Here is a 144,179-nt window from a genome sequence, read left to right on the forward strand (position 1 = left end):
CCAGAGGTCACAAAATTTGTGACTTCTCCAATTAATCCTATAGATACTTCACTATTGTAGAACATGAGATTGGTCTTTGGAGGTATTTTTTAGGCTTCTGCATTCTGGAGACTGACTGACTACACCCCCCAGACCTGTGACTCATGACTCAGCTGACCCTGTGGTCCCCATCCAGAGGCTAATTCGGGATATGAGGACCATTTTCCACACCCCTATGCCTTCATGCTCAACCAGTCAGCAGCACCCATTCCCTAGCCCCCTTGACCACCAAATTATCCATAAAACCCTGGCCTCTGAGTTCTCAGGGAGGCTGCTTTACCTAATAAACTCAGTCTAATGCTTGGCTAGCCTGTGTTAATTAAACTCTTTCTGTGCTGCACAAATCTGCTGTTCTTAGTGCATTGGCTTTTTTCTGGGCAGCAGGCAAGATGAACCCATTATGTGATGACAATAATATTGCTCTACAGTTACTCAGGTGATTAAATGAGATAGTTAATACTTAATGCCTGCCTCTCAATAGATATAGGCATTATTATTGCCTTTGTTTGCGATTATGGTTGCTGGTATTATTATTACTCACCCACAAACACTTTTTATTGTCTTGCACTTTTGAAAAATATTTAACTAATACTTATCAATTTACTAAGAATGACACTTCAATCATATGTTTCTGGACAAGTAGAAAAAGGCTAGACAATATCCACTATCTTGTGTGTTACTCCTTATTTCTCTGCTTCACTAATGCAAAATGGAAAGCTACACATTGCTTCAGTGTATTTAAGGACAAATAATTTTGTGTTCTCAACTTAAGAGGACCCCTTCCCATTGCTCTATTGTACTTATATTAACTAATGGTGGAAATAACTTTTTTGGAATTTATAGAATGTACTCCAGTTCATTATTTTTACTCTTTAAACATCCAGATCTTGAAAGCTAATCTGAAATATGTGTTACTATCTCCACTAGTGCTGTTTTATCTTGTATATTATTTATTTGGAATATTGGATACAGATATTAATAGCTTTATTCTTGAGGTTAAAATGGTTCTCTCTTCAGTCTTTTGTGAGAGCTTTCCACTTATGCAAACTTCAATAATGTATTTGTGATATCTATATCATGTTTTAAAAGTTAAATTTGGCAAAAGCATTGCAAGGATATCTGGAGACTCTTTTCTTGTCCTCTGTAGCAATATTTAGGTTTAAGATGATCAATTTTTGCCTTTCAAAACCAGAAGTACTAAAAAGTCCTTAAGGGCTCAGCTTGATTGATTTCACTTATAATAAAGAACATAATATCCATTATGATCACTTGCCTTGCTATTATTCCTTTAAAAATATAGGATGCAGAAAGAGGAACTTGATTAAAGGAAGTTTTTTAAAATGTGGAAAACAGCAGAATCTTGGTTTTTTTTGGAGAATAAGAATAAAAATTTTGCCCTTTTAATGTCTTGTTCTAAGGGCTTTTAGTTGTGAAACATATTAAATATACCAGAACACATTAGAGACAGCCACTTAGGTCCATTCTATTCTACCTGTTATCTGATGTTCACATTTAACTACTGGCCTTTCTTATACCCCAGTATAAGCAAGTTAAAAAATTTTAATTTTTTAAATTGCTTGGTATCCTGGTACAAAAGAAAATTAAATGCTGTCTCCTTGGGTTATCAATCCTCAATACTTGTGTGATTAGTGTCTTCTGAAGAGTAACTTCACTGTGCTCACAGATGTATTGCTAAAGTTTTAATTTTGTAGACAGAGACCTGAAAGTGCTGTACTCTGTGTAGGTCATAGATTATTTGCTCAAGAAAAGAAGGAACATTTAAGTAATGAAGATCTATAATAAAAGTACTCACGGTAATGTTACACTAAACCAATGACCATGTTAGATAGCCTGGTGAAATTTAAACTGGAGTGAGACTGTTAATAGATTTCAGAAGTGAGTAACTTAGCTTCACCCTGATTCTAAGAAAAGATGTTCCTGTTGAAATGCTATGCCATTTCTAAGGTTTCTGGCATTTATGGTGCTCATGAAACTGTAGAACCATAAAATATCAAAGAAGTTTTACAAAATTAGCCCCAAGGAGCAATTTAAAATCAGCTGGTTAAATGAAACTGCCTTGGCAATTTTTTTAAAGGCACGTGAGAGCCAGAAAGGAGGTTAAATGGAGGTTCACTCTCTTTCCTAACTCCCCAAATGTCATGATTTCATAAGTCATTCCTCCCTATTGGTGCTCAAGTTTTATTCTCCTCTGTATTAGTATTTGAGGGGAAGTAATTTATTTGAAAAATACATTCTAAAAGCTACATTTTTGCTTAAATCCTTTACAGTTGTTGATGTGCAGGTAGTGCTGACTTTATCCCTTTCAACCTGGGAAGCTTACAGGTAGAGGTCAGGAATTACAGAAAAAAAACCCCTCACTTATTACTTTGAAGACATTTCCAGTTCACACAATTCAGGAGTGCTTTTTTGCTTTTGTTTTTGCTATAATAGCTTTTTAAATTTGTATATAATATATTCCTGATCTGCATCTGCATTAAAAAAGATCTGAAAATATAAATTCCATATTTCTCATAAATACAATTTTATGAAGCATTAGACAATATCTTAACTTGAGCACACATACTAGCACTATTTATGAAATAAAAAAAAAATTGCTGGGCTCGGTGGCTTAAGCCTGTAATCCCAGCACTTTGGGAGGCCAAGGCAGGGGGATCACCTCAGGTCAGGAGTTCAAGACCAGCCTGGCCAACATGGTGAAACCCTGTCTCTACTAAAAATACAAAAATAGCCAGGCATGGTGGTGGGCACCTGTAATCCCAGCTACTCAGGAGGCTGAGGCAGGAGAATCGCTCGAATCTGGGAGGCAGAGGTTGCAGTGAGCTGAAATCACGCCACTGCACTCCAGCCTGGGTGACAGAGCAAGAGTCGGTCTCAAAAAAAAAAGAAAGAAAAAAATTAAAATGTAATAAATGTCTTACAAATAAGTTAATAATTAAATACATTTGATATGTATATGCAAATTGATCTAGACAGTCATTACAAACTTTTTATAAAAAACTTTTATTAATTTTAGGAAAACACGTAATTAAATGCAAGATAAAATGTATGTTTTAGTCCATTCAGGCTGTTATAACAAAATACCATGAAGTGAATACCTTATAAACAACAGAAATTTATTTCTCACAGTTCTGGAGACTGTGAAGTCTAAGAACCACGAGAGGTCTGTCCTCATAACCTAATCACCTTCCGAAGGCCCACCTTCTAATACCATCACAGTAATTAGATTTCAAAATATGAATTTGGGAGGAATTTTGAAAAGCTACAGTAAGACCATAGTAATGATTTATTTAAATATAATGTCAAATTTGTTTAAATGGGTTTACCCCATAATTACCAAGGTATAATTTACAAAAATTGTATTTAAGGTGTACAACATGATATTTTGGTATACATATACATTGTGAAATGATCACCATAATCAATGTAATTAGCATATCCATTATCTCATATAGTAATTGTTCTTTACGTGAGTGGTAAGACTACTTAGGATGTACTCTTTTTGTAAATTTCAAGTGTACAATTCATTATTATTAAATATAATCATATTAGATCTCCAGAACTTACTCATAATTAAAATGTTGTGTGCTTTAACCAACATCTTCCCATTCCCCCAGCCCCAATCCCAGGTAGTCATTATTCTACTCTATTTCTATGATTTAACTTTTTTAGATTTCACCTGTGAGATTATGCTGTATTTCTCTTTCTGTTTTTGACTTGTTTTAATAGCATAATGTCTTCTAGGTTCATTCATGCTGTTACAAAGAACAGGATTACCTTTTCTTAAGGCTGAGAAATATTCAATTTATATATATCACATTTTCTTTCTCCATCCACTTGCAGATACTAGATTATTCCATATCTTAGCTATTGTAAATAATGCAGCAATGAACATAGAAGTGCAGCTATTTCTTTTGTGATAATGACTTTATTGCCTTTGTATATACACCCAAAAGAAGAATTGCTGGGTCATACAGTATTTTAATTCCTAATTTTTTGAAAAATCCCCATATTGTTTTTCTATATGGCCTTTTAGAATAAATGTACGAGTTCATTTTTGTATACATTCGCAACAACAATCGTTACCTCTTACTTTTTGATAATAGAAATAGTAAGATGTGTGAAATAATTACCTCATTGTGGTTTTGATTACATTTCTCTAATGATTCGTGATGTTGAGCACCTTTTTATAAATCTGTTGGCTACTCATATGTCTCCTTCGGAAAAACCTGTCTTCAGATCCCTTACTGTTAAGCAGGTTATTTATTTATTTTTCTATATAGTTATATGAATTTCTGGTATATTTTGGATATTAAACCCTTATCACATACACGGTTTAAAAATATATTTTTCACAGTCTGTAGGTTGCCTTTTTACTTTGCTAATTATTTCCTTTGCTGTGCAGAAATTTTTAGTTTGATGTAGTTCCACCTGCTCATTTTTGCTTTTTTTCTTGTGCTTTTGGGATCGTATTCAAAAGTCATGCCCAAACCAATGTCATGTAGCTTTTCCCCTATGTTTTCTTGTAAGAGTTTTATAGTTTCAGTGTTACATTTAAGTTTTTAATCCATTTTGAGCTGATTTTTTATTTGGTGTGTGATAAAGGTCTAATATCATTCTTCTTTCTGACAATATGGATATTCAGTTTTCCCAATGTAATTTATTCAAGATACTATGCTTTCTCCATTGTGTATTATTGGTGTCTTTGTCAAAGATTAATTGACTAAGTATTTGTAGGTTTATTTCCAGACTTTCTATTCTGTACATTTTCTACATGTCTATTTTTATGCCAGTACCATAATTGATTATTGTAGCTTCATAAAATAATTTGAAATCAGGAACTGTGAGACTTCCAACTTTGTTCTTCTTTCTTAAGGTCACTTAAGGTATTCAGGAACTTTTGTTGTTCCATGTGATTTTTTAGGGTTGTTTTCTCTATTTCTGTGAAATATGCCTTTACATTTTCTATAGAAAATGCATTGAATTTGTAAATCACTTTGGGTAATAGGTACATTTAAACAATATTAATTCAGATTCATCAACATGGATTTTTTTCATTTATGTTTGTTTTCTTCAATTTCTAATCAATATCTTATACTTTTTATTATACATATTTTTCACTTCAGTGTTTAAATTTACTGGTAAGGTTTGTTGATACTGTTGTAAATGGGGTAATTTTTAAATTTAATTTATGAATAGTTTATTATTAGTATCTAATAAACACAACTGATTTTTGTGTGTAAATTGTGTATCCTGGAATTTTACTAATTTTTTAATTAGTTATATCATTTTTTGGTTGACTCTTTAAGACCTTTCTATATATAAGATTATGTTATCTGCAAACAGAAAGTTTTACTTTTCCCTTTTTGATTTGGATGCCTTTTATTTATTGTATTTCCTGCCCAATCACTATAGCAGCATTTCCAGTAATGTGTTGAATAGAAGTGGCAACAGTAGTCAAGTTGCCCAATTTTCCCATGTTAGTGACTTCCAGTTTCATACCATTTTGGATATAAAGACGTTTTCAATCTTCTTAAATTTGTTAAGACTTGGTTTGCGGCCTAACATATGATCCATCCTGATCAACACTACATGTGCAGTTGAGAAAAATGTATATTCTGGTGCTATTGGATATAATGTTCTGTAAATGTATGCTGGGTCCATTAGGTCTAAATTGTCTTGTTTCTGTTCTTTAAGGAAAACCTGTTAGCTATTTACTATTAATATGATGTTAGCTATCGGCTTCTCATGTAAGTACTTTACCGTGTTGAGGTACATTCCTTCTATACCTTATTTCCTAACCTTTTCTTTTTTTATCATGAGAGGATATTGTACTTTCTAAAATGCTCTTTTTCCTGCGCATATTGAGGTGATTACACATTTTTCCTTTATCTTTTAAATGTGGTATATCACATTTACTGATTTTAGTAGGTTGGATCATCCTGGCCTCTCAGCATCTCATGGATACATTTCACTAGATCAAAGTATCATCTTTTAAATTTACTGTTTAAAACAGTTTGCTATTTATTTTTTTGAGGATTTTTGCATATATGTTCATCTGGGGTATTGGCTTGTAAATTTTTTTTGTACTGTCCTTGTCTGGCCTTGACATCAGGGGAATGGTAGCTTCATAAAAAGAGTTTGGAAAAGTCCCCTCTCTTCAGTTTTATGAATAATTCGAGAAAGATTGCTATCAATTATCAAATTGGTATAATTCACCAGAGAAGCCATGTGGTCCTAGACTTTTGCTTGATAGAAGATTTTTGGTTACTGACTCAATCCCAAGCCATGAGGTCCTAGACATTTTATCAATAGAAGATTTCTGGTTACTGATTCAATCTCCTCACTTGTTAGTGGTCAATTCATATTTTCTAATTCTTTATAATTCAGCTTGTGGGTCGTATTTTTGGTTTAGAAATTTATCAGTTTTCTCTTGGTTATCCAATTTGTTGGCGTCTTGTCTAGCTAAAGTTTTTCGAAAACTGACCCTTGGTATCAATGATCTTTTCTATTTTTTTCTGTGGACTATGTTTCATTTATTTATGCTACGATCTTTGACATTTCCTTTCCTCAACTAACTTTGGGCTTAATTTGCTCTTTTTTCTAGTTCATTAATGTGTAAAATTAGGTTTAAAATTTGAGATTTTCCTTATTTGTTTATGTAAGTAGTTACTGCTATGAAACCATCTTTTAGAGATGCTTTTGCTGTATCCCATACATTTTGGTATATTTTGTTTACATTTCCACCTTTCTTTAGATTTTTACCCGTTTGAATTCTTTTTTGACCTATGATGGTTCAGTAATATGTTCCACATATTTGTGAATTTTCCAGTTTTCCTACTGTTAGTGACTTCTAGTTTCATACCATTTTGGATACAAAGATGTTTTCAATCTTCTTAAATTTGTTAAGACTTGGTTTGCAGCCTAACGTATGATCTATCCTGATAAATATTCCATGTGTGCTTGAGAGAAATGTATATTCTGGTGCTATTGGATATAATGTTCTGTATAAGTATGTTGGGTCCATTAGGTCTAAATTGTTTTTCAAGTCTGATGTATCCCTATTGATTTTCTGTCTGGATGATGTATCCATTGTTGAAAGTGGAGTATTGAAGTCCTCTACTGTTATTGTATTGCTGATCATTTCTTCCTTCAGATTTGTTAATATTTGCTTTATATGGTATTCTAATGCTAGGTGTATGTATAGTTACAGCTGTTGTATACTCTTGATAAACTCACCCATTCATAATTATCTAATGACCTTCTTTGTCTTTTATGATAGTTTTTGACTTACCATCTATTTTGAATAATATAAGTATAGCTTCTCCTGCTCTCTTTTCATTAATATTTGCACACAGTATCCTTTTCCAACACTTTACTTTCAGTCTATGTGTGGCCTTAACCCTGAAGTAAGCATCTTACATGTAGCATACAGTTGAGGCTTATAAAAAGAAAAACATTCAGTCACCTTAGGTCTTCAGATTTAAAAATTTAATCCACTTAATTATTGATAAGTTATGACTTTCTGTTGCTATGTTATTGACTGTTGCTAAATGTTTTCCAGATTCTTTTTCTTTCTCTCTTGTCTTCTTTTGTGATTTCATGATTTTCTGTAATAATATGCTTTGATTCCTTTCTGTTTATCTTTTGTCTGTCTACTATAGATTTTTGCTTTGTGGTTACCATGAGGCACACATGAAATAGTTAAAGCAGTCTATTTTAAGCTGGTAAAAACTTAAATCGCATACAAAATTCTCCACTTTTACTTTCCCTCTCCACATTCTATTTTTGATGTCACAATTTACATGTTTGCATATTGTGGTTCCATTAACAAAAAAAAAATTATTGTAGCTATAGTTATTTTAATTTTTAAGTCTTTTACCCTTTATACCATAGCTCTAAATGATTTACACTCCATCTTCTTCAAAGATTTAGCTTGTTTAAATTTCCTTGTCCTTTGTTCCCTGCTTTCAAGGCCAGACTTTCTTACTTTCTGTGTCCCCCTGCCCTGGTAAACAACTTTCCTGCCAGTCGTTATCTGTAGAGCCCACATTCCACATCTGCTACCTACTCTGTAAATTACTCCTCCCATCCCAATGGCCCTTCCTGCTGAAACTGTCTTTCCTGCCAGTGTAACTGCATTCTTGTACTTTTCAAGTTAGCCAACCGGGTGCAGCTTAGATTGTGGAGTTCAACTCCAGCCAGTGGAGGCAGGGCACAGTAGCAGGGGCAAGCTACATTAGGGATAAAAACTCCTTGCGTCCTTTGTTAGGGGTGCTCTCGGGGCGACCAGACCTGTGAGAAGCACCCTTCTGCAGAAGTAAATTTGCCTTGCTGAGAAATCCTTTGTTCGAGTGTTTGCTCTCTTTGCAATTCCGAGCTTTTATTTACGACATCAGGGATTCTCTGAAGGGAGAGTAGCTCCTACCCTCACCCAACTGTCCTATTAATTTGAACTATAAAGATAGTTCAAGCTGGTACCAAGCATCAAAAAGAGATTCGTCAAAGGTCAGGGCCACCTCCATTCAGAGTCGGTTTGTGGTCACCAGTATGAAAACCAAAAATTATCTGAGACAAGTCTCAATCAATTTTGAAAGTTTATTATGCCAAGGTTAAGAATGTGCTCCTGATACAGCCTCAGGCAGTCCTGATGACATGTGCCCAAGGTGATCAGGACACAACTTGGTTTTATACATTTTAGGGAGACATGAGACATCAATCAGTATATGTAAGATGTACGTTGGTTCAATCTGGAAAGACAGGACAACTAAAAGTGGGGAGGGAGCTTCCAGGTTATGGGTAGATAAGAGACAAACAGTAACAGTGTTTTGGGTTTCTGATTAGCCTTTTACTGAATATACAATTTACCAGAATAAGGAATAGTCACTTATGCCTTAGTCTTATGCCTTAGAAACACTAGGGCAAGTGAAGCAATCAGATATGCATTTGTCTCACATGAGCAGAGGGATGACTTTGAATTCTGTCTGTTCTTTGTCCACAAGGACTTTCCTGTGGGCAAATCGTGAGGGACGTATGTACCTTTTAATTTTTTTCAATCTCTGTAGCTATCTTATTTAGGAATAGAATGGGAGGTAAGTTTGCTGGAGGCAGTTCTCAGCTTGACCTTTCCCTTTGGCTTAGTGATTTGGGAGGTCCTGAGATTTATTTTTCTTTCACAGTATTAAGAATGTATGTGAATAATTTTATCATAAAGTACTGAAAAAGAATAATTTGGTTAAGAGCCACTCATTAGTGGCCAGTGTAAAGGAAATAGACACTGATTAATTATCAATGGAAACCTAAAATATTTCAACACTCATTGGAAAGAAATTTGGCAGTATTTGACAATATTTTAAAATTATATAACTCTTGAGATAGTAAGTTTTCTTTTGTAAATTTGTTTTACACAAATATAGGCACATATAAGCAAATATGTGTGTATACACCACAAAAAGAACATTTACTCTCACTTTTAAAAATAAGAGTGAAAGGCAGAGACAATATACATGTTCATCAGTATGATTGAGGCTAAATCAATGGTGGTACAGCTATACAATAAAACACTTTATGAATGATTAAAATATGTGGCAGATCTATAGGTAATTAATAGAATAACCTTCAAAATATAATCTTAAGTGAGAAAAATGAGGTTCATGTAATTTAAGTGACTATAAATAAATCTATTATTTTCTATGCGTGTACAGTAAGTTTCTCATTCTGTGTAGGCAGCATTGGTGTCACTATGACTTATAAATGTTTATTTTACTTAGATTTCTCCAGGATTATGTTTTGAGCAACCTCCTGATAAGGCTGTGTACTTTTTTGCTTCTAGCCAATGTGTTGCTCAGTTTTTTCTGTTGCTGTTTTTGTTGTCATTTTATGGAACTGAGTAGAATAGTAGAATGACATATTTCTTTGAAAAATAAGCTTCTGAGTTGAGCAGCAAATAACATAATGCTCTTCTGGTTTTGCTTTCCTAGCTTGCAGTAAAGACCCTCTGAAGAATCATCTGAAAGGGCATTTGAAAGTCCGTAAACAAATGTACGAAATATTAAGAGAAATTTTATGGTCAACAAAGTTTTAAAGAATGTATTGCCAACTGAGTATGTGAGTGCTTTGATATTCATGGCAAACTTTGACCCGAGAGAATGAATGTAGTGCATTTCTAATTAGATGTTCTTGCATGGGAGAGAAGAATCATAATTTTAATCCCTGATATATAGCATTTTAGTATGCTGACCTTTTAGTAAAGGTGCATGCTTGATTAGAAAACATTTGAAACACACTTGCCATTGGAAGACAGAGTTGTAAATGCTAAAAGCAGTGAAATGAGCCCCCAACTCAATATAGACTCTCTGAAGGTCAAAAAGAAGCAGCCCATCTATTTAACTGCCCAAGTATATGAGGCATTCATCCCAGTACAAGGTAATTTCATGATAAAAAGCATTTAAAAAAAAGCAATGGCACTACATCAGGCCAGTTTATAGTCTGTATTAATAAAATTTCACATATTTGTATATATATATATATAGATGTTTTAGTAATAAAAATTTCAAATTTTAGAAACTATAATTTTTTCTTTTCCATCACATGATAGCAATTTTTATTCTAAAGTTGATCAGATTAAGAAGGCTGCCAGTGAAATAGAACAGGCTCATCAGCAAGAAAACAATTCCTAATTACTTTCTCAAAGAAAAATTCCCGTCACTAAAATTTGTTGTTGTTTCGCTTTTCTGAAGCAATTAATGGATTATGTTCTGCTCCACTGAATTTTTAAACTTCCTGATATTTTATGTAAGCCACTGTCTGTAAAGGCCACCTTTAGAATTGTTGCATCAGCACAAATGAATGAGTTTGAAAACAAAATAAGAAAGCAAAGCAAAACTGGTGACTTGAAAAATAAGATTTCAAAGAAAACAGAAAGGGAAATAATTTCATGTTTGGACTTTCAGTGTTTTATATTTTATATTCTTAAATAATATATCAGGGCCTACTAAGGTATTTCTTGGTACATAGAAGGAACTCATTAAATTTCTGAAATATTTTTATTCACTTCAGTTTTGTAAAGCAAGAAAAGCTAATAGGATTTTTAACACGTATTAAGTATTGCTATAAAATAGAGATGAGATGTAAGTTCCCAAAATCCTGAGAATTGCTATTTGAACTATTTAAATAAGGATTTGTCAGGTTTATATTACCCTTATACTAATTCAAACTGAATATGTAGCCTGATTGTTTCAATTCATATTCACCATTTAATCATAATATTAAACAAAAATTATAAAAAGCCATTTGCTACCATTCACAAATATTTTTATATTTCAACATGTGTTGCATAAATATTCTGCAGATATTGTATGTTTCTTATGTAGTGATAACTATCCTCAAGATGTAATCCACACTTTGGATTTCATGGAGTATACTGTTCTGCTTTTCTTACTCATACTTTTGACCTACGTGCAGGGCAATGGGGTTTATGTGAGATGTTCCTTTGTAATCTCTAAGTAGTATGCTCATTTTCTAACATGCATATGATATATTCTTTTTTTTTTTTTTTTGACACAGAGTCTCGGTCTGTCGCCCAGGCTGGAGTGCAGTGGTGCGATCTCGGCTCACTGCAAGCTCCACCTCCGGGTTCACGCCATTCTCCTGCCTCAGCCTCCCGAGTAGCTGGGACTACAGGCACCCACCACCACGCCCGGCTAATTTTTTGAATTTTTAGTAGAGACGGGGTTTCACCGTCTTAGCCAGGATGGTCTTAATCTCCTGACCTCGTGATCCAACCGCCTCAGCCTCCCAAAGTGAAGACATATTCTTAATATTTTTCAGGCCTCATTGCTTGCCACTAATGAGAACTGGGGGTCATAATCTAATACAAGAAAGAGTGAGAAGACTAGTGGTAACAAATTAAAATACCATGAGATATCTTCTGTGAAAAACAAATCATGAATTGTGTACATTTGTGAAACATAAAATAAATAAATAATTACCAACATTATAGGATCTTTAAAGGATCTAAACAATAGCAACATTGACTAGTGAAACTGAACAAGAGACTACTGAGGGAGAGAAAGTAAGGCTATTATTCCTATGTTAAAAACAAGTAAACAGAAAAATGAAGAAAAAGAGAAGAAGAGTAAATAACTTTCATTGGTCAGAAAAGCAATTTAGTAACTGAGGCAGTCATTTCACAATGGTACTAGGCCAAGAAGTTCAAAGCATCATTTTCCCTTTGTGCAAAATCCAAACTTTCCAACTACTAAAGTGTAAACAGTGTAACAATAGTATAGTCAACACAAGCTAATATAAAATAGACTGAAAGGAGGAGTAGGAATGTTCTGAGATAAGGGTAAGGAAAGGGATCAGTGTTGGAAAGAAATGGCCCAGGAGTGGTCTCACTCAGAAAAAGAAAACTATTGTCCTTAACTGTAGCTGTAGAAATTGCTGGAGTTGTTTTAGTTTTAGAGAGAGATCTACACACACATATAAAGATCCTAACCCCCTCCTTGACTCTTTACCAGTGTGTCAGTCAGCACATTGTTTAGTAATCAAGATTGCTCAGTCTTTGCTTTTACAATGAATCCGACCTAATCATAAAACCAGTGAGTAATTATAAGAGGGAATTTGGGCACTGTTAGCAAAGAATTTGAATTATTAACCACTGTTGAAGTCAAGATAGAAACACAATATTTCTGGAACGTAATTGAGAACATGAAAGAGCCAGGGAGCAAGTGGGTTGGGATAGCTTGGTGTGAGGGCAAGATCCTGGATATATGAAGCCTGATTAAACACTTGATATTTGGGAACATTGAATTAATAAGTGGAATTATAATTTTGATTTTCAGTGGTAAAAAATGTCTTTCAGTCTCTCTTGTATGCTCTAAACATGAATAATAAGGTCCTAATTATTCTTCAGTGATTTTCTTTTATTTAGACATATTAACTTAAAACTCATCTTGTCTTTTTAAAGGTAAAGTTTTAAGTCAATTCTTCTCTAAACTATTGTTTTTGCTGAATGTGTGTATTTTGTGGCTGTCCACAGAGTGTGACAGCATTCTCTACCTCATCCTAAATTAAACTGCATGTTGAGACTGATGACATCATACATGCACCAATAAGATGTGAAAGAATTTCTTACTCATGTATTGAGGATTTCTAAGGACAGGCAGGTAGTCAGCTAAGCTGATCTGAAGTGGCTTGATTGAAGAGAGTGACAAGTGTCTGGTTCTAATTTTTAATGGGGGAGGTACAGAGTGAAGGTTCAGAGGGCCGAAGTTTGCATGGTTTGAACTTCCTCCCTAGTTCAAGGGAGGGAGGAAAGGGGCAAGCAGGCATTCTTGTCTGTTTGTTCATATGCAGGGCAAGAGGACAAGGGGGAAGAGTGGGGCTGAAAAGGGGCCAGCATTCAAATCTCAAAAATGGAGTCAGCCTAAAAGGAAAAACAAAAGAGAATATAATTTTATTTGGAGACAGAAACGTCAGAAATTAAATAAAAAGTCAAACTCTACACTCCAGTTTTCTGTTTTAGTCATGAAGCCTAATAGAAACTTTCCTCTATAAAACGAGGCTTTTCTCATGATTCATTTGAGGTGTACCTACTCACCCTCAACATTCACTGCAAATGACAAATGTTTTCTATTCTTAAAAGACCTACCTTGAGTCTCCAGATGGAGTTAAATTTTCCTCCTCTATGTTTCCTTAGGGATTTATTTATATTTCTATTATAACATATCCCGTTGTGTGTATTTATTGGTTATATTGTCAAAATGTGTTTCCCCTGCTTTCCAGAATTTTGGATGAAAGCCTGAAGCTTAGAAAAGTGTGCTCATAAGGACCCTGTGCTGGATGCCTCCCATCTGCTCCCCCAACCTTCTCCATCTTCTTTATTCTCCTCTCTATCCTATGTAAAACATACTAGATTATCTCCCCCTCTGGCTTCTGTTTCGTTTTAGCCAGTGAGGGACACTAACAGATTCAGAGGAAACAGAGTGAGGTTAGGTGATTTATTCCTCTGGCTCCATCTCTATAGTTCACCTCGGAATGACTAAAGCCTTCATGGGAGATTCACAGCCTTCCTCAAGAGAGCCTCTCTATTCACTTTCTTTTCTGGTTTCTAATAGAGGCCCCTTCCTCTTGTTTGTCAGAGTCCTCAGGTTCTGGTTGGTTTATGAGCCTAAGATCATAAATTATATTTTATGATCCCCTTCACTCTGTCCACACCTTTGTCAGTTGTCTTATTATTAAACTCTTCCTGAAATAACATGAGTGCCATTAACTTGTTGGAGATATGATTTATAGATACTCTAAGATTATTGAAAACTCCTAGGCATACTTATACAGAAATTACCAGGGGATGAACTGAAATTGGAAACTTCATCTTTATCTTACCATAGAACTTCTTAAAAGGAAACCAGAAATTCAGGAAGTTCATTGATAATTTTTCAAGCATAGAGAACACTTTGACTTATTCCTTCTCCTTCCAAAAAGATAAATAGGTTGTCAGTAGTAAGAAAAGCCTGGCAATTTATTGTCATGTTACAGAATTTTTGGGTTACAAAAATTATAGAACTATCTCCATATAGTTTCTTCAATGAAGTGTGGCATATTTATTATCTGTTGCTGCCATAACACATTGCCACAAACATAATTGCTTGAGGCTATACACATTTATTATTTTAAGTTTTCGAGGTGAGTAATCTTAATTGAGTCATATAGGGCTAAAATCATAGTGTCTCAGAGCTGCTTTTCTTCAGGATGCTCTAGGGAAGAATCTGTTCCTTGTCTTTTTCTAAGAAAAGAGACTGGAACATTCCTTGGCTCATGTCCACATCACTCTGACCTCTGCTTCCAGCTCCTTCTTTTTCACTGACCCTTCTGCTTTTTTCTTATAAGGACCCTGTGATAACATTGGACCTACCAATATAATCCACTCATTTCAAGATTATTAATTTATTCACATCTGCTAAGTCCCTTCGTCATATAAAGTAGCACATTTACAGGGTCTGAAAATTAGGGCATAGATATATCTGTGGGGGGTGCATTTTCAGCCTACCACATGTAATGAGAGACTTTTGGGGTAAAGAGGGATATGTGTACCTTGGAAATTGAGACATTGTGAAAATAGACTCTGATTCATGATTACCAAGTGAAAATTTTGGAAACTAAAGACAAAGTGTTGCAGCTTGCAAAAATACAATAGAGATTAATTGTCATTTAGATAAATTGCATTTTCATCGTTTTAGCAGAACTAGAATATGTGGTCTTCTCTGGGCTAAGTGGACTCCTAGGAAGTAGATAGCTTGAGTCATTGTGGAGGGACTCAATTTAGAAGGGTTTTTCTAGGTGGAGAAACTTCAGCAGTAAGTAGTTGTGTGTGGCATACCACCAAGAGCATACTTTGAGAGTAAGTGTGGTATCACAAGATCAGTAGGAGAGGATCATGTCTCTTGTCAGAGAATAATGCAGTATGCCATTGCAGAGAGTCCCTAATGTAACCAACCACAAATGCAGTGGAGAAAACATGTGAATGTCTACAATAATAGCAGGCATGATGACCAGGGAAATATCATACAAAGAGATCATTAAAACAGCACCAAGTAAATAAGATGATCTTAGCACCTTTTCTTCTGTCCTCTACCAACCGTGACCCTTAAATAACAGGGAGAGGAGAGGGGATAAAAAAGGAACGTTAGATAATTGGCCAAGCTTCTCTTTGCTGCACATGATTCCTGAATCACAGGAAATAACTAAGATGAGGAGGGGAGAAATCATTGGCTTTATGTGATATTCTGCTTTGTATTAGACTGGACTGCACTTTTACTAAGTAAACAGATTTTTCTAATTATAGAAATTAGCTAATATATGCTCAGGAAAGGGATAAAAAATGAGAGAGAATACATTTAAGGGCAGTGAATATTAAAATATATACCATATTTATTTTTAACCTTTCTAATCCAGCCCATTAAAAAAAAAACTGGACAAGTTAGCAAGTCTTTCTCTTTTTCAACTTTTAGATTCTAAGTCCAAAGAAAGCAGGATTTTTTTCTAGTCATCTGACATCTGATAAAGCTGGGCCTCTGAATCCCTCTCTTCATCTGTCTACCCATGAAAGGGAGTCTTTCAGATTAATGCACCAAGTTATGCTGGAATCCATGAAATATAAAGAAAAAATATTTTCTTGTAAATGCTCTTTTCTGACAAATGTGAAAAACTTTAAAAATCTCTAAAGCACTGAAAGAATATTCCTCATTATTCTCATATGGAGCCTATAAAATTGTTTTTTTGTTTGTAGGGCATCAAAGTGGAATAAAGTTAACAAAAGCAGCAACAAAAAAAACAATAACACAAACACATGAAACAACAAACCCAACAAACAAGAGAGAAAAAATTATTTAAAGTTGGTGAGAAGATAAAGGAATAAAAATGTGAAAATGAAGGAAAACCAGAAGAATGCTCTTCATATTAACTCCATGAACCTTAGAGTAGAAAAGAAAAACTGCATTTTCCATCACTTTCTAGAAATCCAATGTGTTTATTATCTGCAAATATAGTAGGCACTGAATAGACATTTTCAGAATGTGCAGAAATTTTCATCACTAAGATAACATTTCATGGGTCTATGTCTTGCATTCTATGGTTATCCAACACTTAATTTCCTAAAATCTGTTTGGTTTACTAGCATATTTACTTTGAAAAACTTTCAAAAGAAAATTTAGGTTTTTGTTTTGTTTTGTTTTGTTTTGTTTGTTTTTTAGAGACAGAGTATTGCGCTGTCACCCAGGCTGGAGTACAGTAGTGTGGTCTTGGCTAACTACAACCTCTGCCTCCCAGGTTCGAGCAATTATCCTGCCTCAGACTCCCAAGTAGCTGGAATTACAGGTGTGCACCACCACAGCCAGCTAATTTTTGTATTTTTAGTAGAGATAGGGTTTCACCATGTTGGCCAGGCTGGTCTGGAACTCCTGACCTCGTGATCCACCCGCCTCAGCCTCCCAAAGTGCTGGGCTTACAGGTGTGAGCCACCGCGCCCCGCCCAAAATTTAGTTTCAATTAAAGCAAGGCATATAGCCACCATGTCAGAATTCTACAAGAATGAAAAGATAACTTTTTTCTTAATCTGCATAAACATTACTAATAAATATGTAACTACAGAATAATTAGAACTTACCATAATTGTTTGGATTAATATATTTTTGAATGTATTTACAATTTATTATGTTAGCCTGCTTTTTCTGTATAGGGTCCCCATACATGAATATAATAATAAGATATAGGCAGTTACCATGAACCAGTAGCTACTATTTCTCCATTTATCCTCAGATGTTAAATAAAATAAAATTATCATTATACCTAGTTATTGGTTTTTATTAAATTGAATTGATGTTTTTGTTTTGAAAAACCATGTCTATAATAGACCCCATATTCAGTGGTATGGATGTAATTATCCTAAGGTGTTTTTGAAGGGCTACACCATTACTTTATCAAAATATTATTTTAGATGTTTTTCAAATTAATGCTATGAATGGATTGTTTCAACTATAGAAAATATCTTTTTTATACTTCACCCTTAGTGTAGGAATTGTAGAGAATGAAATATGCAACATGTTTATAGCCATTGATGTATAAATCTAGTTCACTTGTTAGAGTCCTGATATTGCTGGAGGGCCTTTATAAAAGTTCCTGTGTATTAGGTCTTCATTAAATTGTAGCAGTTAATGTGTAACTACTTTAGGCTTTCTAATTCATTGGTTTAAGGTAGAAACTTCACAACGGTTGTGTAAACTTTTGGCAAAAACAAGGGGAAAGGCCCATGGTAGTAATAAACTTATTCATTTTAGAGATTTTGCTGACCATGTCATTGTTCAGTTTGAATTTCCATTTCTGCTAGCATTCACTAATAGATTAAATATTTGAATGTGAAAGATTCATTTATCATTAAAACTACTCAACACACCCGTTGACAAAAAGAGTCAAACTCTGTAAGATATTTGAAGAGATTTATTCTGAGCCAAATATGAGTGACCATGGCCTGTGACACAGCCCTCAGGAGGTCCTGAGAATGTGTGCCCAAGGTGGCTGGGGTACAACTTGGTTTTGTATATTTTAGGAAGGCATGAGACATCAATTACATACATTTAAGAAATACATTGTTTGGTTTAGAAAGGCGGCACAACTCAAAGTGGGGGCTTCCAGGCTACAGGTAAATTTAAACATTTTCTGGTTGACGGTTGAGTTTGTCTAAAGACCTTGAATCGCTAGAAAGGAATGTTCAGGCTAAAGATAATGAATTGTGGAAACCAAGCTTTATTGTACAGAGGAAGCTCTTATCTGACTTTAGAGAGAACATGTTGTAAATTGTTTTTTTATTGGACTTAAAAGGGTGCCTGATTCTTAGTTGATTATCTCCTGGATCTGAGAAGGAAGGAAAGAAAACAAAGGGGAGAAGGGATTCTCTACAGAATGTGGATTTTTCCCACAAGAGACTTTGCAGGGCAATTTCAAGGTATGGCAAGGAAATATATTTTGGGGTAAAACATTTTGATTTTCTTCCTTGTTATGCCAGAGTTAGATTGGAAAGTAAGTCACAATAGGGTTAAACAAAACCCATCTGATGAGAATTTGTACGGCATGACTCCTCAGACCTCTTAGATAGGAATTTGGGAAAGACAAAAAATCAGAGCTTAGTCCTCACATCCAAAAATTGTATTTTTCCTTCCCAATGTACCCACATAATAATTTTATAGATTTAAATTAAAAATAGAAAAGAATCCATAGGAAATTTCTTGGAAAATCCTAAGGATCATTAACAAATTGAAACCCCTATCTTTAATCTCAGGAATGAATGGTGAAATAAAGCAGGAAATACACATGCCTCACATGAGGTGACCGATTTTGGAGATAAATTACCTAATTTGGCCAAGTCATTTAATTTTATGGAAGAGATAAGTTACCGTGAAAAGTGCCTTGCCCTATTTCCGGAAAAAAGAACACTTTGTTCTTGTAGCCATAACCTGATGCTCACATCTGACAACAACTAAAAGAAATGGCACAACTTAGCCTCTTGAACTGCAGCAACCACAAGAGAGCAAAGAATTGGAGAAATAACTGTGAAATGATTGAGTACAAATGAACCATTGTATGAAGCAATTCAGATAAGTATTTTGAGTCCAGTATAAGAAATAATGTTTTCAGGGAACATTACTTTGACTAGTAATTATGTAACTTGTAACTTATGGTGCTACTGACTCTGACTTTTCAGATTTTGTGAGTAATTTTAACTTAGAAATATATTGTTGGGAAAACACACAGTTTTTAGTAAGTCAATTAGAAATAATGAGGAGGTTCTCCTAATAGAATTGCAACTTATCATGTCTTTTCTCAGTATTTTTGATTCAAGTAATATCTATTATAGGCTAGGCAAGCATTATCAGTGTTGAAATTTTTCTCAGCCCATTTTTTAACTCTAGAGAACTAATACTGCCGAAGATTTCTCAGAATATGTGTCTGCAATTCCCTTACATGACTCCTGGGTCACTGAGAAATTATTAACATTTAGTGAACTTTACACAATTAGCTCTGTCCTTTGGGTTTTCAAACACATTTCCCTTATCCTTACACTGTGTATGGGAAAGGAAAATTTACAGTGGAAATAGAGTCTTACAGCCTTCTTCATTAAAGTCTCCCATGGCACTTTACAATCATTAAAAGTTATAATTAGCACTGAAGTACATTCAACTCCTAAAAGGATCATTTTTTAAACTAATAACTTTTTTCAACATCTGTATTTTAAAGTCTCAGAACGGTTTAAGTGCTCCCGACTTAAACATCTAATGACTTCCTAAGCACAGAGAAGAAACCAAAGTGTTTTTAAATGCTCTGAAACGTATTTCTGGATACCCTCTAGACTCTGTTCATTGAAAACAGTCAACTATTTTTCTAATTGAAATAGGGTTTCCTTAATTGTTTTAAAAAAGTGTTAGGTAAAAAGATGAGTAAAGAGACTGTGATAAGAGTTATGAATTTTACTCTGTATCTTAATCATGTTACTAATTAAAGTTAGGCCTTTTTACTCATCTTCTCTGTTATGTATTTTAGGAGTTTAGCTTTTAATGGTAGACACTGTTGCTTGCGAAAATGAAGTATATACACAATACCTTCTCCCCAGTCATCATCCAGGTGTGGGTATATATGTAACACAAGTCAAGCCAATGTCATTCTCTGGAACTCTGAAAGATCTAACATTTTACAATACTTGCAAGCCAACAAATGTGAGTGCGACAGTTTCATGAATGCTAGCAGAAGAGACATCAAACTGTTCTTTTCTGCATCAAAGAACAGTTATTAGTCACAGCAACAGCAGTAGCCAGAGTATCATCATTTTCTTGTGCTGGTTCCTAGTCAAGGCAAAGCTGACAGATCTGGCCAGTAAAGAGAGGACAAGACCTTTTTAAATTAACATTGCTTATTATGTAGATAGATAGCGAAAAGCAAGAAAAACAAAGGTGCCTGCTTTCCATGTAATTTATCTTACAGAATGGCACATACACAAAAGGGGGCAGATGACATGGCAATATAACATGAGTGTTGGGAGTCTGTCACTGAAGAGATGAGGCCATGCTGTAGCTAAGCAATCTTAGAGCTTTCAGCTGTTACCCTGAAGAGGTGAAGCCAACAGACTCATACATGTTCAGAAACCAGGGGGCTGTGAAAAAATACCTCATGACAATCTCCTAGGAGAATAGGAAGGCAGGTAGAAAACTTCTATTGTAATTTCTATGCACAAGTTTCCCATGATCTCATGTTCCAGAAGAATCATGGGGCATTCTGTCTAAGACCTACATCAGCCACAGTTAAGACTTGGCTGTGTAGCGCATGCAGCGATGTGCAAGGTTACAAGGGTGCCATCGTGGAGTCAATTCTCCCAGGTCCCCAAACCTCAATTTCCACAGACAATACAGTGAAACCCAGACGAATCCTGCACAGACATTAGGTTGCACTACAGAAAAGGACTGAGTTAAGGAAACCTTTTTATGGTGTGCTCCAGCAAAGATGTCCACCCTTCATATGGTTTCGATGTTTGCCCCCTCCAAATCTCATGTTGAAATGTGATTCCCGATGTTGGATGTGGGAGGTATTGGATCATGGGGCCAGATCCTTCATGAATGGTTTAGTATTATCCCCTTGGTGATGAGTGCATTCTCAGTTAGTTTACGGGAGATCTGGTTGTTTAAAAGTCTGGGGTCAAGCCCCGTTCATTCTCTTGTTCCTATTCCGACTATAGGACATACTGTCTCCTTGTCACCTTCTGCCGTGATTATAAGCTTCCTGAGGCCTCACCGTACATGCATGTGCACATGAATGAGCTTGAGAGAGAGACAGGGACTGACACAGAAAAGAGAAAGAAGATGGTATTTGCTTAAGTAAAGATAAGCCAAATACTCTGTTGCTTGCATTTGAAAGCATACCTAATCAAAACAGCTTGAAATCAGAAGGAAATGTATAGGTTGATTCCTTGATACTTCATGCTTTCACAAATCTAACTTCTTGAATGGAGCTAGGTTTCCTTTTGATGTTGTTAGTCCTAAATTAATATTACTGCCCTCCACTTAGTTGTATGACTTTAGGAAATATATATAAATTCTCACTAGGCTGTTTATACTTCCATAGCATTTGGTATAACGTTATCTCATTGGCTTAGTGATAAGATTAAACTAAAACAAACATAACTATATCTCCTGAGTCCCATATACATGATTAATAATTTTCAGTTGGGCTTATAGCAAAATGCACCTACGAATCTTCTGTGAAGATAATGGTGTTGAAAACTTCCTTTAGGACCAGGCGGGTCACGCCTGTAATCCCAGCACTTTGGGAGGCCAAGGCATGTGGATCACTTAAGGTCAGGAGTTTGAGACCAGCCTGGACAACATGGTGAAACCCCATGTCTACTAAAAATACAAAAATTAGCTGGGTGTGGTGGCACATGCCTATAATTCCAGCTAGTCAAGAGCCTAAGGCACAGAATTGCTTGAAGCTGGGAGGTGGGGGTTGCAGTGAGCTGAGATTGTACCACTGCACTCCAGCCTGGGTGACAAGTGAGACTGTGTTTCAAAAGAAAAAAACAAAACAAAACAAACAAACAAAAAAGAAATCTTCCTTTATTCAGTATCTGCTTCAAAAAAGTTGCTAATTTTTAAGCACGCGATTAAAATCAGAAGTTTAACAATTTTTGTCTATATTTTATATTCCTGAATCGTATTTTGTGATAATGTATATTATGAATTTTTTTAAAAATTGCTGAATTGTTATGGAGCCAAATAGTACAGGATTAATTTAGTTGCCTTTTATTTTAGCGGCACATGAATTTACTTAATTTGTTTACAGAGTCTCAGTGAAAATTTGATATTTTAACTTATTCACAAACTAGGTAATATTTGTTATTTTTTGTTTTATTTGTCATCTTTATTGTGTTTTTCATTCCATAGCATTATTTTAGGTAAACATATGTTTACCTGCAGGGGAAAAAAACAGGAACTGCTTTTAAGACCAGGAGAAAATTTGGCCTTTAGATGGAGTAACATGTTTTTGAAATTTTATACACGTTTAGATTCAATTTGGTAATATTTTTGTGGATTTTTGAATCTAAGTTCATTAAGATACTGCTATGAAGCTTTTCTTTTTTGTAATGTGTATCTGGCTTTGTTCAGGGCAATGCTGGCCTCATAGAATGAATTGGGAAGTATTCATTCTGTTTGTAATTTCTAAAAATGATTGTGGAGAATTGATGTAATTTCTCCCTTAAATGATTGGTAGATGTATCATAAGAACTATTAAAAGCTATAGAAATATATGAAATCATTTGTGATAAGCATATAGAAAAAGTAGAGAAAAGATTAGGTCATTGTAGCCCTGAGTGGTTGTGTTAATGAGCTATAAATAGGTTAAACGTGATTATGATAATATTATATTAATTATAATAAGATAGAAGATGCTATTATTCTAGTACACCAATCAGAAAGAACGAAATAAGAATTTTTCCACAAAGTACTGATGTGGAAATAAGAATTCTAAGTGTGAGGGAGAGAGTAAATGTTACCAGCAATTGGCCTGAGTTCTAGCCAAATGGTAACATTGTGGCTTAAAGGAATTTGAACTTAGTGATTTTATATTTTTCTTCAACTGCAGCCCTAGTTATAACAATAGTCCTATCAAGTGGTAGAAACTTAAGTCCCCATGTTTCACAGATGATAGTAAGGTGCCCGACAAGGAAAAGAGCTAAGGAGTTTGAGTTTCTTTCCCTTCAGCCCCCTGCTGCTTTCATGACACCATGACATTTCCCTGGAGAGAGAACCCCCTAGAAAGGTATCAGGTGATAGCATTTAGGAACCTTCTGCTGATTTGTGATAAGCTTATTCCAGTGACTTAGCCTTAATACTAAGCTTATCCTAGTATTAATGATTAAAAGGTTGGATGAAGCCAGGCATGCTGGCTCACGCCTATAATCCCAGCACTTTGGGAGGCCGAGACGGGTGGATAACCTGAGGTCAGGAGTTCGAGACCAGCCTGACCAACATGGAGAAACCCCGTCTCTACTAAAAATACAAAATTAGCTGGGCATGGTGGCACATGCTTGTAATCCCAGATACTCGGGGGGCTGAGGCAGGAGAATCGCTTGAACTTGGGTCACGCATGTTGCAGTGAGCCGAGATCGCGCCATTGCACTCCAGCCTGGGCAACAAGAGTGAAACTCTGTCTCAAAAAAAAAAAAAAAGTTTGGATGAATGGATAGATGGATGGGTAGAATACTATCACAAACAGGAGGCTTTCAAGACTGTCAAAGAAAGTTGAATCTGTCTATCATTTTCTGTCATTGCTATGGCCATTAAACTTGATCCTCAATATCTTAAGTTTGAGTCAGGGAGAAAGGGCAATTCCATTAAAGGCAGTTCTCTGAGATGCTATGATTCTACGGAGTATGGCTTTGGATCTCCCTGTATAAATGAGGTTGCGGCTCAGGTTGGATGGAGGTATTCCCACTTCATAAGCATGAGAACCCTGCCAGTACTTACATGAGGGTGCCTGAACATTAATTTCTCAGGTTTTGGGAAGGTGCATCACCTTCACTTCTGCAGTGCATTAATGAAGGACCATTCAGAGCTATGTAGATGGTGGTAATGGCTTTGGAACGTGATTCACTGAAAAATGAAATATGTATATATTGCATCTAAAATATATGAAAAAAAACTATTTTTTATAACCAATTTGAGCTTCTGCAAGAGCCCCCACCATATTCTTAACATATGTCAGAAAAAAATTGGGAGAGCCACTGAAAAAGGCAAAAATGATTATGTCTCAGTTTGTATACCCGCAGGTTATCTCTGCCTTTTACTTCCTTTGACCATTTTTAAGACTATAAAAGTTGTAGAGTACAGGTGGTAATGGAAATGTTTCATGTTCATGAAAATACAAATAGTAAATTAGCCATGTGTGGTGACACCTGCCTGTAGTTCCAGTTACTCAGAAAGTTGAGGCAGGAGAATCACTTGAGCCCAGGAGCTTGAGACTACAGTGATTTATGACTACATCACTGCACTCTAGCTTTGGTGGCACAGGGATATTTCATCTCAGTAAAATACATTTTAAAAAAATACAAATTGTGTCTGGTAAAGATATAATTGAATATTGTTCTGTGGATATAGACCAAAGTTTTGTAAATTCATTTCATTCCTGACAGCATGTAAATGTATATTTTAGAATTATTTGAATTGGTTGTAACACCTTACTAGTGATGTCATTAATTGATAAGTCAATACAATCTTGGAAAATGAGAAAAATATTTTTAGCAGTTAAAATCATTTAGGCCTGGTGCTTTCTTTCAAGAAGCATTGTCAGTTATTGGTTTATTTGTTTAAATAAATATAGGCTGATTTAGAGTATTTATCCTTGTGTAATTCTGACAGTTTGTATCTTTTAATATATTTATCCATTTCACCTAAGTTATCAGATTTATGGGCATAGATTTGGCCATAGTATTGCTTTATCCTTTAATATCTATGAGGCCATAATAATTACCCTTCCTTTTTTCCTGATATTGGTGATTTGTGTCTTCCATTTTTTTCTCACTTAGCCTGGCTAGAAGTTTATCAATTTTACCGATCATAGACTGGATTGTGACTTCCATTTTTATGAAATTCTCCACTTTTTAATTTTTTAAAATATTTTTTCTATTATTCCTATTGTTTGTGTCTGTTGTTTTTGATTTCATTGCTTTCTGCTGTTTCTCTTTTTCTCCTGTTTTCTCTGACCTTAAATTCTTATTTTTCTAGTTCTCTAATGTGGAAGCTTTGGTTTTTTGATTTAGCTCTTTCCTTTTTTCTTGTATACACATTTGATATGGTTTGGCTGTGTCCCCCACCAAATCTCATGTTGAATTGTAACTCCCACAATCCCCACATGTCATGGGAGGAATCCAATGGGAAGTGATTAAATCATGGGGGCAAGTCTTTCCCATGCTGTTTTCATGATAATAAGTAAGCCTCATGAGATCTAATGGTTTTAAAAAGAAGGGTTTCCCTGCACACGTTCTCACTTTTTGCCTGCCGTCATCCACTTAAGATGCGACTTACTCCTCCCTGCCTTCTGCCATGATTGTGAGGCCTCCCCAGTCATGTGGAACTGTAAGTCCCATTAAACCTCTTTCTTTTGTAAATTTCCCAGTCTCCCGAGGAGCTGGGATTACAGGCCCACACCACCATGCCAAGCTAATTTTTGTATTTTTAGTAGAGACAGGGTTTTGTTATATTGGCCAGGCTGGTCTCGAACTCCTGACCTCAGGTGATCCACCTGCCTCGGCCTCCCAAAGTGCTGGGATTGCAGGTGCGAGCCACCGCACCTGGCCAGATCTGATGGTTGTAAAAAGAGGAATTCCCCTGCACAGGTTCTCTCTTTTTGCCTTCCGCCGTCCACTCAAGATGTGATTAAGTGAGGCCATGATTGTGAAGCTGCCATGATTGTGATGCCTCCCTAGCCATAAGGAACTGTAAGTCCCATTAAACTTCTTTCTTTTGTAAATTTCCCAGTCTCAGGTATGTATTTATCAGCAGCATGAAAACGAACTAATACAACCTTCAATGTTATAAATTTCTTTCTAGGAACTGTTTCACCGTGCCTGACAAATGTTGGTCAGTTGCACCTTCATTTTCATTTAATTCCAGATATTTAAAAACAATTTGTCTTGAGACATTTTCCTTGGCCCAAGTATTATTTAGAAATGTGACTTCATTTTCTCCTCCAGCTACCACCATATTTCTTTCTTTTTCAGCAAAATTGTTGAGTCATCTCTATTTGCTTCTTCTAAGTGTCCAATTTGTATTTTCTCCCAAATTAGTCAAACTGATAAATTATCTCTGACACTTTAAGGCCTTAATATAATGAGTTCGATGAAGAAATACAAAGAAAGCAGACACAGGCTTTAAAATAACTATTTTTATATAGTTATTTTTGTTTGTTTCGAGGCAGGTTCTCACACTGTAGTCTAGGCTGGAGTGGAGTGGCACAAACATGGCTTGCTGCAGGCTTGACCTCCCAGCCTCAAGTGATCTTCCTACCTCAGCATCCCAAATAACTGAGACCACAGGCGTGAGCCACCATGCCTGTCTATTTTTTTTATTATTATTTTTTGTAGAGACAGGGTCTCACCATGTTGTGCAGGCTGGTCTCATACTGCTGGTCTCATACAGTCATGAGCCACTGCATCCGGCCTATTTTCAAAAATTAAAAAAATACTGATTTTTGGCATAAAACTCTTAACTATTTTTAAAACAAGTAAATGAAATTATACAGTTGCAAATTTATTAAAATTACAATGCTATTGGGTTGCATTAATAGCAGATTAAATACCACTGTATAAAAAACTTAGTATATTTGAAAAATGGATCTGAAGAAAAAATCCCCAATTACACATACAAAGAAAAATGGATACACTTACATATACAAAGAAAAACATGGAAAAGAGCATCAAAGACCCATTGATAAAGTGGTAAAGTCTAACTGACAAGTACTTTGAGTTCCAAATGGAGAAGAGAGAGAGAATAAAGCAGAAACCATATTCAAAGATGATAATGGCTGAAAGTTTCCAAAAAGAGAAAATACCTTTCAGTCACAGAAACTAGAACTCTAACAACCTCAAACAGGATGAATATGAAAAAACTGCACCCAGGAATGTTACGTGACATTGCTGAAAATGAAACAAAAAGACAAAAATCTGAAAGAAAGGGATCCAGTGGGTGGGGTGCTCTGGAGACACCTGCAAAGGAACATCAATAAATTGAGAATTGGCTTCTCAAAGGAAATGATGGAAACCAGAGTATTATAAAATTATATTCAGAAGGTTTAAATAAAATAACTTTGAACATAATATCAATCCTAAAGAAAGTTATTTTCAGGCAAACAAAAATGGGGAAAATTCTCATACCTGCTGTAAAAGTAAGGTAAAAGAATATTCTTCATTCATAAGGAAACATAACCTGGAAGGTAGTTTGAATATAAAGAGCCAATGAGTAGTGAAGAGTTTTTATATAGTGGTAAGTTTAATAAAATATTGACCATATAAGGCAATAATAAAAGGCTCTATGAGGTTTCCAAAATACAGGTAATTACAATGCATAATAATCACATGTAAGTCAGAAAAAAGAGTGTTTTAAAGTCTCCTAAGTTTCCTGGTTATTGGGTAAGTGGTAAAAATCACTATTTTAAGTTCAAATTTAATCGAAATTGGAGTAACCATTAAAAGAAGAGTGAAAGGTTACATAAATGAAAGCAAAGAAGATAAGGGGAAGCAATATTTAAAATAATTAAAAAGAAGCTGAGTAAAGAAAGGTAAAAGTCATAAGGCAATTTAAATACATAACAATTAAACAGTAAGATGGTATATTTAAACTCATACCAGAATATATTGAGTAAAGCAACTAAAGGAATCTCGAACATATTATTCCAGGAGACCCTCCTACTAAAGAAAAATATTCATTTAATCAAAAGATGAATGAGGACACATCAATAAAAAGATACTAAAAATTTATATATATACTATACATGTAATATGATATATGTAAACATATACTATATATGTATATATATGTAATTTTAAGACTAAGCCAAAAATGAGAACAGTAAATATGAATTATTTAGACTCTGACAAAGTGGTTATAACATCAAAAAGAGAGAGAGAGAGAGAAGAAAAAGTAAATTAAACTCCTTGGCATCACTAGAAAACAAAGAAACATTCAAAACCAAAAAATAGAAAAATCACAAACCAAACAATGGAAGCCTGTGTAAGGAAAAGTAGATTTAAGTATCAAACAGCATAATTATAAAGGTAACCATTATGACAGAAAAAGTAAACATTTCAAATACCAAAATACATTTAGCATTTTTTTCTATTATTTTGTAAAAGGATTCAAGTTACATAGTAAAAATTACATGGTAAATATAACATATAGTATTTCTTACATAAAATAGTATAAGAGCTAAAAATAAGCACGATTTTTATCAACAAATGTAAATTGGGTTAACTCATCTTTCAAAAGAAGAAAACATTTCAAAATGGCTCACAAAGCAACATACAATTCTACATTCTACATAAAAATACACCATACCAAAATATGATAAATGGATACAAATTTAAAAATGGTCAAAATATATCAGACAAGTATTGAAAATGTCATATCTAATAAGGCAAATTAACATTAAAGATAAAGTGGGATATTTTATAATGCTAATAACCACAATTCACAATGAAAATATCTAGTTTTTGATAGATGTGCACTAAAAAATCCAGCAGACGCCTTCAAAGAACAGAGACTACAGTATACTGTAGAAAGAAGAAAGATATAAAAACTTCCCAGAAACTCTCTTCAGGACTCAAAGAATTTTCCCCCAGCTGCTGGAAGTATTACCAGTTGCCAATTTCCAGCTGTTTCCTTCTCTTATATTGTCTTGGCTAAAAAGAGTTGACTCTCCCAACGACAAGCCCCCTTTTTGGTGACTATATCCACAGACCAATCAATGCGGAAGGATAACTGCCTGCCCTTCTCCATGTTACATGAAACCACGCTTTAGGGCCATCCCAGGTTTAATGCTCCCCTTAGGTTTGCTGGCTGAAGCCTTTGTGAAGACTACATCACCTCCCAATTACTTCCTGTGTATGATTCTGACTCTTTCCATTTATTCAATAGGTATTGATCCTGAGAGCACTTCTTGATAAACTGCCAGCACACTATTTTTGTTTCAGATCTAATGGATACAATATTGAATAAAGATGAAGAGCACCTAAGTAGTAATCGATAAGGAAGCTTTTTTGATATATCCACTTTTGTACTCTGATATAAGAAAATACACCTACTTTTGACATGCTCATGAAAGAGTCTTTTATTTAAAATTCAGAAGTAATTTAAAAAGTGCAATAATACATTCTGCAGTCTAAAAATAAACATAAATAAAAACTGAATTGCATTAAAGGCAATAGCCAAAAGAGGGCCTGGAACAAAATGTTTTTCATTGATATCACAGACAAAGCTTTAAAATCCTCACCACATAGCATGCTCTGAAAAGTAGAGAGAGAGAGAGAAAAAAAGAATAAACTAACAACAAAAAAGGACAAAGTGCAGTGAATGGGGAAAAATGGAAAATAATCCTCATGGAAATGAATTATGTTTAACTCAGCAACTATAAAATCAACACCTAAAACTACTTAGTGATATCAAAGTATCTCTTATCAAATTGACAAATTCCGAAAGACTGACAATACACTCTGTTGTCTGGGTTGTAGAAAACCAGGAATTTATATATGCTGTGAAGGCTTGCAAAATATTACCTCTATGCAGAGGAATTTGATTCACTTCTATGAACACAAAACAACATAATGCAGAAGTGTATGGTTGTACTATGATTCATAACAACGATTGGAGACAGTCTCACTCTGTCGCCCAGGCTGAAGTGCAGTGATGCGATCTTGGCTCACTACAACCTCCGCCTCCTGGGTTCAAGCAATTCTCCTGCCTCAGCCTTCTGAGTATCTGGGACTACAGGTGTGTGCCGCCATGCCTGGCTAATTTTTTGTATCTTAGTAGAGGCAGGGTTTCACTGTGTTGTCCAGGCTGGTCTTGAACTCCTGAGTTCATGTAATCCACCCGTCTCGGCCTCCCAAAGTGCCAGGATTACAGGCGTGAGCCACCATGCCCGGCCTCTCCTCTCCTCTCCTCTCCTCTCCTCTCCTCTCCTCTCCTCTCCTCTCCTCCCCTCCACTCCTCTCTTCTCCCCTCCCCTCCTCTCCACTCCCCTCTCCTCTCTCCTCCCCTCTCCTCTCTCCTCCCCTCTCCACTCTCCTCTCCCCTCCCCTCCCCTCTCCCCTCCCCTCCGCTCTCCTCTCCTCTCCCCTCTCCCCTCTCCTTTCCTCTCTCCTCTCTCCTCTCCTCCCCTCCCCTCCCCCTCCTTCTCTCTCCTTTCTTTCTTTTCTTTTCTTTTTTCTTTTCTTTTCTTTTTCTTTTTCTTTTCGTCTTACCCTGTCATGCAGGCTGCAGTGCAGTGATGTGATGGTGTGATCTCTCCTCATTGCAACCTCCATCTCCGAGGCTCAAGTGATTCTCCTGCCTCAGCCTCAGTAGTAACTGGGACTACAGGCATGCACCACCATGACTGGATAATTTTTATTTTATTTTATTTTATTTTCTGTAGAGACAGGGTTTTGCCATGTTGCCCAGGCTGGTCTCAAACCACTGGGTTCAAGTGAGCCACCCACTTTGGCCTCCCACAGTGCTGGAATTACAGGCATAAGCTACAGCATTTGGCCTGTAGATTTATTTCTAAGGTATATTGTGAAGTTAGAAAATTACAGAAGTATTTTTAGTTTACCACAATTGTGTAAAATAGAAGGGGCAATAAGAAAAATATGTATTCTCTCAGACAATGGTTAAGGCAGAAAATATTGAAAACGATTTACTATATGAAAGACAGGCAGAAGAGTGGGAAGGAAATATAAGTGGAAGTAATATTTCTCCAAATATGCCAATTTTATAAGGTTTTCATTTTTTAACCATGTCAGTATTTTACACACAAAAAATAAAATGTAATTCTCAAGAAAAAAAGCAAACCTAAAATTTAATAAAATAATTTAGAAATGAACCTAATTATATATGAGATAGTAAACACAACTGTGAAGAGACAAGAAGTATTTTATAATAAATTTTAACTGAGGACTCTGAGTATACACCCCTTGTGGAACATATTCTAAGGACAAAAAGAATTATCAAGGAGTCTTAAGCTACAATATTAGTATTACAATTCAAAAAATCATTTAGGAATATGATATTTTAAGAGTTAACAAAAGAGGAAAGAAACACTAAAAGTGGCTCAACAGTCAAAGACAGGTTTATTTTGGAGAATAAAACAGAGGGGTTTATAAAAAATGAAAACTGAAAATACCATTGCTGGTGAATGTGTGGAGCAACAGTAATTCTCTTTCATTGCGGGTGTGAATGAAAATAGCATAACCCCTTTGAAAGACTTTGACACATTTTTACAAAGTTAAATATACTTTTACCATGTTCTTGGTATTTACAGAATCAACTTGAAAAGTTATGTCCACACGAAAACCTGCATGCAAATGTTTACAGCAGCTTTATTCATCATCAGAAATGGATGCCACCTAGATGCCCTTCATCTGGTCAATGGAGAAACAAACTGTGGTATATCCATGAAATAAAATATTATTCAGAGATAAAACATGAGCTATCGAGCCATGAAAATAGTCTCTGAATATTAAATGCATATTGATATGAGAAAGTAATCAGTCTGAAATGCTCCACACTGTATGATTTCAAAATGAAATTCTGTAAAAGGCAAAAATAGAAGAACCTTGAGGACATTATGCTAAGTGAAATATGCTAGGCAAGCCAGTCACAGAAGGACAAATACTGCATGATTCCATTTAATAGTCAAACTAATAGAAACAAAAACTAGCATGGTGGTTGTCAGAGGCTGGATAGAGGGGGAAATGGAAAATGGCTAATGAATGTATATAAATTTCAGTTATATAACATAATTAAGTTCTAGAGATCTGATGTACAACATTGTGCCTATAGATAACAATACAATGTATTGTATAGTTAAAAATATATTAAGAGGGTAGATGTCATGTTGTCTTCTTCTAATAATATTATTAATAGAAAGAAACTTGGTGGTTGCCAGGATTTTGGGGGTGGGAAGGTAGGGTTGAGCGAGTGAAACACAAGGTATTTTTTTCATATACTTTAAGTTCTAGGGTACATGTGCACAACGTGCAGGCTTGTTACATATGTACACATGTGCCATGTTGGTGTGCTGCACCCATTAACTCGTCATTTACATTAGGTATATCTCCTAATGCTACCCCTCCTCCTTCCCCCCACCCCCTTCCTCTGTCCAAGTGCTCTCATTGTTCAATTCCCACCTATGAGTGAGAATATGCAGTGTTTGATTTTCTGTCCTTGTGATAGTTTGCTGCGAATGATGGTTTCTAGCTTCATCCATGTCCCTACAAAGGTCATGAACTCATCATTTTTTATGGCTGCATAGTATTCCATGGTATATATGTGTCATATTTTCTTAATCTAGTCTATCATTGATGGACATTTGGGTTGGTTCCAAGTCTTTGCTATTGTGAATAGTGCCACAATGAACATACGTGTGCATGTGTCTTTATAGCAGCATGATTTATAGTCCTTTGGGTATATACCCAGTAATGGGATGGCTGGGTCAAATGGTATTTCTAGTTCTAGATCCTTGAGGAATCGCCAAACTGTCTTCCACAAAGGTTGAACTAGTTTACAGTCCCACCAACAGTGTAAAAGTGTTCCTATTTCTCCACATCCTCTCCAGCACCTGTTGTTTCCTGACTTTTTAATGATCACCATTCTAACTGGTGTGAGATGGTATCTCACTGTGGTTTTGATTTGCACTTCTCTGATGGCCAGTGATGATGAGCATCTTTTCATGTGTCTGTTGGCTGCATAAATGTCTTCTTTTGAGAAATGTCTGTTCATCTCCTTCGGCCACGTTTTGATGGGATTGTTTGTTTTTTTCTTGTAAATTTGTTTGAGTTCTTTGTAGATTCTGAATATTAGCCCTTTTTCAGATGAGTAGATTGCAAAAATTTTCTCCCATTCTGTAGGTTGCCTGTTCACTCTGATGGTAGTTTATTTTGCTGTGCAGAAGCTCTTTAGTTGAATTAGATCCCATTTGTCAATTTTGGCTTTTGTTGCCATTGCTTTTGGTGTTTTAGACATGAAGTCCTTGCCCATGCCTATGTCCTGAATGGTATTGTCTAGGTTTTCTTCGAAGGTTTTATGGTTTTACGTCTAATATATGAGTCTTTAATCCATCTTGAATTAATTTTTGTATAAGGTGTAAGGAAGGGATCCAGTTTCAGCTTTCTACATATGGCTAGCCAGTTTTCCCAGCACCATTTGTTAAATAGGGAATCCTTTCCCCATTGCTTGTTTTTGTCAGGTTTGTCAAAGATCAGATGGTTGTAGATGTGTGGTATTATTTCTGAGGGCTCTGTTCTGTTCCATTGGTCTATATCTCTGTTTTGGTACCAGTACCATGCTGTTTTGGTTACTGTAGCCTTATAATATAGTTTGAAGTCAGGTAGCATGATGCCTCCAGGTTTGTTCTTTTGGCTTAGGATTGACTTGGCAATGCAGGCTCATTTTGATTCCATGTGAACTTTAAAGTAGTTTTTTCCAATTCTGTGAAGAAAGTCATTGGTAGCTTGATGGGGATGGCATTGAATCTATAAATGACCTTGGGCAGTATGGCCATTTTCACGATATTGATTATTCCTATCCATGAGCATGGAATGTTCTTCCATTTGTTTGTATTCTCTTTTATTTCGTTGTGCAGTGGTTTGTAGTTCTCCTTGAAGAGGTCCTTCACATCCCTTGTAATTTGGATTCCTAAGTATTTTATTCCCTTTGAAGCTATTGTGAATGGGAGTTCACTCATGATTTGGCTCTCTATTTGTCTGTTATTGATGTATAAGAATGCTTGTGATTTTTGCACATTGATTTTGTATCCTGAGACTTTGCTGAAGTTGCCTATCAGCTTAAGGAGATTTTGGGCTGAGATGATGGGGTTTTCTAAATATACAATCATGTCGTCTGCAAACAGGGACAATCTGACTTCCTCTTTTCCTAATTGAATACCCTTTTTTTCTTTCTCCTGCTTGATTGCCCTGACCAAAACTTCCAACACTATGTTGAATAGGAGTGGTGAGAGATGGCATCCCTGTCTACACAAGGGATTTTTTTTTAAGGCTATGAATCTATTTTGGACACATGACATTATTTGTCAAAATCCTTTGTAAAATACAGTACAAAGTGTGAATCCTAACACTTAAAATTTTGAAAAGAAAAAATTTTAAAAACATAAATATTTACAGATATGTTTATATACATGGGTTGGTATACACACATATATTTCCATCTCTGCAGTGAAGAGCACCTAAAGGCAAAGACACCCCAGTAACTTTGAGGACACCACTTCCCCAGATCTTACTTTCTAATTGTAATCTCCTCCAACAGAAACAATTAGGGCTTTTTGGATAAACGGCTGATTCTAGGACTAAGACAGGAAATATACCAGATAAGCCTGGTATATCTTGTAGTGTCACAAAATAAGGGAGTTTAAAAAACAAAACAAAACCATAATGAGGAAGTTAAAGCACCCCAGAGCCAACTGAAAGAGCTCTCAAACAATAAATATGAAAAATAAAGTACTATATTTTAACCAAAAGTAGAATGTAAATATCCATGAGTTCAAACTAATTTAAATTATTGTGTAGAAAACAAATAGAGTAGAAAAGACAAATCTCCCATGCAGAAGAAATCCAAATAACTTACATAGATAATCTGCCCTCAAGGAAGTTGCATTTAATTCCACAATCCTTAAGTGTGCTCTGCATTGTGACTTCTCTCCCCAAAGTACAGTATAGAAAGAAGGGAAAAGAATAACTTGGCAGTGAAGAAATCTGACAAACCATTACCTCAGCCACGGATCCAAGTTAACAACAGTGATACCATGATTGTATATAATCTTGATGTGATGTTCTCAAAATGATACTTAACCCATCTAATTTCTTTCCAAAAAGCCATAACTCCAGTCTAATCATAAGGAAGAACATCAGACTTTTTAATTCAAATTGAGACCATTTTAATTGAAGAACTTTCTATAAAACATTTGAATTCTGGATACAAGGAATGTCTGGGAAACTTATAGCCAAGAGGAACTTAAACAGACATGATAATTAAATGCAATATGGTATCTTGGATGAGATCTTGGGACAAGGAAAGGCACATCAAGTGTAATATAAGAAAATATGATTAAGATACACATTTTAGTGACTAAAGCCTCAATAGTGGTTAATTACAACAAATATTCATAGTGATGAAAGATATTAATTATAAAGGAAACTGAGTGTAGAGTTTATGGAGACTACTAGTACTCTGTAATATTTCTGTAAATTCAAAACTGGTATAAAAATAAAGTTTATTAAAAATATCATATATCTGTCCACCGAAAAAGTCTAAAAGCAATGATACCCTGGAATTAATTAGCACACCTAGCGCCCAGGTTTTGGTTTCAGAATGCCATTAGCCACTAAATAGAATTAAGACTCCTTGAAGAGATACTAGAATATAATCTTTTGGCACACAAAATGCATGTAAGGCTTATATCTATCTAAATCTGTATCTGTATCTGTATCTGTATCTGTATCTGTATCTGTATCCGTACCTGTACCTGTATCTGTATCTATATCTAGACTTACCTTGGTGTAGGTACTGTTTTGCAAGAAACACTCAAAGACCAATAAAATCATGTAAACTCACACAGACACACAATTAAATTCAGCTTGAAAGAGCTGGTTATATGTGGTGTGATTTTAGCATCAAAATGAATAATTTCAATGACTATAATTTAAAGTAACCATTAAGTCAATATAAGGATGTGAATTCATAATATGTAAGGAAATGGGGGAATGAGAGAGAGAAGTGGAAGGAGGAAGGGATGAAGAGGACATTCTGTGCACATTTTGCTCACTTTAATTCCTGAACTCTTTAATACACTTAAGAAACTGACTTAAAGTCAAAAGTGACCCATTTAAGTCTCATCAGCATAAATGCAACCTTTTTTATAGGTGCACATTTGTGCACACACACAGAGATTTTAGAAACGACATAAAACATAATGTAATAAATTCTGCAGGCAAATGGCATATATTAGAAATGCTTACTCAGTAATAGGCATCTGGTAATATTATTAAGAGCATTTTTTAGTCATTCGAGCGTCTATTTAATTGTATTTAGTGAGGATGAAATTGGCTAATACATGTACTTAGAAACGTGCCTAGTACTTAATATACTCATATATAATTATTATAATTTAATAGTATGAACAAAATGAAAATAGTTTGAAAATCCATACATCTACATAGAGTGATTTTTTTCCTACCTATTCTCTAGGTCAATGGTTTTTAAACTATTTTTTTCCATAAAATTTATTGTACACAATACAAACTATATTATATGTTATAGGATATTTAAAGGACATACATATGTAATTTTTCATCTAAGTAATTTTCACCTTAATTTTGAACCCGAATTCCAAGAAAGATCTGATTTTCAGTCTACAGTATTTTTTTTAAATTTTGAGTTCTGGAGTACATGTGCAGGATGTGTGGGTTTGTTACATAGGTAAACATGTGCCATGGTGGTTTCCTACACCCAGCAATCCATCACCTAGGTATTAAGCCCAGCATGCTTTAGCTATTTTTCCTAATGCTCTCCCTCCCCCAACCCCATCTACCAAAAGGCTCCTGTGTGTGTTGTTCCCCTCCCTGTGTCAATGTGTTCACATTGTTCAGTTCCCACTTGTAAGTGAGAACATGTGGTGTTTGGTTTTCTGTTCCTGAGTTAGTTTGCTGAAGATAATGGCTTCCAGCTCTGTCCGTGTCCCTACAAAGGACATGCTCTCATTCCTTTTTATCAGCCTAGAGTATTTTTAAAGAACATTTCATTATTTTCATTTTGGTACATTATATTGCACAGGAATTATTGCTCATTCTTTAGGCTTGTTCCAGCAAGATGGTGTTTGAAAAATGTAATTCTCTTTTTTGTGGTATATAACATCACTGGATACGTACAATTATATACTCAGTGAAACATTTGCAGGCTCATTTTTATAAAAACATTTGTTCGATTTTTTTTAACTCTAGAGTAGAGCCAATGTGGAAAGAATTATTTAGGTAAATCACATACCAATAAACATACTCAACTGAATATTAAATCTCTAAAATATAAACTATGAATATCTGTGTTTTAATAAACCTTCTAGTTGAGCAGAAAAATGTTTTATTAAAATAAAAAATGGTACACAGTACGATGAAACATAAAATAATATATGTAGTCATAGGCAAATCAATATCCGTTTTGCGCTACACATTTTTAGTAGTTTCATACAGTTTTTATTACTGAAATCTTTTGGAAATTCAACTCACAAATAACCTAATGGGTTTAGGTCATAAAGCATGCATGTATATTTTTGAATACATTTAAATATAATGCCAATTATGAATATTTCTCTTGTACACCATAATGAAACATATTTTGATTATATCAGAATAGTGGACATACAAAGATAAGATCCTAGAAATCCCTCAGAGAAGCTTCAGTATCAATGAAGAATATTTATAGAATAGACCTGCAATCTATATAGACAATCTATTCAATTTATATAGACAATTTATTCAGCTAAGCTATTCCAATGTGTAACAGTAACATATTCACTAAATTCCCCACTCTCCGCTTTTTTTGGCTACACAGGTAGAAGGCAGGCCTAGTGCAGCAGCAAAAACTAAATGAAATGCAATAGTGGAAGAGAAATAGGAATCCGTGTGGTTAATGGACCACTGTGATGATCACCATGAACAAAAAGTAGATGTCAGTTATTTTTATGCGTTTGCTTTGGAATTCCCAGTAGTATGGACAAAGAGAAGACAAATTCCTTTCAAATATTTCTCCTAACTTCTCAATAAGTACTTTAATTATTTGAGAGCCCTGGCACTCTAGATCAGTGATTGTCCATATTGGCTACCAATAGAATCACTTTGAAGAAATTTAAATAAGAACCATGTTCCATTAACACCCCAGATTAATTCAACAAAATCACTTGAGGTTGATCTCAAGTGTAGGTATTTTTTAAAGCTCTCCGAATGATGATATTCTGTAGACATCCTTGAGAATCACTCCAGTGTTCAAATTGATTGTGTTGTCTTTGTGTGATACTATATTGATTCCAATGTGGAACTCACTTATTCAGTTTTCAAAACATATATTTAGTGTATATTACTGAATTTAATATATCTTACCAAACATTGTTTTCAGGAAGAGTCATTCACAGAAATACACAATATTTATTACCAAATTTGTTTCACTCCTCCTGTGGTCTCTGATTCTCTCTCTGTTTCTCTCATTGAAGTTGCTTCTTCTCTAATTTTCAAGATTTTGTACCAGAAAGCCATCAGACCAATCAGTGAGATGCAGAGGAGAGAGAATTTGTCTCCAACCCAGGCACTGACATAGTAGTTTGTTTTGCTTTACATCAAACATACCCTAAAAAGGGCAAGAGAGTCAAGCAGTATGATTTCTTGAGTGGATTTCTAATGCCAGTAATTAAGAAAATATAAATTATCCCATTTATTGCTCTATGAATGCTAGAGAAAGTAAAGAATAAACTGATTTAGGATCAATAAATAGTCAAATTAATTAAAAAGAATAATTAAAACAGCATACTCTGGTTACTTCTGCAGGGGAAGTTACTACCCCAAGACTTAGCAGCTAAAAATAATAACCATTTTATGATGTCATGATTTTGTGGGTGAGGGATTTGGCTAAGTTTGGCTAGGTTATTCTGCTTCATTTGGTGTTCATGGAGAATACTGCATGGTATTCAACTGATGTATGGGCTTCTCTGGAGGGTCCAAGAAGATTCCATTTACTTCCATTCATATGTATGGCTCCTTGGTGGGTATGGCTAGAAGGCTGGGCTAAGCTGGGACTGCTGCCATTCTATCTACACATGCCTCCTCTGCATGGGAGCATCAGGGGACTCAGACATCTACTATGGAGGCTCAAGTCACCAAGAGCAAGCATTCTAGTGAACAAGGTGGAAGATTCATGACCTTATTCTCTAGTTTCAATAATCACTTCTGCTGTACTCCTGGTCAAAGTAATCACAAACCTGTGAAGGTGTTAAGAATATGCCACCCCAAAATATGCTGTGTTGGCATATTGACTATTTTGAATTAAAGGTACTTTAAAAAACAGCAGATACAAAAAAATTCACTCTAACCTTCATTCTGTTGCTTAAAAACAGGAGAAAAAAGTCTAACAGAAAAAATGGACTGCCTATAAAAGTTTTATCATCAAGGACACAAAGTTTAAGCCAAAAGAAATATGCACAAACAAACCTTGTTAAACTAGCCCCTCCCTTCCTACTCACTTCTCTACCCAGTTAACTACCCTGGCCCAAGCGCTTTGCCTTATTATCTTTCACAACTTAACTATTTTTTTACCCAATTTTATATGTAAGTACTTGACTCAAACTGCTTTTTTTTTTTAAATCTTCATTTCCTATTAGGTCTTTTGTGTCATTTAAAACTTATATTAAATAATTCTGTGCCATCTTAATCCTAGAAATGCATGATCTTTTTCACAGACTGGTTTATTTTCTTTCGGATATATACCCAGTAATGGGATTGCTAGGTCGAATGGTAACTCTGTTTTTACTTCTTTGGGAAATCTCCAAACTGCTTTCCACAGTGGCTGAACTAATTTACATAACTACCAATAGTGTATCAGCATTCCCTTTTCTTTGAAGCCTTGCCAGCATCTCTTGGTTTTTGACTTTTTGATAATAGCCATTCAGACTGGTATGAGAAGGTATCTCATTTTGGTTTTGATTTGCATCTTTCTGATGATTAGTGATGTTGATCATTTTTTTCATGTTTATTAGGTGTTTGTATGTCTTCTTGTGAAAAGTGCCTGTTCATGTCATCTCATTTGCCCACTTTTCAATGAGGCTATTTGTTTTTTGCTTATTGAATTGTTTAAGTTCCTTACAGATTGTGGATATTAATCCTTTCTTAGATGAATAGCTTGTGATGATTTTCTTTCATTCCGTGGGTTGTATGTTGACTCTGACGTTTTGTTTTGTTTTGTTTCTGGTTTTTTTTTTTTTTTTTTTTTTTTTTTTTTTGCTGTGCAGAAGCTCTTTAGTATAATTAGGCTTACTTGTTAATTTTTGTTGCAATTGATTTTGAGGATTTAGTTATAAATTATTTGCTAAGGCTGATGCCAAGAATGGTATTTCCTAGGTTTAGTTCTAGAATTTTCTAGTTTGAGATACTATATTTAAGTTTTTAATCCATCTTGAGTTAATTTTTACATATGGTGAAATGTAGAGGTCCAGTTTAATTCTTCTGTATATGGCTAGCCAGTTATCCCAGCACCATTTATTGAATACAGAGTCCTACCCCCACAGCTTACTTTTGTCAAGTTTGTCAAAAATCAGATGGTTGTAGGTGTGTGGCTTTATGTCTAGGTACTCTATTCAGTTACATTGCTCTATGTGTTTTTTGTTTGTTTGTTTGTACCAGTACCATGCTGTTTTGATTACTTTAACCTTTGAGTACAGTTTGAAGTTGGGTAATGTTATGACTCTGGCTTTATTCTTTTTGCTTATGATTGCTTTGGCTATTCAGGCTCAATTTTGTTCCATATGAATACCATTCCTATGAAATTACCAACATCATTTTTCACAGAATTAGAAAAAAACTTCAAAAATGTCATAGGAATAATGTTGAATCTGTAGATTGCTTTGGGTAGAACGGCCATTATAACAATATTGATTCTTCTAATCTTTGAACGTGCAAAGTTTTTTCATTTGTTTGTGTCATCTGTGATTCCTTTCAGTAGTATTTTGTTGTTCTCCTTGTAGAAATCTTTCACCTCCTTGTTTAGCTGTATTGTTAGGTATCTGTGTGTGTGTGTGTGTGTGTGTGTGTTGTGTGTGTGTGTATGTGTGGCTATTTTAAACGGGATTGGGTTCTTGATTTGGCTCTCAGCTACAACATTATTGATGTATATAAATGCTAATAATTTTTGTACATTAATTTTGTATCATGAAACTTTACTGCAGTTATTTATCTGTTCTAGGAGCCTTTTGGCAGAGTCTTCACAATTTTCTAGGTATAGAATCATATCATCAGAAAGGACAGATAATTTGGGGCCAGGGGCTGTGGCTCACGCCTCTAATCCCAGCACTTTGGGAGGCCGAGGCAGGCGGATCACGAGGTCAGCAGATCGAGACCATCCTGGCTAACACGGTGAAACCCCCGCCTCTACTAAAAATACAAAAAATTAGCCAGGCATGAGGGCGGGCGCCTGTAGTCCCAGCTACTCGGGAGGCTGAGGCAGGAGAATGGCGTGAACCCGCAGGCGGAGCTTTAAGTGAGCCAAGATCGCGCCACTGCACACCAGCCTGGGCGACAAAGCGAGACTCCGTCTCAAAAAAAAAAAAAAAAAAAAAGAAAGAAAGGACAGGTAATTTGACTTCATTTTCTATGTGGATGCATTTTATGTCTTTCTCTTGCCTGATTGCTTGGGCTTAGACATCCAGTACTATGTGGAATAGGAGTAGTGAGAGTGGATATCCTTGTCTTGTTCCTGTTCACAAAAGGAATGCTTCCCGCTTTTACCCTGATGTTGGCTGTGCATTTCTCATCCACGGCATTTATTATTTTGAGGTGCATTCCTTCAATGCATTTTTGAGAGTTTTTGTCATGAAAGATTGTTGGGTTTTATCAAAAGTTTTTTCTGCGTATGTTGAGATGATCATATGGTTTTCATTTTTAGTTCTGTTTATGTATTGAATCATATATATTGATTTGTGTATATTGAAACTATTCTGCATCCCAGGAATAAAGCCTACTGTATGGTATTGAATTAACTTTTTGATACACTGCTGAATTTGGTTTCCTAGTATTTAGTTGAGGATTTTTGTATCTATTTATCAGAGATACTGCCCTGTGATTTTCCTTTTTCATTGTGTCTTTGCCAAATTTTAGTATTAGGATGATGCTGACTTCATAGAATGAGTTAGGGGGGAATCCCTTCTCCTGGATTTTTAGAAGAGTTTCAGTTGACTAAGTACCAGTTCTTTGTACGTCTAGTAGAATTTTGCTGTGAACCCATTTGGTCCAGGGCTTTTTTTTTTTTGGGGGGGGGGGGGGTTGGTAGGATTTTTATTACTGATTCAATTTCAGAACTCTATTAGTCTCTTCAGAGTTTCAATTTCTTTCTCATTCAATCTTGGGAGGTTGTGTGTTTCTAGGAATATATTCATTTCCTCTAAATTTTCCAGTTTGTGTGCATAGATATGTTTATAGTAGTCTCTGAGGATCTTTTATATTTCTGTAGGATAAGTTGTAATGCCATCTTTGTCATTTCGGATTGTGTTTATTTGGATCTTCTCTTCTTCTTTCTTTGGTAATCTGATTAGTGGTCTACAGATCTTATTTATTCTTTCAAAGCACCAAGTTTTGGGTTTGCTGATCCTTTGTATGGATTTGGGGATATCAAATTCATTCAGTTCTGCTTTGATTTTAGTAATTTCTTTTCTCTTATTTTTTGGATTATTTTGTTCTTGTTTTTCTAGTTCCTCAAAGCACAATCTTAGATTGTTAATTTGAGAACTTTCTATCTTCTCGATGCAGAATTTTTTATGTCTGCTTTGATTTTGTTGTTTCCCCAAAAGTTTTCAAGAACAAGTTGTTAATTTCCATGTAATTGTGATTTTGAGATATCTTCTTGGTATTGATTCCCATTTTTATTTCCCTGTGGCCTTAATGCGTGGTTAGTATGATTTATCATTTTGGGGGGAATTTTTTGATGCTTGCTTTATGGCCAAGTATGTAGTCAGTCTTAGATTTGTTCTGTGTGCAGATGAGTAAACTCTATTTTCTGTGGTTGATTAGTAGAATATTCTATAGTGTCTATTAGATCCAATAGATTGTGTTGAATTTAATACCAGAATTTATTTGCCAGTTTTCTGCCTTGATGATCTGTCTAATTCTGTCAGTGGGGTGTTGAAGTTTTTCAGTATTATTGTGTGACTAAGTCTTTTCCTAGGTCTACAAGTACTTGTTTTATGAATATGCATGCTTCTATGTTGGATATGTTGCCACTTTGTGCCTTTTAATTGGGTCATGTAGACCATTTATATTCACAGTTAATATTGATTTGTGAGATTGTTATCCTATCATGAAGTTGTTAGTAGCTCTGTGATTTCAACTGTGTAGTTGCTTTATAGGTTTGTGGACTATGTACTTAAGTGTGTTTTTGTGGTAGCAAGTTTCATCCTTTTGTTTCCTTGTTTAGAACTCCATGAAGGACCTCTTGTGAGGATGGTCTATTAATTAGGTAATTAATCTCTTTAGCATTTGCTTGTCTGAAAAATATTGTATTTCTTCACTTATGAAATTTATTTTGGCAGGATATGAAAATCTTGGTTGAATGTTCTTCTCTTTAAGAGTGTTGAAAATAGATGCCCAGTCCCTTTTGGCTTGTAAGGTTTCTGCTGAGAGGTTTCTGTTAGCCTGATAGGGTTCCCTTTGTGAACAACTTTTTCTCTAGCTGCGTTTAAGCATTTTTTTTTTTTTTTTTTTTTTTTTGCATTGGTCTTGGATAGTCTGGTGACTATATGCCTTGGTGATGTTCATTTTGTGTAGTATCTTGCAAGTGTTGTCTGGATTTTTTTATATCTTTATGTTTACCTCTTTAGTAAGATTAAGGAAATTTTCTTGAAATATCCCCTTAAATATGTTTTCTGGGTTGTTTACATTTGGCCTCTCTTAGGAATGCCAATAATTTGTAAGTTAGGCCACTTTACATAATCCCACATTTCTTAGACTTTATTCATTTCGTAATTTTTTTTTATTTTTGTCTGACTGGATTAACTCAAAAGGGCAGTCTTCAATTTCTGAAATTTTTTCTTCTACTTTATCGAAAGCTTTCCATTTTATTTTGAAATTTCTTACATGATTTTTTTTAATTCCAGAAGCTCTGATTAATTCTGTTTAAGATATTTATCCTTTCTTCATTTCCTGGATTACTTTAGAAGTTTCCTTGTGTTGATTTTCAAGCTTGTCTTGAGACTCTAGCTTTTAAAATCCTTGCTTTTAATTCTTTATGTCATTTCTGAGTTTCCATTTTTGTTAGGGCTCATTGTTAGAAAGGTGCTAGGATCCTTTGGTGGTGTGACAACATTCAGATTTTTTTACAATGCCAGAATTCTTAATGCTGATTTATTCTTGTCTGGACAGCCTGCCACTTTTAATCTTTTAACTATTTTCACATGGCAAGATATTTTTCTTTTTGTCTATATTTTTTCTTTCCCTGTCTTCCCCTCCCCAAATGGTGTGACTGTAGAGTAAGTTGAGTAGGGTCTTCTGGTTTTGCTTCTATAGCTCTATGTACTTCTGTTAGCGGGTTTTACATTGGGCTGTACCATTTGACCTACAGACCACTACATGTTACTTACGGTTAAGAGCCAGCTGTGGCACAGGCAAATGTGGATGTATCTGATCTTTGTTTACTCTGGAGTGCTCTCTGTTTCAAGTGATGGGCTAGCTGGACAGTGGAGTCCCCAGTCTCCTGAGTTTTCTGTGCCATGGCAGTGGGGGTCACAGCTGGGCAGAGCTGGAGCCCCTGGCTTCCCCATGAGGGATGTATGTTGACTGCAGGCACCAACCCTGATGAAGGTGGCTGGGAGGGGCTCCTGGAGAAATGTGCTGATGTCTCTTCCTACTGGAAATGATGAAGCTGTGGCATCTCCTCATCTTAGATAGGCAGTAATGTGCACTGTTACTCTATAACCCCCATATTTCGGGGGCTCATGACTTCTAGTTCAGATGAACACTGTAGTCTGTCTCTGAACCGTAATGTGGCTGATAGCCTCAGGAAATGCCTGTTTTGTGACTCTCCATGGGAGTGGTTTCGGGGTACAACTTCTTCATATTATGATAGCTTTATGGCTCATCTGTTCTCTGATGTGGTAGCACTGCAATTTCATGTAAAGGTGAGGGCTCCACCTTTGGACCCATGCTGGTGGGTGTTTGTTGTGGTGGTATAGGCCACTTGGATTAGCCCAACCTCAGGCCCTGGGGAAGTGGTCAGGTGCTAGCAGAGTTGGAATACAATAGATAGTTTCCCAGTTCCCTTGTCCTAGATGGCCAACTGAACATCATGTATGAGTCCTAATGGGGCTAATCTGGGGTTGGGCTAGCCCAAGGATCAAGTTCTGGTCGTAACTGGGGAGGGGCTGGCTAGTTCTCAGGTCATGGGCTGAACTCTCAGGCAGGGGCAGACAGAATACTTGGGCAGTGGGAGCCCAAGGAAAGTTCATAATCCACTGGAGGTAGGGTTTTCAGTAGGACTCTGGGCCACAGCTGAAATGCTAAGTCAGGTGTGTGCAGTCATGCTGTGTGCCCAAGCTGGTGTACCCTGTTTGGAGTGGAGCAGCACGGGCAAATTTTCCATGGTAAAAGTTCTGGTTGCCTCTCAGTGCAGCAGCAGCAGCATGCTGGAAATGCAGGAAAGCACTCAACTCCTTTGATCCCTCTGTAGCCTGAGGGAACCAGCAATTGCAGAGGGACTATCACATACCTCTGGGAGTTTCCTCCCAGAGAAATGCGGAGCTATGACTCTCCACCCTGACGGCAGGGTGGCTGTGCTAGGGACCAAAGCTGGTGAGTCCTGCCTGGTGAGAAGTGAGGGTGCGATCTGCAGTTAATTTACTCCTCAGCACTGCGTCTGTGGCATCTGTACTAGGAGTAAGTGAAAGAGCCTTTCCTCCCTTGTTGACAGGGCTATGGCAGCTGGCACTGAAGTGCTCAGGGATCCAAGACCTGTGGGACCCTATATGGGCTTGAGCAGTGCCTCTGCACAGACTCCAGGTGGCTCTCTGTGTTGCTCTGGAGGCTCATGGTGGGTGAGAGAGTCTGTCCTGTGCCCAGGATTACTAAAGTCCATGGCGGAAGTGTGGATCTTCTAGGGGCTCTCACTCACTCACCCTTTCCTTACATTAGGGAGATTCCTCCAGCTCCCCTGGTCCCAGGTGGGTGGCTGTGCAGCTTTACTCTTCTTTGTTCTCCATGAGTCCTGTTGCTTTCTTGGTGAATTACAACGGGATCTCTTAGGTGATCTGCCTGAATTGCTGGTATTCGCTCACCACTTTGTTTCCTTTTTGTGAAAGCAGCACACATTAGCTGCTTCTAGTCAGCCATCTTGAACTTAGTTATATTATTCTAACATGCAAAATATACTCATGCCTCCCAATACCTCTCAAAATTCTCATCTCATAGTAAAAGTCTGGGTCAGAGTATGGATGTCTTTAAGCCAAGTCAATTCTAAGTACAAATTAGGCTCTTCAAGTATGGTTTCTTAGGTACGATTCATCTGGATTCTAGGACCTATAAACTAAGAGTGAGTTAATTGCCTTTCATACATCCAATATTCGATGGTGAGAAAGGTATAGAAGTACCACTTTAGATCTCTTTATTGTAAAAGGGGAAATAGAAGAGGCTTATACCAATCACTGGTCCAGAGCTGTTCTGAAATCTAGCTAGATGTGTATTGCCAGTTTCTTTAATAGGACCTTTTTCTGTTCCCTGGGCATGTTTGTTCAGAGTCTTTAGCACTGCCTTCTGGGCTTTTGGTTTTAATATTTGAGCCACAATTTCTCTTTCATTAAAAACAGCTCATATTTGCCATAGTTCTCTCACCCTACTTTTTTCCTCTAAAATTTTTGGAGAACAACAGTCTATTATTTTTAAACATTTTTTTCCCTTTGGGTCCAACATGGCGTAATTTCTTTGTGATTTTCTTAGTTTTGGTTTAAAATTCACTCCATTAAACAAAAGACACACCCACAAATACCTTCTAGACAAGCTCTTATCTACCTTGCTGAGGAGCAGCATCCTTAAGATACTTAGAAACCTCTTTGTATTTAACAGAGAAACTGGGGAGCACACTTAAGATATTTTTAAAGGTTTGTGGTTGTTTTCTTTCTGAAATGTTTTATGAGAATGGGGAACTTTCTAAATTCTTTCTGAGGGTTTAGCAAAGGATTTCAAAGTGATATAATGGCTATATCTTTTCCTGTTAATGTGATTTACTGAAAGAGCCCTGGTTTTGTCCTTTGCTCCCACCCCTTTTTAAAAGTCAGTTTTGATGACATAAAATATACATACAATACATTTTAATGAATATGGTCATATAACCAGTACCCCAAACAAGATATATAATATTTCTGAATATTTCCCCATCCTAGAAACATTTCTTCTTCTTTGCAGATATTCCCTATTACTGACTGAGTTGTTCCCTCGAAATTAGTATGTTGAAACAATGCAACTGTATTTAGAAGTAGGGGCTTTAGAGAGCTAATGAACTTTAAATGAGATCAGCATGGTGATCTCATTTAAAGTTTGGATCAGCAAGGTGATCTCATTTAAATAAAAAGAGGAAGAGATTCTAGAGATCGTTCTCTCTCTATGGGTGCACAGAGGATAGGTCATGTGAAGACTCAATGAAAAGGTGGCCATCTACACACCAGGAAGAGGGATTTCACCAGAAACCAAACCTGATGACACCTTTATCTTAGAATTCTAGTCTCGACAATAAGAAAACAAATTTCTGTTGTTTAAGATACTCAGTATGTGCTATTCTATTGTGGCAGCCCAAGCAAACTAATACAATCTCCCTCTCTCACTATCAATTTCTACCTTCAGTTTTTGTCATGAGAACCTAATGATGACTCATGTAGAAGCATTTCTGAGTTATTGTGGACTCTCCTTGACTCTGAGTTTCACAGGGATCCTAAGCTAACCTGTTAGACCACATTTCTCTTCAAGAATTCATTAAAATTTTGCTATTTTTTTCTTACCTGTTTTTACAGTAGATATTACATCTTCCCAAGCTCTGCTAATGGTAAAACTATCAGGAAAAGCAATATATTATCTCTCCTCAGAGAAGTTTGTTATCATTTAGAATTCAGTTCACTTGGTGACCTTTCTGTTTTCAGCTCTCCGAGTTCAGGAAAAGTTATAAATGTCTATTATTCAGCTTTATCCTATTATAGAAATGGCATTATGTTGTAGCTTCTACATCTAACTGAAAGCAATACCCCTTTGCTCCTTTAAAAACTCCTTACCAGCTTGAAAAACTGCTCTGAGACCTCTATATTTTCTCTAAATTCCCACATGAGAATATTGAGAAGTTGCTTGATATACTTCTCCCTTATATTTTATCACAGGCATTCAGAAGAAGAAAGGTAACACCTTCCATATTCTTCATAGAAATTTCTACCCTCATCAGTTCATGTTGTACTTGTTTTATTTTTAACCTTACTGCAGCAAACAATTTTGCCAAACTTTCTTTCTCTTCAGAAATCACATTTTTCCTTATTTTTCACCTTAAACTTTTACTCACAGCTTCCTTGAGGCCAGATTGAGCCTGCTGCTCAATCCCAAAACCAAAGTGACTCATTTTAGTTTTTTGTTAAAGCAGAACCAGATTCCAGTGCTAAACTCTGTTTTAGTTGTCTATTGTTGCATGGCAAAATATTTCCAAACTCAATAACTTCAAACAATAATCATTTTTAATATCTCTCAAAATCTGTGGGTCAGGATTTCTAGCAGGTTTTTTGGCTGTTGAATGTCCCGCTCCATGGAGTATCAATGAAGGTCACTCAGCAGTGGGGTTGGTCTGGAGCATTCCAGTGAGCTTGTCTCCCAGGTATAACACCTTGAGGTTTATGAGTAGAAGGATTGGCTCATCTGGAAACAAGCATCAGATCACTTAGCCATGGCCCCTATATATAGCAGCTTCAGAGTAGCTGTAACTCTAAAATGGAGAGCTCAGGACTCCACGGGCCAGTGTTCGAACAAACATGGTGAAAGTTGCATGACATTTTAAGATATGACGTAAAAATTGCATAGTGTCTATTAGTAAAAGCAATCTGAAGCTCATCCACATTTAAGGGAATGGGACTTTAATGTTTTTTTATGGGAGAATTATAAAAAAAATAGTGGCCATGTTTAAAACACACACACACACACACACACACATATACATAAAGGGAAAAATTGTATTGCCCTCTCCCCAGAATTATTAGTAATGTATCCACACCTAGCTAATTTATTTGTTTATGTAGATATGTGAATTTAGGAAAACCTATATTGTAAGGCACACTATTGCTTTGTGGAATAGCACTTCACACAGACACCAGTTATATCTTATCCTCCCCCATCTCAGTGTATGGAACTGCCTTAGAGAGTCTCATATTTGCCAGGTTATAAGCATCAGCATGGGGTACTTCCTGAGAATACATTATTTACTGAAATTGAATTTTCAGAAAAACATCTAGGAAAAATGCCATTTTCTTTTCTTAAAAAGTATTTTTTTCTTTTGGTGACACATGAGTATAATTTAAAAAGTAAAATAGTACTAAAATATTATAAAATACAGTAGCTACACAGTACCTCCTCCTTCTTTTGAGTATTATACTCAAGAGATAAACACTGTGCAATATAATTTTTAAAAATGCTATCTTGACCTAGTTTTGAGGCACTGGCTAGAAGCTCATAAATTCTCCTTCTTGTGCAGCCAATTAAGTACACATTCCCAACCACCTTTCTTATCTGGCTGTCACACCCTGAGCCACTGTACTTCTGCCCTAAAAGCCCCAGGGTTAGCTACCAGATAACCAGGGGCAGCCTCTGTGCCCCGAAACCCACTAAAATTATTTAAATTAGCTAATCTGACACCTGCTTGCCCTGCTTTGCCCTCTCCTTCCCACAGAAATTACAATGAAGGCGCTAGCCCACAGTTGCCTCCCACTCCGCAACCCCCATGACCAACCCAGTGCTTCTCGAGTGACCCTGCATCCTGTGCTGTGTTCTCTCAAGGGGAACTGTGAGTGTAACAACACTGCTAAATTCTTTCTGATTTACCTCCCTTGATCTGAGTCTGGCTTCACCATACCTCACCCAAGGTAATATTGTTAAAACATACTCCCTTTAAACACTTTTTTATCCTGCTTCTAATATTTATTTTCATATTTCTCAAAAATATGTTTATGCTGCTTTCATCTGATTATTCTTCTTTATAATTATATATTTTCTTTCATTGTGGAAGTTGAAAATTTAGACTTAGACACACTTTCTGCTTTCCCTCTCTCCAGCCTCCCAGTATAGTTACATACATTTTTTCATTAATTCACTATTTAGCATTTATCACACATGTATAAATAATTTTAGTTGCTCAGTAAAGGACTAGAATATTATCGCATATACTTTTTTTTAAAATGATTTTTTTTCTTTCCCTTCAGTTTATTTACTTACTTCATTTTCAAGGTACTTATAACCTATTATTCCCAAATGTTCCAACAACAAATCTAAAAAACAAACAAACAAAACTTTTGAATACTCTTTTGCTCATGGGTATGTATGAGTTCTTTAAATTTGAGAAATTTACTTTGTTCTCTCTTATGTAGATTTCATATTTTCTCTTTCTTAGCCACTTCTCCTGTTCCAGTGGTTCGTATTCTCCTATACCTGTTTCAGAAGAAAAATGTATGGGACATTAAATTTTAGACTTTCAATCACTGAAAAGCTCTTCATTTTACTCTAAAACTTGTCTGACATTTTTCTGGGTCTAGAAGTCTAGAATGACAAGAAGTTTTTGTCAAAAAATTTAAAGTGTATATTTTTTATGTTCAGCTAAATATAAATATTTCAAATTATATTTTGGCATGACATTATTGTGTTAATATTTTCAAAATGTATAATAAAACATACACACACTCACACATACACATATATAGAGAGAAAGAGAAAGTGAGTGTCAAAAAAGAAAAGAACATTACTAAAATGAGCAATAATAAGCAGTACAAATAATAGCAAATATGTATTTGCTAATAACACATGCAAAGATGTATGTGCACACACTCAAAATCTCTAATTTATATATATTTGCTAGTAACACATGCAAAGCTGTATGCACACACTCTCAAAAATCTCTGATTTTGTGAGAGTAAATCTCACCCAAGAATTGTCTTACTGAAATATTCTGTGAACCTGTCAGTAGCTATTCCATTTCATTCCACAACATAACAAAAAGAGCAAAAGGAGAGAAGAAATATCACTTAACAATCAATAAAACATAAACTCTCTGTCTCCAGCATAAGCAGTAAGAGCTCTACAATAATCGCTCTTTCTGTGTGACATAGGAGGCAGTTCAAAGGAGATTGGTCAGTAATACTTATTTATCTTGTGGATCACACTGACATTGTAAATTCTTAAAATTAACTTTTGATGTGCTAATGATTAATTGATAAAGAGTCTACAATAAGCTTAATGTCTTAATATGTACAATTTTATTTCAGTGGATGACTCAATTAAATATTTGCAGATTGGAGAATTTTTAAACAGGTGACTTGGAACTGACAAAAGTATACCATCCACTTTCTGTATTCCTTTAGCAATTTGCTTGTGATTCCTAAAGAATGCACCATCTTTCATTGTAACGATTTGTATAACTGCAGGTCTGCTACCACGTACTGGGAACAATTTGCAGACAGAGATCTTTGTATAACTGGTTTGACTTTACTTCCAGAAATGCATAGTCCCTGGCATAAAAATATGCTTAGTACATGCTAGATGAATAAGAAAATGAATGAACATACTCTATTTTTGGGTGGATTTTACTTCCTTCCCAAATATTTTTTTCCTAGTATCTAAAATATGAATTCGAATGAGATCCTTGTTCAATAGTTGGATATCTATTGTAAGTGACAAAACCTCAATTCAAATAAATAAAGCAAGAGCCATCTCAAAAAGAAAAAAAAAAGATAAAACCAAGGACATAAAGACACTTTTTGTCACCTTATCTCTCTGGATGTGGGTTTCATTTTTCATATAGGCTATTGTCAAGATTCTAACTCACTACTACATTGTTACAAGCAGTTCTGAATTACATCTTTTCAATCAAAGCAAGAAGAAAACTTTTTTGTCATTACCAGTAAGAAAAGAAATAAAATAGTGAGAAATTTCTCTGATTGGTCTAGCTTTGTGAGTGAGCTTAGGCTGGGATCAAGAGTTCTTTCCAGAGTAATCTTTGGCCCATCCCAGGTCATATGTTTAGAGTTTGTTCAAAGAGGCTAATGATGAACAAAAACACACAGACATGGCCAGGAAGGAATGGCTAGGTACAGAGTCATTTTAAATTTTCTTTATTCTGTCTGATAACCTTTACATTCAAAGACTTCAAGGTCACAGATAAACTAAGAAGAAAACATGAGAGAAAAATTATGAGTGTTTTTCTTCACTTTTTTTTTTTTTTTTTACAACAACTCAGATTTAAACAAGTAAAGTAACTAACACGGTTGGCAGTAGGACTGAAGCTGTCAATAGTGAAAATAGTCATGGTCATCACTCAAATAAAAAATTACATGCTCAATGGAGAAATTACTAGAAATTGAATATTTCAGCAACACAAGATGCTGAAAATGTATCTCTCTCTTTATGTTTTCTTTTCCACATACGAAATGAGACTCGTTGGTGATTTGAAAACCTGTGGAAACAAAAAGTAAGCAGCTAAAATTTAAGAGTTTTGGAAAGGTCATCATTGGGATTTGGAAATTAAGGGTGATGAATACTAAGATATTGCTAGTGTAGGCACAGTTCACCAGTTCATGTAATCTTCCCATTCCCCAGGTTCCTGCCTGATAATGGAAATAATTATATACAGCCCACAAGTAGTGGCAGGGATGAGGAGGAACAGAACTGGCATTTAGTATCAGCTTCTAAGTTAAATTTCATGAATACTTGAATATAGTTTATTCTCATAACTACCTGGATATAGTAATATCCCATTCAAGAAGTGAGAAAACTTTTTCAAAGAAACTGTATCTTATTAAAAGGTCACACAGTAATTTGCAAAGACAGAACGTAAATGCTGCCATGTACACTTTTGAGAAAAGATATTTTAAAAACCACCTAGGTATATATAGAAGAGGACACCGTACCTTATTAACAATCTTGAACACAGGAAGAGAAATTTTGAATGGATATGTTCCTGAAACATACTGTTGTCAAATGCATGCCTCTTTATTTATAAGAGTAATATAATAAATTTAAAGCCAACACTGGAAGTAAATGCATGATTTTTTTGCAAATTTCACATAAGCATGATTACTGGAAAAACACTAGAGTGATAATGAGAAAATGTTTTCCAATGATAACTTCTTTGTCATCTTTACTGTTTACAAAATAAGAAAGCACATTTGTAAACAAATCTGTAAACAATTCAGTGAACAATTAACATAATTGTTTATCAGTCATATTTTGAAATTTTGAAGTAAACACTGATATTATTAGCTTGTTTTTATCTTCCAATAAGATAACCCTCCATGTTTTATCTAGGCACATGATTACCAATTTTCAGACTTTAATTCCTAGCTTGTCTTGCAGAAAAATACGGTCATTGTCATAGACACAACCTGTGGAATGTGCTAGAGGATATGTGTGTTCCTTTTAGGGAAACTTATCCTGAATTTCTTTCTTAATCTTTCCTGGGAGATGGAAGGTAGAGAAGGCAGTGGCTCACCTTCAATCCTTGGATGAGGACAATACCCTAGAAAATGGCATTGTAAGAAGAATAATATAACTATGTTATGATAACCTGGGTCCCTGACAATCTTTGTTGAAGAGAACTTCCCTGACAGCTCAAACTGCTCAAAAACAACCACCTGCTATATGAAAGAAAAATAAATAATCTGTGTAAATGACAGTTCCAGCAACTTTACCTGGCACCTCACTAATAAAATATCAATCATATTTTATTTTCTATTTCTTCTATTCCCCACTTGGCCCTCTTTCCACCACTTTTCTGGCAGCATATAAGTCATTCTCTGCTGACACCTAAGAAAAAAGATGTGCAAACTCAAATCAGGGAAAAGTAAATTTCTTCAGACTTTTACAAAGGCACCCTAGGAAGTTTATGAGAATAAGAATAGCTAACATTTGTATACTTATTATGTGCCAAACAAGATTCTGGTTATATTTGGACATATCAAATTCTGTGAGGTAGATGCTATAATCATTTCTATTTGTCAAGTAAGAAAGCAAGTTGCAGAGTAGTAAAATAACAAGTGCAAAGCTAGTAAGTGGGTATGTAGGTATTCAAGCCAGTCTGACTTTACAGTCTACGCTTTAGCTCATTCCTAAAAAAGAAATCTGAGTTTTAGGCAATAGACATGGGAGAATTCAGGTAAGAAACTAAAAATTCCTTCCCATGAGACTGGAAAAGAATTATTTTTATTGTAGAGAGTAATGAAATCTCAGACTTTAGTGGATCTGTAGAAACATTTCTGCTCAGTCTGTCATTCCACAGGCTTGTACATGTTAGCAAGGTGTGAGAACATCAGAATTATACTAAATTGTAGTATTGGTGAGAGAGCTTTAAAACATGGCAGAGTATCTAAGAATTAGTAGAACAGAGAAGGAGCACCCCAAACCCTGGACATGTAGGGGATTTTGGAATGAAATTGAGGGATGACTAGCAGTATCTACATAAACCAACAGAGGACTAAAAAAAGCCCCAATCCTCAATAGTTGTTAGCCTATATTATAGGATCCCCCCAAAATACTTATGAGTATTCTTTTCAACCAAGTTACTAACCATGCATGAGTTCCTAGAACTTAGACACAATCTTATAAAAAGGGAAAATATAAATAAAATGACAGACATAATGTTTCTAACAATCTTACAAGATAGGAATTAAAGGGAAATAATTTGAGTTTATAAAATGCGATTACTACTCACTACAGAAAACTTCCAATCATTTATATTTGTAATGGGCTTTAAAAGTTATAAACATCTTTCATACAAATTATGTAAATAAATATAAACAATAGGCTAATTTAACTGGGGGAAACTGAAACTCAAATTTGCCCAGGGTCTGATGGCTTGTATTACAAGAACTATGCTATGTTAGTCCATTTTCATATTACAAAACCAATCACACCTTCCCAACAGTCTCCCAAAGTCTTAACTGATTTTAGCATTAACTCAAAAGTCCGAATCCAAAGTCCCATCTGAGACAAGACAAGTCCCTGCCAACTATGAACCTGTAAAATCAAAAACAAGTTAGTTACTTCCAAGATATAATGGAGATACAGGCACTGGGCAAATGTTTCTGCTCAACATGGGAGTAACTGGCCAAGACAAGGGGGCTACAAGCCCATGCAAGCCTGAAAGCCAGGCAGAAAGTCATTAAATCTTAAAGCTCCAAAATCTCTTTTGATGCCCTGGGCTCAAATCCAAGGCATGCTGATGCAAGGGGTGGGCTCCCACAGCCTTGGGAAGCAGTGCCCCTGTGGCTCCACTGGGTACAGGCCCTGCAGCTGCTTTCTCAGGCTGGAATTAAGTACCTGCAGCTTTTCCAGGCACATGATGCAAGCTGTCAGTGGATCTGCCTTTCTGATGGTGGCCCTATTCTCACAGGTCCACTAGGCAGTGTCTCAATGGGGACTCTGTGTGGGGCCTCAAATCCCACATTTCCCTTCCACATTGCCCTAGTAGAAGTTCTTCATGAGGGCTCCATCCCTGCAGCAGACTTATGCCTGGACATCCAGGTATTTCCATACATTCTTTGAAATCTAGGCAGAGGCTCCCCAGCCTCAACTCTGGTATTCTATGCACCCATAGGTCCAACATCACATGGAAGCCACCAAGGCTTGGGACTTGCACCCAATGAAACAAGAGCATGAGCTGTACATTGGTACCTTTTAGACAGGGCTGGAGCTGGGGTGGCTGGGATGCAGGGCATGAAACCCCAGAGCTGCAGAGACTAGCAGGGCTCTGGGTCAAGCTCATGAAAATATTTTTCCCCTCCTACGCCTCTGAGTCTGTGATGGGAAGGGCTGCCTTGAAGATCTCTAACATGCCCTGGAGACATTTTTCCCCATTTTCTTGGCTATTAGCATTCAGCTCTTGGTTATTTATGCAAATTTCTGCAGGATTGAATTTCTGCCCAGAAAATGTTCTTTTTTTTTTTTTTCTATCACATGGTCAGACTGAAAATTTTCCAAACCTTTATGCTCTGCTTTCCTTGTAAACATAAGTTCAAATTCCAAACCAACACTTTCTAAATGCACATAACTGAATGCTTTGAGAAGAAGCCAGGTCTCACCTTCAGTGCTTTGCTGCCTAGAAATTTCTGCTGGCAGATACCCTAAATCATCTCCCTCAAGTTAAAAGTGCCGCAGATCTCTAGGAAAGGGGAAAAATGCCACCAGTCTCTTTGCAAAAGCATAGCAAGAGTGACCTTTGCTCCAGTTTCCAATAACTTTCTCATCTCCATCTAGACTACCTCAGTCTAGACTTCATTGTCCATATCACTATCAGCATTTTAATTAAAACCATTCAATAACTCTCTAGGAAGTTCCAAACTTTCCTAAATCTTTCTGTCTTCTTTTGCACCCTCTAAGCTGTTCAAACCTCCGCCTGTTACTCAGTTCCAAAGTCACTTCCACATTTTCAGGTATCTTTATAGAAGTACCCCACTATCCCAGCACCAATTGTCTGTATTAGTTCATTTACACACTGCTACAAAGACAATAAGTGAGACTTGGTAATTTACAAAGGAAAGAATTTTAATTAACTCACAGCTCCATATCCCTGGAATGGCCTCAGGAAACTTACAATAGTGGCAGAAGCCAAAGGGGAAGTAGTCTCCTTCTTCACAAGATGTCAGGAGAGAGGGAGAGCAAGCAAAGTGGAAATGATATTTTTAAATCATCAGATCTCATGAGAACTCACTATCATGAGTACATCATGGGGGAACCCACTTCCATTCACCTCCCACCAGATCCCTCCCTTGACTAATGGAGATTACAATTGGAGATGAGATTTGGGTGGGGACACAGAGCAAATCATATCATATGCCAAGAATCTAAATGTTCTAATTTTAAGGTTACTATACAAGTTAAACAAATATTAAACATTAGGACACACACCTAAGGAATGATTTGAAGTCTTTCATTTCTTAGATATTTTTAATTTATAAGTTTCATCTATCATTAATAATTTAATATAGTACTACATACTATCACAAAAATAGAATTTTTTGATCCCCTTTAAATATCTTGCAAATTATCATGCTAAAACAAGAATGGTGAAGAAAAAATGTTGTACAAAAATTCTGTGTCTGATTCAAATAGAGCTTTTAAATGCCATTAATCTTGGCTGTTATGTTTTGCTTTCTGTTTTTCTTATAATATGCCACATTTGCATATTGTACCTTTTAATATGTTATTTTTATTTTAGTTTTTACTCTCTGCAAAATTATTTCCAAAATTATAATGCAAAGAAAAAAATTGGTGGATAGGAGTCAGGACTAACTTGTAGCTCCCACTCGAATGAACAGAGCAATGTGTGGAGACTCACATTGTTAAATTTTGCTCCAAGAACTACCACAGGAACATAACAAGAAAGCCGAGACAATCCACAGACCCTTTGAAGGAGGTGGATTGCAGATGTAGACTCTGTGGAACAGCTGACGAAGTGCGACTCTGCTTGCTTTCTCATCGGGTGGCTTATAGCCTGGAGCTAGATCTCAGCTCTGCTCACCAGCTGCCTGGAAATATACTTGGTACTGTTGTGGGGGCGCAGTGAGAGTGAGACTGATCTTTTGGGCTGCGAGCTGCATGAGAGCTAGGTGAGGCCTGTGGCTGCCAGCTTTCCCCCATTTTTCTTGCAACCTGTGTGACACAGCAGAGGCAGCCATAATCTCCCTGGGAACATAACTCTATTGGCCTTGGAGACACACCTCCAACCCCATAGCAGCTGCAACAAGCCCTGCCCAAGGAGAGTCTGAGCTCACACATGCCTATACCTGCACCCACCTGATGGTCTTACTCTACCTGCCCTGGTAGCTGAAGACAAAGGACATAATCTCTTGGGAGCTCTATGACCCCACCCACTGCTTGATCCAGGGGCAAGCTTGTATCCTTCCTATACTACTGCAGCTGATGCAGTCTTGAAAGCACAACCTCCTGGCTGGAGTCCAACCAACACAAAACCAGCACACTTAACACAAATACAACCAAGGACCCTCACAGAGTTCACTTCACTCCCCTGCTATCTTCACTGGAGCAGTTGCTGATATCTATGGCTGAGAGACCTGAAGACAGATCACGTTACAGGACTCTTTGCAGACACTCCGCAGTGCCATCCCAGAGCCTGGTAGCTACATTGGGTGGCTAGATCCAGAAGAGAAATAACGATCACTTCAGTTTGGCTCTCAAGAAACCCTATCCCTAGGGAAAAGGGAAGAGCAACAAATCAAGGGAGCACCTTGTGGGACAAAAGAATCTAAACAGGAGGCCTTGAGTCCCAGATCTTTCCTCTGACATAGCCTACCCAAATGGGAAGGAACCAGAAAAACAATTCTGGCAATATGACAAAACAAGTTTTTTTAACATCTCCAAGAGATAACATTAGCTCACCAGCAATGGATTCAAAAAAAGATAAAAATCCCTGAATTGGCAGAAAAAGAATTCAGAAGGTCGATTATTAAGCTACTCAAGAAGGCACCAGAGAAAGGTGACTTCCAACTTAAAGAAATAAAAAAAAAGGTACAGAACACAAATAGAAAAAATCTCCAGTGAAATCGACAGCATAAATAAAAAGAAATAACAACTTCTGGAAATGAAGGACACACTGAGGAAAATGCAAAACGCACTGGAAAATCTCAGCAATAGAATCAAACAAGTAGAAGAAAGAACTTCAGAGCTCCATGACAAGACTTTCAAATTAACACAATCCAACAAAGACAAAGAAAGAAGAAAAAAAAAAAAAAAAACAAAACAAAAAATGAACAACGCTCCAGGAAGTTTTGGACTATGTTAAGTGTTCAAACCTAAGAATAATGTGTATTCCTGAAGGAAAAAGAGAGGTTTGAAAGTTTGGAAAATATATTTGAGAAAATAATTGAGGAAAACAAGACTAGCCTTGCTAGAAATCTAGACATCCATTTACAAGAAGCCCAAAGAACATCTGGGAAATTTATTGCAAAAAGATCATCACCTAGGCACATAGTCTTGAGGTTATTTAAAGTCAAGATGAAGAAAGGAATCTTAAGAGCTCTGAGGAAAAAGTATCAGGTTACCTATAAAGGAAAACCTATCAGATTAATGGCAGATTTCTCCACAGACACCCTAAAGCTAGAAGGGACAGGGGTCCCATCTTTAGTCTCTTTAAACAAAACAATTATTAGCCAAGAATTTTGTATCCAGTGAAACAAAGCTTCATAAATGAAGGCAAGATACAGACTTTTGGCCAGGCACGGTAGCTCACGCCTGTAATCTCAGCATTTTGGGAGGCCAAGGTGGGCAGATCATGAGGTCAGGAGATCGAGACCATCCTGGCTAACACGGTGAAACCCCGTCTCTACTAAAAATACAAAAAATTAGCCGGGTGTGGTGGCGCACACCTGTAGTCCCAGCTACTTGGGAGGCTGAGGCAGGAGAATGGCATGAATCTGGGAGGCGAAGCTTGCAGTGAGCCGAGATCGCACCACTGCACTCCAGCCTGGGTGACAGACTGAGACTCTGTCTCAAAAAAAAAAAAAAGATACAGACTTTTTCAGGCAAACGAATGTTGAGGTAATTTGCCACTACCAACCTAGCACTACAAGAACTACTAAAATGAGCTCTAAATCTTGAAACAAATAATTGAAATATACCAAGATAGAATCTCCTTAAAGTATAAATCTCACAGGACCTATAAAACAATAATACAATGAAAAAAAAAGACAAGGTATTTAGATAACAAATAGCATAATAAATAGAATAGTACTTCACATCTAAATACTAGTATTAAATGTAAATGGCATAAGTGCTCACTTAAAAGGTACAAAATAGCAGAATGGATGAGAATTCGACAACCAAGTGAATACTGTCTTCAGGAGACTCACCTGACACATAAGGAATCACATAAACTTAAGGTAAAGGGGTGAAAAATATATTTCATGCAAATGGACAGGAGTATCTAGTCTCAGACAAAACAAACTTTAAATCAACAGCAGTGAAAAAAGACAGACATTATATAATGATAAAAGAACTAGTCCATTAGGAAAATATCACAATTCTAAATCTATTTGCACCTAAGACTGGAGCTCCCAAATTTATAAATCAATCACTACTAGATCTAAGAAATGAGATACACAGTAACACAATAATAGTGGGTAACTTCAATACTCCACTGACAGCATTGGGCAGTCATCAAGACAGAAAGTCAACAAAGAAACAATGGACTTAAACTATACCCTGGAACAAATGGAGTTAACAGATATTTACAGAGCATTCTGCCCAACAACTGCAGAATATATATTCTATTCAACAGCACATGGAATATTTTGCAAGACAGACCATATGATAGGTCACAGAACAAGTCTCAACCAAGGTAAGAAAAACAAAATTATAGCAATTTCTCTCTCAGACCACAGTGGAATAAAATTGAAAATCAATTCCAAAAGAAAACCTCAACAACATGCAAATACATGGAAATTAAATAACCTGCTCCTGAATGATCAGTGAGTCAACAATCATATCAAGATGAAAATTTGGCCGGGCGCGGTGGCTCACGCCTGTAATCCCAGCACTTTGGGAGGCCGAGGCAGGCGGATCACGAGGTCAGGAGATCGAGACCATCCCGGCTAAAACGGTGAAACCCCGTCTCTACTAAAAATACAAAAAATTAGCCGGGCGTAGTGGCGGGCGCCTGTAGTCCCAGCTACTTGGGAGGCTGAGGCAGGAGAATGGCGTGAACCCGGGAGGCGGAGCTTGCAGTGAGCCGAGATCCCGCCACTGCACTCCAGCCTGGGTGACAGAGCGAGACTCCGTCTCAAAAAAAAAAAAAAAAAAAAAAAGATGAAAATTTAAAAATTCTTTGAACTGAACAATAATAGTGACATAGCCTATCAAAACCTCTGAGATACAGCAAAAGTGCTGAGAAGAACATCTGTAGCATTAACTGCCTAAATCAAAAAGTCTGAAAGAGCACAAATAGACAATCTAAGCTCATACCTCGAGGAACTGGAGAAACAGGAAAAAAACAAACCAAAATCCACCAAAAGAAAAATAATCAAGACCAGATCAGAGCTAAATGAAATTGAAACAACAAAAATAAACCAATACGAAAGATAAATGAAACAAAATCTTGTTCTTTGGAAATACATATACAATTGCTAGAGCATTAGTGAGATTAATCAAGAAGAGAAGAGAGAAGCTCTAAATACACTCAATTAGAAATGAAGTTGAAAATATTACAAGCAGCACCACGGAAATACAAAAGATCACTCTTAGCTACTATGAACACCTTTATGGCATAAACTAGAAAACCTACAGGAGATGGATGCATTCTTGGAAATAAAAACTATGCAGATCAAACCAGGACAAAATAGAAACTCTGAGCAGACCAATAACAAGCAGCAAGATTGAAATGATAATTAAAAAGTTACAACAAAAGGCCAGGAATAGATGGATTCACAGTTGAATTCTATCAGACATTCAAAGAAGAATTGGTACCAATACTATTGACACTATTCCACAAGAAGAGAAAGAAAGAATCCTACCTAAATTTTATCACCCCCATACCAAAACCAGGAAAGGACATAACAGCAATTAAAAAAAACTACAGACCAATATTCCTGATGAACATAGATGCAAAAATCCTCAGCAAAATACTAGCTAATGAAATCCAACAGCATATTAAAAAGATAATCTACCATAATTGAGAGAGTGTCATACTAGGGATGCAAGGATGGTTTAATATCTGCAAGTTAATAAATGTGATACACTACATAAACTAAATTAAAAACAAAAATCACACGATCATCTCAATAGACACAGAAAAACAACTTGACCAAAATCCAGCATCCCTTTATCATCAAAACCCTCAGCAAAATCGGCATAGAAGGGACATACCTTAATGTAATAAAAGCCATCTATGACCAACCCACAGGCAATCTCATACTGAATGAGGAAAAGTTGAACACATTCCCCCCCAATAACTGGAACAAAACAAAGATGACCACTGTTACTACTGCTATTCAATATAGTACTGGAAGTCCTAGCCAGAGCAATCAGACAAGAGAAAGAAATAAAGAGCAAATCAGTAAAGAGAAAGTCAAACTGTTGCTGTTTGAAAAGGACATGATCATACCTAGAAAACCCTAAAGATTCATTTAAGAAGCTCCTAAAAGTGATAAATGAATTCAGCAGTTTCAGGATACAAAATTAATGACCAAGCTGAGAATCAAATCAACAACTCAACCCCTTTTTACAATAACTGTAAAAATAAGAAATAAAATAGTTTGGAATATACCTAACCAAGGAGGTGAAATAGCACTACAAAGAAATCTATAAAACACTGCTGACAGAAATCACAGATGACAAATACAAATAAGAACACATCCCATGCTTGTTGATGGGTAGAATCAATATTGTGAAAATGACCATATACTGCCAAAAGCAGTCTACAAATTCAATGCAATCTCCATCAAAAGACCACCATCATTCTTCACAGAACTAGAAAAAAGATCCTAAAAATCATATGGAAACAAAAAAGAGCCTGCATAGCCAAAGCAAGACTAAGCAAAAAGAACAAATCTGGAGGCATCACATTATCCAACATCAAACTATGCTATAAAGCCATAGTCACCAAAACACCATGGTACTGACATAAAAATAGGTATATAGACCAATGGAACAGAATAGAGAACCCAGAATAAAGCCAAATACTTACAGCCAACTGATGTTGGACAAAGAAAACAAAAACATAAAGTGAAGAAAGGATATCCTGTTCAACAAAAGGTGCTGGGAAAATCGGCAAGCCACATGTAGAAGAATGAAACTGGGTCCTCTTTCCTCACCTTATACAAAATCAACTCAAAAGGGATCAAAGACTTAAATCTGAGTCCTGAAATCATAAAAGTTCTAGAAGATAGAATGGAAAAACCCTTCTAGACATTGGCTTAAGCAAAGACTCATTACTAACAACTTAAAAGCAAATGCAACAAAAAGGAAGATAAATAAATGTGACTTAATTAAGCTAAAAAGCTTATGCACAACAAAAAAAAAATCATCAAACAGACTAGCCGTAGAATGAGAGAAAATCTTCACAATCTATACATCCAACTAAGGACTAACATCCAGAATCTACAAGGAAATCATGCACATCAGCAAGAAAAAAAAAATCCCATTAAAAACTGGGCTAAGGACATAAATAGACAATTCTCAAAAGGAGATATACAAATGGCTAACAAACATGAAAAAAATGCTCAACATCACTAATTATCAAGGAAATGCAAGTCAAAACCACCATACAATGTCACCTTACTCCTGCAAGAATGGCCATAATCAAACAATTTAAAAAAAAAATTGATGTTGGCGTGGATGTGGTGAAAAGAGAACACTTTTACACTGTTGATGGGAATGTAAACTAGTAAAACCACTATGAAAAGCAGTGTGGAGATTCCTGAAAGAACTAAAAGTAGACCTACCATTTGATCCAGCAATCCCATTCCTGGGTATCAACCCAGAGGCAAAGAAGTGATTATACAAAAAAGATTCTTGCACACGCATGTTTATAGTAGAAGTATTTCCAGTTGCAAAAATGCAAAACCAGCCCAAATGCCCATCAGTTAATGGGTGGATAAGGAAAATGTGGTATATATAATATATACCAAGGAATACAACCCAGCCATAAAAAGGAACAAAATAATGGCATTCACAGTGATCTAGATGGATTTGGAGACCATTATTCTAAGTGAAGTAACTCAGAGAAATGGAAAACTGAACATTGTGTTTTCCCACTCATACATGGGAGCTAAGCTATGAGGATGCAAAGGCATAAGAATGATACAGTGGGGTTTGAGGTCTCAGGGAAAAGATTGGGAAGGCATTGAGGGATAAAAGACTATACATTGGATACAGTGTACACTGCTTGGGTACAGAAATCGCCACTGAAAACTTATTCTTATATAAATAAATAAAAAACAAAATTATGAAACAAAACTATAACTATTTAGTGAACAATGGAAAAGTTCTGGCTTTTACAGGGAATGATTTAAAGTTGTGTGGCTATCACCATTCTTTTTAATTTGACATTCTAACAAATATTTGGAAAAAAAGTAATCTTTTTCAGTATTACATTAATGACTCCTAATTGTACCTCATGAGTAAAAACTGAATATTTTGCCTATCTTCAGTATCTAGGAGAATAAAACAAATCAGTAAACCATAATACTTCTGCAACTGTATGATTGTTAATTTTTGAGATGTGTTTCATGTAAAATGTCAACCACTGTTATGCAAGTGAGCAAACATAAGTACCTTTAGAATAAATAGAAATAAACTGCTATTGATTGAAACTTGTATGCTTTTACAGAAATTTTCAAAACAGAAATAAAGTGCATATTATAATGAATCACTATGACCTCATTATCCAGTTTCAGCAAAACAACTTTCTGCCTTATTTCATTGCATTCCTCCTTTTTAACACGAAATATTTTAAAGTATATAATAGATAAAATTTAATCAAATCACAAATATTTTCATATATATGCTAACATATAAGGATATTTTCCCATCGTATCAAGATAACTAACACAAACAACAAAATTAAAGGTTATTTCATGTTATAAATTAATATAAAATTTCCATTTTTTGGTCCTAGTTTTATATATAAATTTTTGTTGTTGTTGTGGTTTAGAATTTCGTTCCAAATAAAATTCACTCCTTATGTTTGGCTTATATAATTTTAGTCTTTTTGCATGTTTCCTGCAGTATTAATTTATTAAAAAAATATGCCACTTGTCAGGAGGAATTTTCTAAATTCGGAATTCAGTTAATTATATTTTTACAGTGTCGCTAAGTATGCCTCTCACTTCCCATGTGTCTTGTACGTCAAGTTAAATGTATGATTCATGTTCAATGTTGCAAATAATGTGCTACAAGAAGTATTATCTAATTCATACTGTATTGTATCAAGAACCATATCATGTTTGTTTACCTATTATTTAACAATTTTAATACTGATTGGAGATTCAAGTGCACTAGCCTGATCCACATATTACAACATTTAACATCAGCATCCCACAATGGTTAGCAGCCATTGATGACTTATTAGCATTCGTTGACTGTAGTTCCAAGGTTGAACTTTCCCTCAGTATGTGTTTTGTTACCTTTAAGTATTATTTATATAAAAATGCAGGATAAATATTGATTTTATTTATAAATTAAACCAATATTATACAATATATAAAATAATATATTGTAGTATTACATATACTATTATACATCTGTATATTATAGTATTATGTATTACATATATAAGAGCAAGAAAATTTGATGAGGGATTCAGGAAATGTCATGGAGATAATGTTTATTAGTTTGTCATGTTTTTCTGATAGTTGAAGCCATGTGAGTGACTGAATAAAGACAGAGAAGAGACAAAAGTTAATAAAAGATCACAAAAATATTTCTACTATATTTTGAGTGGGCAATGCAGCAGAAGTTGAGATGTTTAAGGAAATAGCAATGATTTGGGCTTGAAAGACAATAGGAAAACCAGCAAATACTCACTATTTAGAAAGGTAAAGAAGATATTTGCATAAGGAGGAGATTAATAGCATTTCAAAATATAAAATAGGACTAAATTTGACATGAGATAAACATTGTTAATATTTGAAAAATGATGTCAGTACAATAGAGAAGACTACAGTCAAACTTTAAAAGATTGGAAATGTTCGCTGAGAAGTTAGAAGTATTGAATGTAGCTTATTGATTTTCAAAATTTTAAAATAAAAGTAATAAGAGAAACTGGGATAATACTTTCAAAGGGGGTTAGAAAATAAGAATTTAATCTAATTTGTATTATAAAGAAAAAATTTTAAAAAACCTAGAGAGGGAATACATGGTTCTGGAGGAATGAAGAAAAGAGTTAGTATAAATTGAGGTTGGCATGAAAATCAGAGGAATATAGATTAAGGAAAATGATGAACAACTAGAATATGCCACACTACATGTTAAATGTAGAAGAACATGAATTAGCCACAACTATGTATTCATTGAGCATAGAAGGTGTCCACAGTCTAGGTGATCAACAGAGTCAAATACAATTGTTTTATTTTATTTCTTCTCCTCAAACTCCTCCTTCTTTTCTTTTTTCACTATAACTAAGATTTGGAGGGGCTTAATTAAGCAACTATTAATCTCAGAAGCATACTAGGTCAGTGAGATCAAACTGTAAGTACTATAATATTAAAATTAATAGATTGTGTGTAGTGTCTACCAGTGTCAAATACATGAATGTTTATGGCTATATGTTTTTACCCACAGAACACTGACACTAAAACTGTGTTTTTTTCCCATACCAATACCCAGTTTTCTAACTTGCTGGACAGTGATTATAGGTTCAAGGATTTATTTCAATTCTGACACTAACTACCTGGAGTGAGTATTGGACCCCACAGATTATGAACTCACTCTTGCAAGATTGCCCCCATTTTAGAGACCAATCACCAGTCTCAGGCTTTGCTTACTTCTGACTGACCAAATATACATTGGGACTTCCCATGACCCCTTCTTTGGGTTTGAAAATTTGCTAAAAGAGTTCACAGAACTCAGGGAAAACCATTTGCTATTACCATTTTATTATAAAGGATACTGCTTAGGAACTGCCAAACGGAAGACATGCATAGGGCAAGGTATGGGGGAAGAGCAAGGGAGTTTACATGCCCTCTCTGGGAGCACCACCTTCACTAAACAAACTTTTATTTACTGATTGCTTGAAACTGAGCTAGGTAATATAGCCAATAGAGAGAAGAATAAAATATGCTCCATGCCTTAGAGAAGTTCACAGAGTGGTAGAGTGTACTAGGATACATTATTTTTGGAAGCTTTCATCCCCCAGGTGTACATGGCTACTTGTATAATTTATTTTCTGCGCCAGTGTTTTACAATTAATCATAAAAATATCATGTAGGGGACAACATTCGTGAGGCCATAGTATAATCAGTCATGGCTTAGAATCTCCTGGGCTGAGTAAATACATGTGAGAGTGACAAGGAAATTGCAAAGGTCGGGTTGAAAAATATAAGAAGGGCTAGAAAATTTTCAGATAACAGATTGCAGGCAAACTGATTCCCTTGCTCTGCAATGACCAGACAGGAGCTAAGTCACTGGAGGATATTATGTCTGTGACTTTCAGAAGCTAAATATTGAAGACATAACCAATTTGCCTAGTTAGGAGAGTTTGGTAGCTGCAATGGTGAGTCTCCAGTGACAAGCAACGAAGAGGCACATTCCAATTTATCTGTGATTGCTGTTTCACACTGTTTCTTGAAGGGGCCAAAATACTGGACACATCTGACTGGAGGAGTTTCCCATTCTTAAAATCAAGGAGTGGGGGTAGATATTAAGAGGTTCTATTATGAGACCTTTTTCAGCACTGCACCCCCATAACAGTTTTCTGCTTTAGGAAGCCAAGTGGCCAGAATATTCAATTTGATCAACTTCAAAAAATTACTGAGAAAAGAAAATATCAGAGGAAATAATAAGATTACTAACCTTTTTTATGGTGATGACAGAGGTGGTACAAATATTAAGTACTATTGTCTAAAGTGAATGGCACTGTATTATAAGATTATTTCCTGATTTATAAGAGGTGAAAGAAAGAATAATCAATGATGCCTTGGGATGACTATCCTGTTTCCCATTTCTTCCAATTTTTCCTCACTTCTGCTTAGTCAAAATTGTATACCAATACATCCATGAACGTTCTCCCAATGAGTTTACCTGGAAACATGCTATCACCTAAGTCTAAGTTTGTATATTTTGTACTTTCTTATTTAAAACATTAACCATATTTGACTGCATATTAGAGAAATGTTAATATTTTTATCAAAAAAAGAAGACAAAGAGCTAAAAACAACGGCCCTATAATTCCTTCATTATTAATTTTCCAATTGTGATTCACCATGGACCTTCATTTTGCTTACCTATGCAATGGACTTTTATTTCCCTTGGTGTGTTTCTTGAGGAAAATTACTAGCATTTATTCATCACAACCCAGACAGAAATATTTCACACATAATTCAAAATAGTCTGACACATATCAAGGTATAACAAATGTTAATTTTTCTCTCTGCCTTCAGACACCCAGCTAGTAAACTCATTCCTTCTAATATGATGATGATATGTTCACTAATAATGCCCAGAGAATGAATTCATACATAAATGTGGCATCCAGTTTCTTAAATGCAGTAATTTAAAAACTGACTTTTAGGGAAAGCTAAGGTTTGTTGTGCAGAAGTACATCAGAGATCACTGTGGAGGGCAGAGATGGATGAGGTTTGGTGTGGAAACAGAGAAATAAGCAGAATACTCTTCATGTTAACTTCAACCAGTGCAGCTCGACATTTGAAATGCTTTGATTTGGCCCTACCTAATGTTTCAGTAAAAAAAAAAAAAAACTCAGCTGATAAAAATAACAAAAGTAATATCTGATCGACCGCAGTTATAATCCTGGCTCTGTCACTTGGGAGTTGTTATGCTCTATCTTGTCTTGTGAGGGTCAGATGATTTAGGCTGTCTTTCTTCATGCATATCCCATGGATTACTCCTACTCTTTTCAAGAAAATTCCTGGTCCTAAGGTTGACCAATTGAAGATTAAAAATACTCATTTGCACTTTTGCATCATTATACTTGGTGGTGGTGTGGGCAAGAGAATAATCAGATGAAGCTAATTTCAGATTTTCTTGATGTCTTGTGGAACATCATTTTAACTGGTACACTAATGCTGAAGTTCATTTCATGAACTCCAAGTCTCATTTCCTCTATGATTTTTTTAGTTAACAGATTTTTTCCCTATGACACAACTATCAAATCAGGTTCTCAGAATCTCCCTACTCAAGGAATATTTTATTACTTATTTGACTACTAGAAGTAAAAGCTAGGTTCTGTATTCACAAACATAGGTTTTGGAAAAGCGCCATAACATCACTTTCATTGATGGTGCAGTGGTATGAAGCCATCTTTGTGTTAAGCACAGCAAATGTTTGATTTTATGTGAAAAGTGCTAAATTGAGACAAATTCATGATTTTGACATCGAACCAGAAAAAAATTTCCATTTTGTATAAGTGAGTTTCAACTTGTAAGCCTAATGGCATGTATATTTCTTTATGTCAGTTTGATTGTGTGTGTTAAATCTAAACCTAAACTTTCCATCTGAAATGCAGGCAAAAAATAAAATAAATAACCTTGTTTTTATTTAACTAATGGGAAAAATCTGAGCTTAAAGAAATATATAAATGACTATTTTTTATATTCAGAATTAATGCAATATTTACTATTTCAGCTTTAAAACATTTTGGTATTAAGTCCTATGCTTAACGTAGGCCATAGTAGTTCTTATGAATACTCTAAATGCAGAGGAAATAGTCATGGTGTTCAAATAATGCTATTACAACAAGAAGTTATAGTAAATCTGTTAAATGAAAACTCATCTCTATTGTACTGTGATAGAAATGGAATTATAATGAAATTCTATAAATTATAGATAGAAATATTATGACAGACCCATTAAGAAAGTTATTTTAAATATACAAAAATATAATAACAATGTTACAAGTTATATTTCTTCCAAGAATAAAGCAAAAATATCAATTATTTCTAATAGAAATAAGTCATATATCAGGTATATGTCATTATCAAATTCATGTTACTTGCTCATATGTTATTTCAACATTATCTTTCAATTATCCTAGTTCCTTTTCATAATAATCTTGAACTGAATTAACTAAATTGTAAAATGGTTTGAATTTCATAATGTCTTTTGGCAGACCTCATTGATTTTCCAAGTTACATGGTCATTAATTGCCAGTAATACCTTCCAATCCAGGTAAAATTGATTATAGTTTAAGCTATTTTCTGTATTGTTTAAGAAACCACTGGTTCCAGTCTAGAGGTGTGACATTATTAATTTTGTTCTGCTACTCTCCAGACAATTAATAATCAGTTTCACTGCTGCTTTTTCTAATTTTTGCTGTAAGAAAGACAAAAATGTTGCTTTGTGTGACAGAGAAATATACCGCAATTTAGACTTTTTAGTGTTAATGAAAAACTTTTGTTTATGACTTTGTGTTTTTAAAATTCAAAAATAAGGATCATGAAGTTTTAAATCTGTTTTAAAATCAATTATGTAGGATGTGCCAAGTGCCCTTTCATTCTGGGCACATGTTTATTACACCTTTATTGATTACATCTGTTAGAATTGTCTATAAACCAAGGATGTGCTACAGGCTTACCTTCACATTTGACCTGGTGGATCTGGTAAACGTAAAGTCAGTTTCCTGCAAGACAGAAAAGACAAAGCCTATTTATTCCTGTTCTCTGTTTCAATTGAATTGAGAATAACTTTAAGTTTGAACATGCTTAACTATGTCATGTTTTTTTAAGGCTTTAAAGACTTTATGAAAGCAAATGGTATATTGTCTTCATTTCACTTTGAAAGTCCACCCCGGCATTGCTGTTCAAAGTAATATTATTGATATTTATGAATTGCTAAATGATGAAAGAGCACAATAATACGTTATCCTTAATTTCACTCCTTCATTCTACCTTAATGACATAAACCATAACTTGTATAAAAGTAGGTAAAAATAAGAGAACCTCAAAGTTCATTTGAGAGAGAGAGAGAGAAAGAAAGAGAATATCATGCTGTCCCCTGCAGCTAGGACATAAATTCAAAACATATGCTTCCTCTGTTGCACCTAATGGATTTCATTATAATTCCCTTCAACAAATATTTATTGTCTGGTTTCTCAAATTCAATCAATTGATACTTAACACAGAGTTTAATTGTATTTTCCACCACCATGTACCTTAGAGAGAGGTATTATTAGACTGAAATATTAACTTTAATAACATAAGAAGCATATTATGAAACAGAAATCTGTGCCATGGAGTTAGTGGCATTTCTTTAAACATTTATTCAGCCAATTGGAAAGAAAGTTCTAAGAACCTCTTGACTAAGTATCATGAATATATAACAGCAATACCTAGTGATAGGAACAGTTATTAATGGGAATACAACACTATGAAGAGGTGAAAAGCAAAATAAATATGACTTTAACAGAATAGAATTTTGGGTGGGGTGTGTGTCAAAAATTATTAAACTTCCTCTCTCCAAATATTACTTTGATTCCATTCTTTCTCTCTCCCTCTCTCTCTCTCTCTCTCTCTCACACACACACACACACATACACACACATGCACACACACACCTCTCTGGGACTCAAAATCTCAGTATATTAGAAATTTCAAACTTGTCCCAATGTGTCTGATACTCTTTTCTCTTTTTTCTCTTTTGTTTTACTCTCCATGATTCAAACTACATGTTTCTATTTACCTCTCTTTTAGTGCAAAAGTACTCCTTTCTAATGGCTGCACATACTATGCTATATATACAATATTACTATATATTGAATTACTAATTGTTGTATTTGTATGTGTATTTTTAAGACACAGTCTTGTTCTGTTGCCCAGTATGGAGTGCAGTGGCACAATCATAGACGGGATTACAAGCATGAGCCACTATGCCAGGCCAATTTATAGGCTTTTATTTGATTGTCATTTAAATATATATTCCAGTTCTCTGCTGAAGTTCTCCATTTTGTTATGTCCTTTTTCAACATATTTATGACAGGTGCTTTAAATGTGTGACTAGTAAGTTCAATATTTTAGTCTTTTGTCAGTGTCATTGTCTATTGGTTCTGATTCATATTTTGCAGAGTATTTTTTGACAAAATGTCACACATTTTATCATCTTCTTTCAAGAAGGGTTGAGCTCTATCCTCAGTCCTCAATAGGAATAGGAATAGAACATCTTAATCTAATTAGAGACAGAGCTGACTGGTTGCTGGTTTGGATTTTTTATTAAGCTGTGTCTACCTATAATTAGCATAGACTTTTAGAGTGTAACACCCCAGGAGTTCTGTCTGTGAGTCTATGGAGTTTACTGGATTCTCTGCCTTAGAAGGTTATGAATTCCAGTTTTTGTCTTCTCGTCACTATGATACTGTGGTACACTACCATCTGTGTCAGAAGTATGCTGCTTAATTTTACAGAATTACAAAGTCTGTTAAAGCCTCATAAAGGAATATTGAACTGCCCAAGACTATTCTACCATGGTAGTACCTTTCATTTTTTATTTTTATTTTTATTTTTGCTTCTCTACCTCTATAAAATTGCCAAAAATCTACAGGATTGACAGCTACATAGTCTTGGCTACTACTATTCTCCATCTCTGCCCTGCCCCAAGAATAAATAATGCCCAGAAGGAAAAGCTGAATGCGGCATTTCAACTCATACTCTGAAATTCACTTCTTTTGGAATCTTGACCCATCAGCTCCTTGTTGCCTCACAGCTTTCTGGCAACTTTAAAAAGATGTTTTCTAGTTGTTCTTGACGGAAGCATAAGCCTGACGCAAGGTAGTCATCATGACTAGAAACAAAAGTCCTAGAAAATTCATCTGGATGTCATATGTTTATAGCATTGTAGAAGAGACTGAATAATAAAAGTAAGAAAAGCCCATTGTAATGGAGCTTGTAAGCCATATTCAAGCATATGATTTTTATAATGATAATCTATTGCAGAAATTTATGCAATAGGAGATATAATTGATTTTACATTTAAAAAGGACAAATTTATCACCAAGGAAGATTCACTAGATCAGTATGAGAGTAGGAACTATCTATAAAAATGATAGGCAAGAAGTAATATATTAATTTAATGACTAATAGTTTTCTTTTATATGCTAAACATCTAAAGGTGACACACATTTAAATACTTTATAGCACTTTAGGAGGGGGAGGCAGGCTGATCACCTGAGGTAAGGAGTTCAAGACCAGCCTGGCCATAGTGAAACCCTATCTCTACTAAAAATACAAAAAAATTAGCTGGGTGTGGTGGCAGGCGCCTGTAATCCCAGCTACTTGGGAGGCTGAGGCAGAAGAATTGCTTGAACTCATGAAGGCAGAGGTTTCAGTGAGCCGAAATCACACCATTGCACTCTAGCCTGGGCAACAAGAGTGAAACTCCGTCTCAAACAAAACAAAACAAACAAACAAAAAAACTACAAAACAACAACAAAAAAACTTTACAGTTTTCAAATTAATCAATTACTCTTATATGTAAGATAAAAACTGATTTCTGTTTCTGATACAATTTGTATTATTTACTCACAAAAGTGCTTTATTAAATATAGCATGATTTACTTTTATTAAATATAACATAATTTACTTTATTATTAAACTTTTATCCACACTATATTAATATAAATATTCAAACAAAAAATAAATTAAATAACCATACGTATTTGCATGTGTCTTTGTTAGTAGCAAGGAATTCCAGTTTCACAGTGAGAAAAACTGGATTTGATCCAAAATGCTGTAACTTCCAAATGATGTAAAATTAGGAAAGTCATTATTATCACTGAGTAAATTTGTTCAACTATAAAATGGGTAAAATATTCCCCTGTTGTAATTGTGTAATATGTGGGAAACATTTTGTGTGAGATAACAGTCAATGATAATCATTCAGAAGTGAATACAGGCAGAAGATAAATTTAATTTAGACATATAGATGTGAGATTTATGGTTAAAAATGACATCATTTGGAGCTTCTAAATTTAAAAAAAGATTTTTAAAATTAACATTAAACATATATATATATATATATATATATATATATATATATATATATATATATCAAAACACCAAAATACAGGAAACAAATCCAAGACCTTAAAACAGATAATAGAAATGGTTAAATTCTATACAGGTTGCCCAGACTGCAGTGCAGTGTTGTCATCTTGGCTCACTGCAACCTCCACCTACCAGGTTCAAGAGATTCTCATGCCTCAGCCTCCTGAGTAGCTGAGATTACAGGTGCTCACCACCACACCTGGGTAATTTTTGTATTTTTTATTAGAGACAGGGTTTTGCCATGTTGTCTAGGCTGGCCTTAAGTTCCTGGCCTCAAGTGATCTGTCTGCCTCAACCTCCCAAAGTGCTGGGATTATAGGTGTCAGCCACTGCACTGGATCCTGTCAAGGTTTTTAAGTTAACATCATTATCATCAAGAAAATTTCAAATGTGAAATCTCACCAGAGACTTAGCATCAATTTTTCAAAAAGTAAAATATAATTATTATAACTTTAAAATATGCAGAGCTACTTGAAAAGAACATTTTATTGAAAAGAAAAACTATATCTTAAGATATACTTGATTTCGTATTGAAATTAATTTAGTATAAAATCTAAATTAAAATATGCTGGTATCATTTATATCAGGAGTCCCCAACCCCAGGCCCTAGAGTAGTACCTGTGTGTGGCTTGTTGGAAATCGGGTGGCACAGCAGGAGGTGAGTAGTGGGCAGTGAGCCTGAGCTCCACCTCCTGTCAGATCAGCCAGGACATTAGATCACCATAGGAGTGCAAACCCTATTGTGAACTGTGCATGTGAGGGATCTAGGTTGCACACTCTGTGTGAGAATCTAATACCTGATAATCTGAGATGAAACAGTTTTCTCCTGAAACCATCCCCACCCTTCCATACATGGAAAAATTGTCTTCTATGAAACCAGTCCCTGGTGCCAAAAGATTGAGTACCACTGATTTATATAATTATTCTTGAAAAATTTAGGTTGAGGTTTCTAATACTGCCCAATTATGTAATCTTTACTGAGGCAAAGTTATCATTGAAAGCAACTGTGATACTGTTTTGATAAGGTGCAGAACTAGTCAACTGAATTTGGGCATGAACTTTGCTAAGAAACCATAACTACACATTTAAAACATTTGTGTATAATATCTTTCCTTAAGTGGGTCACTTGTACTGACGACAAGACTTCTTGGAATTACAAACCTTTTTACAGCAACAATGGCTTCTCTGTGTCATAATGATTAGCAATTCAAACATCATTGTTATTTTGAAAAACACATTTTTTAAACTTAATGTACGTCTTTTCCCAAAACAGATAAATAAGATCGATTGAAAAACTACACTGAATCATTAGACCTTTCATTTTTTATACTTCTTCAAGTTTTTTAATTGATATGTAATAGTTTTACATATAAATGGGGTACATGTAATATTTTGATATAAGCGTAAAATGTATAATGATCAAGCCTAGGTAACTGGAATTTCATTACCTCAAATATTTATCATTTTTTAATGTGAGAACATTCCAATATTCTATTCTAGCTATTTTGAAATATACAATACACTTTTAACTATAGAAATCCTACTGTGCTATCAAACACTAGATCTTATACCTTCTATCTAACTGTATTTTTGCAGCCATTAACCAATCTCTCTTCACCCTTCATCCTCACTTTCCTTCTCAGCCTCTGGTAACCATTATCCCATTAACTACCTCCATGAGACAAATATTTTAACTCTCACATATGAGTAAGAATATGCAATATTTACATTTTTCTGCTTGGCCGATTTCACTTATCATTATAACCTCCAGTTTTATCCATGTTGCTGCGAATGACGGAATTTCTTTGTACTTTATGGCTGAATAATTTTCCGTTGTGCATATACACCACATTTTCCTTATCCACTGATGGACACTCAGGTTAATTTCATATCTTGGCTATTGTGAATACTGTGGCAATAAACATAGGAGTGCAGGCATCTCTTTGATATTCCTGATTTTCTTTCTTTACAATATATACTCACAAGTGGGATTGCTAGATCATACAGTAGAAAATATTTGAGCACCACTCATCCAACAATGATTAATGACCAGAAATATAAGGAACTCGAACTATTTAATAGCATAAAGCCAAATTATTGCATTTAAAAATGGGCAAAAGATCTGAATAGACATTTCTCAAAAGAAAAATACAAATAGCCACAGGTACATGAAAAAAAAAAAAGTTCAACATTTCTAATGATCAGAGAGATGCAAATGGAAACCACAATGAGATATCTCCTTACCCCAGTTCAAATGGCTACTTTCAAAAGACACAAAGTAAATGCTAGCAAGGATGTGGAGAAAGGAGAACTCTTCTTATATACTGTTGGTGAGAATGTATATTAGTATAGCTGCTATGGAAAACACTATGGAGATTCCCAAAAAAACTAAAAATAGAATTACCATATAATCCAGCAACCCCACACCTGGATAGATATCATTTTTTATATATTAACATTGATCTGTTAAAGTAACCTACATCTCAGTACTCATATGAAATGATAGTCATTATTAATCTTATATTTTATAGCTCTTTACAAATCAATGAAATACTTTTACGTAACTACAACTTATTGAATCTCTGTCAGATATAACCTTTAATAACATAGATTATTCTCATTTTTGCAATGAGAAAAGTGATGATTTTGGTACTTAGTAAGGTCACAAATATAGTATAAACATATAATAAGACTAAGATTTGGTTTCAATCTTTCTAATTCCAAGGTCTTCCTTCTTAAGCACCATAAAATACCATACCCCGTATTTTTTTGATGCTAACAACACTAGGAGATAGTTTAGGATTTTTCTACTTATTTCATAGGCATAAAACTGAGTCATAGACACATATGTAAATTAGATCATATTGCAGAAAAAATGCTTACCCAAGTCAATTGTTTTTTGTTTCCTGTAAATAATTATAGCTTTTAAAAATTGATTTTAATTAGCATTTACTGACTCTTAGTTATAGTAGGTCTTAATTATACACAGTGTAGTTTTTCTTGTTTGGATGTTTGTGGTTAGTCATAAACAAATGTAAAAATTACATTCAATACCAGAGTTGTGAAGGAGCACTTTTTCAAATTGTATCCCTGCAACTGAATTGCTCAAAGCATATCTTTAAGTAAAAATGGTCAACCTGAGAGAGACATTTTGCTTTGCTTACAAACTAAAAACTCAAACTCAAAGAGTAATGGACTCTAAAAATAAATGTATTTTCTATTATCAATGGCTAGAGGCACTTCAAAATGTTTGAAATGAGGAAAACATAAATAAACAAGTTAGTGTGGGGAAATTCAATTGAAAAATCAAGAGGAGCTTCCTGGATTTACATAAGAGATAAGAAAGTTAATTTTTTGCTATTTTAAGACAATCATAGTTAACTTTCTGCAATAATTTAATCATAGTTTTGTCAAAACTCTAAAGTATTGACCAGATGATTGTTCAATGTCATACTCAAGAGACTGAGGTGTCTGTAAATTCCTCTTAAAATAGATATATGAATAATTTTAGACCTTGGCATTTTCAGTAAGACTAAATCTGAATCCAGGGTTATGAGGAAGAGTCACCAGCCAAACATAAAGAAAAAATAGTTAATTTGTTTTGCAGAAATAAATGAATTTATGAGAATTTTTCTAAAATGCTTTGTCATTAGGATAAACCATGTTAAATTATTTTTAAAGTACTCAAAATCCATACTCAACATTCTACATTGAAATTAAGAAAGATAATACAACATGGTATATTTTACAAATATGATTTAATTTGGATTTTGTATATGGTAGCACCTGATTGACTAGTATTTCAATTCCAACAATTATTGGAGTAATACAAACCTGGATAATTTATTCATTGATTTAGATCAGCAGTCACCATTTAAAGGAAATCTGTTTGTTATCTTTTAGAAGCTGACTCATAAGAGTTTTATTGGCCTACATAGGATCGGGGTGGTGAGACAGAAATCACCTTATGCTTGGACTTGTGTCTTGAACCATGTTTCATGGATGAATACAGATGCTTTGAAGTGTTAACAGATGGTGCACTGTGTCTCACAACTAAGGAAAGGCTCAAGATAGGCCTCCTTCTGCTAAAGGATAAACAGATTGGAGACTTGCAGGCAAATTTTTATAGAAGTAATAACAATTTTCTAGTTCGAATTCCATATTAAGGTCTTGAGAATCACAAAAGACCAAGAAGTGAACAAAACATAGAATAAATACTATAACAAAAATGGGAAATAGAATAAAGAGGAAAATCACCTTATTTCTGATCCTTGGAGAATAAGAAAGACAAAATGAGTATCTCAAAATCTAGAATTAAGATAATAGAGATTATAGAAGTCAAGTTTTGTGATCAAAGGGGACAGAAGAGATATGGGAAGGAGGAAGTCAGCCAAGCTACAGTGGTCGCAAGCTGGCTGATGCAAGTCATTTGGGCGAAGGTAAGCCAATCTCACACAGCCTGGATGAAATCAGATGAGGTCCAAGTCCAGCAATGTACAAGATCAGTTAGGAAAAGGCATTTGGAATATATTTTAAGAGGAATGGGATATTACTGAAAAGTTAAATCATGGAATTGATGTGATATGATTTATGCTTGTAAAAGATCACTTTGGTTGCTTGGTGAAGATTGAGTTATAGGAATAAATCAGAGAAACCAGTTAGGAAGCTTACAGAAATGTTGGTGAAGATGAAAATTATTTGGTCTAGAATAGTGGCTATATGAAAGATAAGAATTGAAGTATTGAACAACTGTTTTTAAAGCTAGAGTCCAAAGAAAAAAAAACAAGAATGAGTCATAGGATTTTATCTTAAGCAAATGGATGGGTGGCATTTTTAAGTATTAAGATGGAAAATATTGCAGTATTTGTCAGAGTTAGGAGGAGTAGGGGGAAAAAGCAACAGTTTTGTTTTAAACATGGGTATCCAGCTGGAGAAGATGTCTAGTAGTAGGCAGTTGAATACATGGAGTTTTCAGTTTAGAAGTGTGTGTGTTTGTGTGTGTGTGTGTGTGTGTGTATCTTTGAAAAAAAATACTGTAAATATATGTATATACATCTGTATACAAATGTAACTACTTAAGAGTCCAAAGAACTCCAAAATCCTAGATTTTATATTTTACATCCAGTCACCCTGATCAACTCTCCACAACACACTACCTGGCATAATTATAAGAGAATATGTTCAGTTTAGCAGTGGGTCTGCTGTACCCTCCATGTTGTACTTTGTAAATACAAAGTGAAGGAAAGAACAATTTGAAACACTTTTAGTGACTTCTCTAGTCATGATATAAATTGAATTTAATGGGGGATTTTACATGCTTAGTTTAGTAATATTTTGAAATATAAAATTTAGCTAATCCCAAAGAAAAATTTGACTAATTGGACTGCAATGAAATATTATAAATATTATAAATATTTCCTCCTTCATGTAATATGTTACAATTTCATATCCTCTTGGTGAATTCAATTTCATAACTTTAGATGCTTTAGATAATTTCTAATACTAATGTCAAAACGGTTTAACTCATGTGATTTTTTCAATTGTTTTATATTATAAGCATAACTTTTCTGTGACTCTTTTTTTGGATCTTCTAATCAATTTCCATGACATTATTATTTAATTATAGTATTTATTTACAACATCTTCAAGGTTATTTATCATATTTAGATGATGTTAAATATCATGGAAAAATTTCTTCATATCAGCTTTCAGTTTTATATTTTGTGAAAAGTACACAAAAATAATACACCCATACAATGTGTTCAACACAAATGTTTTGGTAAATATTGCATAAGATTTCAATATTATGCATGACAAACATATAAATAAAATTTTATTATAGAATAACATGAAAACCACTGCACCTTGCATTGGTGTTGGTAATATATGGTAAAATAAATCATAGACGGTATTGGTGGTTCTTAGAGAAAATAATTGCATACACTCTGACCAATCCAAAAATTAAACATTTTATACATTTAATAATGTAACATGTAGACCAGAAATGATTGTTTTTCTATCTAAGCAAAGCACTCTCCTTTCTCAGTTCAGTCAGAAGAATATACATATAAATATAAATTTTAGGATGTGCTTTATTTTATTTTATTTTTAAATTTTCATTTATTCATTTATTTATTTATTTGAGATGGAGTCTCTCTCTGTCACCCAGGCTGGAGTGCAGTAGCATGATCTTGGCTCACTCCAACCTCTCTGTACTGGGTTCAAGTGATTCTCATTCCTCAGCCCCCCGAGTACCTGGGATTAGAGTGTGCCCCACCACACCCAGCTAATTTTCATATTTTTTAGTAAAGACAGGGTTTTGCCATGTTGGCCAGGCTAGTTTTGATCTCCTGGCCTAAAGTGATCCACCTGCCTTGGCTTCCCAAAGTGCTGGGATTACAGGCATGAGCCACCAAGTCCAGCAGTATGTGTTTTATATCACTGAGATAAATGTGTGCTTTAATAAATAGCTAGCCATTTTTTTTTTTGCAAAAATAAAATATCTATTAGGTCTACACTTTTTTAAATTCCAAATGAAATTAAATACTTAACTATTAAAATGAATATATAAAATGCTGTAAGTTCTTTCTTTTGAAATATATATGATGATGATGATGTTGTTCATAATAAACAGATGGATAGATGATAGACAAAAGAAATGAAAGAAAAACAAATTTCAATATACCCATAAAAATACTCTTTAGAGTTAAAATTACATATGTTTAAAAATACTCTACACACACACATTCACACACATACAATTATATGTATATGCTTGGTTGTTGTGGAATATAAATACAGTAAAAAGGTGTACAATGTGCATGCAATCCAGTGATACAAGTAGGCAAGAGTGAAGTTGTAAAATGATACGTAAGATAAAGTTTTGACATTAATCACATTACATTTGTGTATTCATAAAATTATCTGGAAGGATACAAGTGTAGGCTTAAGTATAGGAATATGAAAGTAACTTTTTACTTATCTTTACATGTAATTCTATATGATTCATTTCAATTTTTCAGCAACCATATACTACTTCACTTGAAAATGAAAATGATACAAGAACAGTTCATTAGTAGCCCACAGCCTTCATCCTGACTTGAATTTCGAGGGTATACAATAAGCTTTATGATATTCTCTTTCTTTCTAGTGTTTTAAAAAATGCTGATGTTTGAAGCAAATTCGAATTGAAATAGAGATTTTATATTTCCAGCTTTATTAATATATGATTAACAAACATTGAATATATATATAAGGTATATAATGGGATGTTTTGATATACATATATATTGTGAAATAATTATTAAAATCAACCTAAGTAACATATCATTCTCTTTATATGGTTATATTTTTTGTGTTAAAACATTTGAGATCTACTTTCTTCACCAATTTCAAGATACAATACAGTATTATTAACTATAGTCACCATGCTGTGTATTACATCTCCAGAAATTATTTATTCTGCCTAACGAAAACTTTGTACCCTAAGACCAACATCTCCTCACCCATGCCCCTGAACATTATCAACCGCCATTTTTCTATGCTTCTATAAGATGAATTTTTGTATATTTTGTATGTAAGTGAGATTATGCAGTATTTGTCTTAAAGTGCCTGTCTTATTTCAATCAAAATCTTCCAAGTTTATTTGTGTTGTCAGAAATGGCAGGATTTCCTTATTTTTAAAGGCTGAATGGTATTCTTCTTTGTGTGTGTGTGTGTGTATGTATGTGTGTTCTCTCTCTCTCTCTCTGAGACACACACATTCACACACACACACAAAGAGGAATTCCATTCATATATATAGACTCTCTCTTTCCCTCTCTCTGTATGTATACATATATATATATATATATATATCTGTTTATTCTCTCTATATATATGTATAGAGAGAAGAGATGGATGAATGAAAGAATAAATGAAAATTATCTATCTATCATCTATCTATCTCTCTATCTATCTATCTATCTCATAGATTGATTCCATACCTTGGAATCAGACGTATAGGTTGATTCTATACCTTGTTTATTGTAAACAATGCTGCAATGAATATGAGAATGCTGATATCTCTTCAACATAGTATTTCCATTTTCTTTGGATATACACCCACAAGTGGGATTGTTGGATCATATAGTAGTTCTATATTCAGTTTTTTGATGAACTTCTTTAGTTAGAAATATATTCTCCCATTATATAGGTTGTCTTTTTAGCCTGTTGATTGTTTCCTTTGCTGTGCAGAGGCATTTGATTTTGATGCAGTCACATTGGTGTGTTTTTGCTTTTGTTGCCTGTGTTTTTGGGTCGTATCCAGAAAATCACTGCCCAGACTAATTTCAGATTTTCTCCTATGCTTTCTTCTACTGGTTTTATAGTTTTAAGTATTTAATCCATTTTGGGTTAATTTTGGTATATGATGTGAGATTAGGGTCTGATTTCATTATTCTGCATGTGGATATTGAGTTTCTCCAACAACATTTATTGAGGATGCTGTCCTTTCCTCCCAAGTGTTTCATGTCATCTTAACCAAAAATTGATTGATGTAATACATAGATTCATTTCTAGGCTTTCCATTCTGTTCCATTTGTCTATGTGTATAGTATTATGTCCATATCATATTGTATTTATTACTATAGCTTTGTAGTATATTTTGAAATCGAATAGTATAATGTCTACAGTTTTTCTTTCTTGCTGAAGATATTTTTGAGTATTTGTGGTTATTTGTAACAATTCCATGTAAATTTTATAATTTTGTTTTTACTTCTGTAATAGTTAACATTGGAATTTTGATATGGATTAAATAAGGTATGTACATTGCCTTGTGTAGTATGGACTTTTTAATTTTTTTCTTACTGATTTAAGGGATACAAGTATAGTATTGTTATATGGCTATATTGTGTATTGGTCTGGGTTTTTTAGTGTATCCATCACCTGATGAGTATACATTACCTATTACCCAATAGGTAATTTCTCATTTCTCACCCTTCTCCCACTCTCCCACATTTTTGAGTCTCCAATGTGTATTATTCCACCCTGTATGTCTAAATGTGCATATTGTTTAGCTGCCATTGGTAACTAAGAGTATGTGGAATTTTAATTTCTATTTAATAGTTATTTCACTTAAGATAATTGCCTCCAGTTCCACCCATATTGCAGCAAAAGAAATAATTTCATTCTTTATATGGTGCATAGTATTCCATGGTATAACACATTTTATTTACCCAATTACCCATTGAAGGATATTTAGGTTGATTCCATGACTTTTCTATTGTGAATAGTGCTGTGATAAACATATGAGTGTAGGTGTATTTTTTATATACTGATTTCTTTGTTTAGATATCCAGTAATTGTCTAAATGATTGATGAAGCAAATGATAGTTTTATTTTTAGTTCTCTGAGAAATCGCCATAATGCTTTCCATAGTGATCGTACTAATGAAAATTTTCAACAACACTGTATAAGCATTAATTTTCTTCACATCCTTGCCAATATCTGTTATTTTTTGACTTTTTAAAAATAGCACTTCTGACTTGTGTAAATGGTAGCACGTTGTGGTTTTAATTTGCATTTCTCTTATGATTAGTGATGTTGAGCATTTTTTCAAATGTTTGTTGGCCATTTGTATGTCTTCTTGTGAGATATATCTATCATGTGTTTTGCCCACGAATTAATAGGATTATTTGGGTTTTTTTGTTGTTGTTGTTGAATTGTTTGGGGTCCTTGTAGATAGTGGATATTATTAGATTCTTGTTGAAGGCATAGTTTGTAAATATTTTCTCCCATTCTGTGCATTGTTTGTTTATTCTGTTGATTATTTCTTTTGCTGTACGGAAGGCTTTTGGTTTAATTAAGTTCCATTTGTTTATTTTTATTTTGTTGCATTTGTTTTAAAGTCTTAGTCATAAATTCTTTTCCTGAGCCAATGTTCAGAAACATTGTTTTCCTAGGTTTCCGTCTAGTACTTTTATAATTTCAGGTCCTACAATTGTCTTTAATCCATTTTGAGTTAACTTTTGTATATGATGAGAAATATGGTCTAGTTTGGCTCTTCTGCATGTGGCTAACCAGTTTTCCTAGCACCATTTATTGAATAAAGTATCCTTCCCCAGTATGTATATCTATATGTATGTGTTGTTGTTGTTGTTGTTGACACTGTCAAAGATCAAGTGGTTGTAGATATGTAAATGTATTCCTGAGTTTTCTATTTTGTTCCATTGTTCTATATGCCTATTTTAATACCACTATCATGATGTTTTGGTTAATATACGCTTGTAGTATAATTTAAAGTCAAGTAATGTGATACCTCCAGCTTTATTTTATGTAGTTATTATTATTTTTGTTTTGTTAGAAATGCTGTGGCTATTAAGGCTCTTCTTCCATTACATACAAATATGAGGATTGTGCTTCCTAATTATATGAAAAAAATGATATTGGTAATTCGATAAGGATCACATTGAATCTATAGATTATTTTGGAGAGTATGATCATTTTAGCAATATTTTTTCAATGGGAGTTTCTCATGAGAGCATGAGGTGTTTTTCCATTTGCTTGTGTAATCTATGTTTTCTTTAATCACTGTTTTATCATTTTCCTTGCAGATTGTTTATCTCCTTGGTTAAATATATTTCTAAGTATTTCATTTTTTGTAGCTATTGTAAATGAAATTAAGTTATTGATTTGTCCCACAGCTTGATCATTATTGGTGTATATATATGCTACTAATTTTTGTATGTTGACATTGTATCTTAACACTTTACTGAATTCATTTATCAAATCTAGGAGTCTTAGCAGGAATATTTAGGACTTTTTGGGCAGAAAATCATATTACCAACAAACGAAAGTCATTTGACTTGCTTTTTAAATAATCTAGATGACATTTATTTCTTTCTCTTTCTCTTTCCTGATTGCTCTGGCTAGGACTTCCAGTACCATGATGAATATGAATGGTGAAAGTGGGCATTCTTGTCTTGTTCCAGTTCTTAGGGGAATTGCTTTCAACTTTGCCCTGTTCAGTTTAATGTTGGTTGTGGATTTGTCATATATCATTTTTATTATTTTTAGATATATTCCTGCAGAGCGTAGTTTGTTGAGGGTTTTTATCATGAAAATGGCTCTATTTGATTGCTTTTCCTGCACATATAGAAATGATCATATCATTTTGGTTTTTAATTTGTTTTTAAATGTTTCTGTTTATGTGGTGAATGACATTTATTTATTAGTGTATGCTGAACCATTCTTTCTTCTCTAGAATAAAACACAGTTGATTATGTATTATCCTTTTGATGTGCTTTTCAATTTGGTTTCCTAGTATTTTGTTGAAGGTTTTTGCATCTATATTCATTAGGAATATTGGCGTGTAGTTTTCTTTTATGTTGTGGTCTTTCCTGCCTTAGCTATCAGTGTGATACTGGCTTCATAGAATGAGTTAAGAAGGATTACATTCACCTTGATTTCTTGGAATAGTTTCAGTAGGATTGCTACCAGTTTTTCTTTGCATATCTGGTAGATTTTCACTGTGAATTTGCCTGGTCCTCAGCACTTTTTTATTGGGAGAGTTTTTATTACCTATTCAATGTCACTACTTGTTATTGGTCTATTCAGGACTTCTGTTTCTTCCCAGTTCATTCTTAGGGGTTTCTATGTTTCCAAAAATTTACCAGTTTTCTCTACGTTTTCTAGTGTGTGAGCGTAAGGATGCTCATAGTAGTCTTTGATGATCTTTTGTATTTCAGTCGTATCATTTGTAATGTCTCCTTTTTCATTTCTGATTGTGCTTATTTGGATCTTCTCTCTTTTTTTCTTGGTTAATCTGGCTAGCCGTCAATCAATTTTGTTTATATTTTCAAGGAACTTTTCTTTCGTTGATCATTTGTATTATTTTAGGGGCTCAATCTCCTTTATTTCTTCTCTGCTCTTTGCTATTTTTTTTCTTCTGCTAGTTTTGGGTCTTCGTTGTTGCAGTTCTTTAAGGTTCAATATTAGGCCAATGTGTGATCTTTCTATTCCTTTGATGTGGACATTGAACGCTCTAAACTTCCCCTTACCACTTTTTTTTCTGCATCTCAGAGGTTTCGATATGTTGCATTTTGACATGTTTTCATTCCTTTTGAAATTAAAAAAAAAAAACTTAATTTCACCCTTGACAAAAATTATTCAGGAGTAGATTTAACCTTCATGTATTTGTGTATAATTTTGAGAGTTTTACTTGGCATTGATTTTTAATTTTATTTCACTCTGCTCTGAGAAGATACTTCATATAATTTGGATTTTTTAAAGTTTATTGAGACTTGTTTTGTGGTTTAACATATGCTCTACTTTGAAAAATGTTTATGCACTTATGGGAAAAATGTATATTCTGTGGTTGGGGGATTGCATTTTGTGTTAATGTCTGTTAGTTCTATTTGTTCTAGAGTCCATTTTAATTACACATTTTCTTTGTTTATTTTCTGCTTCAATGATCTGTCTAGTACTGTCAGTGGGATGTTGAATTCTCCCACTATTACTGTATTGCTGTGTATCTCTTTTCTTAGGTAAGGTAGTATTTTTTTTTAAATCTTTGTGGTCCAGTGTTGGGTGCAAGTATATATAGGATTATTATATCATCTTGTTGAATTGATTTATTTATCATTATATAATGACCTTTTTTGCCTATTTTTACTCTTGTTGATTTAAAGTTTGTTTTATCAAATATCAGTATAGCCTACTCCTGATTGCTTAGGTTTCTGTTTGCACAAAATATCTTTTTTCACCCCTTTACATTAAGTCTAAATGTTTTTGCCAGTTAAGTGGGTTTTTGTAAGTAGCACATGTTGGATCCAGGTCTTTTAATCTATTCTTTCAATCTATATCTTTTAAGTGAAGCAATTAACTCATTTATATTCAAAGTTAATATTGATATGTGAAGTTTTGTTCCCATCATAATATCGACTGTGACTTAGTTGCTTTGTATCCTCAAGTGGATGTTTTTTAGGACCTGTAAGTTTTATACTTTCTTCTGTTTTAATTGTTGCAAATATTAACCTTTCATAGCCATGTTTAGAAATCATTGAAGCATTTCTTGTAGGGCCAGTCTAGTGGTAACGAATTCCCTTAGAATGTTATTATCTAAGAAATATTGTATTTCTCCTTTATTTATGAAGCTTAGCTTATCAGGATACAAAAATATTGGCGGACAATTTTTTCTTTAAGAAACTGAAAATAGGGCCCCAATCTCTTCTGGCTTGTCAGGTTTCTACTAAGAAATCCAGTGTTAGTCAGATGTGATTTCCTTTTTAGTTGATTAGATGCTTTTCTTTTGCTTTTAGAATTTTTTTTCACATTAATTTCTGATGACTAATATGCACTGGGGGAAGTTTGTCTTGCAATGTGTCTCCCAGGAGCTCTCTGAGTGTCTTGTGTCTAAATGCTAAGTCTCTAGCAAGACCAAGGAAGATTTCCACAATTATTCTCTCTAATAGATTTTCCAACGTTTTACTTTTTCTGCTTCTTTCTCAGTAATACCTTGGACATAAATTTAGATACTCTTACATAATTTAATTTTTAAAATTCTTTATTTTTATCTGCTTTAGGTTATTTTGAAAGATCAATCTTCAAGCTCTGATATTCTTTCTTCTTCTGGGTCTAGTCAACTGTTAAAGCCTTGAAATGTATTTTGTAATTTCTTCAATAAGATTTTCTCTTTCAGTGTTTTGTTTGTTTGTTTTAATCTATCTTGTTAGCAAAGTTTTCCTTCACATCCTGGTTTTTTTTTTGTTTTTTTTTTTTTTTGGATGTTGGTGTTGCTTTTCAATTTTCCTTTAGATTTCACTGGGCTTCCTTACAAACCATAATTTGAAAGATACATCTGGCATTTCAGAATTTTCATTTTGTTTAGGATTCATTGCTAGAGAGCAAGTATGACACCCTATTTTTTCCATACTGCCAGACTTATTGCACTGATTCCTTTGCATTAGGAGCAAACATCACCTTTTATTTTTTATTTTTCTCTCATTTGGATGATACTATTTCCACCCCCTTTGAAGTTGTGATTGTTATATATATTTAGTGGAGTCATTTCACTTTGTTTCTGGGTGCTCTCACAGGGCCAAGGCTCTGTATGAATTCCTTGGTTATAGATAGCTTTAATGTGGTTATTATCTCAAATGTTTGTTGTAGTAGCAGTGTACCAGGGATGTGAGTAGGCTCTTGGCCTCCTGTAGAGATGGGGAGGTGGAAGTCTCAAGAAGCTTATCTTAGTCCCAAGGGCTGTGCACTTGAGTCAACAAATTTTGTAGTGGAGTGTGCACTGGGTAAGGTCAAGGATCTCTCCCATGGCCTGGGTTGCCTGGCTCCCCAGTGGGAATATACATCACGGAGTCAAACTCTCTCCCTTTTACTCTCTGAAGATGCATTTTCTGCCATACCGTTGGTGTGGGTTGCTGCCCGCTCCCTTTTACAAAGTATACAAAAACTCTTCCACATTTTCTGTTGGGCTCCCATGTTCCTTCTTGGATAAGAGTTCACAGTATGAACCTCCACACACTATTTTGCTCTTTCCAAGTGGGTGAGGTGCATAATGCTTCCAATCTGCCATCTTGGAAAAAAAAAGTATAGACATTTTAACAATAGTAATTCTTCCAATCTATGATCATGAGATATTTTACTTATTCATGGTGTTTTCAAATTCTGATTTTGCTTTAATGTTTCAAATGTACAGATTGTTCAACTTCTTAATTAAATTTATTCTTCAGGTTATTTTGTTTTGTTTGTTATTGAAAATTGGATCATTTGCTTAATTTCCTTTTTGGATAGTTCATTGTTAGTGTATATAAATACAATTGATTTTGTTTGTAGATTTTGTGTCCTGAAATGTTACTGAGTTATTTTATTAGTTCAAGTTTTATGGTGAGTCTTTAAGATATTCTTCATATAAAATCATGTCATCATAATCTCAATAGATGCAGAAAAGGCCTTCAATAAAATTCAACACCGCTTCATGCTAAAAACTCTCAGTAAACTAGGTATTGATGGAACATATCTCAAAATAATACGAGCTATTTATGACAAATCCATAGCCAATATCACAATGAATGGACAAAAGTTGGAAGCATTTTCTTTGAGAACTGGCACAAGACAAGGATGCCCTCTCTCACCACTCCTATTCAACATAGTATTGAAAGTTCTGGCCAAGGCAAATAGGTAAGAGAAAAAAATAAAAGGTATTCAAATAGAGAGAAAGTCACATTATCTCTGTTTGCAGGTGTCATGATTTTATATTTGGAAAACCCTGTTGTCTCATCTCCAAATCTCCTTAAGCTGATAAGCAACTTCAGCAAAGTCTCAGGATACAAAATCAATGTGCAAAAATCACAAGCATTTCTATACACCAAAAATAGACAAACAGAGAGCCAAATCATGAGCAAATTCCCATTTACAATTGCTACAAAGAGAATAAAATACCTAAGAATACAACTTACAAGGGATGTGAAGGACCTCTTCAAGGAGAACTTATTTCTGTTCTTTATAGTCAATGAAATATTGTATTATGCATAACTAGGGCAGGTGTAAAATATATTTTCTTCATTGTTATTTGTCGTCATAAAAGGGGATAAAAATCAAAAGGAAATGTAGAAAATCATTATAATTCACTCACCTTAGTTTCTTGGTTATTAATATGTTGTAAACGCGGAACTGTCATCACCTCCAGCTCAATCCTGCTTCACCTATCCATGAGGTTCACACTTGTAGTTTGTTAGAAATAAGTAGCGTGAAAGACATTCAGTCTCAATATGACTGAAACCTTGTCACCTCAATCATGAGGAAACTCTTTTCATCTATATTATTTAGATGGATTTTTCTTTCACCTGTAATTACCTTTTTTTATTTTGAATAAATGCTGCTTTACCAGACATTTAATTCTTTCAGGCACACTACAAATAAATACAGCATGAATCTAGGTCACATGCCAATATACAACAAAATAATTTTAAATTACATTTCTAATGGATTCGAGTTTCATTTAACACATAGAAAATGTTAGAAGACGTTATAAGACATACCAGAAATGTGAATATTGGCATTCTTACATCTACCTTAGGTAGTTATTTACTTTTATCCACAGTGCATAAAGAATTAGAGTTTTTACCATGCTTTGTAATGAAAAATATACTTTTGAGATTTCAATGGTTTTTTTTCAATATATGCCACAAACTCCTCTTTAAAAGCCTAAGATACAGAAGAATAGAAAAGGTTCTTATCAGCAAAAGTAACACTTGTGCTAAGTTATTCATAGAGAATCAAATACAGTAGAACATGTTATAAATCACCTTACAATCCACCAATCGAAGTCTGCAGTAAGTCAAATCAGAAACTCAAAAAAGTAGTCTGATATAGGTGTTACTATAATAATAATGACATTAAACAGAGATGATTTTCTTTACCAAGGCTTATTTGTGTTTCTCAGTATCTAAGAAAGTTTTAAAGAAGGCAATTTACAAGTAAAGAACCTCTCAGCTATGTGTTCTTACTATTATAGACAAAATATAAAATTCTAAGCCCTCCAACCAACTGAATGGACCCATCCTGTAGGCCAACGGGATTGCAAAGAAACCTGAAAAACTAGTTCAGACAGTGATGGGAAGAAAGGGCCCTGGGACATGCCTCTTTTAGCTTTGGAATTCAGGCACAAGTGACCAGCATTAACATTAAACAGACCTCTGAACACTGATAAAACACTGTAGCAATAAGATACTAAATTACAACCTGACTCTAGTATACCATCACATGACAGATAGCAGGCCTTGGAATAAATGAAGATATTTTACACCAAAATATGTTTCTTTAACACATTTTGAAATGGCCCTGCAAAGGACCATTTGAGTTTTCCTGCCTTTCTGTCTCTTGGGAAAATTTATATTCTGCAGAGGATCCCCTTGCTTCTCCAGGTCTTTTTCTGAACCTGAAGATATTAACTGAGAGTCCAGCACCTTTTAAATGTCTGAAGAGGAAACATGTGCATCTATTGCCTCCTAGGGCAGCCACTTTTGAGACTTCATCTACATAAGCACCTTAGTCTTTACAACCACATTTCTTAACCCAAATTCCTTTCTATTGATTCCATGTTTAGATAACTAAACTTTTTCAACCAATTGCCAATCAGAAAATGTTTGAATCCCGTTCTGACCTGTAAATCCCCATATTGAGTTGTCCTGCCTTTCCGGACAGAACCAATGTATAGCTCATACATATTGATTGATGTCTTATGTCTCCCTAAAATTTATAAAATCAAGCTGTTACCCAACATCTTGGCTCTCCTGAGGCTATGCCACGGGTCGTGGTCTTCACATTTGGCTCAGAATAAATCTTTTCAAATATTTTACAGAGTTAGGATTTTTTTTTTTTTTTTGTCCTGTGAAAGGGAAATATCTTGGGCCCCCCAAATCACTAAGCTAAAGGGAAAAGGCAACCTGGCAACTCCTTAGGACAAACCTGCTTCCTATTCTATTCAAAGTCACCCCTCTACTCACCAAAATAAATACATGTCTGATCGCCTCATTTGGGAAGGCTAATCAGAAACTCCAAAGAATGCAGCCATCTGTCTCTAACCAACTTGTGACCTAAAAGCTCCTTCCCCGTTTTGAGTTGTCCCACCTTTTGGGACTGAACCAATGTTCATATTACATATATTGATTTATGTCTTATGTCTCCATAAAATGTATAAATCCAAGCTGTGCTCTGACCACCTTGGGCACATGTCATCAGGATCTCTTGAGGATGTGTCATGGGTGTGCATCCTCAACCTTGGCAAAATAAACTTTCTAAATTAACTATGACCTGTCTCAGATTTTCAGGGTTCACATTTGGTAACCACAAAGAGATTCTGAGTGGAGATGCTCCTGATCTTTGGCAAATCTCCTATTGGTGCTTGCTACCAGCATGAGCTAACTTTATAGCTCAACCAAATAGGACAATTTGCTGAGGTCTGAGAACACCTCCTGCAGAGAATCCCTGATTTTCCAAAATTGGGTTGAGATCTAAAGTTTATTTTGCTGTACAATTCCTCTTCTTTTTGGAGTTTTACTTGCTTCTAAAACAAGAAAGGCAAGTTTTTCCTGCTTTCATGATGATGGAAGGCAGGTAACTCCTTTACGGAGTTTGAGCTCACTTCCAACAGGAAGATGAGGTTTTTTTGTTTTTGTTTTGTTTTGTTTTGTTTTCCTGCTTCTAGGAATGTGGAGAGAAGTCTTCAGCCTGAGACCCAACCTTAGGTAAATAAGTGAATTGGGGTTTGTCTTGGCTAAAGTTAAGGTTAACAACTAGCTGGTCTTAATTTCTCCTTGCCATTAGAGCGCTCAGGGGTCATATTGTTAGTTTGTTGTTGTTGTTGTTTGCACTGGTCTTTCCCCCATTGGATTTTACCAACTCTAGCTGACTTGGTCAAATCAAAGTGAATATTCCAAATTATGAGTAAAAAGGACTTTCTAATTTGGCTAAGATTCCTCACAGCCATAAAAATAAAATAAAATAAAATAAAATAAAATAAAATAAAATAAAATAAAATAAAATAAAAATGGAGAAAACAAACAAAAACTATGTGTTTGGTTTCTGTGTTTGCTTCCTGTCTTAAAAAAAATTATTTCATTTCATTTTCTTCCACCTTTCTTCCCCCTTTGCCATCTGCAGTGCCAAAAAATCTAGAGGAGCTTCTAATGACTTGAACCCCTTTAAGTAATTCAGAACAAAGGCTCTACTCACCCGCTTTTGGAGTGTTCTGTTTTCTTTGTGGAATTTCCAGAGTCATGGGCAGTTTCGTTGTATGACCTGACTTTTTGGCTTTGGGGTACCAGGGATGACTTTGCTCTGTGAGATGATTTGACCTTGGCATGTATAATGGCAGATGAGAGCTACAAAGTTACAAGTAGTGGAGCAGTTTACAGAAAGTAGTCTTGTCTGCTTTTTCTTTTCTTTTTTTTTTTTTTTTTCTCCTAGGAAGTTGTTGTTTAAGAATCCTAATTCTAGTTCACAGATGCATTCTAAAGGGTATTCTCTATTGCTTTTCCTCCCAAAATTAATCTTAATTTGGTTTTTCTGTGCACATTTGCATGAGGAAGAGAACTGTTGTTTTCATAGGTTAATGAGATACTGAGTTTTCTCAGCTTTTGAGGGAATTTGCTCCTTCCAGCTGAAAGCTGTCTCTTGGTTTTGGGAGCCTTATGGAAGTGTCTGGGAAGCTGACCCCCAGTGATGTGCAGTAGCTCTGTAGGGAAATCCCCAACAAAAAATAATTTTAAAAATGGCTCATCCAGAAAATAGATATAATGGCTGATTACATGATGTTTGAACCCTCTCAGAGGTCACAGACCTCTGGAGAGAGAAACTGAGACATGTAAGAGGGTGGAAACGACTCCGGGGTGATGCATTATGGAGTCTTTCCCACAGGCAGCACATAAAGATCCACCCCACAAAAACCCTAGGCCACAGCTCAGTTCCTCCTTTTAAGGAAAAAAATGAGGAGGTGGGGAGGCAAGTAATCTAAGAATGAGGAGAAAACAAGAAGAATGCCCCCCTTTTGAGCACTCTGTAGGTTTTATGGCACCACTACTTGCCAGAATACAATGGAACTAATACAGTCTTTGTGCACATTTACATTAAGGAAAAGGAGCCCTAAGGTTGACCTGCAAACTATAGCATTCCTAGGTCCACTTTTCCTCTATTTTATTTTCTGCCTGCTTTAAATCTGCCGTTCCTTTTCTACTGAGATAAAAACCACTGTTTGGGCCTAACAGGTTTTTTGTTGGTTTATTTTTTTGTTTGTTTTTTGCAAGGCAGCAAATTTGTATTTATCTTATGGATAAAGTACTGAAGTAGAAGCTATAGAACATTGTGTGCATGTGTGTATGTTACACGCTTATGTATATATTTGAAGACCTTTATAATACACTTCTATAATTTTATGTTCAATTGGCAATAAAATCAGTTTTAATTTCCCTCTAGCTTGCCATACTTTCTCTTTGTACCTTATGATGTATATTTTGCTGATTTTCACTTGAGTTGTTTCCTTTAATATGCAGACTTAGGGCTAGTTAGCTGACAACTGCCATGGTAATAAAACAGGTTATCAAGAGTTTGCAAGTCTAAAATAGGAAAAAAAAAGTCTTAGGAATCTATAAGATGTAATTCTATTGGCATGCCGAATATGTCTATGTATTTATGTGTTGTATACAAAAGGTTTCACTACTGAACATATATAAAGAACTCTAATTAATTGTCTTAAGAAAACAAAACTGCTGGAATCAAATACTTTAACAAGAAAAAATAAAAGACTAGTCAAATGCTTTTTCAACTTTATTTAACTTAAGTAAAATCTATAATAAATTAGCTAGCTTTAAAATTATTGGTAATGTAATATTAGAAATGTCTTAAGAATTGTCAGGAAGCATTTTTGTTTCCATTTATTAATCAAGCAATTTTATACTTATTCCTGCCAAATTCTATTAGGTGTCAAAATTTGAAATAAGGGTTACAAAACTATAAACCCAGCCCAAACAAAATGATTTTTTCTTATGTAATTTTAAATAAATAAGACATTGACATTGATTTAATGAAAATAGCCACATGTTGAATTTAGTAAGATTATCATAACTTCTATACCTGTGGCTTTAGGCAGTCTAGTCCACAGGCAGTAAGAAGGTTTGTTTGGGGAAAGAACTGTCATTGTCTTTGTTTCAAAACTAAACTATAAGCTAAGTTCCTCCCAAAGTTAGTTCAGCCTACACCCAGGAGTGAACAAGGACAGCTTGGAGGTTAAAAGCAAGATGCAGTCAGTTAGGTCAAATCTTTTTCACTGTCTCCATTATCATATTGCAGTGGTGGTTCTACAACTTTAAATGATGACTATTTCAGTTTTCATAAATAACTTAGGTAAAGAATTAAACTAAAATAATTAGGTAAATGTAATGGAATAAACACTCATAGACAAACATAATTTAGAATATAAATGTATATTAAATTAAATAGTAGATATATCATTATTTGGTTATTTCTCAATAAAAATATATTGTATGAAAACATTCTTGCTAAAAATAATTGCCTTTTTTTAAAAAAGTAAACAAGTTTAACCTAATTCAAAGCTTATTTAAAGCTGATGTATAAAACAAGGTAAAAGAACCAGGAAATAAGAGAGACATAAAGAAAATTATAAAAATAAAGAGTTTTTTGTGGTGAAAAAGTTTAAAGAGAGATAATTTTATATGAAAAATAATCTAGCACGGTAAATTTAGTCCTAAATTAAAATAACTGATTGTTTAAGGAAGAAGGATGTGGAGGACAAATCAGAAAGCCCAAGCATGTCATGAATAGTCTATGTAAGGCATAATAAGGGGATTTATTTAAAAAAAAAAAACGAACCTTCTTATATGATCAAATTGTTTATAATTAAAGGGAAATTATAAACACATATACTAAATTGTTGGTTAATACAAGGAAATTTTCTTAAGTGGTTGATTTAATAAATTATAAGAGATCTTAATTTTTTAACACAAATTTCAACTTTTACTGCATCTCACTCTTTTTCAACTTTCTCTCCCCTTTTAAAAGCCATGTTTTCTTAAAGATCTAAAGGAAATGTTTTCTTCTAACATAATATTCTGTGCACTGCAGAAGGCCTTTTCTTTTGCCTTTTGGTAACTGTCCTAACAGATTTTATGTTTTATCAAAATAATTCCTAAACTATTACTATTAAGTTTTGTTTTCTTAGTAAAAAATGAGATTTAATTTTTTAAATTAAGGTTATTACATCCGTGTGTCTTGAAGTATGTGCCTTTAAAGTTTTGTGGCATTGAGTTACAAGGCTCTGATTCCTGGGTCTAAAAAGGACACCAAGTCCTGCTAAATCTTAAACACTGACAGCAATTAAGGCCTCATCTTCAGGCCCTGTAAAAGATGCCAATTAAAATAAACTGCATTCCTGAGACACAGGGCCAGAAATTAAAGCCAGTCAACTCCTCAAGGCCCAAGGACTATTGTGGAAGAGGTGGGTGCATGAGACTGTAAGGGCCAATTTTGAAAGAAAAAATAAGTTCAGTTTCTCTATAAATTAAGTATTAATGTTGAAGCCACCCTGAAGAAAGACCAGCATATGGGCCCATGTATCAGATTAACAAGGTTTTTTGGAAGCATTAATTGACTCCTTAACAAGGGATATAAAGATTATAAAAGGCTTATGGAAGTTATATCTTGTGGTACAATTACAATTTGATAGATAGTTTATAAAATTCTGAAACACAAATTTAATTGGCTTTATGCTGTTTTTATTAAGGCTTATTGTTTGTAAAATTATGTCTCCTCTCTCAAAGAATGAAGGATTTTGCCTTTTTTTTTGAAATCCTTGAGTTATCACTTTGGTTAAATGAATGACTAATTTTATAATGACCTGTGATTCTGTTTTGTGTTATCAAGTGTTTTAAACCTTTGCTATTTGACAAATGTTTAAAACCAAATTAAAAATTATGTATTTTTCTGACCTAATTAAATTGTTAAGATATTAGATTCACTAAAGTCCAAAAATGACATAATTTTACATGAAGGATTGTCAAATATGAAATGATGTTCGGTTTTCTTTGGGCTGTATTTTTATAAATATATTATTAGTATGTGTTCCAAAATTATGGGAAGCTCCTATAATTCTGATATGACTTAGTGGACTTAGTGTACATTATCAATAATAATCATAATTCTTATGTTAAAATTATTGTGTGCCACAGAGGTAACAAATTTCCTTGTCAATTGTGCCTTTGACTATGGCTTCTCTAAAACTTATTGTCAACCACAGACAACTGTTGTGTTGTCTTGGTCCTCTTTAGAAGGTGGTTTTATAATCAGCTATAAAACTCTAATGGATGCTCTTGAACGTAGGTTTCTGAAAAATGTGGAGATTGTCACATCAAAATAGAGGAAAAACTTTCAGGACTCAGGGAGAGCTAAAATGTTCATGAATATCAAGCAGAACAGGAATTAATTGCATGGACTGAAATAATCTTTTTAAGTTTTTGCTTGAAACATTGCTTATCTTTTGTTTTTCCGTCTTTAAACTTTTCTTTTTAGATACTGACAGCTTTTAACAATTTTTAGTATACTCTTATGAACAAAATTTGGAGTGTATTTTTTCTCTCTACCTGATTTCTCCAGAATTTGGAAACTATTTGTGAGTATTGTTAACTTACGGCAATACAGTTATTTGCATAAGTGCAATAAGAATCTGTTTTCATTTGTAACAAAACACAATTGGAGAAACTGGTTATTTTACCAAGGCTTTGACTGGAATGGTGTGCTTTCCTTTAAGGAATCAAACTTAATTTATGGAGTCAATAAAAGCTCTTGGGAAAACTGGCCTCATCATTTACACAGTCCCTGTACAGGGTATTTGACCTGTGGTAAATAAAAAATGTCACTTTCTGACAGGTCCAGGAGACTCAGGTTTGTCTTGGAACCTCAAGAGGAGAAAAAATTTACCTAACTCATATATAGTTAGTGACAGAAATCCATGGCTGAGTTTGGCATTAAAAATAGTCTTATCTGAGATTTCTTCTATGGCACAAAGTTTCATCAAAGCCAATTTTATAAAGCTGATGTGAAAAATAATTATTCTTGCTGTACTTTATACAAAAAATCTGGCCAAGTTTAATAAAGAAAATTGGTCCTACCATGATTTGTCTTTAGTAAAAATGGGAAACTGGAGAGATTAAAATTATGTTTCCAAAACTATAGTACACCTGTTGTTAGATTCTAGTCTTGCTTAATGTTTTGAATTTTTTATATAGTTTGGACTGAATTCTATTTTGTTCTTGCTTTAAGTTTCCAAAATAATATTTTCTTTTTTTCTGCTTTATTTTCTTTTTCTACCACTTTCTCCTAAGTTGAAATCACTGAAAAATAAGCTGTGCTTTCATAAAGCCTATGAACTGAATCTAGACAACTTAAACTTCAGAAGAAAAAAACAGCAATGTATTCACATACATAAGACACTTTCATACCTGCCTACTAATGTATGGACTTCAGAGTAATGTGGCCTACGTTAATTTTCCAGGATTTTTCTTTTTTTGTTGTTATTGTTCTTCTCCCTTCCTCCCCCTATTTTCTCTTCAGAGGACATGAGACTTCACAAGCTGCTAAAAATGAGCTTTCCTAATAACTCGAGATCTACCTGTCTAGGAGTAAACCATCCTAGCCATGAGAGATTAGATGAAACCTGGGACCAAAGACTCATTTTTTTTTTTTCTAAAATGCTTTCTCCAAAAGATTTTTTTTAAAAACGGGGGTAAATGTGAAAGAAAATATCTTGTTGCCCCCAAAATCACCAAGCTAAAGGGAAAAGTCAAGTTAGGAACTGCTTAGGACAAACCTGCCTCCTATTCTATTCAAAGTCATCGTTCTACTCATTGAGATAAATACATGTCTTATTTTCTCTTTGGAAAGGCTAATCAGAAACTCAAAGGAATGCATCTGTCTATCTCTCACCTACCTATGACCTGGAATCCCCCTCCCCGCTTCGAGTCGTCCCACCTTTCCAGACCGAACCAGTGTTCATTTTACATATATTGATTGATGCCTCGTGTCTCCTTAAAATGTATAAAGCCACACTGTGCTCTAACCACCTAGGGAACATGTCATCAGGACCTCCTAAGGCTGTGTCAGTGGTGCACATCCTCAACCTTGGCATATTAAACTTTCTAAATTAACTGAGACTTGTCTCAAATTTTTTAGGTTCACAGGCAATAGTACAAATATAAAACAAAAGTGTATCAAAAAGCTACACTTGTTGTTTCTGAGATAGAGAATAGTACAATACAGAGAGGAACACTGTGTAATGGAGTTAGATAACTCTGACATATTAAGTAGGTACTTTAACTTTCAAGCCTCCTTTTACTTATATGTAGAGATAGGAGAAATAATAAACCTAACCTATGATACTTGTCAAGACAAAATGTTATAAAAACTAAAATATTAAGCACAGTTTCTGACACAAAGTATTCCATAAATGTTACTGTCAATATTACGTTAAAATTTGCTTGTGTAATATTTTCAGAATTAATTTTTGAATTTGTATTCATACTTCTATTCATCAAAACATCTCTTCTTCCTCTTTTTAAAACTCTAATATGTAAATTACCACTGTCATCTAATATATCCTGCTACTCATTCAAATTTCAATTATTTCATTTATTTGTATGTATGTTGACTTATAGGACTCCTATTTTGTTAAATGGGTTAAAATAATTACTGAAAGTTTTCTTTGATGCTCAAATTGTCCCAGATTTGTCCAGGGACAATGCATTCAAGTTGGTGCCAGTGTCATTTTGCCAAGTCCACATTATTCCTTCAGCACTCCTTTGATCTCTGGTACAAAAATATATCCTAGGTTCATCTTGTACTTGAGGAGAGCAAAAATCACCTGGTGACCATTGAACAGGCCCTCTAGATTAAAAAAAAAAAAAAAAAAACTCCTTATCTGAGGAATTTAGAAGGGACCAAAGGTTACCTGGTGACCATTTAATAGGCCATTCGGAGGCAAAACTCCTTATCTGGGGAATTTTAAAGTAATTTAACTTCTCTGGTAACTAAAGTCAGCATCTTGTTCCAGGCCTATTTCAGCTTCTATAAGTAACCAGAATTTCTATACATCTCTGGAATGCATGCATATCAAAACTCATTGTGCATTCCTTGCTGACATTAAGGCACCAAAATGTCTACAAATGTAATCATTTGTCTTGACCCAGGTGACTAATATGGCCCAAATTACCCTTAAGCTCTTGTCTTAAGGTTTATAAATGCTCTTAAGGAAAATCCACCATCTCATGCTTAGTCCTCTCTCTAAGGCACCCCACTGTACTTTTCCACAACATGCTTTCTGATAAAACTTTCCTCTTTTAAACCTATACTCTTGTTGGTAAATTCTTCTTACCAAGCCTCAAGTCAACCACTTCCCTATGCTGGAGCTCTGACACCTCTTCCATCAGTACTTACCTTTTCAGTCATAGGAAATCAGTCATTTCTCAGAAAAGTCCTTGTTCCTTTTAAGTCCTTGTGTTTTAGAAGTCATGATCTGGTTGTGAGATATGCTCCTTAGCACTGGAAAGTCACTGCTTCTGGGTCCTGTCAGTGGACAGAGATATACATGCATTCACAGATGTTTACATCTATATTTATTTCAATGTTTATCTATATATTTTTAAAACCACGAATTCATACAAATACCTCCAATTGCAGTCCAATATTATAATTTTTAGTCTAATTTTCTCTATTTTAATATTTGTAACATCTTGTTTTGAAAGCAATGTACTTAGATGTCATTATCTTTAACACATTTCCTTATTCGATCAATTTCCTGGTGAATTTTCCTTCTCGATTGCCACCAATTTCCATAAGTGCCATTATCATCCTGTATAGGCTATGACCCACCCATACCAGGCCACCACTCATTTGGATTCTCTCCTCAGTCTGCTTGGGGTGTGACACCTATTTTGGACCATTTCCTTGCTTGCTCTGACTAAGCTAAGAAGTTCCCTGAGTTGACTCAATCATCATCCTGTTTTAGCTCTAACTCCATGTTCTCAGCTGTCATATTCCTCTTCCTCACTTCTGGCACAGATGCCTGTCTTTATCTGCCTCGTCCAATGTCTTTAGGACTGAAATATTCGACAAGAGAAGATGAATAAATAAAAGAGAATGGAAAGAGGACAAAGAAAAAAAAATAAGTGATCACTACTATATTTTTTTTAAATGTTTGTGGGTATATAATAGGTGTATCTATTTATGAGTACATGAGATGTTTTGATACAGGCATGCAATGTGAAATAAGCACATCATGAAGAATGGGGTATCCATCTTCTCAAGCATTTATTTTTTTAGTTATAAATAATCCAATATATTATTTAAGTGATTTTAAACTATAAATTTAAGTTATTATTAACTAGAGTCATCCCACTGTGCTATCAAATAGTAGGTCTTTCTATTTTGACAATAAATAAAAAATAAAAAAATTCCAATGTAATATATATCCGTAAGTATTATTTCCATTAACTTATTTCATCACCAAACTCTTGTTAATTATCAAAATATGTCATCAACTACCATACATACTACACAAAATGTAATTTTTATGTCTCAGTCTAAAACCTTAAAATGTTATGTCTCATTAACTTGATTAGTACAGCTTTGAACCTCTGTTTGAATTAAAAATTAATAAATACTATTTGATATTAATGACCTTTTTGAGTATGTGTGGTTTCTCAGCCTCTTAGAAAATATATTGAACTAATTCTTAGTAGAGGACAGGAAGAATGTGGTTTAGAGTATGACAAAAGTTAAGAGACATCTTAACTTGACCAAGAGACATCTTGGTCAATGCAAAATTCAGAGATTCTGTCAGACATGTCAAACACTAGGAATAAAAGTATAGGGATCATTATTCAGAATCAATTTTAATAAGACTCCATGGTAGAATTTGGTATAGGAACTAATTACCATCCACCTAAAAAATCAAGGACATTTCCCTTTAGCCCAAAGCACAATGGTTGAATTACTGTATTATACTGTATAAAAGGTGGCTCATTTATTTCTGCATTGACATTTATCGTGAAAACCAAAAAAAAATTTAAAAGATGTCATTGATACGATATCAATTCTTTGTAGCTGACTGTCCTAGACTATGTATATACTTTAAAGAAAAATTATTTTTGCTTCTACCTTAGCCCAAGATCTATAATTATATAAAGTCCTCAAAATACAGTTTTTTCTGTACTTTGCAATATCCACTAAAAGTTTAAAAACTCTAACTATCTGTTTCTAATTATTTAAAGTAATTTTTGCTGATAATTTACAACTTAAGTTACATAGTGCATTTTTAAGAAAGTATGCAATTAATTCTTCATATCAAATAAAATTTTATTACAAAATAATGTGTTCTAGTAGTTTAAAGCATACAATGATGAAACAGAGGTACATCTTTTGCTAAAACATCAAAATGATCTCCTTAGTTAAAATAATTGTTGGAATACATTCACTACTTTTTCTTATGTAGTAGATATAAAATAAAAATATACAGCTTGACTACCATGACCACAGGCCAAGATTTTGAAATGTTTTATCACTTCTAGACTGTTGGGTTAGCATCTGACTGATGGCAACCTTGAATCATATCTGTTTACTATGGTCCTTTTGTACAAATCATTTGATTGGAAAGTCTCTAGAACTGACATGCTCAATAGAAAAATTTTAAAAAGACAGAAATCAGAGCAGTATATTCTATGTTATACAATAGATATATTGAATTTATTCCTTCTGTAATTAACAACAGTATATTATATTCTTGAAAACCATTAAGAGAGCAGATTTTAAGGGTTCCCACTACAAAGTATGATAGGTAATGCATATGTTAAGGATGTGAGGTAATGCACATGTTAATTTGCTTAGTGGTGCCATTACACAATGTATACATATTTCAAAGCATCATCTTGTACACAATAAATAAATATAATTTTTATTTGTCAATTAACAAGTAAGAGGTGCTTTTTTGTGTGTATATAGTGATCAACTGGAAGGAGGTAACATTTCCAGAGTGATGGAAATGGTCTATATCTTGATTGTAGTGGTGGTTCTGAAGCAGGAAATTCCCCTGACCCCTTCATGGGTGGGAACTGGAGTGCGAAGGTGCTAGCAGAGACTAACTCCACTCACGCAAACCTGCTGTGCTCAACCTCCTGTGGAAGGGAGCATGCAGGTAAGTGACCGCAGGGGCTGAGGTGAGTGCTTTTGGGCGCTGGCAGGAATGAACTCTGTAATGGCCCCATGGCATCACCTAAGGGTGTGCCTGTGATGTCTGAAGTCCCAGAAGGAGTGTTTCAGTCAGTCCTCTTTTACCTTTGCCATCCGTGATGCCTTAAGTGTTAAAAACTTAGTGGAGGGTCAGTGTGACAACCTTTTGCACCCACACCCAAGTTTTTGTCCAGCATCCAGGAGGAATGAGTCGCCTGAACAAATTGGAGATGGTAAATGAGGAGGATTTTACTGCCAATAAAAGCGTCTCTCAGTGGGAAGGGGAGCTGAAAAGGGGACTGAGTAGGAAGGTAATCTTCCCCCAGATTGTGGCTGGGTATGGTTGAACTCCTCTCCAAAGCTATGCTGGCAAGCTGTCCTTCTGAAGTCAAGCTGCTTCTCTCCAATGTTCAACCATATTCTCTGACGTCCAGCTGCTTCTCATCTCTGCAAGTTGAGTCTGGGGTTTTTATGCGCACAGGATGGGGGGCAAGGTAGGCCATGGTTGGTTTTGGGAGAGGCAACATTTGGGCAGGCAAACAGGAATGTATGTCCTCACTTTACTCACCTCAGGAAAACAGGGATGTATGTCTCAAGCCACAGTTCCAGGCTTGAGAATGGGGCCCTCACTTGTGGACCTACTCTCTTCTGCCCAGAATTTCCCTGCCTCCTATGCCTATCATTTCTGTAAGTATATATTTTTATTAAAACGAATAGAATTTCTACTCTATGTAAATTTTACCTTAACTTTAAAGTCACAAAAAGCCAGAAAATGTTGTAAATGACCATCATATCCAGTATATAAACTATGTTATTAAATTCATTTTATCTCTTTAAAAATATATAATTTATATTTTCAGCAAAAAGCAATTTTACTTTCAGTGTGAAATACATATTTGTAGACTCATTTCAATTTTAATTCTAGAACCAAATGCTAGGAAGATAACATAATAAATCCAATATCTCATTCTTCAAATAAAATATAAACTAAATATTTATTTATTTATTTATTTATTTGAGACAGGATCTCTCTCTGTCACCCAGGCTAGACTGCAGTGGTGGGATCTCAGCTCACTGCAGCCTTGACCTCCCAGTCTCATGCAATCCTCTCACCTCAGGCTCCTGAGTGCTGGGACTATAAGTGTGCACCACCACACCCAGCTAGTTTTATTTTTGTAGAGATGGGGTCTCACTATGTTTCCCAGGTTGTTCTCAAACTCCTGGGCTCAAGCAATTCTCCCACCTCGGCCTCCCAAAGAGCTGGGATTACAGACGTGAGCCACCACTTCTGACCTCAATACTTATTTTTATCATAATCAATAATCAGCAAACTTTCTTAAATTTCAGGTTCTGTGTGCCAGACTCTGTACCTACCTGGTACTTCACATTACTTTTTTTTTACTTTTACGATTATGTGAGGTGAATCCTTTTTAAAAAATTTTATAGAAGAGAAAACAAAGTTTCAGACTCATCGAATACTTTATGAATACAGAGCTCATAGATAATAGTGCCAGTATTGATGTAATATAATTACTTCTATTGTATATCAAAGTTGTTGTATTTCCCACTACCTGTTGCCAAGTGTCTAATGACAATTTATTAATTTATTCTGAGAAATTAGTTTTATGGATCATATATTTATGCCATATTAGCCTTTTCTTTTTCTTTCCATTTGTTTACTGCATTAAAAATGATTTTAAAAAGTGCTTAATGATCATACAATCTGAATCTAGAGTATTATCAACTTATAAGTAATTTATGTATCTTCCAGATAGCTAGGACTTGCTATGCTACCTCTTTTTCCTGACAGGGTGTAAGATACACTTGAAATAGTTAGAGGACGATTTACAATGAGTTATGTTCTGACTTGATACAGACCTTTGTATAAAACAGTAATTTTGTTATAAAATAGTCTAAAGTCAGAAGTAAAACACAAATTGTCAAAGACTTACACTGAAGTTTTGTGATCCTCTTCGTATATGCAGGGTATCTAGCTAATTGGATCTTCCTTTGTATTTTTCAGCAAAATAATACAAAGTAAGTTGTCTTAGTCAATTTGTGTGGCTACAACAAAATACTATAGACTAGGTAATTTATAAAGAGCAGAAATTTATCTCTCATAATTTTGGAGACTGGGAAATCAAAAATTTAAGGTACCAGCAGGTTTGTTGTTTCATAAGGGTTCAGTCTGTTCTTCCGAGATGGTGCCTCAAATGCAGCATCCTCTGGAGGAAGGAACACTTTTTCTTCACATGGAAGAAGGGAAAAGGGCAAAAAGAGAATGCTATGGCCTAAATGTGTCCCCTATAGCACATGTAATTCTCACCAGACAACTCAATCTGCCAATGCCTTGATCTTGAATTTCCTAGCCTTCAGAACTGTGAGAAAATAGATTTCTGTTATTTGTAGATTACCAGTCTGTGGTTTTCTATCACACAGCACAAAATGGATGCACACGTAAGTGTTCTGTGCTTTTGCAAACTTGATTCTGGTATACACATGGAGGATATTTGATGTTGTTACTGTGTGTGAACTATACACTATAGTAACCTTAAAGGTGCAAATTGAATATGAATAGGCTTGACAATTAAACTCAGTATTTCTCTGCAAGCTTCTGGGTATAATGACATGAGCAAGCCAGGAAGAGGTGACCAAGAACCAAATGATACTCCCAAACAAATTGTGTTAACTCACTTCTGATAAAGAAATAGATTTGACTTGACTATAATGTAAGGATAGTCGTCTTCCAATGCTAAAGTCAATAATATGTTCAAAATTATTTTGTTATATCATCATCTAACTAATAATAGTATGTTACATTATTCCTCAAGATTGATTTTTTTTAGTGTCTTGCATGGTTCTAAGTTCATACAATGTGCTCAATAGTTGTTGTGATGGTTAATATTGAGTGTCAACTTGATTGGATTGCAGGATTAAAAGTATTGTTCCTAGGTGTGTCTGCGAGGGTGTGGCCAAAGGAGATTAACATTTAATTCAGTAGACTGGGAGTAGCAGACCCACCATCAATCTGGGTGGGCACCATCTAATCAGCTGCCAATGCTGTTAGAATAAAGCAGGCAGAAGAAAGTGGTATGAGCAGACTAGCGGAGTCTTCTGGCCTTCATCTTTCTTCTGTGCTGGATGCTTCCTACCCTCACATATCAGACTCCAAGTTCTTCAGCTTTTCGACTCTTGGACTTACACCAGTGATTTGACAAGGGCTCTCTGGCCTTTGGTCACAGACTGAAAACTGCACTATTGGTTTCCCTACTTTAGAGGTTTTGAGACTCAGACTGGCTTCCTTGCTCCTCAGCTTGCAAATGACCTATTGTGGGACTTCCCCTTGAGATAATGTGAGCCGATACTCCTTAATAAACTCCCCTTTGTATACACATCTATCCTATAAGTTCTGTCTCTTTAGGGAACCCTGACTAATACAGTTATTTATCTGAAGTTTATGTATGTATGTATGTGATTTTAGGGAGCCTCCATTTAATCTGTAATAACTAACATGAATCTGGCATTATAATAAGCCAATTATGTTTTATTCTAGTTTTGCAGATTTTATTTTTAAATTTAATCCACAAAATATTAATACTATGATGTAGTTACAATCAAATACTTCCAAGAAAAAGAAATAAACATAAATAAGTTTTTCAAGTTTACACAGCTATAAAGTGTCAGGCCATGATTCAAACTCGGAAACTACAATGCCACAGCCTGACATCTCAGTCATTCTCCTACTTTAAGGATGAGAACCTTGCTCTCATTACAAGAGGATGACATAGAAAATTTGTCCCCCCAGGTCCTTTTAACCACACATTACACATATAATATTTAAAGACACCATGAAAAGGGAGCAAGTAGAAGCCCATCAAAGTTATTGGCCGAGGTGGAATGGGGATTGTGGTAGTATCTGATTCATAAAATTATCATATAGTAAAAACTGTTTAATATAAATTGAATGCAGTTTAGGTGTCAGGCACTGTTTGAAGTTATTGACGTGTCTTAATTTAATATGCAAAACAACCTTATAAAACCAGTTCCAATACACTACTTAGGTTATAGATGAGAAAGCCAACACACAAACAAATTAAGTACCATGTACATAAATAGAAAGGGATAGTGGTATGTATGCTGAGCACAATGAACTTAGTTGAAGCCTCCCTGATATTTTAGTTTGCTCTGCTTAGTTTGGAAGAAGGAGATCTCTGTTTGTGCCTTTGAGGATTTTCTCCGGAAATTAAGTCTACATGCTATTGACCATTGTCCCCTACAAGATTTCTATATATCATTAATTTTAGATTCGAGCTACAATAGTACAGGGAAGGTTGAAAACATTTACTTTTGAATCAAATAAGACTGACTTTTTTTGAAAATCTCATTTTTTTACTCTGCTTGAATAGCCTTTCAAGTGCCCTTTAGTCAGTTAGAAAGGCAAGATAAAAAGAAGGTACCAGATGATCTGGGTTTCAAATCCCTGCTCCACTTACTAATTGCATTACTTTGGGAAATTTCTTTAATACCATAGAGAGAATTAAAATCAAGCAATACCATTGTATTTGTAAAGCATAAAGAGCAGTGCCTGCCATATAGTAAGTGCCATAAAAGTTTCACTGTTATTAATCTAAGTGTACATTTTTCTCATATGCAATGGTGATAATATGTAGTATCTATCTCAAGGGTCATTATGAGACTAAATTGGATCACCTAATTTGTTTTCCCGATGCAGTAGCTATGAGACATGTGTGGCTATTGAGCACTTGAAATGTGACTAGTACAACTGAAGAACTAGATTTTTAAAATTGATGTAAGTAAAATCATCCAAGACTTTCTCAAAAATGTGACAAGAACTCAGATTAAGCTCATCATGAATAGGAGACAGAAAAGAAAATATCATGGGGATGATTACGGAAGGCATGTAGAGGCAAGGAAGGGAAGAGTACGTTTGATGAACTCTAGGGGATGAAAACACATATAGTAAAGTGAGAACATTGAAAGATGAGTCTAGGCTGCCATCCTCAACTGTTTTGGGAATTTTTGTACAATAGTGATAATGAGCAACACAAGGCTAAAAACCATTCTTTTTATTGCACACCCAGCTTCCCTTTTGCACAAAACATATGTTTGTGAAATGCTTAGCTTGGGTTGGAGCTGTAATTGGTAGTCTTGAATTAAGGTAAAGCTAAGACTTCAAAGTGAATTTAAACCCATGGCTTTGAAAACCAGCATTATAAGCAAACAGTTGTTGGGTTAAAATGAAAATAATTTCCCACCCCAATTTAATACTATTTTGAAAATGAACTGGCAATTTGAGAACAATTATATGTGATACCCTAGTGTGAAAAAAGAGATTTAATTGAAGTTAGGAATATTGTTGATCACATAATGTGAGAAGGGCACAATGACAGGCACTGTGTGGTGGACAAACGTAATTACTCAGGTGGACATATATTATTTCATTTGCCTGAGCAGTAGTATCCTTATTCTGGGATATTCGCTTTCTAATCATGTGGCTTTGGTGGAGAATTGCCCTCCATGATACATTTCTAACAATATTCATAACACATCATCTGTACCTGAAGGTGATAGTCCATTTACCTAATAGACTGGTCTAGGGGTGAGCAAATAACCCAAGTAGGGCTAATCAGAGTCTTTCTCAGAAATTTCAGTTTGGATTTGAAAATGAAAAATGCTGTCTTCACCTGAACATAGCTGTTAGACGTGGGAAATGGCAATGGTAGTGTCACACAATCATATAGGGGAGTCAAACATGTACACGCAGCTTTAATAGATGTGATTTATAATGCTAACTATATTTAAATTGCAGATATTTGTTGGCTTTGTCAATATCTATTCACTCTTCATGTAGCTATATGTTGTTTTAACTCTGGTATCACCAATCCTTCACAACCCCCTATGCCAAATGTCTACTCTTTTTAGAGTTGATTTCACTCTAGTATGGAAAGAAATAAACTAGGCCTGAGAGGCACCACATTTTATTTTCTGTTGACATGATCCATTTAGAGGTAGGCATATGAAGCAACCCATGAAGCACACAGAGGCTTTTTTTGTTTGCGTTCCTGGGAGGGAAACAGAAATTTTCTCTGCCTGTCTTGGCTTTATAATGTAAGGCTGGATTGTTGTAACCAACTTGTGACTGTAAGAAAAACATTCATAATTTTTACAGACTTCCATGTGGAACCTAAAAATGAAACCAGGTTTGTAGAAGGCAGCCAGAAATGAACAGGAAACGAGCCTGAACGAGCCCTTAATATGTGGTGATGGGTAAAATTGAATATACCCATGAATTTTCAGGTTCCTAAGCTAGTGAGCTCCCGACTCACTGCCGACTCTCTTTCTCTCTCTCTTTCTTTTACTTTGAATGAAATTTTCTCTCACTAACAAAATAAAATTGTAAGAATCCTTACTGATATGGCAATAACTGTCCTGCATTCTTATATGAGTATTTCATAACATGGTAAGAGATACTCTAATATGTAGAGCAATCTGAAGAGAAGTGACATTGTAACAAAATATTTTGGGCTTGGCATACATGCTGGTCTCCTCAATCTGTCTTATCTGAAGTGTATTCTGTCAGCTTTTATTTCATAACTTGAATATAGCCTTAACTTGTCTTCAACCTAAAAACATATACCCTGCCCATGGCTTGCTGAACTTATTACAATTGATATCACTTCCTTTCTTCTTTTAAATTCTTTTCCCAATTTTCTTATCCACATAATACCTTGGACATATGGGCACCATCAAGTAGTCTGATTGACATTAACCATTGGCCCTCTAGGCATTCTGAAGCCTTTCATAGTTATAGAAAATAGTTGCTTGCATCCTAGAAGTGACAGGTAGAAGAATAAATCCTGGGTTGTTAGGGAAACTGTACAAAGGATTGAAAACACGTTGCTCTATATCCAGAGCAAGTGAATTATCTCCAGAGAAGTGTTCTTGACAGCGATGAATCAAATAAATGGTTTGCCTTCCTGAAGTCAGAGAAAAAAAAGATTCTTAAAAATAACATGAACCTACTATTTAGTTGGATAAATAACAAAAAATACTGTCTCTTCTCCCTTAATTCTGTTTTTAACAATGAGAATATGATTCAATTTATATAGCTCTTCGGACTTGAGTTTGTAAAATGCAGATAAATTCATGAAATTAGAATATAACATTAAAAGTATACTTTCATTTATAAATTGACTGTCTCAGACTAAAAACTAAAACCCTGACTGGATATGATATTAGGAATAGACTCTTACTCTCTCTTCTTAATTCATGCCACCCCCAATCTGCACCCCATTCTGTTTAGGACTTTGAGTTTTCTATTTCCATAATTACGTTGGAAGTTTGAGGCTTCAGAAACAAAAGTTGTTTTCAACCATTCCTCTGGAAAATTTACTGGAATGCCTATCAACAAAAATAATATAAAAATTTATTTAGAGAGGTACTGTATTATCTAGTGATTGCTCAAATTCAAAACTACATTTTATCATTTGATGCATGAAAATTGATTAAAGAGTTTCTTTGTTATGAGGTTATAATTCCTTCTGATAAAATCTACCAAAATATACAAGCATTGATCAATAAAAGGAAATTGATTAAAACAAGTCTTTGCATTATGCAAATACTTCCATCTTCAGAACTATATTTTCTGAGTATTGCATGAGAATTTGAGACAAATAGGATAAATTATGTCCTTGGGAAAAATAAATAAACTATAACTTTTTGTTTCTTGGGTTGAGACAATTATCAAATATATGATCCTCAATTTATAATGCAACACTCAAAATTCAAGTGAATAGTTCAGGGAATAGTACACGAGTTTCCAAAAAATAGCTTTATAAATGTTCTGATTAAAACTTAAAGAATGTGTTCCTGTTATTACTTTAAAATGTATAAAAGCATATCCAAATTATATTTACATATTTTTTATTTTAACAGGATTATTTTTTACCATTTAAAATTTTATGTAATTATTAAGCTTTCTATTTTTAATAAGACATAATCTTCAAAAAATGGAAGCACTTAAAAAAATGTGAACCCCTAACATACCTTTATGAAATGAAGATTGTCAGTATATTCTTCACAAATTATTCTAATCTAAATTAAATGTAAAACAATGAGTATAATTTCAGATTACATTATGTATGTAATATATATTATCTGACAGTTTTCTATTAGACATATACATATATTTCTCCTTTTACGTTTCATCACTATATAATAAATGTTCTGTCCTATCGGCACACAGACATATAAATCTTTGTTTTAATATACTGCATGTTTCATATAAAAGATGTATTAAATTATTTAGCTAGCGTTTTCCTTGATTTTTTTTCTTTGCTCAAATAAACATATACTTGTGCCTACCTATATCTGTAGGGGATTGATACCAGAGTCCTCTTTAATACCAAAAGTCACCCACACTCAAATTCTGCAGTTGGCCTGTGGAACTCAAGTATACAAAAATCAGCCATTGGTTTCTATGAGTTTTGCATCCCCAAATACTGTATTTTCCATTCGTGTTTAGTTGCAGATGGGAAACCCACAGATGCAAAACTGGGTGTATCTGCATATAAGTGGGTCTGCATATTTCAACCTGTGTTGTTCAAGAGTCAACTGTATTTGTAAATATAAACATTAATAATTCCATGTCTATTGAGTAGGCTCTTAAAAGGTGAATGTACATTCATTGAGTAGGCATTGAAAAAGTGTCTCCTGAAGGGCTACTCCAATACATATTCTCTTGAACTTGGGGTTAAATAGTCATATCATCGCCAAATCATAAATTTTCGTCTCTTTTTAAACATTTATTTATCTTAATCTATTTTTTTCTTACCATATTTGTTATGGTAAGGACATTTTAATGTTATACTAGTGATTTCAGTTTTTCATAATTTTAATGGTCATGTTTTTAAGAGTTTCTGTAAGTATCAATATCAAATATCCATATAAAACATCATGTTTAATATTAATTTCTAAAAGATATATTTTTATCATGATAAGTTTCCCTTTAATTTTATATTCATAAGTGTTTCATTATTTACTCAGGAATTGATATTGAATTTATCAAATATCTTTTCATATCTAAGGAGATTTCATTCATCTTTTAATGTAGTGAATCACATAAGTCATTTTCCACATCTTGATAATTTTTTCAATCTTATATTAACACTTTCTAAATCACACCACAAAATTCTTTTAATATAATTCTGTATTAAATTACCCATATTTTATTTAGAATATTATTTTATGGTTATATGTAAGTTTGGTGTAGAGTACCCTGTCATGTGTAATATTTTCCTAGATTGTATGTTAGAATTATAGTAATCTTATGTAATAAAGAAATGTTTTTTGTCTGCTCTAGACATTTAAAATCAGAGAAATCATCTCTAGTTTAAAGGTTTGGCAGAAGTCTCAGTACCATGTGAGCCTATTATTTAGAATCTTAAAATCTATTTCTATTTCAAGTTTTCTAAGCCTTCCTAATTAAATATTCTATATCTCTCTGGAATATTTTATTTAATCTGATTTTTCAAATTATTAGTATATAATACCATATAAATTTTTTCTGCTTTTAGGTTATACATGCACTTTGTTTAACCTAATGTTGACCTTGTTGGTTTCTCTATATTTTTTCTTGATAAGATTTGGCATAAGTTTGTCTATTTTTTCCAAAAACAGTTACCATGTACTTTTCAAACTAACTTATTTTACTATTTAATAGCTTCTATTTTTATTTATTTGTTTATTTATTTATTTGCATTCTTTTGAATTACTTGTTAACCAAAGTTTATAAGTGTTGAAATTCAGTTGATTTCTCCTGACATTCTTGTTATTTTAGGCCTAGAATGAAAGATTCACAAAAATATTTCCCACAGTATTGTTTTCTTCTCTCCTCTATGTAATTTAGAAACGACTATAGTTTCTAAAATATTATTTTAATACTCACACTTTGGAGTCAAGATAAAAAAGTTCTAGAGCGATTTGCGTGAAAGCTTTTCTTTTACCCTAATAGAGCACATGTGATTCACTTAACTTGTTAATTGCTATAGTTTGAGGCAGCTACTCCGGAATTCAGGTGTTGTCAATGTAACAGTATTTAGAGTTGGAGTTTCCAAGGTGGTTAGGTTCTGAAGGCTTCGCTCTCATTAAGGACCTTATAAAAGAGGCTTCATGCAGCGTAAAGCTAGCTTGCTCTTCTATGCTTGTGTCAGGTGATGGTGCAGCAAGAAGCTCCTCATTAAATGCTAGTGCTTTGATCTTGGACTTCCCAGCGTCCAGAAAGGTAAGAAAATAAAATTTTGTTCTTTATTATTTGCTCAATCTGTGATATCTTGTAATAGCAGCATAACATGGACTAAGACATAAGGCAACCCCACCAAAGGAATAACAACAAAGCCTTAGACATTAATGGCACCGTGGTTTATAACCAGTGCCTGAATAGAGGTATCCTGTTTAATGTCAAAACCTACAAAAGAAGGTTCAGAGGCAGAGAGAACTAAAACTAACGTAACAGTGTGTGTTTCTTCTTCACATACATTCTCCAATGTCTTTTGTTTTGTTGTTGTATTTTAGCATATCTACATCCTTCTTCTTTGGAAAGAATATTTAAGGTTGTTATTTCTTTAATCCTACTGACCACATTGCACAGTGTTTGTTTTCCTAATTTTATATGATTGGAAATTTAGACTCAAAATTGTTTCAGTAACTGACTCAAGTCAGTCACTACATATGAGAGGGCCAAGATTTACCACCAGGTGATTCTACAAGCCTTAATCTCCACATTAAAATATGTTAACTATTTTTAATTTTAAAAGTGCTCATTATATTGTATTATTTTTAATTGTCTTTCATGCTAGACTAAGACTAAAATTTTCTAAGGACAGGGCTATGCCTATTTTGTCTATATTATCGTTATAATCCTCAAGTTTTTCAAGTTACCAAAACAAAGTAGGCGCTAAAAATTATCTTAATTTGAAATACCTTTCTCCTCAAAAATAAGTTTACCTGTAATTCATCAAAATTATGCAAAGGTGGAATGATTCATTTCAGCAAATACTTACTCTATGAGCTTGGCATGCAGTATCAAAGTTGAACAAGACTTTTACCTTCAAATTATTCACAATCTAGTGACAGAGAGCTGTAACAGCCAACTCTACTAATTATTTTAAGTGCTAAATGATGGCACAAAGACTGTTCTATTATAGATAGAAATAGAGAGAAATTAATTTATAGGAGAATAACGTGCAAAGAAACTATTGTTTGATGTACTTCTCTTTTCCCATATTCTTAATCCTGCCTGTTTAATGCTCACCCTCAGGTAGGTTACAGGAAATCTTTTAAAAAATACGTAATAATAAAAACTACTTCCACAACCCCTGCAATAGCATCAGTAATAATTACTTTTCTGTGTATAATATTAACACTTTGATAAGGAAAATAGGTGAGTCTTCTTGATCTGAGAGAAGATATTTGAACTGTTTCACGTACAAGTAACTTTTGTTAATGGGAAGATCAAATAATTATCTCATGAATAGTTATCAAAAAAATAGGAAGAAACAACTCAGAGATGGCCAAGTAACAGTAATACTTAAGTCATTTTAACTTTTTCACTGTCTTGCCAAATAACCTGTGAAGACCTATGTTAAATAATGAGTTGTTAAGATAAACATTCTGAAGAAGAAAAAGCACATAATAATTTATAATAAGGCTAATTTGACCTTAATTTGTGAAAAATAGATTCCTAGAAAGCAAAGGGACATGTCAATCTAAAATTGCCTCCTATATTTCTAATTTATAATAAGTAGAAACTCACACCCAAGACTTTCTAATGATGTCATCTAATCTTCTGGGTTTTAAAAAAATCATAACATGAATAGATTGATCTATTCTCCAAAGTGTTTAAGTTTAATTCTTTAGACCTAACATGTTTTAACGTAAATAACTTTTTCATTTTGTAAAGAGTCAGCATCCTTAAGATAACTTGGGAGCATGATTGCCTGTATATACTACTAAACAGCTGTTAATAATTATTAAGTATTTTACATTACCTTATTTAAGAATTTGCACATACAAAGCATTTTTACATATACTTTCTCACTAAATTCTTTATTATTATTATTATTATTATTATTGTTATTATTATTTTAAGTGCAGGATATGCAGGTTTGTTACATAGGTAAATGTGTGCCATGGTTTAAATTCTTTAATGCTTTAAATTCTTAAGCAGTAAAGCTAAACAAATATTCAGACTTGTTTCATAGATAAAGAATTTAGATATATGTGTTAAGTGAATTGACCAACATCATCAGCTAAGCACTCAAAGTCACAGACAAGACCCAGAGTCTTCAGAATTCAGGATCAGTTAAAAACAAAAGCAAAGACAAACAACTCTGGCTCAAATGATTATTCTGATTTCTAATTATTCTTTCATCTTTGATATTATTCTCCATTATTGGATGCTGCTAAAAATTAATAAAAGTCACATTCTGATAATGATCTTCATTCACTAAAATAACTGCTCTTAAGGTGTACTTTATTTTAAAAGGGAGGGCAATTTTTCTACCTTTTTAGGAAGTGTCACAGGAAGTGTTAAAGCTGTCAAATTTAAGTCAGCTAAAATAGCCAACCTAGGAAACAGTACATTGCCTGTTAATTGGTACCAACATTGAAAAGTAAAATTAATTCAAAAGATGAGTATTTATTTGTTGTACAAGATTGGTAATACACGGATGTAATCTCATTGGATATTTTAGAGTAGGCAGGATTCTCTCTTCTTATTGATTGGTCTAAATGTTACATATTGAAAATACAAAGCAAGACTTTTTTTCTCAGTTGAAGTAAAGGAACTGTTGTTTCTAAATTGCTGTATTAGCAAGTATTAAGATACATGATTCGGTCAATTTTTAAATGTTTTCTCAGGGTGGTAATAGTGTCTACATAGGCATTATAATTATATATTTTTATAGTTGGGGTACATTAGCAATTAATCAGAGCACTCAGTTCGGTGAAATCTGATGCTGTTTTTCTCAGATATTAAAACACCTGAATTACTTTATTATAAACAAAAGAAATATTTTACATGTAACTTCACAGAAAGCAGATTAAGAATTTAAACTATTAATCTGTGTAACATCAAAGCCTCACTGAGTAGATGTAAGCCAGTGGCCAACTTGGCATAATTGACATTTGCTAATGAGTAGGATAGAATGCTACTGTGTGTCCAGATAATAAAGTGCCTTTCAGAACGTTCAACGGAACACGTCTCTTTATGCCCGCAGTGGCCTTTGTTCATTCAAAGAGCGTATGCTACTGCAGAAGATTTTAATCTAGTTTATTTTGTGAGCTCAGGCGGTGTGATTATTTTCAGAATTGAACTTCACACTTGCCATGAAATTTGCTTTAGTCAGAAAAAGCCAAAAACAAAGACAAGATGCTTCATGTTGCCTCTTATCTATAGCACAGTTCATTTTAGAAAACATAACTGACCAAATAGTTCACAGGGAAGAGATCTTTTGACCCAGCAAAAGCTATAATGGATCCCCTGCCTTTGTGCTTGACCTTGCAGTTGTTTGACAGAGGCGCTTGAGGTTGTGTGACACAAATCGATGAAAAACTGTACTTGGAAAACAGCATCACAAACCTAACACCGAAATTTTCAATCCACTCTGCTAGCTCGGTCATAAATTAGACCAAATTTATAAAGCATTATCACTATATTTTTAAAATGTCTGTCTAAATGTTTTCATTGGTAATTAAGTAGCAATAGAGCATACTAAACAAACACCAAACGTCTGAAAGGCTCTTTTTAGCAATTTAGTGGTAGCATTTCTAAAGTCTGCTCATGCCAATTGTAGTTATTTCTGACATATTTTAGAAAAAACACATTGATGACTTTGTGCCAAACTTGATGCAGTGGTATGAATGTCTGCACCAACTGAAATACACTCATTACTCCAGGGCTCTTGTTTCCCATCAGCAAATGTGAAACATTTCTAAAAATAAAAATACCAGGGAAAAACAGATTATCTAAACATACCTGTCTAAAAGTCAAATTAGTATTTGTCCTATACATTGTCAGATTACTTCTTTTTAAAATTTAAACAGCTCTCCCTTTTACACACTGCTTCTATTTAAGAATGTCATAATTCCTCCTCTTAATATTTACAGTTTCTTCCGTATTCCAGATCAAACTTCTCTTTTCATGCCATCTTTCACTGTTCCCCACATATCCCAGCTACCTACTCCAAACACACTTTGCCCTATCCCTTCACTGACCTTTTGTGTATGCTGATGTCTTTGTTAGAAATAGCCAAGTAAAAGGTACAACCTGATAATAATATCTTCACAAAAGACCTTCAGTACATCAAAGGGAAATGTATGTGGAGCCATTGTTTCTCTAGGTGTGCCCCACGCATTTATCTTGACCATCCCCATCCTCTTGGAGGAAATGAAAACCCATGTGTATTTTGGAATGAAGTAATTTTTTCATTGCTTTTCTCAGATTCATTAGGTTTTTAATACCAAAAGGAGATGAAAATAATTTTTAAAAATAAAAATAAATTACTAAATTCCCTGCAGGAAATACTGCCTATCTTTGCCATTTAATTTTTTATCACACGAAATGGAGGCACAACGCTATCATCTATACTTTGCAATCAAGTGCCAAGTACAGGGTTATGATTCCATTCTAGTTGGAATATTTTCCATTATTCAACTTATTTAATAAACTGTCACTTGAAAGGGGGTCTGATAGGCTTTTTCACAATGAATCAAAGAACTGCTCGCTTTCTTCCTTTATTATGCATGCTACATTTGAAGCTAATGAAGCGTAGCTTCTGAGCTGATACTTTTATAGATGAAAGAGACATCATGTCACATCTTCTGTTTATTTAATCAGCTACTCATAGCCAACACAAAACACTTTGATTGCCTTGAACTTTATTTTTGACAGATGATGGACGTTTCTGTTGCTATCTTGCCTAATAGTTTACTACCATATGCATATTTTAAGATGTTAACCATGAATAAAATTACTAGGAAAAAAATGTACAATAGCAATGGTACATTTAATTGAAGAAAGTGTAGTAGACATAATACTGCTTACAATATTTTGCAGATTTTATATACCCTCCCCCTAGAGCAAATACTGCCTTGAAATAGTTAAGTATGACATCATCTAATATTACTTTCATGAAGCTTTTATTATTTACTAAAATATCTTCATAATTCATTGAGCTGAAACAACACAATCTTCTATGAAAGTAGAACTTCTTCATTTATAAAAGGCATCAAAAGGAATAATTCATCACTAAAGAAATGCTTTCATTGCAATAATACTAGACAGTGTCACTAATTGGCTAACAGTAGTCAATGCAATGTGGGAATAAAATTTCAGGCATAAGCTACATTTAATCAATGTGGTATAGGAAATAATCTTTGCTATTTACAGAAGTGGTATATGTAATACAAAACATGCTTTTCTATATAATGTTTTGTGGCTTTTTAAAGTTTAAAAATATTAATGTAGACCATAACTTTTTAAAAATTGGCTTTGCAAATATAATCCCATGGGTATAAAATTATTTTCAAAATAGTGTGGCTTTAACGTTGTAATAAAAAATACCGCTTTTGCTCATAAGAATAGAAAATAAGTTTTACACACGTGCACTTATACATGTAACTGGACAAATATAGATCTTTCATTTTATAACATAATTTTTATATTTATAGTTGATTGCTTGTTTACTCAATAAAACTTACTTGTTGCAAAGTAAGTGTTATATTTGAAAGTGAGGAAAAATATTTGATGTAGGATTATAGCACACACTAAGGTACTACATACAAATTATTAAAGGGAAATTGCATCATGAGCTATTGCAAAGAAAGCTGATGTGTAAAACCTATGGTATGACTGGAGCAACTACTTGGAAAATTTCTCTCTGAGAATGCATAACAAAGTTATTGAAAACATACATAACAAAAGTTATTATAAGTCACTGACAACAAAATGAGCAGAGCACAAACATCCCCAATGTACAAAATCTATATATTGACTCTCTTATTCAAGACAACTATCAAGGTTTTTACAGTTAAAATGACTACATAAGGGCCTGGCGCGGTGGCTCACACCTGTAATCCCAACACTTTGGGAGGCCGAGGCAGGTGGAACACGTGGTCAGGAGATTGAGACCATCCTGGCTAACACAGTGAAACCCCGTCTCTACTAAAAATACAAAAAATTAGCCAGGCATGGTGGCGGGTACATGTAATCCCAGCTACTCAAGAGGCTGAGGCAGGAGAATAGTGTGAACCCGGGAGGCGGAGCTTGCAGTGAGCCAAGATCACACCACTGCACTCCAGCTTGGGCCACAGAGAGAAACTCCGTCTCCAAAAAAAAAAAAAAAAAAAAAAAAATGACTACACAAAAACAAAAGTGAGTGAAATGAAAATCTGAAATTTAAACAACAATTAAAAATTGGACTCCCACATATAAGGGAATTGGTGAAGTTCTTAAATTTGTTTTAAAGAAAATAAAATACAAAAAGTAAAGACTATTTTTCAACAATATGAATGTTATCCATTTCAAGGTTAAAATTAGCGTTCTGTTCTTTCATCTCTTCAGCTATGCTAATCAATCTAAGTTGTATAAATCACTGATTCAGGATTCATTGTGGCGAGCTCTGTAGTACACAATCAAATTAATTCTTGGCTTTTTTTGCATGACAAGCTAGAAAAGTCCTCAAGAGACCCCTTGGCTCTGGCTTTGCATTAAACTGGTCTGCTCCTAAACATAATGTTGTAAAGTGCACTACATTAGAAATCAGAAGCAGCCTATTTCATGCTTGACTCATCCACTCTGGTCCAGTTTCCTTATTTTAAAAATAGGAGCCACCTATTAAACCACTCTTACAGCTCCAAAATTTGGTAATTCCAAATCATTCAATGCCACTAATTTATGACTCATTTTTAAAAGTGATGTAAAAGAAGTCCAGAATATTCAATATACAAATGTATGTTTTCTCTATATAAGAGTATCATAACAAATAAAGCCTTTTTATCTATAAGCAAACTCTTTTATTGCTGAAACAAGTCCAGTTATTCTCAGTATGATATCATATAATTGAAAACATCTACATTTTTATGTTTTCCAAATTGAAAAAAGCTATTGCATGGTCATTCATTAATCTTCACTACAACAATAAATTTTTCTTAAAAGTTTGGATCAAGCCTCAATTCCAATGTCTTTGTAAAAATCCCTTTGATGCAGGGCAGGCAATAACCAAATTAGGGCTTAGCCATGAATGGTTCTTTGGTTCATCTAGGAAAAAAATTAAGGGTGAGTCGATGGTAGAAGAAAACAGCTTTATTGAAGCAACAGTGTTACTGTTCTGGTGGTGTTACGGCTCAGGCAGTGTTATAGCTCTGTGCCTGTTCCTTCAGAGCAGGGCTACCCCATAGGCAGTGTGCTGAGAGTAGCAGCTCAGGATAGTTCTGGAGTCATATTTATACCCACTTTTGATTACATGCAAAGTAAGGAGCAGGTTATGCAGAAATTTCTGGGGAAAGGGTAGTAACTTCTGGTTCATTGGGTCATTGCCATGGAAAGGGGAAGTAACTCCCTGCTGTTGCCATGGCAATGGTAAAATGACATGGCACACTGGTGGGTGTGTATTAGGAAAAGCTGCCCTGCCGTGGCCCTATTTTACCTTGTCCTCAATTTGGTACGGTGTCTGAGCCCTGTCTCCAGAGTCAAGTCCCACCTCCTACTCATCCTCCCCTCAGAGATTGGATATTCTTCTTTAATCTTAAGAAGGCTGCAGAAGAGCAGAGGTCCATCTTCTGTGACTGTGTCTTTCTGAGTTTATGAGCATAGGCCCTGCCTAGCAACAGAGAAGTAAAAATCTCTAGACACCTAATCCAGGAGGCCCCGAGGTAGGACATTTTTTATCCTCTGGATCAGAAGGCAGGATGGGTTGGAAGCCTTGTGCCAACATTGTCTTTACCTGGAACTGCTGTAATCTAGAAGACACAGACTTTTAAGAGGTTAAACAAGTAAAGGCAAAAAATTAGTAACAAGAGAGCTATCAGAGGTCCTAGAAGAGGTAAAAACCGGGGAGATTTGGAAAGACACTTTTAATAGTTGATCAGACATAGCTGGAGTCAGTGCCCTGGTTATATCTATGTAACCAGGTAGCTCTCTCATACATCTTTCGAATGTTAATCTCAACTTTTCCAGAGTTGTTAGTATATGTGCAGAGGTTTTTTGGTTTTTTTTTTTTTTTTTTTTTTTTCTGAGAGGGATTCTCACTCTGTCACCCAGGCTGGAGTGCAGTGGCCCGATCTCGGCTCACTGCAAGCTCTGCCTCCTGGGTTCACGCCATTCTCCGCCTCAGCCTCCCTCATAGCTGGGACTACAGGTGCCCGCCACCACGCCCGGCTAATTTTTTGTATTTTTAGTAGAGACAGGGTTTCACCGTGTCAGCCAGGATGGTCTCGATCTCCTGACCTCGTAATCCACCTGTCTCAGCCTCCCAAAGTGCTGGGATTACAGGCGTCAGCCACGGCACCCAGCCAGGTTTTATTAATAACTGTATACAGACTCCAACTTGTTCAGCTAGTAAATAATCCAACACTAGTCTGTTTTTGATAACTACATTTGCCAAAGAGTCTAAATATCTTTGAATTCCTTTTAGTGTCTGACCTGCGTTCGTGGCTAAGGATTCTAGAGTTTGAATTAAGTTATTTAGAATTTACTCATGGTAGGTGAAGTCACTCCAGGGTGCTGCTAGTCCTATCGCTTCACCAATTCCTGCCAGAATTTACCCTACTGCTTGCTCACTTCTGGTATCCTTGAGTCTTATGGGGCTATAGACAGTAACTCCTGGAGGAGCAAGTGTTGCTAATGTACATTCATCTCTGTTCCAAGTTTTTGGTATACAAAGGAAAGATACTCCTAAAAGAATAGGTGACTCCGTAGGGAGTTGGGAGCAGTTATGGGGTGCCACTTCTTCCCATTCATGGCCACAGACAAAAATGAGCCCAGTTTGGGTACAAACAAAGCCCCTATGGGGTGTGATGTTTATCCTTTGCTGGTAAGTTGGGTCTATAGAAATTTTCTTGTTCCAAAGGGAATAGCCAAACAATTTTTGTTTTTCAGAGAGGTGCAATACTCTCACTTCTCAGACTATGAAGTGTAAAGTTGTTTTTCCCCTATATGTTCTGATCCAGGAGAAAGCACCAAATATAATCTCCTCATTTATAAGCGCAGTCCCATTTACCTTGCTGTGACCTTGGGAACTTGACAACTTGCCAACTGAAGTTTAATCAGAGCATCACAAAGAAGCTTCCACTTCTGTGTCATTCACACAAGAGTGGGTGCAAAAGATAGAATCATTAGTGCCCTGGTGGTGTAGATACCCAAATTCCCAGGTCCAGGCAATAGTGGTACAGGGCATTTCAGGTGTAATCCATTAAGTGGGTGAGTGTTCCACTTAACTTGTAGGGGTTGGGGTATTTCAGATCGCTATGGCTAGTTAGGAGTCCTGGGGGATTATCATGAGCTATTCCAGATAAGCCAGAAGATAGAATTTTCTATCCTGGGAATGTCGATGAAAAATCCAGCAGCCATGAACATGATCTCCTGATGCTATAATTGTTGAAGTATTTACTAGTTATCTTCCCATCCACCCTGGATTAGGGTAATTGGGAGAGCAAATAGGATTAACAGTAACAGAATGGTGTCTAGTTTGGTCATAGTTGTTTCCTGGGAGGTTGGCTAAAGTATTATAATCAAGAAGAAGAAAAAAATTAAAGCTTCTATTCCCACCCAGAGCATCATGTTAACACTTCTGGCTGAGTGTTGATTCTTTTAAATAGGTAGAAGAGATGCTTGGAAGGTTCACGGATGTAGATCATGGTCTCCACCTTGTATGCCTGTGATGCATAAGAAACAGGTTTAATCCTGAACATTGTACACTAGTTATTTCCTGAAGTTTAACAGCATTGTGGGAACTCAAAAACACCTGATGGGGCCCTTCCCATTTTGGTTGTAATTGATCATCAGGGGATCCTTCTTTTCAAGTTCTTAGTAAAACCAAGTCTCCTGGTTGAATAGGAGAGTTAATTATCTCCCTTGTGGGAGGGGACAATATTTTATTTCCATAGGTTTAGAGGGCCTTTTGAACCTGGCCTAAGCTGATAATATGAGTGAGCATTGTATTTATCTCTTCATCAAACAGAAGGCCTGAAGTTAAAAAGGGCCGCCCATAAGTCATAATGTACTAAGCTTTACAATTCTATTTGGGACTATCCTTGTGCATAAAAGGGCTATGGATAGCAGAGAAACCCAGGCCTCTGAAGTCTCCTGACAGAGCTTTGCTAATATTCATTTTAAAACATGATTAGCTTTTTCTACCTTACCAGAGGATTAAGGTCTCCAGAAGGAGTGAAGGTAATAGGTAATGCCTAACTCTGGGGAAGCCTGCTGGGTCACTTTAGCTGTGAAAGAGGTTCTGTTGTCACTCTGCAGAATTTTAGGTAATCCCCAGTTGAAGATGATCTCTTTATGTAAAAACTTGAACACTTCTAATGCCTTCTCTGTCCTTGTGGGGAAGACCTCTATCCATCTGGTAAAAGTGTCTATAAATACCAGCAAATATTAAAGTCCCCTGTATGGTGGCATCTGAGCAGAATCTATTTGCCGGTCTTCCCCAGGGTTTTTTTTTTTTTTTTTTTTTTTTTTTGATGTTGTACAGGTTTGAGACAGGGTAGGGGTATGGGACGGCTTCCTGGGTCATTAGAGGCACAAAGTTCACAGGCCCTGGTTACTCTCTTTACAGTCTGGAATAGCTCCTTTCCTAAGAAGATTTAAGAAACTAATTTAAATAGGGAGCCCCATCCCAAGTGTGAGGAGTTACAGATCTACTTAACTATGTTTCCATTGCTCAGCCTCAGGGAGGAGGAGTTTGTTGCTTCCTAGTAACCATCCTGAGAGATCCTTTTGTAAGCCTTTCTGTTATATCCATTTAATTTCCTCGGGGGCATAGTATGGTGTTGCTGATGTGGATGTAGTACCTGGCATTGATGAAGCAGCCTGTAATACTGGTGTTTCTTTACCTGTGGCCTTAGCTCCTCTGTCTGCTAGAGCAATTCCTTTGATAATTAGAGGTGTCTCTCTTTGGTGTTCCCTACAGTGAATAACTGTTACCTCCTTTGGGAGCTGGACAGCTTCTAAAAGTTCCAAATTCTGAGTGATGTTATATATGGGGGATCCCTTCATTGTTAGTAGTCCATTTTCTTTTCATATAGCAGCATGAGCATAAAGCAATAGGAACCTATATTTGGAATCAGTAAATATATTGACTCTTAAGTCTTTTCCTAACTGGAGGGCCCTAATTAAAGTGATTAGTTCTGCTTTTTAAGTAGAAGTCTCAGAAGGCAAAATTTTTGCCTCAATAGCTTTTTATTGGCTAACTACCACATAACCTGCCTTTCTTACTCCTTCATGCATAAAGATACTCTAATCTATAAACCACTCAACATCAGGATTAGGCAAGGGCTCATCTTTGAGGTCAGGCCTGCTAGAGTAAGTCTGTTCTGTTTCCCACACAAGCATGAATGAGCTGGGGATTTGTTTCCTAGGACATGAAGTTCCACAATAGGGTAACAGGGTTTAAAATGTGACGTACTTTAAAAGTAACATAAGAGTATCAAGCAAAAGGGCCTGATATTTAAGTGACTGGCTCCCATTTAGCCATTGGTGTCCTTTTGCCTCTAGGACTCCCTGGTGGGGGGCCATGACATCAAATTGCTGTCCTGGGGTAAACTTACTAACTTCTATCAATAGAGTGCTGGCGACCACAGCTCACAAGCATCCTGGCTACCCATGTGCCACTTGGTCTAGCTGTTTAGAAAACTAAGCCACTAGTCCTACTAGTGGGATGGCCAAAGCCTTACCTTGTTTTTCAGCAGCATAACAGAGTGAAAGGTTTTTCTATGTTTGGAAGTCCCAAAGCAGGAGCTATTCCTAGCCTTTCTTTTATGGTTAAGAGTGTCTTTTGGCAGATTCCATCCCAATTCAAAGGCTTGTGATCACTCCCTTTTAGAGCTTCATAGAGTGACTCTGCTATAGACTCAAACCCATGAATCCAGATCCTGCAGAGGCCAGCCATTTCCTAAAAGGCTTTTAACTGTTTCTCACTTTGAGGGGCCTGCAGTGCCAAGATGGTCTCTTTTTGCTCCTGGGCCAAAGTCCTTGTCCCAGGGGTGAGCACATACCCCAAATATTTAACCTTTTGCACAGAGATCTGGGCACTGTGGTGAGATAAATGATACCGTTACTTTCCCAGAAAATTAAGGATCTGAATTATGTTCCTTTCAGAGTCTTCCCTAGTAGGGATAGAAATTAGTAGGTTATCTACGTATTTCAAGAGAGACCCATTAGTTAACTGTAGTTCCCTTAACTCCTTGGCCAATGCATTGCCAAAGAGATGGGGAATGTCCCTAAAACCTTGGGGAATAACTGACCAGGTAAGTTGAAATGCTGTATTAGTGTCTGGATCAGTCCATTCCAAAACAAAAATGTACTGGAAGTCTGGGTATAAATATAGATAAAAGAAAGCATCCTTTAAGTCTAACACTGTGAAATAACAAGCATCTTCAGGAATTTAAGTCGGTATTGCATAAGTATTAGGAACTATTGGTTGAACTGGGACCACTACCTTATTAACTTTCCTTAGATCCTGAACAAATTTATATTTCCCATTTGGTCTCTTTACAGGCAAAATGGGGTTGTTACGTGGAGACTGACAGGACTGTAATAATCCATACTTTAGGAACTTTATTATTAGGGGCTGGATGTCTATCAGAGCCTCAAGTCTCAAATGATATTTGTTTCTTTCTGGGTAATTAACATTAGGTTTCTAAAGAACCTGGACTAGGGGTATGTTAACAGCCCTACTGGGACCCTCCATGTCCCAAACAGAGGGGTCTACTTGAGAAGCAATATGTGGTGGAAAGGTCTTCTCCTTATCTGCTTTAAGGCAAGTACTCAGAGTTAGAAGAACCATCCCTTCCTAGCCTGTTACTTCCTCATGGAACATTGTAACCTGTAATTGGTTAAAAAAGAAAAAAAAAAAAAGAAAAAGAAAAGTATCTTCCTAATAGAGGGATATGACACTTAGGCGTAAGTAAAAACCCATGGGAAGACGTATGGTACCCCATGGTACAACCAAGAGGGTGGGTGAGTCTTCCAATTTTTGGATGGCCATCAATTCACATTACTGTGTAAGAGTGGGAAGACAGTGGCCCTGAGAAATGAGTTAAATCTGAGTAGGTTGCTCTTGCGTTCAATGAGAACTCAGTATTCTTTCCTGCTACATCAAGTATTACCCGAGGCTCCTCTGCAGAGGTGGTAAGGTGTCCAGTGAGAGCTGTAGCTGACCTCAGGCCCTGTCAGTCCTCTACTTTCTCAGCCATTATGAGTCTGGGTGGCTCAAACTCCCTCTTAAGCCTGGGGCAATCCTTTTTCAGTGGCCTTTCTTGCTTACAGAAGATATATTGATTCTGGCCTAAAGGCCAGTGAGTTGTGGGGGCTCTTGTCTGAGCATTTCAGATGCTGATCTCACCACATTTCCTCAAGGTGGGTAACCCTGAGGCAGCACGGTTTGGGGGGTGAGGGTGCAGGGTAAAGCAGCAGCCACCAGCAGTCATGCTTTTTGCTCAATTCTTTTGGATTTTGCCTCTTCCTCTTCCCTGTCCCTATTACTATAAACCCCAAAGGCAATGTGTAAGAGTTGTCTCATGGAGCTTTGGGGTCCCATTGCTACATTTTGTAGCTTCCTCCTTATGTCAGGGGTGGATTGAGTAACAACATGCATATCCAGCAGAGCTCACCCTTCTGGGAGTCTAGGTCTGTATTAGTATATTTCCTGAGTGCCTCAATCAGTTGACCTTGAAATGAGTGGAATTTTCATCTTTCTCCTGAGGGATTTCTCTCACTTTATCATAATTAACTGGCTTAACCGAACACTTTTTCATACCATCTATTAAACAAGGTAGTGTGTGATTTCTGCTTTCAAGATCTTGAGAACCTCTCTGGTAATTCCACTGAGGGTTGACATCTGGAAGTAAATCTCCCCCCACATGATAAATGAAATGCCCAGGGTTATGTGCAGCCACTCTATCTCCATGTTCATGAGCAGTACCTAGAATTCTTTGTTTTTCCTTTACAATACCACAAGTGGATAATAATACTTGCATGTCATGCCAAGTTAAATCAAAGGACATGGTCAACTTAACAAACTCCTTTACAAACTTCCCTGGATCTATCAAAAACCACCAAAATTTCTCCTTGCATAAAGGCAAATCAGACATGGAAAAATGCACATATTCTCTGATTGTCCCTCCATTCCCATAAGCTACCACCCACAACTGACATAAGTTATATTTTGGGGCTGATATGAGGCCCCACTCCTGGTGGTACTGGTTGGGCTTATTTCTTCAGGCAGTGGTGGATATGAGCCAGTGCTTGTTGGAGGAAACCCTGATGACCTTGGGGTGGAATCTTGCTTTAGAGAAGTGGTGAGGCCTCCTGTCAGAATTAGGGGACTGAGAAGGTTCTGAAGGTAGGGGAGGGTGCAGCACTGGGCCTCCTGGGGTACCTGGGAGAATTATGAGCCAGACATCATCTACAGCTAGCCCTTAATTTAGAATCCTGGTAGAGGGCCATAAAAGCCTGTACATAAAAAACTTCTTATTTTCCTTCCTTTTTATAAAGCAAATATAATTATACAATATCATTGTAATGTAAAGAACCATGCCTAGGCCAAATCTGTTGATTGTTCAATTTTTATTAAACCCAAACATTATTGCAATGATAAATTATTTATTTTCTTCTTCAATTTGTCTAATAATTTGAATTTACTCCAATAGTCTAAAAGACACCCTAGACGTGAATCTTTGGGGATTCTCACTGTTGTCTTCAGGTCTGGTAAGGATCTCCACAGGGGGTTTCTGTTAGCCTAAGTTTAGTGAGTGCCTAATTACTATTTTTTCCCTTTTTCCCTTTTAAGTGACCACTTTCTACAAAATGTAGATAGCAAGTTGTTACAAAAGCAGGTTATGAGCCAGAAATGGGCCGTAGGATGTTGAGCCTAAATTCCACAGTAAGGGTTGGGCACAGAGTGGGGTGCTAAATAAATGGTGACTGTGGATAGGAGGAAGAAAAGAGGTAAACAGCATTGCCCAAGGAGAGACTTCAGAGGCCCTAATTTGCCAGAGAATCTACCCAGTAGGGGAGAAACAAACAAACCTAAAAGTTTGGATGGCCACTTATCTACAACTGTAGGTAGTCTTTCATCAGGCGAGGGTCCTCAGAACTCCCAGTTCCTTTGACCAAGAAAGGCTTGAGCAAGGCTGTTGTAAGGCATCACGACAGCACACAGGAAGGGGCTTGCAACTGGCTAAGGAAAATAATAACTTCTCACTTCAAGGCAGAAAAGGATAAGACCAATATCCCCCCCAGAGGAGTGGCTATACCCCACAATTCTAGAGGAAGTGTCAATGCCAAAGAGCCCAGAGCATCCGGGAAGTGACCAATACCAATGCTGAAATACCAGAGTGCCCAAGATCCTGTGAACAAGGGTATCCACATCAAATGTTGACAACCCCAGGGCATTGGGGTGGGTGGCCAACAGTGAATTCAAGACCAACACGGTGTCACAGAACAATATGATTTTAGCATCCCAGAGTCAACACAACAGGGGACCTTTTACAACCAAGTGTTCTGTCTTAAACAATTGCCCAAATACAGTTAATAAGAAAGTCAAAAGCAAACATAAGACTGCCAAAAAAAAAATTAAGGATTGAAAATGAAATGACTGGTGGAAAAATAAAATGGAGGAAAAGGAGAAAGGAGCAGGGAGAAGGAATGACAAAGTCATTTTTAAGGGGAACTCAAACAAAGGTAGACTTCTAACCAACCACCTAGCCAAGGACTTTTATTTTATTTCCTAATTCTACTGACACTACAGGGGAACAGAGGAAAACACTCATTCATCCACAGAAGCCAAATAGCACTGACCAATTTTCCATGTAGGAACCAGGTGAAGGTCTCTCCAGCATTCCTCAGCTTAGGTGGGCTCAGCTGCCATGGAGGGTGGAACTGTTAAAGGGACCAGTAACCCATCGGCCTGCAGGACTGAGTGACAGGTCTCAAATGAGGCAGTGCAACATGGTCACTTGTTAGAACCTGGTGGGAGGTGACTGGATCATGAGGGCAGTGTTTTTGTGATAGTGAAGGAGTTCTCATGAGATCTGATGGTTTATGAGTGGCACTTTCACCTTCACTGTCTCTCGCCTGCACCGTGTAAGATGTGTCTTGCTTCTCCTTCAACTTCCACCATGACTGTAAGTTTCCTGAGGCCTCTCTAGCCATGTGGAACTGTGAGTCAATTAAACCTCCTTTCTTTATACATTACCCAGTCTCAGGTATTCTTTATCAGTGTGAAAATAGACTAATACAGTATCATAGCTCTTAGGTGTTAACAGCTCTTGCAGTTTCAATCACCAACTGCTTTGCTGCCTCTTGCCGTCTCTCCACTCATCATCTCACCGACTGCCATCTCTCACCATTGCCTGACTGAATGCTGCTTCTCTCGCCATCTCTCATGCCACTGTCTTTTCTCTGTGCCCTACATTGGGTGCTAGGGCAGGGCAGGCAATCCCCAAATTAGGGCTTAGCCAGGGAGAGTTCTTTGCTTCACCCAGGAAAGAATTTAAGAGTGAATCAGAGGTAGAAGAAAACAGCTTTGTTGAAACAGCAGTGCTACAGCTCTGGTGGTGTCACAGTTCAGGCAGTGTTAAAGCTCTGTGGCTGCTCCTGTAGAGGAAGGCTACCCCATAGGCGCTGTACTGAGAGTAGCAGCTCTAGGTATTTCTGCAGTTATATTTATACCCACTTTTAATTACATGCAGATTAAGGAGCAGTTTATGCAGAAATTTCTAGGGAAAGTGTAGTAACTTCCGGATCGTCAAGTCATGGCCATAGAAAGGGGAGGTAACTCCTGGGTGATGCCATGGCAACAGGAAACTGACATGGCACACTAGTGGGCATGTTTTATGGAAAACTGATTCCACCTCAGCCCTTTGTTAGCTAGTCCTCAATTTGTTCCTATGTCTGAGGCCCGTCTTCAGTATCTTACCTTTGCTAAGCCATCCTAACTCTGGTTTCTGAGAAACTAACATCCTAATTTCTGAGAACCTTTTTTTCTCATCAGGAGTATTATTTTTAAAATGTTTCATATCATATTTTACCTCAGTATTTTCAGCATCTTAATAACCATGAGTATGATTATACCCAGTAAAATCGGCTACCTAAAAAGACTATACTGTTGATTTCATGTTTATGGATTGTTTACTACCTACATTCAGCCTTTTGTAATTCTCTAACAGCATCCCTGACTGTCCCACTCTGAATCTCTAAAGACAGTATTTGCCTATGTCTTCTTAAAATATATTTCCAACGTATAGAATAATAAGAGAAGACTTGAAAGGCTAAGTAGAAAGATTCAAGGAAAAGAAAGCAAAAACTTGGTTGAACTGTGTACTTGCTCTTCTGTTGCCTTATTTCCTTGTGTAAAATGCATGATGATGCACATATCCCATATAGCTTTCATGAGAATTATATATCATAAAGCATATAAACTACCTAGAATAGTGTCTGAGTACATTATTATTGTTTAAGAAAATACTGTTACAATTTAATTACATAAATATTATAATATACAAATATATTTATAATGCAATATTAAATTATAATACAATTGTACATTAGATGTATTTTATTGATATTCCTTAATGATACGGTATGTAAAATCTTATTTGTATGAGTACCAATATATACATATTATTCTATATAATTGAAGGAAAATAATGCCTCCGAGACAAAACTCTTCATATTTAAAAGATTCTTTATGATATGTGGAAATGTGCTTGTCTTTATTTTGCATTCTAGATATTTATAAAGTGAAGTTTAAACTTTTTTTGAGGTTTTAATATGTATTTAATATATTTATATTAAAAATCTCATCTACTGAAAATACATATTTCCTCAAGTACAAGAGTACCTGAAAGGGTAAATGCATCCAATCTATTGTATATAGATAGATAGATACATAGATATAGATACATAGATATAGATCGATAGATATCTATATATATATAGTTTATTTGTAACTACTACCAACATATGTTCAAAATTTTGAATTACAAACAAGATTTTGCTTTTAGTTTGATTATCATAGAAATAGTTTATCAATAAACTACACTTCTGCTGTGGTATTTAAAAGCACATTTTATTGTGTCTGAGTGTTGTGCAGTTATAAATAACACAAGCAGAACTTGACATAAAGAAACATGTTCCAGTCCTACATGTGTAACAAATCAATGCAATATTTAATTCGACAAGCATTTATTAGATAACTTCTCTATATTATATACCTCCCAATGTGCCAGGGACAGAGATTTGACAAGGAACCCTTAGATTTCAAAGTCTAGTAATAAAAACCAGAGTAAAGAGTCTAGTATTGTTTATAGAATTGTTTATAGAATACAGTGATAAAAGGCCTTATTAATTATATCTATCTTAGGGTATATTTTGGACCTATAAGCAATTTTGTGTTGCTGAATGATAAAATATAACTAATAGCATTCATAACATTCTTTAAGGCGTCATAGAATTTGCAGAATCCATTGAAAGTGGTCTTCTGGCCAGAAGCGGTAGAATTAGAAGAAGATAAGCAATATGGAAATAGCCTAAGAAAAAAAATGTACTCGTTTTGGAGACAATGCTTTTATCTAATAAATAATATAAAAGGAAAGCAAAAGATATCATGTGAACTATGGCTTCATATAAATTTAGAGAAAATGATTAAGAAACTGACAAGATTTAATTATGATTCCAAAAAAAGAGCCAAGAAGATAACTGCATATGGGATGCAAAATCAAGACTCTAGTATATAAAATGTCATCCTGGGGAAAGCATTATTGATTTTGTGCTGAAATTTGTTTTTTGCAAAGAAGAATTCTCAGGAAATTTTAATATTTAAATGTTGGTTACATGATTTAATATTAGATAAATGTTTAGATAAATGTTTGGCATATTAGTTTCCACTAATACGTTAACTAAAACTTCTTAATATAATTTGCTTAATTTTGGAGTTTGGAATAATTTTGGATTTACGGAAAAATCAGAAAGATAGTAAAAAAAGCATTTATACCCCCCCACTGAACTTCCTCTAATATCAACATTTTGTATAGTCATGGTATGTTTGTTAAAGCTAAGAAATTAATATTGATACAATACTCTTAACTTCAGGCTTTGCTAGAATTTCAGTTATTCGACTAATATTCTATTTTTGTTACAGAATTCAGTCCAGGGTACAATATTGAATTTGTCATTATGTTTCTTGCGTCTCTTTTTATCTGTGAGTTTCTCCATCTTGCTTTGTATTTCATGAACTTAGCCGTTTTGAAGAGTACTAGACAGGTATTTTATAGAATGTCCCTTTATCTTTTTCTGATATTTTTTATGATTAGAAGGTGGTTATTGCATTTGAGGAAGAATTCCACAGAGATAAAGTATCCTTTATATCACATTAAATCAGGGGTACCTGATATCAACATGACCTTTCACTGGTGATACTGACCTCTGTCACTTGGATTGGGTGCCAGGTTTCTCTGCTATGAAGAAACTGCTTTCCTTTTCAGGCTCTATTAATTGGAAACAAGCCATTAAGTTCAAAGTACAATCAAGAAAAGAGGACTTAAGCTCCACCTCCTAGAGATGGGAGTAACTATATAATTTATTCCTAATAAAAATGTGATATGTTTTGGTCCAATATATCAGCTAGGCCCAGAGTTTCTGAGAAGGAGAAATATGCCGTATCTCACAGTGACATTCCTTGAAAACAGTCACATGAAATAACTTAATTTAAAAATATTTTTAAATGAATATGATAAAATATTTGTTTTAAAATAAGTATGATAAAATATTTGTTTCAAAATGAATATGACAAAAGAAAACTAAGGGTAAAATTAAGCTAGAAGTAATTTAATTACTTAGGAATGTTAAAGAATGAGAATGGTTTGAATTTTAACCCTTGCCACTTAGTAGCTGTGAGACGTGGATATTTTACTGTTTCAAGTTCTCAAGAAACAACAATAGAAACAATATAATATTATTATAAATATCAAATAAGTCAAACCCTTGGCCTGTTGTCTGGCACATGGTCAATGTTCAAAGTACAAAAACTCTTATTTTTTGACATTGGGAGACAAATGGCCCTTTCTGAGAATCTGTTCCCACCCTCTGAGGGTAATCTCTTCCTCACCTCTACTCGCAGATTTAATCCTTCCTTCGATTGTGCATTCTCTTTGGTCAAGGGCTGGATGTCACAGGTGCAATACATCTTGATCTAGCCTTCATTCCTTTGTCTGCTGATACATGATTCAACAATGAGTTTTTCATATGGTACCAAGATGTGTCAGTTTTAATGTTTCCTGTGAAAATATGCTATGTTCTGAACTTAACAAAACTCATAACAAAACATAACAAAACATAACATAACAAAACTCATTATGTTCTGAATTGGGACATAGGAGTCAGCTATGCATGATAAAGATTGCTTATATTTGGGGGAAAACGTTGTGATATATTATGCCTTTAAAAAGCACAGAGTAAAAGGTATTAAACAGAATAGCTGAACTATGAAGGTCAGCCTTGTATTTTATATGAGTAAAACATGTAACTTCTTGATAGTTTTTCTAAACTAATTGTAACACATGTACTTTCTTGCCAAGGTTTATTATACGTGTAAATCAATAGCCCAAACACACTGTTTTACTATTATCTGTTTGACAATTGCTACAAAAAGATAACAGTGAATTGTACTGTATATTATTTTTATAGAGATGCTTCCTAACCCACTGGCAATAAGAAATCAAAATAATCAGGATTTCAGCCAATAATAAAAATATGAATGCTGGCTGATTTGTTGATGTGGATAGTGCTAAAAACACAATAAAAAGGCTAATATTTCCAACAATTTTTTTCAGTGTAAATGAACATGTAAGAAGTGGAAAATAAAACCTCTAATTAATATAATTTACGTACTTTTTATTATGAAGATTTTCAAAGTTTTTAAAATCAGTACTTATTAATTTCATTTTTTCTTGTCCTTCTTCTCCAACCTTCTTAAACGAAGAGACTAAGGCATGGCAAAGTGCTGAGAACTTTTGACTTTCTCTTCCTTTCTAAATGTTTGAAAACATGCGTAAGTAGAAATGATCCAAAAGAAAAAATACAGCTGGCACTTGTTTTCTATCCCATTATAATAAGTCTTCCACACATAACTCACAGTGAAAACATTTCCAAACCTCACTGCTGGCCTCTCCAAATTGTTCTTAATTATTCTTTAGCATTTGCAATTGCTACATATTTGTGGCCTCTCAACTTCTGCTATAACAAAAAATCATGATTTCTTTTTGAAACCTTTTCCTATTACTTTATACTTCCATGTAATATTATTCAAGTTCATACTCTTTGCTCTATTATCAGAATCTCTGAGAGATTCTATTTTATGTTTTACAGTACTATTTTCATATTGGTGGTTCCCAATTCTATATTTTCATTCCTGTCTTGTGTCCTAAGCAAAAAAAAAAAAAAAAAAAAAATCCAAATAGAGATGGATTGCAACACATGTCCATCACCACTAGAAGCTAACCATGTTCAAACTGAACTTATACTGCTATTCTCCAGACTTACTTCTCCTTTAATTTTCCATCCACTTTTTTCCTGAACTGTCCACCTGAGTTGACATTTATTCATACAAGTCCTCTCTCCTTGATCTCCCATGAATTACTAAGTGCTGCCACTTTTCTGCTGACCTCTCTCACAGTTGTAGAACACTTTCCCTCTGATAGACATGGGTCTTCTTAGCCATTGCCTGAATTGTTGTCTCATTCTAAGTGCTCTTACTCTTCTCTCTCACCTCTATACATTCGTTTGATTTGTGCTGTCAGAATTATCTTTCTAAAATACAAATTTGAGTATATCTTATGGTTACACCTTATGACTTTCAAGGACTATGCAGGATGAAGCACAAACTCTAGCCTGATCTACATATTTCTCCAAAACCTACTTCTATCTACATTTTCAGCTCACTTTACCTTTACTTCTTTCCTCTCTTCCCTCCAAATACTCTCCTCTAATCCTTGATGTTCTTTGAATACTTTTTTCATAAAGTTATGTATGTACTTTAGAGCTGACAAAACTGATACTTAGAGTTTATATTGATACCCCTAAAGTTACATAATTAGAAGACAGAGAAATCAACATTCAGTTAAGTCTCCTGTTGCCAAATTGAAATAATTAATTTACCACCTAAAATAACTGAAGAAATTCAAGTACTACCAATATTTTTTTCAAGATTAAAAAAAGGGAATTTATATTCTGAAGATATTTAATCTCACATGTATGGTATCTGTATTAATCTATTTGCACACTGCTATAAAGAAATACCTGAGACTGGGTAATTTATTATATAAAAGAAGATTTCATTGACTCAGTTCCACATGGCTGGGCAGGCCTCAGAAAACTTATAATCATGGCAGAAGTTGAAAGTGGAAGGGAAAAAAGGGCGTTCTTCATATGGTAGCAGGAGAGAGAAGTGTGAGGAGCTAAGAGGGAAGAGCCCCTTATAAAACCATCAGATCTTGTGAGAACTCACTATCACGAGAACAGCATGGGGGAAACCGCCCCCATGATACCATCAACTCCCATCAGGTCTCTCCCTGGACATGTGGGGATTACAATTCAAGACGAGATCTGGGTGGGGACACAGCCAAACCATATCAGTATTTATATGCATTAGCTTTGGAATTGAAACTTGCGATAACTTTTACCTTTGCTCAATGCTGTTTCTCAGTCATTAAACAAATTCTCTAACCATTAAATCCCACTTGCCTCATAGCAAAAGAGGGATAGCAAAATATGACTCTAAGCATTACTAATATCTTTGAAATATATATATATATATATATATAGAGAGAGAGAGAGAGAGAGAGATAATTAAGTTTTAGTGTGAAGTATTTGGAACACATAAAGCAATTTTCATATGCATCCAAAATCCTTAAAAATAAACTGCTAAATACTACCAAGAGTCATTTAAAGACTTTTTGATATTTTGTGTTTGTCAGCATCATGTTATTAGAGCATGCACACAGCATTTATAATATTTTTTCACTAATAATAAGAGGTAACATTGCTTATCAATTGGTGAATTTTTTAAAGTGCACTTTTAACCCTTACAAAAATTAGGGATTATTTCCTTTTATTTTCTCTAAGAGGATATATACCAAGGGTCACACAGAGAATACGGGAGGGCACCATGAGTGAAATTCCGGTGTATCAACATAAAGTCCAGTGTGCTCCCTCAATGTTATTTTATTTAACTTTTAGGAGAATTACTGAAAACTCTTGCCTCATTTTCTCTGAAAGATTATTTCTTAGTAAGAAATATTTTAATTTAGAAATATTTAAAATATGTATTTTAAATACATTTTTAAATAACTTCATTTTACAATAATGTGTTCAAATTAATATAATTTTAGGCAGCACTTGAAACATTTGATCAATTTTCCTGTCTTAGATATTTCTTAGCCAAAAAGATTAAATACAAAAAGAAATATTTCAAATAACCACAGGCTGCCTACTCCAAATGCTAGGAAATGTAAATAAGTACATCAAAAGCCAAAACATGATTTTCACTAAACATTACTTGGTGTGAATGGTGCCCCACAGAGTTGTTTCAGGACAATTCATTTCATCTATAATGAGAACCAATGGGGTAAATTTGTAAGCACTGAAGAAGCATAAATGACATCGCCAATTACCCAGTGCCATCACCACATGCTTCTTCCTTCTGACAAAATAGTGAAATTATGATAAGCATAGTCCAGGGACACACAAAACTACCAAAGATGTAGTTTACTTAATCTTGGTAATTATGTCCTAAGTGCATTCTTTCCACATTTCCATTTGAATTTAGACATTTTTTTCTGTGTCTTTGAATACTGTGAATGGAAAATGTTACCTTTAAACCTAGAGATAATGTTTCATGGGCAGATGTCTGTTCTTCAAATATTTTAGAAACTTTGGGAATATTATATCACTCATGGTACATTCTAGGCAGGGAATCAAGCTGAATAGTCTTTTCCGGATCATGAACCTACATTGGTGAATTGTTTGAGTATGTTTGTGAGGTCAGTTGGTGGCTCATAAAGAGACATTCCTATGTCCAAAGATCCAAATAAAATATAATTCCACGGACTTAACCACATTAACACCATGTTTCTATGGGGGTGATGACACACTGTCTAGAAACAGATCAGTGGGAAAAATCCATGAACTGTGACTCATCAATACAGTTTGGACTTCTGAATAAACGTCATATATATTAGTTTTCTAGTGCAAATAGATATGGCTGTCAAGAGACTTACAATGTTGTCCAAACTGTAACAAGGACCAGCTATGTGACTGAAACCAGGTTATGTCATATCCCTGATATTGATATCCTTAATATGCAAAATGAATAAGCCTGAGGCTAGCACAAAGGAGATATAATTCTCTCCATGTAGACAGACATTTATTTTCAGAATACTCCCTCCTCCATTATAATGTATGATGATAGATTTGGGGAAACACTTTCCAACTGATTAATTGCTCTATTGTCTTATCGTGCTAAATAGATCTCTATTATGAAATTGATAGTATGTATACACAAAACTTTCTTTGAACGATCATTAAATAAATGCCACTAAGTGCCAATAGTGACACTATACTGGGTGCTGAGGGCAGAGGAAAAATGTAATGTAGACCTTTCACTAAAGATGTATGAAGTAAAACATGAAATAAAAATCCACTCTGTTGTGTGCTTATTTTTCACCAGGTTGCATAGTTGCACAGTTAATAGATAAAAAGAACAACTTGTATGCAAACGTAGATTTGACTGACTCCAAATTCTGTGTGTAGTCAACAATACTGTATTACCACAATAGGGAAAGGAATTCACAAATATTTATGTGAGCGATTCCCACTTCAAGCCCTGTTTAGCTGTGGTCTCTGATGTCTTTAACCCACAGACTAATCCCACCAAGATTCCTGTACCAATCCCATCAACCCAGACAGCTTATTCCAGTGCTTATTTCTTCCAGTTGGGGGATTCAGATGTTAGGGACACGGCCATACACTGCATGAAGTATCATAGGAAATCCTCATTTGTGTTCTCTCAATTCACTTACCTAATAAGAATCTTACCCCTGCCTTTCCTATGCCAATTTCCTTCCTCAAAAGAATGGAGTTAGCTCTATAGCCAGAGTCATCATCAAGAGTCTGGACCACTGCTTGAGACTGTAGTTATGTGAACACCAATACTGTCCATAAGCAGCCAGAAGATGTTATTTTCTTCAAACTTGGTGCCTGATTGTAAAACGACAAAAATTGTCCTGGCTTTTGGTCTAAAGATTATTTTGCAGCCAGTCATATAGCTGGGCTTTCTCTTGGCCTTAGCCCTGCCTAATTCTAAATTTCCTCAGTCATCCTCCATTCAGTTGAGGTCATCGGAAATTGTGAATTGTCAGCTTTGTTTTCCACTTTAAGTATCATTTCACTATTCAATTTACAGCAATTATATTAACCTTCCAAGCAGACCATCAATCCAGTATATCTTGCTTAAATAAAATATTGCTTATTTAAGTTAAATATAATAAAACTTTACAATGATTATACATTTATCCATAAACATTGGAATGCAAATGTCAACATTTTGTTTAATAACTTCTCTAGCACCTTCTACTAAAATCAATTCAGTGACTGTGATGACTATGGCTTAGGGATGCCAAACTCTTCTGGGGCAGATATATTTCTGCCTGCTTTGTGACATCCATGGGCAATGATGTCCATTACCTTAAAGTTAAATTGAAAATGTTTGGGTAACTAGGCAATTGAAAACGCCCTGTGCTATGTAGGATGTCATGTTCTAATGTTTTAATTAACCTTGATCTCTGGAAATATGTACATTTAAAATTGATGTTGTACAGATGCTACATTTGTAGGATCAGTGTGTCAAATTAATATACTGTGGTCTTCTATATGTCACATTTTGTAAACAGGAAGTGGCTTCTTAATGCAGGTAGCTTCATTATATAAAATGAAGTTATTCTTTGGAAAAAATATTGTAAAACAAAGTACTTTGTATTTATATACATTTCATTGTAATGCATATTATAATTTTGGTGGATATTCTTAGAATTGATACAAAATGTATTTTTTCTCATAGATTTTTTTAAAAAGGTGCATTTAAAATAATATCAGTTACACAATAACTATATTTATGATGTTCTATATTTAGGAGTAAAAACATTGATCATAATGATAAAGTTAGAATGATAATAGCTCACTTTGCTATCGTTTTAAAATCTGCACTGCTATTTAGAACACAGACCTTATTACACAAGGCACTTAGGTAGGAAGCTTATCTATTATATTTTTATGCGACCTTAAGATAATTGCAACTCAAACACTTTTCTATCTTCAAAATGAGAATAAAGGTATTTTATCAGGCAGCTTTAATATTTATTTGTGTTAATAAAGGTATAAACTTATTTTTGTTGACAAAAGACATTGAATATCAAATTTTATTTGAACAGATTTTATCCTCAAAGCAACTGTGAGATTACTAAGAATCTCACCTGGAAAAGGAAAGATTGTAGCCACAGATATATCATCACATTTCAATTAGTTCTGTGGTAATCAATTAGTTCTGTGATGTTTGCGAAGCACTGGTGATACGTACGTTGCTGGAATAGAGGTGATTCATGGGGATAATGAACAAAGGCATTTATGGAGACAGAGGATGCGAGTCATGCTCATTTTTCTGAAAGACAAATGTTTCCACAATGTAGAATAAACATTGTATAGGATTTGGTGGTGGGAAACTGAAAGCTTGAGACTGACGGCTTAGACCTTCCAAAAGGCCAGAAGAGAATAGAAATTTTATGATGAAAGATATAAATAAGGTACCATCTCACGGCTTTTTGTAGACTACTTTTTTCTTCTTCTTGTTTTAACCTTGCTCTTCTGAGGTGCCCCCACCTTTTTTTCAACTTTTAAATATGTCTCATTTTTCAGTGTGTTTTAAGAATAAAGTCTCATGAATTCACAATCATTTTATTCAATGATTTTATTTTGCCACTGTCCATTATTTTATCTCAGTTGTGCTAACTCTCTGAACCCATAACTACAACCACTGCCTTAATTTTTTTACAGTCTCTCAACATTTATCCCTGTGTGCTCCAGCTCCTTTTTCAACACTCAACTGAAAACTACCCTAATAAATTATCCAGGACGTCTTTCCGACAAAAGTCACTGGCTTGTCTCACTTTTGATCTAAATTTAATGCTGTGACTTTTATTCAACTGACCACTGGTTTAATTAATACTTCATGAATAGATATATTCATTTAAATATCAAAATGTTCAGAATGAACATCAAATCCAGTTGAATGTGATTCATTAATTAAACACGTCATGCATGAAAGAATAGATGATGAATAAATCCCTCATAGAAATTTACGGCTGATTTTTGCCACTCTCTTTTCAACATATTTATCTGACTGGTATTTTTCACTTTCTTATTACCTCTTCACCATCTTTTGCACCTTAACTCTAAACATCACTTTATCACTATACATTTTTTGTCCCTTGCACTACTGAATCAACTTGTTTTCCAACATTACCCATGTGCTGAAGACTCCCAAAGCTTCTCTCCATTCCTGATCTCAAATCCTTAATTATCTCCTAGGCAATCCCACTGAATATCCTCTCTTCCCTTCAAATATTACAAGACTAAAATGAGTTGATAGATTAAACTGCCTTTAACTTTTTATAAGCGTGATCTCAAGATAGCATCTGGCAAACTAAGAGCAACACTTTTTTTTTCTATGTACCCTGTCTTGCTTCTTTTGTGCTGCTATAATAAAATCCCACAGACTGGGTAATTATAAAGAACAGAAATTGTGTACACTTCTAGAATCTGGGAGGTCCAAGATCAAGACGCAGGCAGTTCAGTGCCTGGTGAAGGCCTGTTCCTCATAGATGATGCCATCTAGATGTCTTCAAGTGGTGGAAGAATGGAAGAGGCAAACATTCCAAAGGAAAGTCCACAAAGTATCATCCTCTGGGTCCCTTCCTATGACGGTATTCCAGCTCCACTTCTCTCTTGCTAGTAAGATAAAGATCTGTAATTTCTCCCTATCATATATACTAGTGCTTCTCAGGGCTGCCTACACAAAAGAATTAACTGGAGAGAGTTTGACAGACAGTGGTGTTTAGGCTGCATATCCAAATATTTTTATTTAAGTGGTAAGAAATAAGACTCGAGCATTTGAATTTGTTATAAGCTTCGTGGGCTACCTATCTGAAGACACAATGCAAAATTCGGTAAGTTTGGCCACCAACAGCTCAGGGGAATAATTCTTTTTTGACTCCATTGACCCTGATTTGTGTTAAATGCGTCCCACATTTTCCCATTTCTTGAGTTAAGAAGTAAAAAGAAATGGGCAGAGAAAAACTAGATCAATCCCACATTAGAATAGAGCTGGAGTATTAGAATAGAGCATCCGTTTATGTAAAGGCAAAAATAATGGAAGAAAAATTTCATGAGAAGAGAATTAAATCTTTAACAACAGCAACAGCTCTGTCACCTAAGATTAAGCTATTTAAAATCTTTACCTAATTATGTTTTACAGAATTTATTTCTCTATGTTTTTACATTCTGAGAGTTTTAGGAATACCATATTTTATTCTTTCTTATTCATTAATTGAAGCCTCAAATTGTATTTACTTGGTTTTACTATGCAGTAGAGAGTAATTCATTTAAAGTCAATAATTCCACAAGATAGGTGTGATTACTCCCATTTCACATATGAAGAAACTGACACTCAGAGGAGTGAGTGATATTTATGATAATAACTACAGCTAGTAAATAAAAGAATTTCATTTTAACTTACATGTAGCTTCACCATTTTTTCTAAAGAAAAAAAAACTCAAACATTCTCAAACTAGTTCGAGTAAATATGTCACAACAATTTGTTAAAACCTTATACTTGTGAGGCATATAAACATACTTGATAAGATTAAACAACACTAGAACAAAACAAAATGATAACAGCCAAAAAATGAGAAATAAAAATTAGCAAACACAGTGTAAGGGGATTAGCTGTGCACTGAGAAGAAAATAAGAAAAGGTAGAAAGTGATCAATAGGACAATATCTATTTATTGAGCACCTACAAGGATGTTGTGTGTGTACACACACATACATGCATATGTATACACAGTCATGTATATATATGAGCATACATATGTACATATATGATACAATACACACTGATATCTATGTGTGTATACACATACATTTATAAATACATGTATTGACATATTTCAGGAGCTCTGGAACAGGCGCCTTATGGAAGTCTGCACTAGAGACCATAAAGTCACCTAATTTTGAGGGGCTGCTTCTGAGAATGTTCCATAATTCCAGCAATATGTATAAACCCAACAAACTACCAAACATCTTAGATGTCAGGAATCTCAATCCACTCAATGTGGCCCTATTTCCTTGACAGTTTTCCAACAGCCTGTTGGGTAGAGATTGTTTTCTAGGTACTTGGAAATTTCTAATTTTGATCCTAAATTACAAAAGCTAATAAATGCTACCTGTATTTCCTCTGAATTCCATTATTAGTCCATGCAACGAACTAAAAGGACCAAAGTTTCTTAAAAGGCAAGACAAAAGTAGCAACTGAAGAAAGAATATAACACAAGTGTCCATTCTCATAATTTATTCTGATGTAGCATTTAGTTTTTGGTAGCTATGAAAATTGGGAGGAGGTATTCAAGGTAAGGGAGAAAACATTGCCAAAATATTAAGAGACAATAAGTTAGCAATTAAGATTGACTTGTGCTAAGACTTAACTATCTTTGACTTTTATTCACCTTTGTATATAATATTAAACATAATGGCCACCTGGATGATAGAATACAGAGTATGACATTTTTCCACCATATGGTCATTTTCATTACAGTTGTGCTACGTATGAAAGCAGAATGAGAGTTCATCATGAAAATAGTAAGGCTATAGATAGACATAAACAAATATAGTTGAAACCAAAGAGAATGTTACTGCTCACCAAGATCTTCTGGGATGCCATACCTACTAAAAACGTAATAATTTTATCACCAATCAAATTCAAAAAGATACTACTGATTCACAATAACAGGATTATTCAAACTATATTTAAATCTTCAAATGTCCCATAATTTCTTATATTAAAGGTAAGGTATAGTTTCATCATTTTAAAAAAATGTTCAAAACTTCAGTGATTTTTAAATCTAATTTTTACCTATATGGGCCATACACCCAATGCCTCTTATGTAGATAAGGAAGTAATAAGATGTTTCCAAATTTTTCCATATGGACCCTAAAGTAAAGCATTGCAGAGTGTAATGTGGAATAGTTTACCTGGAAAAAAAACAGAGCCCTGGTTTGGTTGTTTTTTTCCGTCTTTCTTTGTGCCAGAAGCCACTTGACAAGTCTGCAGGCAGACATGTTTAACCTTTATTCTCTCTCCCTAGAGTCTCTAGTAATAGAGCAAATGTGATGCTTCCTATCAAAGATGAGCAATGTGTCTATGGGCTAGGGGGTTTGCACTTTACCTTCAGCTTGATTAGTCTTGATTGCTTGGATCCACACTTTAGAAAACACATACTTGAACAATCCTAAATCTCTTCTTTCTGAAAGGCAGTAAAATAATGGAGGTGGATAGAGCATTAGTGTGCATGTGTGTGTGTACAATGAGCCAATAGCTGTTAGAAATTATTTTTATAATCTTATGTAATCATTCCAAAAACACAAGTGAGAGTTTAAGAAGATCCCTAGTGAATCTCTTGCTATTTCCAATATAACAAAAATCTTTATTTCACCTATTAAAAATTACTATAGCAATTTATTCTCCATTTTTCCCTTAAATCAGTTTTCTACCTTTCTTGGTCCTATAGTACCCATGAGAAGAATGTGTATAGACCACGTCACATATGATGACTTACCTATTGGCTTTAGCCAATTGGAAGCACTGCAGGAAATCAAAATAATGGAAG

At 35.0% G+C, this 144,179-nt stretch overlaps 1 long non-coding RNA gene across 1 annotated transcript, besides 1 other annotated feature; it reads right to left on the bottom strand.

Annotated features, from left to right (window-relative positions):
- Nucleotides 46,012-46,306: an enhancer, noted in NCBI's record as "tiled region #1681; HepG2 Activating non-DNase unmatched - State 24:Quies, and K562 Activating non-DNase unmatched - State 24:Quies". NCBI's record gives its function as "activates a minimal TATA promoter and a strong SV40 promoter by Sharpr-MPRA in HepG2 and K562 cells {active_cell/tissue: HepG2 | K562}" and the evidence as "EXISTENCE:reporter gene assay evidence [ECO:0000049][PMID:27701403]".
- On the bottom strand, nt 52,481-112,994 carry LOC105375976 (uncharacterized). Its single transcript, NR_188496.1, has 4 exons — nt 112,853-112,994; nt 100,096-100,224; nt 70,644-70,688; nt 52,481-52,838 (listed from the first exon to the last, which is right to left on the bottom strand). It is a non-coding gene; the product is annotated as an uncharacterized LOC105375976 (long non-coding RNA).
- Between the last annotated feature and the right edge of the window lie 31,185 nt (nt 112,995-144,179).

Source organism: Homo sapiens, chromosome 9, assembly GCF_000001405.40.
Source record: "Homo sapiens chromosome 9, GRCh38.p14 Primary Assembly".
In the NCBI taxonomy this organism is placed as follows: domain Eukaryota; kingdom Metazoa; phylum Chordata; class Mammalia; order Primates; family Hominidae; genus Homo; species Homo sapiens.